Consider the following 108,859-nt stretch of genomic DNA (forward strand, 5'->3'; position numbering starts at 1 on the left):
TGGGAATTAGTTACTGACTGGGTGGGGGGAATCAGAGGTCCGCTGGTACTGAGGACCAATCCGTTGGAAAAATAAATAAATACAGCCATAAAACGGTACATAAACCACACAGATTAAGGGGGGAGAACAGCCCCTCCTCCTCCTAGAGCAGTACAGTGCTATGGGGCGAGAGAGTGTTGGCGACCCCTACAGGACACAAGAAGAACTCTTCGAGGGAAACATGCATGGCTACAGCTAACACATAACAGAAATGAGGTAATGCTGTAAACGGCCTGAGAATGTCAGATGTTAACTAGGGCCATAAAACGGCACCGGAGGCTGTCTCTGTGATGACTGGAAGCATTGATACAATTCTATCTGGAATCAAAGTTCCTTGTGAGATGTAATATAGAGTATGTAAGAGTTTAAGCTTTACTATTTTCACTAGTTTGGTTAAAAACAAACTTGCATATTGTATGTCCAAGAGTGCAATGACTAACACAGAACAGGCTACCAGAATGATCTATAAACACATACATCTACTAGAATGCCATATATGGCTTAGACAAAAAAGTACATTTTTTAGTTTGACATGCCTGTCCTAAGTGTATCACTGGTGTTCCTTTCTCAAAACAGGCCAGACAACGTCCTCTCAAATTTCTGAATACCACATAATATTAATGAGTACCGTATTGCAGCAACAACTCAGTGAATGTACAAAAACTGTGAGTAGCACTGTAATAAATGTTGCACAAACCAAACATAGAATCACCACATCTGCAAGGACTCAGTGCAGATCCGGGATCCGGACCAACAACAAATCAGAAAATATGTTTCTCGATGTAAGCCAAAGCAGACAGAGCAGACTGTCTGAGTCATTAAATTAACATTTCTTATTGCGAACCTTGATGCTGAAGCAACTTGAAAACCATTCTGTTCTCTCTACAGAGTAATATGAGACACTTCAGCTTCAACTTGCTAAATTACAAGCCCACCTTCCTGTTATTCAACTCCAGGGAGCTAAAGCATACACAGCTTGCTTTTTCTTTATAGTTACCTTTGGTATTGTTCAGGTTTGACATACATTGTGATTTATGTCAAGGAAAGAGGTTTCCACTTAACTTTCAACAGTAAGAATAACAATTCAAATGATACACTGGAAATACCCATTAAATGAACTGAAGAGTAGATGTTTTCAACAGTATTCAGGGCATATCCAAGCAGATATTTTAATTTATATTGTAGTTGTGTGCCATTGGATTGTGGATTCACATTGCGAGTTGTCATGTGCTGTGAATACACACCTAGCTCCAAGAGAGTTCATGGAATGTTGTGACTGCTCGCAATGTTAATTTTCAAGTTCTCGAGATTTTCTCATGAGATACTCTGATGTCTCTCTTCCTGACAAACTGACAAATGCATGACAATCCAATCTGTGTATGCACAGTACAACATGCAAGTAACTGTGGTGTGACACAAACCAGAGGAGTGCAGTTTGGGTCAAAGTCAGGATGTGCACCATACCCTTCACACTGTGGCAGTCGGGATGAATCAGCACTTTTCTGAATGTGTCATTGACCTGGGGTTCAATCCCCCCCCCCCCCCCCCCCCAAAACAGCAAACTCAGCTGGGAACAGCAGCACCAGTGCTACTTTGCATCTACTTACATGAGATCATTGGTGATAATGAATCACAGTGACCTAAGGTTGCCCTCTACCACAAATTACATTTACAAAACCAACCACATGAATATGAATCATCATGTCACATGACGCAAACAAACTTACAAGCACCTATTTCTGTTATCCTAGCATCTTGATCACAATCTGTTATGTGATATCTTCTGACATATGACAGAAGAAGACAACATCGCATTGAGGGTAAGTGCACAGTAAGGGCTCTCTTTGAGGTGAGGGATTACTGTACAAGGAGTCGGAATCTGGTGCAATATGCTGTGGTAATGTGGAGTTAGTCTACTGGAAAAAGGGTCATGAGAAATGGGTGGGATTCAGCCTGCATTCTTTTAATAAACACAGGTATCTGTCATTCAGAAAAGCTACCCTCATCCTAAGGCCAAGCCCAATACCTCTCTACAACAACTGGCATACATCCACCTCTTGTATGGTGTCTACTCTTATTTACCCCACCTCTCATTCTGATCTACCAATCTGCATTATCTCTTTTTTTCCACATCAAAAATAATGGTGAAAGCGGGGAGACTACTGACAGGTGCATTGCACTCCAAAAGGTTTCTCCCACCTCTCACCACCCCAATATGCATGCATAAGCCACTGCTTATGCACACTGTCGCAGTGGCTAAAAGGCAGGTCATGTAGGAATTATACTTAATTACACTCTGTCTAAGTGGTGTCCCTCAGACTGGGAAAAAAAAGTCTGTTTCTTGTTAATTAACCACATCCAAACATGACGTAATGTAGAGTGCACCCATGAATCAAAATGTCGTTTTACCTTTGATTATGACCTATAGTCTGCCAAGTAGCAACATATCTAACTTACTGTATATTCTATTTCAATGACATACCTTATAAAGAAATTCAGTACTCAGCTGAGGCTTTGTAATATGCAGCATACACATAGAAGAGCACTGCATGACATTCAAAAAAATCATTCCTTTCCAATAATTATTTCTGAACTCAATGAAGACTCCTAATTGTAGTATCTCTAGCTAATGTGGCTATGTGCAAGCAAGGCCTCCCAGCTCCTGTTCCAGGTTGATGCGCTATCCCTCATTAAGCACTGTATGGCAAACAAACACTTATTATGCCAGTCACACTTTTCAGTCTGAAAACCAAACAATCAGATGTCAACACATAATCAGGAAAGCTCTGTCAGTAATAGGAAGCTTGACAAGGGCACAATAATGTTATGTAAGAGTGTACTCTTGTAAATTTTCAGGTTTGAACATTCCCAAAACCTGTGCCACTCACAGCTTTAAGACTGAAATGGTCAAATTTCAAACTCCAGTCAGATATGGGAAAACTCAACGTCACACAAACAATTGCTGGGGTTGATTTAATCAGTAAATGAATTTCGCTTCAGCGATCCCTGCCAATTATCATTCCTCAGTGAGCTTGTGTTTACAGAAAATGAGTGTTACATGAAATGTGAAAGCTGCTAAATTATCCACAGAGTGGAACTCAGCATCATTTAAATCTACTGACAGGCACCTAGTATCCCACTGGTAACACTCTTATTCAATGTAAGAACATATCTATCATTTATTCCCCAAAATGCATGAAAGTGATTACATTTTTACATTATTTATTTGCCTGGCAGAGGCCCTTGCAGGGAACCATAAAGCTTACACATTATTCATTTATCCAGCTGGACACATACTGAAGTTATTCTACTTTAGTACATTACCTCAGGGTACAACAGAAATGTCCTACCTGTGAATGAAACATGGAACCCTTCTACAGGCTCAGCACAATACTGCCGGCCCTTAGGTTAAGGTCTGAACTAATCATTTGTCGCCATGTAGCTGCAGCATTGTGACCGGGCTGCACTGCAATTTAGAAGAGTGAAAGAGAGAGAGGAACAAAATGTATTTTTATTACTGTAACAAGTGGCAGATGTGATCTCAATGGTAACAGAGCCTTACAGTACATTTTAGAAGAACCTGGTGGATAGCCCATAACCTAGGAAGAGACTGCCAACAGACGAAGTTGTTCTCATCAGAGAATTGGGTCACACAGGCCCAGGAGCCCCTCAAAGATCAGAGCCTATCACCTATCACATTGTTCAGTCTGCGCTTGTCTGTGCCTGTGACATCCTTATCTCCGCTGCTGAAATGATGGATAGATGAAGGATGGATGGATGATGGATACATTTATCCTCCAATAATTGAATTGGGCTCAAAGCTCAATTTGTTTATCGAATAGATTTGAGATTATGGTTTCATTTCTAAAGACTCTGAGGCATATGTATTTAAAATCCATCTATTATTGGATTTATTAATGATGGCAAATGCACAATATGAACATCTAATTTGTAAAAATGTTTATAGTACCTTTGGGTTTGGGGGCTGTGTAATTCAAAATGTATGTTTTTATTCAGAGCAGATAGGAACTATTTGGTAACTAACAGCTATTATTAATTTATATCCCAAACTGTACACTTTCACTGTACATTTCAAGCTCTGGGTAAACCTTCAACCCTCAGTTGGAGAGACACCTTAAATCCAGTCTCATTTTGTGTCATGGTGGACTGAATAATGGTGAGAGCAACCCCAAAAGACGGTTACATTTTGTCGGAACAATCAAATGCTCCACATGCTGCTATCAAAATATAGCTGCTGGAGCTTAGTCAGTCAGTTAGTTTAAGGAAAACCCTGAGTGGCCATACAATGCGCCATGTGTGACTGGGTCACCGTGAACCCTCATGTGAATACATAGACCAATGCATTCATCTATGGCATTTCACAAGCTGCTTCACCATGTAAAGTAGAGACTGTTTTGCTCATTTATTTCCAAAATATATCTGTGAATAATGCTTTCCCTTTTGGCAAAGCTACAAAGCAACATGTTATATGGTCAGGGGAGTCATTGAAATAAAGGAAAGTCACAATCTCTTAATCTCCAATCTCCTCTTAAGTTTAGTGAGTCTTTTATTAATGCCAACATTTTGGAATTACAGTGTCCTCTTCAAGGCCACATGTTGGTATGATGATATGATTTTGCCTTGTGCTGTAGAATCAAAATGCTGTTGGCAAAAAGACTGAAGGCTCTTTGGAGATTAAGCAAGCAGCTTTTTGTTTGAAGGCTTTGGCTTATCTGCACCTTTTTAATGTAGGTGTGCATCCTTTATTACTTAAATGTGTTAAAACAATAAGTAAACACATCCTGCATCTATTTGAGCTTGAAGGTATGTGACAAGGAATAGTTTGATAGGGCCTATTGAAAAATTTGGAATGAAAGTACAGATGTACAGGGACCTCACATGCAGCCCTTCCTCAAGCCTCTGTGTGACCCTGTTGAGCTACTCCATTGGATGTTCTCACACTTATGTAATTATTATGGTCAGAATAGTTCAATGTCTCTGAAATAGTAGTTCAATATGTCTCTCTCATCAAAAACGTTCATGTATGGAAGTAAACCACTGCTTTGTCACGATTGAACAAATATTACCATCTGTGCCCTTATTTTTGGAAGAGGGCCTCCTTAATCAAAATGTCCAAAGCTTGTTTGTTGCCTTATTTGAAGCTTCTATCAGGTGGTTTATTATGACAGTCCAGCCAATTAATGTTTCCTGGCTTTAGGAAAGGACTGACTTACAAAGAAACATGTTGATACTTACAGATGCTGATAAAAATGGCTTTGCCACAAGTAACAGTGTGTGCAAAATTTGCAGTGAAATGATTTCATCTGGTTCCTCAGACTGTGCCCTTGAGCATATCTTTATTCACGATTTCAGCATGTTGTGTGACCTAGCAATGGTATAAATAAACTAACAGGCAAATGGGAAGCATAACAGTGCAGAACATGTATTTGGGTTGTGCAGGTATGCTCTCGCCCAAAGCAGACGATGCTTGCAAGGCAGCTGAGCAGTTGGGAGGCTAACGAGAAGAAATGCGGGACAATTGCACAGGGCTCTGCAAGCCAATCCTTATGCTGGGCCATAAGAGTAAGGAAGTAATGCCAAATACACAATTTACACGTTCAGTCTTGTTGCTTAACAGTGACCTTTTCACCTAAAGTCATGAGAAATTACTAGTTCTTCCTTCCGAGAATAAAGAACTAGAAACACGAGGAAAAGAAGTTTCTATTCATCCTTGCTCATCTAGCAATATCCAATTTACTGACCCAGACAATAATTTAAAATAACTTCATAATTTCACTGCTGTGCACTGTTGGTGGAAGGTATAAACAACTAAGCAATTCACTTTCAAGAAAATAACGATGTTGATGTGATATCATTTGACATGATACATGCTGCAGAAAGGAGCATGATTTCCTCGCAAAACATTGTCTGGATTTTTGAATTGCCTCATCAGGGAAGTTAGATATAAGCAAAAGATATAAGAAAGGAAGAATTCCCTAATGAAGCTTTAAAAGAAAGGACAAAATTCACGTCAAAGCAATCTACTAAATCCCACCCCTTACCACTGGAACACCCCAGTTCTATTAGTGCAAGCATGGGAATAATGTATTGTGTAGGGCTGTGGCTGACATTCTGTATCCTCAGGGCCTGAGGATGCACATTCAGTACATGTTACATCACAGAGAAGGTTAAGCACCACTAAGTAAGCTGAGGTCCCATTGAAACAGCCTTGTCCTTGCTCCTTCCCCTGCCCACTCATTCCCCTTGCTAAAGAAGATACAGGAATGGAAGTGGTGTAAGTTCAGGGCTGACTCTCAGAGGAGGGTTCAGGGGGAGGTGGCACAGAGGGAAGAAAAATGAGCATGCTGGTGCACTCGCAGAACCTGCCGGTTATACAAAATGGAGACTGAGCGGAAAGAGATGACAGTCTGTCTGCTGGGACACCCTGTCAAAGACTATTAGGGATCATGTTCTGCACATCCTCAAAGTTTTGTCTGGAAAAAAAATTACAAGGGTGAGCAGAAAATAACAGAATTTAAATAAGAAATCACAAATAGAGTGCAAAGAGTTTTAACATTGACTTTAAATAGGACAATTTCATCTTGTTGTCTTGATTTTATTCATGGTCAACCAAAGTTTAAACAAACTCCAGGTAAATTCTGAAAGATTATTAGATATTATTATGCGATGCATCCCCCAGGCTGTCCCCAGATGTTTTTAGAAAGTTTGTAGAAACCAATTTGTATCTTATTTACGCAGCTTGAAGAGTAAAATGACCTTTAACAAGTGAATAATCAAATCAGAAAGGAAAAGACCAAGGTGGATGCAGCAGAAAGTCATAAAAATAACTACTGCAGATGAAAACCTGTGATACAGCAAAAAAAGAAAAGAAAAAAAACCCTGTATGATTAGATACAGACAGATTTCACAGAAAGACAAAGCAAACAATGCAGGTGGTTGCCAGCAGTTTTCTTGAAGTGCTGAAATGAGAATAATAGTTTTATTGACTCCTGTGTAAAAGGAATCAGGCCCAATAAATTACAACCAGATGATGTTTTGCTGCTTTAGGCATGCTGCTGCCTTCCCATTGTCATGTCTGGCAAAATGCATATTTGAGTGCTGGGGGCTGAGGCTGCTGCAGGGATGTTGGAGGGCTGTGTTGGTGAGTTTGTGTTGGAGCTGGCACACTGCCCTACTGACAGGAATGTAAGCAAGACATAGTCCAAGCAGTCACCTTCCACTTGGTGATGGGAGAATGAGTCCCTTTGAAGCAAAGGAGACACCAAGCCTCAGAAGACCTACACTGGAGAAGCTGGCAGCCTATCACTACCATTTTGTCTTGTAAACACAAGCAGGCAAGGAAGTGATGTCATTTCTTGCCTTGCAATACCGTAGGATGGGAAATAACCAAAACCAGTACAGTGGGCTAATGGTTCTCTGCAAAGACTTTTTTCTTATCTGTGATGAGAACCATATAATTTGAATGATTCTGGGGACAAAGTACAGATTAATATGTGTTTGTTATGGACTCCTGTATTTGGGAACCAAAATGAACCAAAAAAAATTGTATTTTTACCACTATCACTGTATGAAAAGTGAAATTTACAAACTAGGCAAATTGACTTATGTTGCACAGATCTGATATCACAACTGAAATCTGTGATCTTTGACACCTATGAGTATCCTAGTCAACAACTGCCTTAATTGAGAGAGAGTGTCTTTGTTTTCATACTGAGAACCATTTGACCATTATGTTACCCTGACACTTGTGCTGAACACTAATTCTATTTGTACTATTTATGGGAGAAAGACAAGACACACTCTTGGGTTAGGGTGTAAGGGATAGGGTTAGGGTTAGGGCCAGGGCTAGGGCTAGGGTTTTAGGGTTAGTTTTCTAGAAATCAACTAACCCTAACCTCTTACTTTTTAACCCTAATAACAACTGCAAGACATTTGCAAAGTGCCACTAAACAGACACTTCACAATGGTAATGGACCATTTCTCGAATGTAGTAATGCAATTTAAAATTAGGTTCCAGTGCAGGAAATGAGCTGTCACGAGGATGTCCTTATTTGTCCTCAGGATACGAGCAGATATCCCATTCTGTATGTATTGCATTGCTTTGAAGAAGTGTCTCTGACCCTTTTAAGAAAGTGAAGGTTTGTTTTCTTGCATCCCAACAAGCTTCTTAGGAAGAAAAAGCAAGTAGTCAGCTGAGATATGGTTAACAAGGTCAGGGAGTCTGCCAGCACAGACAAATACTAGCTCACAGAGTGGGAGGATCATTAAGGGCTCTCACTCCTTTTGGTTTAACACCAGCACTTAACTTGGACACAAAAAATTGTGGCCATTTACTGTCAGTTTTAATTTAATTAGTCAACATGAATTAACAGAACAGAAAAAATAATGATTAATAGCATTGGAAGTCACTTTACCTCAATGCCAAAGTCATTAAGTCATTCTCTGTATTGACCAGAGTAAGGGAAATCAAAACAGCACATCAGAGCACCAAACCCAGCACCAAATGCTTCCCAAGAGGAATATAGTGGTTAGAATTCTGCACTGCAAACAAATCTGCAATGATCATAAAACAATATTGGAGGTGTCTAGGCCGAGCTGACCCTCAGGGTCCAAGCATATCCCAATATCTGTGGGATGAAGCAACTTGGTGGACATGTACAGAGAGAGAGAGAGAGAGAGAGCGAGAGAGAGAGATCATCTCAATAATGACTTGCTATCTTTGTCATTCACTGTGTGATATGGTTTCACCATGTTTAATATTGACATGGTAGTGGATATAGGCATGAGCAAAGAGAAATAAGCCTGGGGGGATTTTTTAATTAATGGATTTCTGACGTGATGTGGTGCGGCCATGCCCAATATAGTTTCCTCGTGTTATGATTAGCTTTCTTAAGGGCAGTGGATTCAACCCTGGATTCAAACCTCAATTTGAATTTCAGTTGCAGAATCCTCTAAGAATCCAGCCATTTGCCCAGAGCTGTCTAGTATTAGATGCAGCATGGCTAATCCTCATTTTACACAAAGGAGGCCATGCAAAGGAATACAAACAGCAATGGCAACAGGACACTGGTACCTGCTGGGCCAGAGGACAGAGGGTTCATTGAACCACGAGAACGGATTGAGCAGTAGACATCTACTGTACTCAGCCCCTTCCTCTTCTCTCTTTACATGCACTCTCTTGGCTCTGTCATCTCCTCCCATGGCTTTTCATATCATTTCTATGTTGATGGCACCCAACTTTCCTGTCTTTTCTGCCATCTGACACAAAGGTCTCTGCACACATCTCAGCTTGCCTGAAGGATATTTCACAGTGGATGGTGAGCCACCACCTAAAGCTTAACCTGGCTAAGACTGAGGTGCTTTACATCCCATCCAGGTCCTCCACATTTCAAGATATCTCTCTCAGCCTAGACTCTTCTCACCCCTGGACTATTGTAACTCTCTTTTTTTTTTCTTCCTTCCTGTGCCATCAAACCCCTACAACTAATTCATAATGCTGCTGTATGACTTGTCTGTAGCCTCCCTAAATGCAATCAAGTCACACTCCTCCTCACCTCACTTCATTGGATTCCTGTTATAGCTCATAACAAATTCAAAACCTTGGTGTTGGCATACAGGGCAGTGAATGGGACAGCCCCCTCATACCCACAATCAAGACGGTCTTCAAACTACATGTGCTGCCAAGATCACTATAATGCAATCATGGCACAACTGACTGTCCCATCCCGATGGGATTGCTCCTCTCAGACATGATGCCTGGTCCCTCAGTGGAGGAATGAACTTCCCACAGGAGTCAGAACAGCGGAATCACTGGCCATCGTCCAACGCAGAGTGAAGACACACTTCTTCAGACTGCATCGGTTCCTCTTCAGTCCCCACCGTCTAAAATCTGCCACTTGTATTACTGCTGCTTCAGGGTAGCACAAGTTAACCTGTGGTGGGGCTTGAATGGTGTTATGCTCACGCTCACTGGTCTGGGAGTGTTGTTAGCCTGGTTGCTCATTCAACTGGATTGGATACACTTCTGTTCTTTTGTGCCAGAACATTCTCTGGATAAGATCATCTGCTAAATGAATGTGATGTACAAACACACTGTGATCTGCTTCCTCGCAGAGGTTTCAGGTGTCCCTCCCTCTGCCTTTGTCACTGTGCCAATCCATTCCACCCCACCTGAAGGATCCGAATAGCTGGGTCAGCTTCAGAATGCACTCCAGGCAACCTGTGAGCTGGCACCACTTAACTCTGTGGCACCTCTTGCTTTAAGTTTTGTTTTACAGGTAAAAGAATGCATAAACAATTACTTCATTGTGCATGTGGGGAATGTGCTTACCGGGGCATGTTTGACACTTTGATTTTTGATTTGCTGCGAACAATGCCGAGAAGTCAGCCTGAATTTATTAGAGTTACATTTAGCTGTATAGTAAGTGAAGCCAAGTAACATTAGTTATACTAAGTTATATTGCCTCGAACAAAAGAATCTGAAGAAAATAAATAACATATTGTAGTGGGTAAATCTAAAGTAACATAATATTCTGTTGTCTTGGATGTACAGTCTGTTTGTTACAGACTCAAAGAACAATTGAATTTCTGTTCTTCAATGTAGAAATGTCACTATGAATAATTCCTTTCATATTTGTTCTTAAGAGAATTAAATTTTCAGTGTAGCAGTCATGCAGGAAAGCAAGACAGTGACACTGACCCCAATATTATATAACCATTTTACACAACACAGTTACAAAAAGACATGGTTATATGCTAACATGTATTAATCATATAACAGATACATTTTCACAAACAACATAAAACTATACCAGGCTTAAATGTACCATGTAAACTTCAGACAGAGAAGGATTTTACCACAGACTATAATGAATTTAAATTTAGACACTTTGGCTCCAAATGTCATCAGGGAAAACTGTTAGCCTTGTTGGTGTTCACCGTTTTTACAGTAACGCAAGTAAATTATGTTATTTTGCTCTAGTAAATATTATAGGGTGGTGATGGGCTCAGCATAAACTTGAAAGAGTATGTCACTCATTAGTCCCAGGTCTTTTTCTTAGTGCAGTGCCACATTTCAGAGTACTGGGTCCAAGCTGCACAAGGCTGTCAGCTGACAGCTGCTCATCCTCTAGCAATGGATGAAGCACCGGGTAAACAGAAAAGACATCCACCTTCAGACAAAATAGCCCATTATAGATCATTTTTGTGGTTTGGTCACAACAGTGATTGTGAAGGGTGGTAATTGTTTCACTGGATTAACAAATTACCTGACACAAGTGGCAAAGGAGACAAAGTCCACAGCTCTCAGTACTTCTCTCCCTTTACTGGGGAGTCTGTAGCAGCAGCAGCAGCTTGACCCACTTTCCTTCAATAGCATTTGCAGACTAGAACGTGGCATTTTTTATAAAAAAATAATTTTTCTGTCCACGCTCCTTGCATCTTGAACCAGCCCAAAACACACCTCTGCGGTCCTCTGCTTTGCAGTAATCCCCATCCCAATGGCTCCCAATGGCCATTTGCCATCTGTGATTAATTTACACCCCTCTTCTCATATTTTATCAGGTAAATGCTCTTTCCCCCTGCAAATGGGGATTGATTATAGCAAGACGATCACTGGCATTTGTCAGGGATCCGATTTGGGATTCATAATGTCAGCAGTGGCCTCATTACATTCCTACCACAGTGCTACTTAATCAAGTTGAATATTGCAGATGGGTGAAGGTATGTCAGATCGCATATTGGACATCTAAGATCTATGCCTTGCACACATCCCACAGCTGCTGCATGGATGAGATGATTTGCATATCACACGGATCATACTCTATGACATTCTATCTATCCAAGATGCACAAGTGCTGAATAAACGTATTGTTCTCTGATCTGTTAAGCCAGGCGACGTAGGGTAGGGTAATGGCAGCATAAAGCATTGATGAGCATGGTGCTCTCCTGAATTTTTCAAAACCCCCCATCTCCCCAACTTCCCCATTAATCTGTTCTACTAAAACTGCTGAAACGTTGTAAAAACATTTAGCCTTTACTGCTATTACATTGTAGCAGTTGGGGAAGTGACACAGATATGAGTACATTGGCTTTGTAATCAGAATTCCAGTCCCAAATGTAGCATTATTGTTGTACCTTTAGGCACAGTATCTTACCTGAAGGTTTTTAGTAAAAATGTAGGTGGAGAAATTGGTGGTATTTGCACTGGATAAGGGTACACTGGACATCAACAACACAAATAAATTGTAAGGCCTAGACACTAGACACTATTGAATCACAACAAAATTGTCTCCCACCATGTCACACAGCCACTTCACAGTTGGATCAAATAGTCTGCTTCAGAGCTCACTGACAGTGGCCATATGTAGTGAGCTCAGAATGGGGAAGTGAGGCTCAAGGCCTCCATATAAATTTACAGCATGGCTGCTACACGGCACCCCGAACAGGGGTTAGGTGCAGGTGCAGGTGCAGGGAGGCCATGTTCTGTTTTTTGAATGAGGAATGCTGTGAGATGCCAGCATGTCCTCTGTAACATCTGGGGAAAACAACCTTCATGTCTGCCATGTCATCAATTGAAGGGCAGTGGAGGTGGGAATGGGAGAGACACTGGACAGAAACAGTATCACATTTCAGCTGTGTGTAAGCTCACTGATAGTTCCCCCTGGGGTGAAGTCACTGAGTATATAGCCTATTTTTGCATGAGCACAGCAGGAGCTGGTGAAGACAGGGAACTAACTTGTATCAGAGAATTAAATGGACCCCCTGTGGAGCTAGGCTTGTGGATTAAGGCAAGGCACGGCCTCAGATCTCCTGCCATTGCAGAGGGCAAGAGCACCTACTGTTGGCTTCATAGTCTCCAGTCTTTCCTTCACTTTACAGGCCAATCATCTATGGTTAAGCTAGGGATACATTCACACATTATTCACATATCGTGCCTGGGTTGTCTTTTGAGGATATAATGACAGTTAGTCAGTTTAAGTCAGTATTTGCAGGCAAATTTGTAAAACCTCTTCATGTTTTTCTCTAAGCAGTACTGGATGTTTCTTTCACAATCTGAAAATAGAGATCCTGTTTTCTGTCACATTTGACAATCTCCCCACACTTGACTGGCCATTTTAGTTTTTTTCCCTTACAGCTTTACTGACTGTGAAATGAAATTATACTGGTATTTCTCAGTGTAAAAGCAAGAAGGCATTAAGTTCAAACATCATCGCTCCTTCCTTTCAGCCAGAGTGCAAGCAGACATGAAAACATGTGAACGGAGTCCAAAACGGGTTACGAAGCCTCTGAGCATTTTGCTTTCTGCTCATGATGTGCTCTCAGCAAAGCAATAAATCACCCTTTGTAAAAGACACAGGGTTCCTCTAATTTGGCGCATGGGGGAATGAAGTGGCTGCTTCAACAGAGACTTCACAATGTGTCCTTGTTCAGCAGCAGCTCTCCCAGCCAGAAAAGCACTGTTGAAACCTGCCCCCTCCCTCCAAAGAGTGCTGCTCCTTCAGCTCCTTTGATGGGGTCAGGGAAGGAGAGAACAACCTCAATGGGCTGAGCTGGCCAAAGTTAAAGCTACTCCAATGTATTCAAATCACTGTGCTTGGAACAAGTTTTTTCTGGTACACTGCTTGGAACTGTGAGTTAAGATGAAAAATGTAATCACTGTGTGAGCATTTGATGCCGGTCAAATCTGAATCTACATTGTATATTAAGGTTAGGGAACTATATGCTTACAGTATATGAATTTCCATTTGTAACCTGGGTAGGCTGTCCCCTTTTATTTTACATGGCTTAGATAATTGAGTGGGTGGTAGTTCACGCAAAGCCACGTTCTTCCTATTTAAGCTGTGTATACCTGTCTGTTTAATTACCTTGCTTCTGCTTCCGGATCCCTGCATCTCTTGTTTATGCAGTGGTCTTGGACCGCAAACAGCCATCTGCCCTGTGCTTGCCTGGCCAAGGTAATCTTGACACTATCTATTGTATAGAGTATCTGTAGGCCAGTGCTGGAGCAATACAGTTTGCCTCTGTCTGCCTGTGAGCTCTTTGAGTATTTTCTTCTATTGTGTTTTTATTTGAGGTTTTCCCCTCTGCAACACTAGCTGCTGTTTTGCCTCTAGATAGTTCCACCCTCAGCTGTGTGGGTTAGGTTAGACCACGCAACCTGTGAGTGTTTTATGTGTGTTGCTGTGTGCACGGAAACGTAAACCAAATGCAAACCAACTGGCGGTAGTCTAGCTGTTGTAAGCCCTTTTTTATTATGGTTTTAGTATAGTGGGCAAGGAGGTGTTTGGTGGGGTGGTTAGCGCAGTGGTATTCCCATCATTGTGTGTATTAATGCTAACTGCACTTTATCACATAGGCACACATTTGCTGTTTTGAGAGTGACTGAGAGTTCACTTGGGTGAGTATCTTTCACATACGGGAATTCCTAGTGGTGAGTATACTTCCCCCCAACCAGCTCTTAGCCCAATTTTAGTAGCCTAGTACTGGTAAGTTTGCTACACTGGAAAGGCTGTATTTTAACATAGCGAAAGCTATGGTGTAATTGTTGAAATTATTGCAATAAATGAACTTTTTTTAATCTCAATAAATTTATTGTGCCTTCAAGAATCACGTCTCTGTCTTATCCTTGTAAAAGAACTTGAGGGAACCCTTACTTGTAACATAGGTGTACATTTGGGGTTTATGTAGACAAAAGTAGTTCCTTGGGCGAAATTCTCAAGGTGGCGTAGTTGAGTATTGAAGTTGCCCTACACCTCATGGTTACACATTGTTTGAAATTCATAAATGTTTGCATGAGGGAAAATGATTCCATACCTTTCAGGCTAATGTTAATTGTGACACACATAACTCCCCTTCCCTTAGTTCAATTCAATTCAATTTCTTGAAGTTCTTAGTTCTGTTTTTTTACCATAGTTTACATTATAGTTTTTCCGTAGGGTATGTTGTACTGCACTAATGCTTTGAAGCATGTACACGCTAGCTATCACAGTACTGCATAAGGAGCTGATGCATGTTTGAACATGATCAGTTGAGTGCTGTATGTACCATCTTTCAAGCCACTTTATTAGATTCACTTGTTCACTTGGATAATGAAAAAAATGCTAATAAAAAATGTAGCAAAAGCTACACCTCCTATAGGTACCTACAATAATATCTACATCACAATGCACAGCTCAGCACTCAATACAGCACACACTCTTTTGTTACCAATGTAGTCAGCAGTGATTCTCTACAGGTGTTCAGTGAGCATCTTGGTAAAATCCCCTCGTCCCCAAAAGTTCTTCCACTCCACCTTCGTCATTGCATGGTTCAGAAAGCCAACAGTCCCTTCACAGCTGTGGTGAGTCAGAGAACACCATCCACACCTGCCAGTGAGAGCTGTCAAAAAGCAGCAATACTGTGAACAATAGCTCCACTCGACATATTCAGTGTCCACATAATGAAAACCCTCAATTATAGTTCAGTGTTGACAGTGTTCTTCAATAGCCTCTGCACCCAGGAACACGTGTGGATACACAGCATGTCTGCTTGCCCCTGCTCCACAGTTGCGTTGGCATCTTTGCAGCACTGTTACTACAAGAAACAAACTGTTCATCTCTGTATTGGCACAGCCAAAGACGTTACTGATCATTCAAATCAAAGAGGTAAGTGTAGCATAGTGGTTAAGGAGCAGGACTCGTAACCGAAAGGTTGCCGGTTCGATCCCCGCTGGGACACTGCTGCTGTACCCTTGGGCAAGGTACTTAACCCACAATTGCCTCAGTAAATATCCAGCTGTATAAATGGATAACATTGTAAAAAATACTGTAACCTATGTAAGTCGCTTTGGATAAAAGTGTCTGCCAAATGAATAAATGTAAATGTAAGTTACTTTGTGTACTGTAAATAAAATGTCCACAAAAGTCATACAACCTTGTTGAATGCTTATTTTCTCATTTAAGAGTCACCTCACTGAAAGCTACAATTGGGCAGATCTGAATTTTTCAATACGTGGGATTTTGAAAAGCGCGTTGTTTTAAGAGCTAATCTATGATTGTTCCCCTGAGCTGCCCTCATGGCTGTACACATTGTGGAAATCTGTGATGTTGTGTATCGAGTGTCTGCCAGACCAGCCGACTGAAGGACTACACAAGGGTCAGTGTGTCTTTGAGCCCCAAGTCTATGCATCTGGGAGTAGATTATGCTGGCTGAGTTGCCAAGATATGCTGGGTCTATTAGTCATGCAGGGAGGAGTATAATCAATGTAGGATTATTTTCTCTTTTTTTTTTGAACACAGTAGTAGAACTGTTCGGAGGCAACTTGATAAAGTATGACCGGCCCTTTCCATTGCTCAAACAAGACAGCCAGTGCTGCATCTGATTTTAATCCAAAGAAAATTGTGCGCTCTTTTAAATATATACATGCCCACCACTTAGCTATTAACTGCGGCACATCAACAAAAAACAAACAAAAAAGCAAATCCCTGTTTTGCATGGTGCATTGTTTTGTTTTTGTGTTTTAGGTCTGGAGCCTAAGAGGAAAAAGAGTTTTGTCATTCACATATCCTGCTTCCCTTAACGGGGGCACTCTGGTCCAACAGGGACAGGAAAGGGACACTGGTGGTTTGCCAATCAGAGAACAGGATGCATATAAAACAACACTTCACGTCACCAGCAGACAGATGTCAAGTACTGAGAACAAAAAATGAAATGACAGAATAGATGAGTGAGGCGCCAACAACCCTCTGCAGTGTCCTATTAAAAAACCCCATTCCTTGCCACTACCCACTACCCACCCTCCAACAAACAAATAAATCAATAAATATGTTTCAAGATGCATAGAGCTATATATAGGTATGTAGTTTGGCTGAAGAAATATCACATTATTGCTTGGTGGTATGTCTGAACAAGCAGCCATCTCTTGGTAGATGACACGGTTGAAACTCTGAGGGCATAGGTCAAATAAAACTGCTTTTGCTTCTTTTTAATACAAATAACATTGTTATTTGCATATCTTAGCATTTGTGGCCATCCTCTGTCATACTGAGAGTGACGTGTGATTGTCAGACACCATGGGAGGAATCGCATTTATTGATAGCTCACTGTGGCAGACTGAAAATGCACTCAACTAATATGATTATTACTGGGTACTTGGTCAATATTAATATCCATATAAAACATTTGTGCATATCTGAATGGTGCATTCAAATTTGCATACTTCCTTTGTAAAGAATGTCAACCTCAACTTTATCCTACTTTACAATGCTACTCCAATGATGTCTGCATGGGTGCTGTCACTACTCTGTGTTGTCAGCGTATTTTTGATGTATTACATGTGCAACATGAAACTCAGTAACTTTTTTTGTTTCCCCAGCTAGGTCTATTAATTACTACCTGCAGGAATGATGTGAGAAAAATGTGAGACCAAAAAGTATCACTTTAGAGCACAAAACATGCATATACAAAGTTGTATCGGGTGCAATGGGAAAGTATGACTGAAATAATATCGCCTGCACTGAAGTTGCTCTAAATATTGTTAGGTATTTATTGCATAGCTACAATAACATCATCTAAGATGGGGAATTCTGAAGCACTCTCAATTTATTATTCTCTACAATACCAAGTGGGCTTAATCCTCCTCAATCTTTTATTCTGAACCTCAGCAAAGTTTTTTTTAGTTTCATTTAATTTTCCAGTCTGAATCTTTTTTTTTTTTTACTGAATGGAGAATTTCATTGAGAAATGAGGTCTGTTATAGAGCGTGATGTTTGAGTATTGAATCTTTCAAAATAGGTCAGTAGTTTATGAAGAAATAGGTCATTTCTTGTTCACCTGAATCTGTTACTATCAACAGACTTCACAGAGCATAAATGTCTTCTGATTGATGTGGCACATAAGGCACATACAGTGCTACACACCACAGAACACCAAAGTACCCACGCAGGAGTTCTGTATAGAGGCTGACATTTTTTCGGGAATTTTTTGTGGGATTCCCGCGAGATGGGAGTCAATTTCACTATTCATCACGTGACTGGGATGGGGACGGGAATCATAATAACAATAGGTCAGTTTTTATATATAAATATGCAGTTCTAATATGAATAAACGCTATTTTCTTTATTTTGAAGTAGGGCTGTCAAGCGATTAAAAATTAATATAATTAATTACATGATTTGTAATTAATTAATCTAAATTAATCGCATATATCAATATTTGCCTGTATCGCCCAGGCCTATGTCAATATTAAAAGTGGCTTGCTTGCCTGCCATGCAGCTAGCCTTTATGTGTATGATAAAAAGTAGCTGGCGAGCCTGCTGTTGGTATGAAAGTAGCTAGCTACCCTTTTCGTGTATGATAAAAAGCAGGAAGCTAGCTAGCTAGCTAACTAACCTGCAGTCAAGAAACTGTTTATGTGTTGCTTGACAACACGTATAAATGAAATCCTGAAGGAACTATTTTTGTATAAACGACAAAAAACACAATTTGTTGTCTCAAATTATCGTTACTTGATAAAGGGCACGAACAGACGATCGGACGGGAGACAGGCAGGAATCAAAAACCGGGTTGGATTCGTAACAAGAATCTGACAAACCAGGCTTAGCATAGACTTTGTGAGGGAGAACTAAACATCGGGGTATAAATAGGGGAACAAATCAATGCTTGGAGGTGGAGACAGGTGAGGGAGATGATTGTCGATCAGCCCGATGATTAGTAGATCGGCGACATTGAGCGCTGAATGGTTGAAGCCGGAGTGGGAGGAGACGAGGTCATTACAATCAATCATCTACACACTGAAACCCCTTTTGAAAAAAGTATTGTACAATTAGTTGCAATGTTTCCAAAAAAATCTATGATATTTACTTGACAAAGTTTTATTGCTAATAGTAATACATAGATTGTCCATTGGATTATAAACTGTGCTAATTAATGGTCTATGATCAAAACAAGATGCTACCTCTTTTTCTTTAGTTTACAAAAAATAAACAAACTAATGTGTCTATCATTGACCAAAAAAATCTCCCATTCAGCATGAGTTTCATGGTCTGCATGAGGAGTGAGATGATTGATAGATGACTAGTTTCTGATAAATAGTGAAGTACATGGTTGATGGATGACTAGTTTCTGATAAATAGTGAAGTACATGGCACTGAGCAAGGGATGATGAAGGTAAGGCCCCTCACCAGGATGCAGGAAGAGCGGAAGCCTTTCTTGGCTGCTGGAGGGATGCAGAGAATACCCTAAGGCACAGAACGGGGGGAATGAGAAGAACCCGCTCTCAGTGAAGAAACCAGACGAACAAAACCGGATCTGTTTTCCAAACATCTGCACTCCAAGTGTGAGGAGGGGAGGGCTTGCTTTGCCATCCACTGGCAGCCTTCTGTTTTTTTGGTATTTTGTGGACACAATGCCATCTTATTTTCTTCTTTGCTCATTCTCGTCATAACTTTTGTGTGGTATATAACTATGGCCTCTCTATCTGACAACACAGTGGAGGGGGGTATGGAAAAAAAATATGTACACAAGCATAAACAAGATAAGTGGGTTTTATGAAACCACAATAATTTTGGTACTTACCCACAATGCTGTCACAAACAACATGTACAGATGCATCCAAACAATGGCATTGTTACAGCATACACTTAATAATTGTTAGATAACAAATGATGGCACTTGTGAGATGACAAATGTACTTTGAACCTTAAACAACAAAATAGTAATTATAACTGAACTGCCCTCGATACTGGCATTTGTCATTACAACCCTGTTAAACTCCTACATACAATAAAACTATATTTATAGGACACACTGAAACAGAATGACACCACCTTTATTTTAGCTGAGTTATAGGCAGAAATGTAAAATGATTACAACATTTTTGGATCTCAGAAACATTCAGGTTTATAGTTTAGTGGGTAATGATGCAGCATATTGTCTCAGGATTAGGGGAGACAGACCATTATAAGTACCCTAATCACTACTGGAATGGAAGTAGAGTTAACCCTGCTTGAATATACACCTGAAAGCCTTTGTGTTTTGTTTCCATTCTGTTATGTTTTCTGTTATGTTTTCCACTTCTGACTAGTCACTTATGTTTGATTCCTACATAGACATTACCACTCTCTGGGAACAACGTCCTGCTAACACGAAAGCTGAGACTCCTTGTAAACTGGCATAAGGATAAAGCCTAATCTGTGAAGACTCATGAGGAACCGTTTGAGACGGTTGATTGGCAAAAAAGTCCAATAATGAAAGGTGCACACAAGGTGCATTAAAAAACAACATTAAATAATGCTACTGTGGATTATCCTCCTCTTGTACTACATGGCCTACATTGCATGGACATCCATTTAGATTCAAAGACCAGGCACAGCTATGTTCAAGGCCAATGTGGTGAATCAGCTAGGCTCACGTAGGACTCCCATGTATCTCAATACTATAAAAACACATGAAAAGGCATCCAATTTCAGCCTACTTTGGAGTCAAGCACCATTTGAAAGCCATTATCAAACAAATGTAATTAATATGAGGCTGGAAACTGAATCTGAGCTCTGCCAAGTGATGGTTGTGATATGCACATACACTATAAATACAACTTTGAGCCACATAATGCCATTTTGCCATGTGGCACAGGCTGGCAGTCGCAGTTGACTTCTAGACAGATGTTTTTCTTGCATCACTTCCTCAAAGGGCACCCAGAGTTCTCTTAAAAACTATCAGTTTTCTATAATTAAAGATCATAAGCTTTAGAAAATGTTTAAATGTATCAATTAAAAAGACGATAGATGGGGCTACAAGATTCCCCACTGGGGCACTGCTGCTGTACCCCTGGAAAGGTACTTAACCCACAATTGACTCTGGAGATGGTAAGTATCCAGCTGTATAAATGGATAACATAAAAATTGTAACCTATTTAGGTCACTCTGGATAAGAGCGTCTGCTAAATGACAATAATGTAATGTACAAAAGAAAAATTAAACAACTCAAACCAAGGCAATTTATTGTAAAATTATGTTTATTTCAAGATGAAGTCAATTACAGGAACACTGAAAATCTCCAGACTAAAGAGCTGGTGTTTTGCTTTAGAATCATGTGACACACTCCCAAAATGTACTTTTCATGTAAACCATCACACTTCTGAATTTATCATCTTTTTGCCTGCAACTAAAAATTTAGCAGTGGGGTGGAGTGGGGATGGATGGATTTGCAAACAACCAATACCCATTTTTGAAGTGGTGACAGCTCTTGGTTAATATCCCCTGCAGGTAACAGAAATGAGTGACAAGATAAATCAGATTTACATCACACTGCTGACATCCGCATCTACTTGCACAGACCAAATCCCACAGGTACTGAAGGAACCTTTTTGACATCATGATCATAAACAGCTACTGTAATTCAGTGGCTAAACAAATAGAAATAGTGCAAGTGTAAATTGTACCAGGGACAAAAGTATGGCTTTCAGATGCAGTCTACACAGACATTAATATAAAAAGTTATAATCCAACTTCTTTGCATAACAATTGAGAAGCAAATGGCACTGATTGGATACTCTACATGGACTTAAATTCTGTACTGAAAACAGATGCAGGCAAACAGACAGAAGAAACATCTGCTATAGTGGAGAGTCCTGAATATGAGAATAGGTCCCCTTTCTGGAAATGTTTTACACAAATACTCCTGCTGGCATTTATTCATATTATTTTAACATCTCCCTCAACGCCCTGCAGTCAGAACTGGCATTGCTTTTTGCAGACACGTGGCATGCAGTGATATCTAAAGCAGAGTATTGTTACAAAAACAAAAAATACACGGATATATAACAGCATGCACTACTCATCAAAAACACAAATATGTACTGTAAAAAAACTGTGTATATGAACGTCCTTGTATAAAATATGTTTTGTTCAGAGGGACAGAGGTACAAACTGCAGAGAAAATTTCTTTCACCTTTTCCATGTGATTCTTTGATTGTCCAACCTAGATTTTATGGAGTGCTGTTTTAATTATAGAGTCACCGCCCTTGAAGTGATCCGGCTATTACAAGGATGGATTGCTGTTCCTCCTCTCTACCAATAAATACTGAAGTTCAGCCTCAGCAAATCCAACAGGATGCTCAGGGGTATACAGACACACCCCTCAAGAACATCCAGAACTTGCGATCTGGCTGCTTATGCAAAAAAGAACAATTCTGTACATAACCTCGCAAACGTAGCAAAAGGGGTCAATCGACTCAAAGTGGGGGGGGGGGGGGGGGGGGGCAACAAAAAGGGATGAGAACAAACAGTTTTGCCACCCTGTGAATTCTGTATAATTTCATATAGATCTAATGGTTACTTGTCAAATGCTTTGAAGTCTGAACTGTGTTTGCCAAAGCCTTTCCGGATTAATCTCTGTGTCAATCGCTGTGTAGGAGCAAGCCAACCACAACAGCCGACATGCTGCACTTTCCTTTGAAGCTTTGCCTTGTGCGTGCATAGCACTGAGTCCAATCCCACAGGAAGTTATCTTTCACCACTACTTGCCCATTGCAGCCCATTTGACACAGTTTAAATGGATTTCTTTTGCAAATACACAAACTTGCATGTCTATAATTTCAAAAGGATGCCTCTAATCAGATATTCACACTGATGTGTGCTGAATCTCATGTCAAACTCTACCCTTGATATGGATCATCTTCCATAGTGTGCACTGAATTGTATTCCCTTGTTGCCATGCACATTCAGAGAAAATCCATCACATATATTTCATTGTAGGAATTCAGTGCTGGTACAACAATGTTCATGAAAACAGGTCACCTAGTGGTTTTTTAAAGAACCTTCATCTAGTAAGTATTAAGAGGAATTTAAGGGTTACAAGGGTAATACATAACCATGACTGAGGCCTGACTGACCCCTATCATTCATCTAAGTATTAATGGCCAGTAAATACAGATGTTATGTTTGCAAAAGCACTCTCCTCACCTGCAAGCTGCATTAATGAGATAAAATAATCTGTGCTGGTGTGATTGTACCCCTGCCCTGGCACATCCCCTTGTCACAGTAAACAAACCAGAAAGTGACAAAGCCCAGTAATCGAATGCCATGCTGATGGCTTCTTATCTCCTGTAGATTTGTCTGAGAGAGGTTGATAAGGCAGTACAAAGTGGTGGCCTGCAAGCTGTATGAGAGACAAACCAACGAGGACAATCTCAAAGCATCTCTGTGGGAATTATGGATTCATTTGCATGGTCTGGGGTGTCATATAAAAAGTATGACCATTATCCTGTGTTTTTTAAGATCTCAGTCCAAGATTTCAGAGCCCCAGTGACGGGACACTTTTGACTAATCATGGGGTTTCCCAATGAACACCCACGAAGTATGGTGAGAATTTTCCCCAAACTTCAGTTAAAGCTTTTCATCAGAGGGCTAGGGTATGTGGAACAGTGAGGTATGTGAGGCTTGTGAACTGGAGAGTAAAGGTGAAGGTGGAGATCAAGATCATGTAACAGTGCAGCATGTTTACACTTTCGCATTGTCAAACTTAGGAGTGGTTGGTGGGATGGGGTGGGGGGAGGGGTGTTGGGTGGTGATGGTGAGTGTGTTCAGTCATCGGGGATGGGAGTGTTGCAGTTGCCGTGGTAGATGTGGACAGGTCCCTCACAGTGGTAGTACAGCTGGAAGATGTCCCCGTAGCCGTGGTCCCTCCACCAGGTGCACAGCTGCCGGTTCCAGCCGCAGGGTAGGACGCTGAAAAGCTCGGGGTGCTCCATGCCAATCATGGTGAAGAAGTCCTGGTCTCCCAGGTGACCTCGGAAATGGTACTGCTCAGCCAGGCTGGCCACCCGGCCCGGCTCCAGCAGCTGGTTGTAGAGGGCCGAGTGTCGCATGGCTTCCAGGTCCAGCAGCATCACCCCGCTGTTGAAGCCCGGCTGGCCATCAGGGGGTGGCTCGCCCACTTTGGACTTGGGGTTCTCCTTACGGTACTGCCAGAATGTGTGCCTGCGACACGGAGACAGCGGACACAAAATAGACAGGCGTGAGGATGATCCAAGCAAGACCAGGTCTTGCGACATCAAGGCTGCAGAGAAAATATTCCACAAGAGGGAAGAGAGAGGATGATTAAATCTCAGCTTAATCCTAACCATGTTTTTTGAAGCTTCTTTGCCACTGTCAGTTTGCTATGGACCTGATGTTCACTGCACATCATATAGGACCATGTGGATGGAAAAAGGTCATGTGTGATTAAGAAGCTACTTCCTGCTCCGCTGGTTGTTTTGAAGTATTTTCCATCTCATCTTTAAAGACAAAAATCGTGCCTTCTGTCATATTTCACATCCATCCTGGTTCTCCAGTACTAAAACATGTCTTTAAAGCATCTGTGTCACTTGCAGACCTGCACAGACCCAAAATGCTTGGGCAAACAGCTGGCACCAAGAATAGCTATAAATGAATATAAGTGAATATATCAGTGAATCTGAGCAGCTTTGTACTCCAGTAACACAGGTGTTTGAAGATGTGCTCTGGAATACCAATGGAGGAATGACATATCAAATTATTTTTTCTGTGGAATTCCCCATTCATGGAGCAAAGGGGAAAACCAACTAGCAGATATGGATTGATATGGGTTTGCATATAACAGGAAGCAGCCTGATCCAGGGCCAGAGGCCTCTGTCTACTCACCAATCTGTTCAGATTAGAGTATGTCAGCACATCTACATCCAAATCATCTACTCTCAATTACTCCTTCTCACAAACTTCAAATTTAAAATGGAATAAGTACAGAACAAAATCCAGCAGTTCCTGTCCTTCATTTGTCCTGATAATATGATGCATAACTGATGACAAGAAATACCAGAGTAGTAGTACCATTGTACTAAAGGTACTTCTCATCCTGGTAAATGCCAGCTCTCTGTCCCAAAGCTGCCAGGACATATGTGAACTGCCAATTTGTGAGGCTTCTAGGCTTAGTGTGTTTGTTCAGCTGTAGTGGTCCTCAGAGACAGCAGACTGCCTGCCTACATCATACACAAGCCCCTGACCCAGAACAGACTCCTAGTGGGCACTGATTCTTCCAACCCTCTGTGTAAGAATGAGGGTTATGCTAGCATATCTGAGTAACAGAGCTCAGATGAAGAGAAATGAATAAATAACTTTCTTTTGGACATTTTCACAAACATCACACACAGGCTAAACAGGCTTGGCCTAAGATCATGCTCGTTGACAAATTCCAAGGGGCACATTTTTTTTTAATGAAATCCGACACCCTGTAAAAACAACTTGGGAAGAGCCTGGGAAATCCGAGCCAAGATGCCTGGCATGTTGCATGGTTCTGCATATTTGAAAGCTGTGTTTAGGTTCTGGTGTGTTTGCTCTACAGAGGCCAGTGCAACAGCTTATTTTATGATGGGTCTGGGAAGCAGTGCAAACACAAGCGTGCTGAAATCCAGTCTACCCCTGTCCTCCAACCACAAAGGAATTCAACTGACCTTTTTTGCCTGGAAGACAGGCGCTCACAAGAAAGCCTGAACGCAGAAAACAGCGAAGGTGTCACAGAGGCTATTCCTGGCACTTTCAAGCACTTTTCCTCTGCCACAACGCGGCACAGAAACATCATCCTTGTGTTTGTAAAGTGATTTAGCGAGATCGTCCTCCCTTTGCACGCTCCAAGGGGAGCGATAAAACAGCAAACACAGTAACGAGCGCTCTCCTCTCAGCTGGGAACCCCTGGGTTCAGTCGCTCCACAAGTGCATTTTTTCATTGTATTCTTTTAGCCATTTGAATTGAATGTTGTTTCATAAATGGAAATACGTTGCATTTGTAGCAAATTTTTTGCCTAGGTAGTATAGCGGCACTTTATTGTCCCAGTGACATTGACATTTTTCTGTAAAACACAGACTCTCTTAGATTACTCCAACATCATGCTGGCTTTCAAGAAAATTGTGTCAGAACAACCCCACACATTCTTTTAAATTGTTACATAATGCTACAGCCAATTCTAAAGTAGAAGACAACAAACCTCTTTTGAAATTTTTGTCAGCCTGTTTGGAGTAATTTCTGAAAATGGGTCAAAGTGTCATCTCTGTGTCCAGTAGAATGCATTTTTCACATGCACCCTCACATCACATGCTTCTTAAAATGCACAATCTGTTCATCATTGTATTGTATCCACATGTGCTTCTTGTGCAGAGAAGGACAGCCTCATCTTTCATGCCCCCTTTGCACAGTGGTGTAATGGGTCCTGTGGAAACTCCAATTATGCAGATTTGTTCCCATACCAATCCTGCAGGTCCTGAAGTACCTTTAATGAGTCAGTACCATGTAGGAGCTGAACAATAGTACTGCTTAGGGAGTACCTTTGGCCAGGTGTGCTCATAGCTGTCCTTGTTGCCAAGCAACGGCACATTATGAGAAGAAACAAATGTGATGGGGGCCACAAACTGTCACAAGAACTGTCACATAATAGTAAGTGGAATGTAAATTGCATTCAGCTTGTTACCTTCTTTGGAAATGCTTTCTTTCCCCCTCTTTATTGTTCTTTTCAACTTTCCCCATGTTTCACTTTACAAAATAATGAATCAATAATATGGAAATTATAATTTGTTTAATAATATAATATATATATATATTATAATTTGCCCTGCACCCCCCAACGATGTGGACATGACTGTCAGGCAGGTGGTGTTCTCCAAAACAGATCTGCAACATGAAGTATTGCATTTTATCTGCTGAGCAATAGCTAACATCCAAGACCTTCCATATCGGAAATTTACTCAGGAGAACTCCATCATACAGGACAGAAGTAACTTGGCAAGTATAGACCATGTATGACAAATTAATACAGAAATATACCACTTAAGTATGCTGCACTGAGATCTGACAACATTTTCCAGGTACAGAGGTCAAGGACTATACTTCTTTCTAATTATTAGGACTGCACGTGGGTTCCAATTATAGCAGGCTCGGCTCAGAGGCAAGACTTTAAACAGGATTTATGAAATGCAGTTCTCTGAGCCTCTTCTGCTGATAAACTCCAGCTTTAGTGGTTCAGTGTGTCTGGAGATTTTACATATTTCTCCTGTAGTGTTCAGCCAAGCCTTACAAGACTGACAGATTTCTTCAGCTGCTGTTAATTATTACCCATCTGTAAATTGCAGTAACTATTAACATCATTTAACAGTATGGTTTTTGAGTTGCATGAATGAACTGTGACACTATCCTTCGCACTACTTCCTCAATCCATCTCACTTTTGCAGAGCATATGCACATTAAATTAGCCACAGAAGGACCAAATTTGTATGCCCTTCAACACTGTGGGAAAAGTATTTTGACAGCTCTTTCAACTGATTTAGACTAGCAGTGACCAACATTCCTGTTCATTCTACAGCAGAAAACAGTGCAGTGTGCAAATGTCACAGCAGTGACAGCTGACCTAATATACAGTGAGTAAGTGGGATCTGGTAAACAGTGCTCCCCGTTGGCAAGGAGACCATGACTAAAGGGACGAAGCTAGTCACTGTCAGTATATAGGCACAAACACCACACGTTACACTGTGCAAGCAATTTGTTTTTTTTTAACTTACACTCTATTTTAGAAAATTTCACATGTTTAACCCACCACCGCTGCTATCATGTGACTTACTTCCCACTACACAATCGAACAGGTTTGTGTCTCCATCAACACTCTTGGATTTGCCCTGAAATTGCTTGCATTTATGCACTTGTATGGATGCATTATACTACAATAACAGCCATTATAAACAATCAATTCTCCAGTCAGTGAGTACATACTTGCACTGTTTAAGTGGATCATTTGCATGGAGACGAAGATTAGGTATGTTTTTTAACCCCTAGCAAAACTGGAAAAATCACACACAAAGGCTGTCATTTATCACTATTTAAGCAGCCAGATATGAGGTGGCAATTCTCCTTTCCAGAAATTGACCAATAAACTGTAGATTACGTACAAAAAACATTTCAGTCATTTTCAACAAATAATGCGCAGGAGGCACTGCATTTTTTAATATGACGGGACATCTGTTTACAATTTAGTATGTAGCAGTACATTACATTCTTTTCTTGTTCTTAGTTCACCAACAACAATCATATATGTCAACATTGTTTTTGTTCAGACTACCAAAGGAGTCCAAAGGAATCCCAAAGAAACCTGTAAGTCCCATAAGTTGTGCAACGTAACCCATAAGTTGTGCAACAATGTAAAACTCTTACATGTGCATTAGGGGTAGGCAACCCCCAAGGGCTAGGGAGGTTCTCCAGATGTAGACTTCACTGAAGCCTATGGGTAAGCACAGACGACTAGTCTAAATCCATGCAAGGGACTTATTTAAAGATAATGCACCTCTGTTAACAAAACAAAAAAAAAAAACATTGGCCTTGGACCTGCCTTCACTAATACACTGCATGATGGGAGTCCAGGAGAGCAAACTTATGATTATTAAATCAACCAAAATAGGCCCATTGCCAGGGAACCTTACAATTAAATTAGTGTGACTCGAGTAATGAATTCACTTCATTTAATGAACTAATGCTTCAAATGCAATTGATGATCTTGGCTCTTGCTTCCTGACCTGGGTGGTACAGCCCAAAGCTGATCCAGGGTCACGCAAGGTCAGGTGTTAGGCAGCTGTGACTATGCCATCATCTCCAGGGTGCCTGTAATAGGGAATACGTATGAATCGCAGCCCCCCAGCACTGCTTATCCAAGAGATAAGCCTGTCTCAGTGCATCCTGTCCAGCCCTGCCATTCTAATCATGCTGTGTACAGGGCTGTTTTGTTTCCTCAGATTTGCATACTGTGTTTATCGGACTGACTGCTCCTGCTCCTCTGAGACTTGCCGTGGTCTCCACTGTTCCTCCCCACATATCCATGAGAAAAGCAGAGTTCCGCAGTGTAGGCTGTTGTTTCAGAGATCCCTGACCTGACTGACGACAACCGGTGGGGCATGAGATCTGTTTTTCTGCAGTTTCCACTGAGTGCAGCACGAGCTCGGCACACTAATTAAGTTCATCACCAGCAGCAATTCAGATGAGAAAAATCTACAATGTTTGGCAGATTTTATAAGCCATTTCAGAGCATGTTGAGATTAAGAAGTTACAAAGGGAAGATTAAATCAAAGCCTTAGGAAAAAAGATGTGCAAAGATTAGATTTGTCTCCCACCTATAGCACTCTCATTGAAGTGACAACACAGGAAAGGAAAGGGAAACCATCTGCTAGCTGTGTGCTCATGGGTCTACACAGGTTCTGTCAGTGTGTGTTACAACATCTCCAGATTCATGTAACTTTAATGTTTTTTTTTATTTGCCGAAGGATAAATTTATCAGAAGAATGCACGTAAGATTACACAAAGTTTCAGTTTACTGAAATTTAAGTAACTTGTTAGTATAACAGTTTTGCATTTGTTGAGTAGCCTCAATATGCTGTTTTCAATTTTGCATTTTTGACAGTTATATTTGATTAATGATAGTTATATCTGATAAACTACCTTCACTGTACAATCCAAAGTGTGACAATCTGAGACTATCCTGTTCCAGATTGAATTAATAGGGAGTCAAAAGTAAAAATAGCCAAAGCACCTGACGTCCTGACAGTGTAGACACGGTGTAAAACATTGTAATCTTGATAACATAGGTAATTATAATTAACATATGAATGTGCAAAAACAAGCTTGTAAGAACTCAGCATAGCATGACCAGGCATTGACAGATATCTGCTGAGACTAGCAACCAGATTGAATAGGTGCTATATGCTATACACCTGATTGGATGCACTGAAAATTGTATATTAGTCTGGTCTGTGCCAGAAAACTGGATGCAGGGCAGTGACGGCAGTACAGAAGGACTACCTTCCAATTTAGCACTCCAGCACACGACTAAAAAAACAAGCTTGTCAGTACAAGTTGGATTCTTACTGAGGTCCTTCATATTTTGTATTTTATAACTGTAAACTTGAGATCTTTGCCTCAAAGCAACACATAAGATATTACACATAAGAGGTACATTTTCATCTGCCAAAACAGCCATTGAGCCAATGTGCTGGGTACAGTAATTAAAAATGGTGTGGCACACATTTACCCACAAACAATAATGTTTAAACTGATGGTGGTCTTTTCCCTGCAATTGTGCAAATAAAACAAATAGAGGTCTACTGCTTACTGTGCCAGGGAGAGGGCATACCCCTCATATAGGGATTTAGAAAGATTTAGCAGTGCAGTCCACACCCTGACAGCCAAGATATTATCTGTGCCTTCTTCTAAGAGCCAAATGGCAGATTCCGGGAACACTCCAGTGATTACGCACATAATTTCACGGAGCAAAACTCTTCCTGGCCCATGCAGTGACAAAAACAGTCTTTAAAAGAACACTCCATAATAACACTGTTCAAATCACAACCAATGAAGCTGCAAGGCTGCCTGATGTTTGTATAAGTACAAAAAAAAATCCCTCAAACTGTTGAGTATTCCAGCTGTAGAAATGTAAGCATCCAGCTATCTGAAAAATGGGCCGTGTATTAAAAACAGCTGATGCAATACACATAAAAGTATATCAACATACACTATATGGCCAAAGGTATGTGGTCACCCCTCCTAATTATTGAGTTCAGGTGTTTCAGCCACATCGATTGTTAAAGGGTGCATAAAATCAAGCACATAACCATGCAATCTCCATACACAAACCTTGGAAGTAGAATGGGTCATACTGGAGAGCTCAGTGACTTTAAACATGGCACTGTCATTGGATGCCATCTTTGCCACAAGTCAGTTTGCGAAATTTCTGCCCTGCTAGATCTGCCCTGGTCAACTGTGAGTGCTATTATTGTCAAGTGGAAGCGTCTAGGAGCAACAACAGCTCAGACATGAAGCGGTCGACCACGCAAACTTACAGAGCAGGGCTGCCGAGTGCTGAAGCGCGTAGCACGTAAAAACCGCCTATCCTCTGTTGAATCGCTCACTACAGAGTTCCAAACTGTCTCTGGCTGCAACATCAGCACAAGAACTGTACGTCGGGAGCTTCATGAAATGGGTTTCCATGGCCAAGCAGCTGCACACAACTCCAACATCACTATGCGCAATGCCAAGTGACGGCTGGAGTGGTGCAAAGCATGCCGACACTGGACTCTGGAGCCGTGGAAACGCGTTCTCTGGAGTGATGAATCACGCTTCACTATCTGGCAGTCTGACGGACGAATCTGGGTTTTGCGGATGCCAGGAGAGCGCCTACCGGAATATACAGTGCCTACTGTAAAGTTTGATGGAGGAGGGATAACGGTCTGGGGCTGTTTTTCAGGGTTTGGGCTATGTCCCTTAGTTCCAGTGAAGGTAACATTAATGCTACAGCATACAAAGACATTTTAGACAATTGTGTGCTTCCAACTTTGTGGCAACAGTTAGGGAAGGCCCTTTTCTGTTCCAGCATGACTGTGCACAAAGCAACATCCATAAAGACATGGTTTGACGAGTGGTCTGCACAGAGCCCTGACCTCAACCCCACTGAACACCTTTGGGATGAATTACAATGCCGATTGTGAGCCAGGCCTTCGTGTCCAACATCAGTGCCTGACCTCACAAATGCTCTTTTGGCTGAATGGGCACAAATTCCCACAGAAGCACTCAAAAATCTGGTGGAAAGCCTTCCCAGAAGAGAGGAGGCTGTTATAGCTGCAAATGTCAGTGAATAGCCACATATCGCTTGATGTACCTACAAGTGTTTAATAAATGGAAGAAATTCAAATGGAGATGAGGATGGCTGACTCATACTTTGTCTGTTTAATAGTTTATTAAATATTTAAGCCATTAAATATTTAAGCTAAATACCTGTGAAGTTCCACAGAATGTGTGTAGGTACATTCAGATGTACATTCAAATGAAATATTCAGATATTAGAATCAACCCGTGGAGGCAACACAACTAGTGAATAAATGTGGAAGCGCAAAGGTGAACTAATTTCCATCATAAAAACCCTACAGGTCGGCAGAAGAATAAAATGGCCTCATTCGTGTCTATTAAGGTGAATCTCCAAGTTTGAACCCACTGAATACCATACAGAAGGCCAAGTGCTTTTCAGCTTAGTGGACTTGCTTGCTCAAAATGGACCATGGACATTTTACAGACAAATAATGCTACTAACGGATACTGAGGCTTTCAAACTCAAAGGCCCTCAATTTGAAAGTAATTCAAAGAAGTTAAGTAACATCGGCAAAGGTTCAGTAATTTCTATTTGAAAAACAGAACACACCAGAGTTTTTTAATTTAAAAAACTTTAAACATCTATTGCACTAAAGAAGACAGAGGAATAAAAATTACTGGTGAAGTAACTGCAACGTGTACTGTCTAAAATTGTGAAGCAGTTTTATATAAGCTTGTTGCAGCCTTTTTCCATTGTATATGTCTGCTGACATCCTCATATATGAGTTGCTCTCATAACCCCTGCCTGGCTCTTATCTTCCCTCAACATCATGATCTCGGGTTTCAACAAAAACAATTCTCTCACAACAGTGTTATGTCACTGGGAAACCACATCACTGTATTACAATTCAGATGACAACCAAAAAGAAATGGAGATATTTTAGGAACTGCACCTGACAGTAATTCTTGTCTTCATTTGTACCAAATAGTAGATAAGCAAAATCAAATGAAAGGGAGTGCTTCCTACCCTCAGCTAGTTCTTGGCATTATGCTATGTACTGTGGCTTAACACCCTCCTTATTAAATCTAGCTCCATCAACTGTGCATTTTCAGCAGCTACAGTGTTAGCTGTGAAGAGATGTTGTACACATCTGCAAGTAATCAATGAGTTTCTGCCATATTTCTCAGTCCACAATTATGAAATAAACATGGTAGTTCACCAAACTGCATAGTCACATTATGTGCTTAATCAGCATGGCAACTGTTAAGAACTATACAAGCAGGAAAAGATCAGTAATAGGCAGACATCCCTTACTGGCAGAATACAAATAAGGTTAAAGGTAATATTAAAGGTAATATAAAAGGTAAGGTTTATTTGAGGTAAATGATCACACATTGAAAAAAAAATCAGTGTATTGATTTTATCGACTAATTCAGTCCATGCAATCATCTGCAACAAATCTTTAATGAGTCAAGTGCATCAATCCCCAATTTAACCATGAAAGGATTCTCTAAAATTCACATCCTTCATATGGAAAAAACATCTCCACCACAATAACCAAACCATAAAAATCTACTTCAAACACTAATTGATTGTGGTATTCCAGAAAACTCGCTTGGGTAAGATGCAGTTTGAGTTTCTTTCCTGAAATTTTGAAAAGTGGGCAAGTCCAGGTCTCAGGTATTCACCAATTAGCATGAAAGTGGAGTTATTTGATGTTTGAGTTCATGTCTGCAGGACATTCAGTCTTTCTGCTATGGCTTATAAAGGTCAAAAAACTCTCTTTTGAGGTCACAACTTCTGAAGAACCTTTATCACACAATTTAATGCAAATATAAAAACAGGCCAAGACAATTATATATTGGACCAATGTTTGCACAATACCTCCTTGGCTTGATAGATATGAAATATGTTAAACAGAATGACGTAAGACTGTCTTAGATAGACACAAGAAACAATGTACCCTCAGGTCAAAGTGAAGGAGGGTAGGTTCACCCAAACTTGAAGGTCTTCATAAGCTGCACTTATTGTAGAAGTTTCACATTTGCAGTTTCTTTACAAGTTATCATGTGGACCAGAATTGCCTATTTTCACCTTATCTTTAAAATCAGAAAAGTGAACCCATCTGGCTCATTCAATGACATGCCTTTATAGTATAACTGCAACTGAATTTGTAGCAGTTATACTACACATAAATTATAACAATATCCCCTTGCCTGAAGCAGCCAAGAGGGTAAATACTGTAACTCCTGGTTAGACCCATTGAGAGAAGTGCTCTGAAATACTGGACTCCTTGTGATCAAACCATTTAGCCTTTTTAGGATTCTGAGAAAGACGTTTTGACACCAACAAGAAACAAGTCACGTACAGTGCTACCAACAAAGTGGCACCTGAGGCGCAAGCTTAGAAAAGCCATTAGTATCTCAGAAAAGACCTGCGAAGAAAAAACCATTACCAAAAAAGTGTGAAAGTACATAAATATTGTAATAAGAAACCTAGAGGCAAACACCTTTTAATTCAATTTATTTGCTCCATTTTCTCAGGTGCTTCTGAGTAAGCCACAGCTGTTGATGCTACTTAAACCCGTTACATAGTCTAAGTGTCTGAACATGTACATTTTTCAAAATTAATGCACTTCGCTAGCCAAAGACATTCAAATTCACACTTGGTTCTCTGTGTTGTGCTGCTGTGATGCTGACTCCCCTTACATTTACTAACGTCTGCCCTCTCAATAATAGCACCCCAGACCTGGTTTACCATCAGCAAACAATGGAAACAGATGACAGTTTAGACTGCACAAACGAAAAAAAAAATCTACATTTCCACCCATTGTTATAGATTAAATATATCAGGCTGGATCTATTCACACAAACCTGAGCAGACAAAAAATCTAAATCAAAAGAAAAATAACTCCCTCTAATCATGCTGTGCCAAACTAAACATTTTCCTCCTTACTAGTTAAATACAGACACTGCATGACCTATCCCTCATACTTACAACTGACGTAACATTATTAGCTGTCCAAAAAAAAAACAATGTACCAATGAGGCATGTGCATAAATCATATTGCAAGTGACTTTATAACTCACTTTTTGTCAATGTACATCTTTTAAAACATTTAACGTCGCATGGCTGCACATTCTGAACTCTTCAGCATGTCACTGCTTGAGCAAACACTGGTGAAGCTCCGAGGATGAGTCGGATCTGCCTTTATTTTGCGCCGCTGTTCTAGCATTCCCGATGCACTGGCGTGTAAACATGTTTAATGTGATGGAGCTGAACAATAAGAGCGCATTGATCGTGGCTTTAGTTGTGATGGCGTTTGGTTACTTCCTCTCACACTCTTCACTGAAATAAAGAAGGAGCTGCCTCTTTAAAATGCTTGCCAGTGCTGGCTGCTCTGCTAGGGTGGCAGCGGGGGTGGACTGAGTGTGGGAGTATTTTTGTCAGGTAGCTTCCCCCGCGTGTACTGTGCAGCACATAAGCTCTCTGGCTCCAGGTCTGGGGACTTGCATAACATCAGCATTAAAATGGGCTGCTGATCAAAAAAATGTGGCTCCAGCAAGTAAAGTGAGATTGAACATATTTTCCAATGATCAATTTTTTTTTTTTTTTTTTTTTTTTAATTGGGGGGACGTTTAACCTCGCAGTCTTTTGCATTAGGATCATATCACCTCACATCGAGGGGAAGAATGAGAGCCAAGGGCCCTTGTGCTGCTTGGCTTACAGTTAGCATATCTCCCTTTGTCTCACCTACTGCGACAAAAAACCACAAGCATTCAGGCAGACAGCTAAACCTGTTATTATACAGTAGCAGGTCCTGCTACTGAGATCAGACTGAGAACACCAAAGAGTGCTGCCTGGCTCTTGTGGGCCATTAAAGTCATCAGGGTGGGGTCAGATGTACTGCAACGACCAAACTGATAGTATAATACTGACTCTTCAGATGCAAGAGTGTGCCACAGCTCATTAGTAATGTTGGAGAGGCATTCATGTCACTTAGAATGGCTCTCAAGGCAAGTTATTGAGGATCCATACAGTCTCCATGGTAGAGCCCCTAAAATGACTTTAGAAATCCGTTGAACATTCAGGCACTTATACAAACAGGGATGTTGCTGCTATAGATGGTAAAGATCTTTGTAATAGCAGGTGGGCTTCAGTATTATACTGAGTGGAACTGAACAACACAAGTGTAAATCAACGCTTTGTCAATTTAGAATGCAATTTCAGGTAGATACAGTAGTAAGGAAATGTGTTAATAATTGTTAATAAAAATCTGATAGATGTACACAGGCAAAGCCCACTGACCAAGGGCCATTTGTGGCCTTTTGGCAAAGCCAGAATGTAGACTATTTCTGACTGGGATCTGTCAGCATGAGATGAAAGCCTCTTGTTCCTCCCAAAAAAGCAGCTACACCCCTCAACAATTCCTCTTTCATTAAGGCACATTAGTGTACTGCATTATCAACACTTTCACTATTAAGGAAATCACCACACTGGCTAATTTAGCAGCCATCGGTATTCACTACACAGCACATACATAAGCACTACGCAGACCATTTGCTTAATCCACTTCTCTGGAAGCCAGTGCCTCCAAGGTTGAAGGGAACAGTTTACCATTGTAACCACTTGAGCAGCCTGACTCCTAACAGGCTGCTCAAAGTATTTGGGTCAAACAAAATGTAATTGAGAATTACTATACAACAAAGTGGTGTTTCCTAAATAAATGCCTTAGTTTTCCTCAGGGCTCTGAACCAGTTTGAGGAACGAAAATGAAAACCGAAAATGAATATTATTTTATAAGGAACAGGAATGGAAACGAAAACGCTATTATATTTATTTCTCCAGAACAGAAATGTTATTTTGAAATCTCTATTACGGGTTGATAACATTATTTTTTCGTTCCTTGTAATATAGGCCTATATAACATTTGTTTCAGTTAAACATTTTTGTATTTTAGAACACACTTCATTCAATGCACGCTCTTGGTCTCTCCAAACAGGAAATGCATGCCTCCTCAGAAGCATGTCTCACTGTGACTTTTCCCTCCATGTCTGTAGCGCACTTCAACAAGCCATCACTGACAAACAAAGGTAAACTCAGCTGAATTATAAGTTTTCCAAGTGGCAGACCACAGTTAATGAGATAGACTACAGATGAGTACTGTTAGCCAGCTAAACTTAATCACCTCCATCAGCTACCATTATTAAGCTAGCGAACGAACCATAACGAATATAGCTTAACTACATTAGCTAGCTAGTCAGCTCCTACACAGTAGTAGGCTATTTGATGAGTAAAATCAGCTAACCTTGCGTAGCTAGCTTGGACAATTTACAGATAACTAGCTGACTTTGTGACAGCATGCGGTTTACAAACAAACCCATTGCTTTTTTAGAATTTAGTATTCATTTCGTTTGTGATTAGTAAGAAAAACTGGATCCAAATATAAGCATTACATGATTTTACTGGAAATTGAAGTTTTAATACATCCGACACTTCTGTCTTATTCATTTTAATGTATTGTGTTCTTTCATATGCTCAAACATCGGTTTTAAGCTTGATCTGGTTATTTTATCTAAACCATAAGGATTAACCATTGCATTTTTCTAATTTACCATAATGTTCAGCTATTCTGAACTAAGCATCACAGTATCCCAAATTACTCTGTGCTCTAATCACTGTTAAATATAACAGTACTAACCGATTGATGTGAACTAAGCAGAGGTTTAACTAGCAAATGACTAGCAAATAGGTTAGCCTAAGCAATTAAATTAAGGCTAATTTAATTGAATATTAAATATCCATCTTGGATCAGCGTCCGAATATGTACAGTGGTCATACATATACAGTATTAAAAACATATCGTCATTAATAATTTATAATCATGAATACTTGCAGGCATTGCCACGAAGGAACTTTTAGAGTAGTTTGTAGCAGAGGATTTATCAACCAGCTGAGTGAACTGTCAATTCCCATTAAATGTCACTGAGTGTGAAAACAACATTGGACTAGACAACATATGCCAAATCATACTGTAGATTTCCATAATCATAACATCAATAACAGTAATAGTAGTATCAACATAGAACATTTTATGAGTCCATGAGTATGCCCTCAATAGGTCACTTAAATTATCATAAGAGTGCACTGCATACATTTATGTAAAAATAACATTATTAACCTGTTTTTATTTGGTTCGAACCAGTTCAGAAACGTTATGTTTGGGGAAGAACACAATAGCGGGAACGTTAAAATACTGTTTCCATTCTGAACAAAACATTTTGAAAAAAATTTGGGCTCGAAGCCCTGGTTTTCCGACATATTATCATCAGGAAATATGTAGGAGAAACATGCTGATGATGAAACGTATCTGTCCACAACTACCCATCACGCACCCCTTTGAAGGAATCTGCTTTAAATACTATGTCCTTTGTGTGAAGAATGTTAGCTTCCATGACATAAGTGGCCCAAAGCTTTAACCAGAGGGTACACAGGGTATTTCTCCTTTACAAACAACACTCAGAAAACATAGTTCTCATGAATCAAGAGCGTGTGTTTGAGAGGCCTGGAGCCAGGTCACCCTGGACTGCAGCACGCCATTGTAAATTACAGCACGCCTCATGGAAGTGTGGTACTTAGCCACAGGCCATGCTGGATTAGCAGGGCTTCCCCCACACACGGTGGAAGTGAGTGGAAGTGCAAACATGCCTGTGTTTGGAGAAAAAGGATCCCTCCTAGAGTTATCAGGAAGATGGGCTATTTTGGTTATCATGCCCATCTCAATAAAGCACTGGCAGGACTGCAGTCCTATGAGGAAAAAACAATGTACTGCAGGGAAGAGAGAATCACAACAATCGCCTCCTCATGATGGCTGCAAGATGAAAAGAGTGTATAAGGTCATGCAGAAAAGAAGGCCTAGCTGTGAAGCAAACAGCACAGCCTGAAGAGATGTTGCAGGAGCCTGGCTGAAACTACAAGGCGATGAAAATCCGAACGCATAATTTTCACAGCAGACATCAGCCTGCCAGCTGCACCTCCTAATGAGGAGCCAGAAAAAAACATTGATTGGAATTTACTGGGTGAGTCAGCGAGACAGGATATGCGGTCGTCGATCATCACGTCCTGTCCACAGGGTACAGTGCAGGTATGACAGCTGAGGAGATGACGAAATGAATGCCCTGCCTTGATAGAATTTGAGAGCCCAGACTGGAATGACTACTGCTAACAGTAAGGTATCCCAGTGGGGGGAAAATACTCCTACACTAGCTGTCAGTCAACAGTAGTGGGTCTAAAATTGAATGCTGTTTCAGGTTATGGAGGAAAAATGAGCTCCACATATAATCTTGATAAAACAATTCAGCACATGACAACTTTTTATACTAAGCTGTAAAACACACTGAAGGGCATTAAAAGCGATGAGCAATTTTGACAATACCGCCCCAGAGGCACAGAAATTATCTATAATACTGGTTTTATCCATTTGACTTCCAATCAATTTAACACTCACCACAGTTGTCTCTAGGTATAAAGGAGGTGACGACTGTGATATTTAGGCTAGGAATTTCAATGGTCAGCGTCACTAGACATTTTGCCATGCACCAATGTACAGTATCATGGCTGCTTTTTTGTGAATTCAGATGGGCTCCATTTCTCACCAACAATGGCAAGGACATCCAAGTGTTACTATTCAAAAACATTTCAGTAAATATCATTAACATAGTAATTCTGAAGTTTATAAATGTCAATAATTACAGTAATATATTTCAGAGGAAAACAAGCAATTGATAAAATATTCTAAAAGAATGGGTTAAATTACTTCAAATTACTTCAATGAATTAACTTCAAATTCAAGTGATCATTTTCAGAAGCTCTTGTGTGGTTTTAATTTTAATCTATTAGTTGAACTATTAATTGAACTTTCTAAAGGTAGCTGATTCAATTTGATATGATTTCACTGGAACAGAGGGCTAAGGAATGAAAAAGGTTATCATCTGATCTCTGTGTAAATGAGATGCAAGAGTTTCACATTCACATCAGCAGGAAGTTCTTAAGTTCTATTAAAACGCCCCTATTTCTAGGCTGCTGAGTCCAGGCCTTTGACATTAGTGAAACTGACAGATAACTAACTTTTCTCTTTGTTCTTTTAGTCATCCTAAAATGAGAAACAGCACATCTGAAAGACCACCATCTGTTATAAAACTGAAGCTGTATCCCAATCTGCATTCTAAGATGAAACTCATACATGCATACAGAAACATTTTGAACACAAACCTGTGGGTTAAAAAAATCTGCAGAAAAACAACAACTAAACTGTTTCTTACTACCAGATCTCACCCTGATAAAGAATCTAATATTTACCTAAAACACAGTTGTCTCTATGATGTTGTCATACTGGTAACCTTGGCTTTGCATGAAAAACTGAAAACTGAACTGCTGGTGAATCTACTCTTGCACATGAAAAGAATAGTGTTTTTACTAGGTGTCTTTCTGATCCAAATGACAACTGTCATCCTGTGCCCATACCATGCCCACTACTGATAAAGCTTGGAGCTGCACGCTACAGAGTGGCTCTACAGCCCATGTGTGTTTCTGGAGCAGGTCCTGTGTCAGTGGTGATCAGTCAGCTAGAATAGGGCCTTATCGGTGTGTATATCTGCCTTGACCCATTTCTCTTAGCAGATGAACAGAAGATCACAAGCAAACATTGACTAGACATGACCAGCCATCAGCTCCGTCATAACAAACAGAGTATCAAAGGCAGTGCAGCAGACTGACTACATTTTACATGTTATCCACTTAATGGAACATCTTCTGGCTTGAAACAGAGGTGCGTGTCAAACAGGACTGTTGTCTAATGCCAAACATCTGACATTTGACAAAGTTATCAGACAATGGAGTAAAGTGGGGACAGGAACTTTCAGAGCAGTGTTTTGTCCTTGCTATCATATTTTCAAATGCTCAAGTCAGACAAAACTGTTAGGTGTGCTCTACAAAGCATTAATCTTCAGTGTGCTATGTTCTCGAAAAGATGTAACAGAGTGTTCAAAGAATGTGCAGTGACTGATTATGTCTGGAGTCAGGGTAAATGGCATATCAGGTCTGAGATAAAGTGTGCCCCTTTTAATTTTTTCTTACAAGAGAAGCTGACACAGACAAAGTGAAATGTTACATGCAAAAGCCAGGTAACTAAAATCCTTCCTTCCCCTAATGGGTTTCCCCCTACCAACTTGACTGAGGTGAAGTTCCACGCCCAAAGCAGAACAGTTAAGAGACGAATGTTTTAGCGCTAAAAATAGCTGATTTCTGAAAGTAGATAAACGTCTCCAGTCCGTGAGTATCACAGTGAGGAGAAAAAGAGGTGATGTTTTTACTGGATAAAAAATGTATTGTGTTCTCAGTAATCTGTAAATGTTAGCTATGTGTGAGTTGTTTTATTAAACATTTTTTTATTAAAACAATGTTGTTATAAAGCTTTGAAACGAACATAGACAATAAGGCAAAAATAACTGACAACCAATGACAAAAAGTACAAAGGACTTTACACATCAATCCTTAATTATTTTGACTGAATGTTTTAATAATACATAAAAATATTTTGATTATTAAATTTGCTGTAAGGTATGACCTGTGCTTCAGAGACACTAATATGTAGTAGTTTGAAATATGTAGCAATCTACAGCACTACATGTTGTAATTTCTAACCAAGCAAGTAAATTAGGTTATACTCTATGGCATGGATATCAAATTCATACACATTTTTCTTAGTGGATGCAATTTTAACTTTCAGCAGATGTGTTGTTTCTTTTCTTCCACACCTCTGAGGTTGCCTGGCAACTCCTAGACAAGCCACTGTTTTCATCACCAGCGGCAAGATTTGAGGAGTGCGAAATTTCACAGAGGACATACAGTACCTTCTTTGTTGACATGGGTGTAGGGAATATGGTTGAGCTTTCTGAGATCCATTTTGATGAACATGGATTTCTCAGCAATGTTTCTGAGAGTTGCTGTCTCAGCACTCTGGCTAATGAGAGAAGCTGGGCCTGGACACTGAGGAATGATGGTCCCACCCCAGGATTGGGAGTGGCCCTTCTGTGTCTACCGTTTCTCCTGCTGTGTGCAGCAGGAAGACGAGCTCTCCAAAGGCTCTCTAGTGGACCGTCATCTCCTTCTACTCAAGACAGTCCACTGCCTCAATGGATACATTTCATTAAATCCATGCCAATGTCAAAAATGTGTTATCTGTGTTGGCCTTCCTTTTGTGTCTGTCAATAACATAACACAGATGGCACACAGTCAAATAACACACTTCCTGTGAGACATGTACAGTACCAGGAAGGGCTGGCAGCTGTTGCATTATTCTCCCAAACAACGGCTTGATCTTTATGAGGGGTTTGCATATGTTCAAAACAAATTAAAAAAAAAGAATAAAACAAAACTCAAAAAGAGTTTCATCTAACTAGCAGTTAAAGAATCAAAACTGAAGGAATAAAATGGCAATTAAAATAGAAGGCACTCCATGCAGAGGTGACATTATCCTTGGCAGCAGGAAAGTCCTATAAAGGACACAGCAGGGAAAATTACAGGATTGCCCTGAAATGAGGGAGTGGATGATGGGGAACCTCAGATGAGTAATACCTGGGATTATCTCTGATACACACACAGAGCCAGCATCCACCAGATGCCCGGTTCCGTGGTGTCATAGGTGAGAGTGGAACACGGTGTGCTGAAGACTTTCATGTGCGGGGTGAGATTAGGGATGGAAGAGGCAGTGGGAAAGCAGCTTTATTTACAGTGGTGAGTGGCTCTGTCGAAGCAACCTCCCCAACCCCCCACACAGAGGACAGTGCTGTCACCAGCAGTAACTTATCACTCGGTACACAACATCCTGTTTTTATGGGTCCCGGCTTTGTTGAGAGCGACAGTGCTGGGACTGAGGTCTAGACTGAAATGGCATGTTTGTGTCGGCATTTGGTATGGGATGTATAATCAACCAGAAATGGTTGGATGGACACACACAAGACAGGCAAGAGTGTCACAACATCATTTCAACTAAAAGGACCCGCACAAAGCTTCTAAGTTACTAGTTACCAATTATATCAATGCTACAAGCACAGGAATGTGCAATAATGTAATTGTCATTTATGAACTTAACCTAGAAAAGGCAAAGAAGATGCTGATCATATATTATTCTGGCACTCAAACCAGTGCACCATGAACACGGATAATTCAAAGGATTCATCTTATCAGAGGAACCTCCTCGCAGACACTATATGCCACTAGTCTACTCTTTTCTCTATTACCACACAAGTACAGACAAATGCAAAGCAAAAAAAACCCATTTACATAAAACTATAAAACCACTGTTCAGAATACTGCTTGTGTATCACAGACCTTGTGTAGTGAAATCAGAACACAGGTAGCGTGTTTGTTCTTGCCATGCTAACTCATATGATAATAGCTAACACTGAAATTGTGCACTCATTCAGCCTGCCAGCAGCAGAGTACTTATTGTTGCTAGTCTTTTACTGAGGAATGGATGGCAATGACCAGGATTCCCGAAGGCCAAGAACTCTGGCACAGCGCACTGTTCAGACTAATGCCAGTCGACGTGGGGGAAGCATATAATCCCACTCGGCACCCCCAAGTATACAGTAACATTGGCAGCCTAATCACAACAGTTTCCCCCATACAATACATGCTGCTGATTATTTGCCCTGCCACAAGGCTTGGCATTGTAGGGGTCTTAGACTTCCTCAGAGAGGACACCAATCATGTAGGGAATATTGTTATCCCCACAGAGGCACCGGTCAGTTGGGGAGTGCAGTTAATATTCCTCAACTAAAAATTCCTCATATAAAAGTTAATAAAATGAGGTCTTTAAGGCCTGTCAGAGCCCGGTTTGTCAATACAAAACAGACGAGGTGACAGTGTAATTAATAAAACAAATTTATTAACACAATGCAGTCACTGACAAATCATTATCATTGTATGAATCAAGGCTGTGTCTAAACAGATCTCGTACAAGATGAAATCAGCTAAGCTACTCACAATGCCAGCATTAAACAATAATACTCATCAAGTTACTGGGGAGGGCCAGTCCATTGGATTTGAGGGGATGGTAGCTCATTTGTCGTAGGCCTACTGGGAAGGCCACAGTCCATTTTCCACCAGAGGCTTTTGGGCTTGTCGCAGGAGACAGAGAGACGTGCAGGGGGAGAACCACTTCCCAACTGCCATTGGAGAAACAAATGCAATGCCCAGGTCCATCACTGGAGGTTCGCTTCATCTGGTTTCCTTTCCATGCAAACATCGTCAACATAGGGGAAGTTGAAGAGATCTGGTTGTCTTCACATCCACAATAGCTGTCCTCTCTGACAGCCTCCAACTTCGTGTTGGGTTGCACTCATGCATAATAGAAAGAACCTGCAGCTAGGTCTTCTGGCATCCTTGCCAGATAGAAATGTTGTCATCTTCGAATTGAATGACATAGCTGTCTTTACTGACAACCTCCAACTTCACCTTGGGGCATTCCAGTCTCCGAGGGTGTGTGGTTTATTGTTGAGGGACTTGCTTCCAGAGAAAGTGGTGGATTCATGACATAGAAAGAGCATTGGAAAGAGCTTGGCTGAACATAAGTGGAGATGAGTTCAGGACCCATAAGTGGTAGAAGATTCTTCCGATTCCAGAGCTAGCCCCTACCATGAGCTGGCTGAGGTACGATGCCATCAGAGAGGGGCTGAGAGGAACCACGGACATTGTTCTTGCCACAAATATATAGGGCGAAAAGTCTAGCACGTGGTTACACGGCTCGGTCACTGGTAGAAGTTCCAACTCCCTGTTGGAGTTCACCTTTGCCAGTGCCAGGTGCTTCAGAGGTGTTGCCTTGTCTTAAATCAAAAGCAGTGTCACAAAGTCCATATACAAACGGGTGTGGGGTTGGTTTAGGGCCTGATACGGGTGAGGGCTCATGCAGAGCCTAATCCTTTCTTTACCAGATGGCCAGTGGCATGTACATTTTGAAGATTCTGAGAGTAATCATTGGTTTTGGTTGCAAATATGTGTCCACATCCCTTACAGCACAAAATGGCAGGATTATGGGGGGAATGATCCTGTTGCTCAAAGGCGGCTGAAGGACAAGGCCTGCCCTCGGAGGCCCTTTGGTGTGCTGGTTATGGCACTGACATTGGGCTGGAAACATCGCCTCCACCTGACAGCCATGCTCAAATAGCTACTCCACATAATGAGCTTTATAAACAGGCTCAAGTTCAAGGAATTAAAAGTACTATTTTATTTATAAGTACTTGAAATATAAGACCTGTGTGTACCTTATGATGTACCCAAATAATACCCGATTATCCAGAAGAATTTGCTACAGTTCATCTCACATTATGGCAACTGGTTACCTGATCTTGAGCCTGTAAATAAAAGCTATTCATGAGGATTTTCAATGGAACACTTGCATGTACAAGAAAACCCCACAGGCATGTACCAGTGCCAACATACTTTCCAATTTGACTATATGAACTGCAGTGCTGCCCATAACAGTGTTTACAAGATGTATAATCTTGGACCTTGGAAGCTAAAAACCAATGAGACTCATGCGTACAGATTCCTCGTTTAGCATCGAGTTCACTTGATGCAAAATTCTTTCGTTCAAATTCCCCAATTTTAAACATAACCAGGATAAGGTACAGCAGAAACATCTGACAGAAGTTAGTTTCTCCTGTAGGGCAGTTCTATAACAGCTTGCAGAGTAAGGTAATTGTGAATGAATAGGAAAGTGTGAAAAATAAGACAGTATTTTATTGGCTAGTACATGCATTGCACCATACTGGTACAACTGCATACATCACCTAAAAGCCATTTATTTAGTTATTTTAATTACCCGTTGGACTGTAAAGATGTACTAAATTAACAGGTAACATCAGACTTCAAGTGGCAATTCATTCAACAGAGCACATACATACATGGCATACACATATTTCCTAACAAAGTACAAAAGATAACATCAGTATGTATTTTAATGATTTCACAAAATTAACTCAAGGTCAGCCAATTTAATGTGAAATTCTAGTGATGATGGCAATGTACTATCCATGCACTCATGCTTACTTTAGATACAAGACTGTGGACCTCTTTTATTGAAACCAGCTTGGGTGTGAATACTGGGTTGTAAAGCCTGCTGCCCCCCAAAAGGGTTCATGTGGCCCATGAAATTGAAAATTCTAGCTAATCATTGTATGCTTCAATCCCAATCAGTTTATGCCCTTTTCATTTATACTGTGCAAAGACAGGCAAACAATCAGACAGAAAAGGAAGTAAATGCAGGCATTTACAACCTCTACAATAACAGTGGGAGTGATTACAGGAATGAGTGAATCCCTCATTATTCAATCCCCCTGGACAAAGGTTTAACAAAAATCTCAGTTCTGCTCCTGTGCATGTAATTTCAGCTATATTTACTTATCGTTGTGATTATCATTATTTTCATTATCATCATGTAATTTTCCCAACATCCCCATTCCTGTAATTATGTGGGACTTGTGTGAAGGGCAACACATTTGATCATTATAATAAAATGAATTTAATGCACCTGAAGTAAGTCAATATAAGCCAGAGAACACAACATTCCCTCTTTTTACAGTGAGACCAGAGCAGCAATGAGGCAACACTTCTACAATGCTGAAGGGACGATAATGCCTCACTGCGATGCTACAATCTCTTTGCACAATGCCAGCGCAAACGAAATCCCTTTTAAGCAAGTGCTGAGAAAAAGAATGAGCATTGTTCTTAGCCTTGTAGAGGTATCAGACAAGGGCTGGGATTTACTCCAGCAGAATATGATGCTCTTTGATGAAGTGGGTTAAGATGCCAAGCAGACATTTAACCACTCATTCTAACCCAGGCCTTTTACTCACTTAGTCTGGATGTCCTGAGAGTCAGTTATCCATCAGATCCCAAGAACAGCTAGCCACAAGTATTATCTTATCATCCATCGAGCAAAGAACAGGTGCCAGGGTTATCTGCCGCTCTGAAAGCAAGGTTTTTCAATCGCTAGGTGAAAAATGTATAATTTAAGCCTGCGATACTTCGCTACTGCCACATCAAAGGTATTTCTGTGGACAAAGATAGGAGATAAATGAATGGCAGTACATTTTTGACTCATTCTTTGTCTGCAATCTACACTTATAAAGCATAACTCAAAGAGGCCAAAGATAAAATCATCAAATAACACAACAAGAGACTAACAAAACTATTCTCGATCTGGTATTCCAGAAAGTAGTGAGGACACCACATTCAGGCACAAGGAAAAAAAAAATGCACAAGAAGGAACTTCAGTATTTTCAATGTACCCTGCATACGTCACAATCTGATCATTTGTGTAGGTTAACATGAAGACTACTCAGTTAGTCGGGTAAAAGAACTTTTCATTCCTATTCCTCAAGAAAATGAAGCTGCGTTTCCATTCATCAGGTTCACAGTCTTACTACTTAAGCCTTTCTCTTGGCAAGGCTGCTCACTGGACGCAAAGACATGGGTCTCCATAAACAATGACATGAGAGTTCAACAGGATATACACTATTTGGATTTTACCAGTTATTGTCATTTTCAATGCCTATGGCAGCAGCAACTAGGACTGAAACAAACCTTTAGCATGGCCAAACCTGTGGTCAAGCACTGCAGCCTCCAGCTTTCACTACATGACTCTTCCCATTGTGTTTCTATTAGAGCCTGACCGATAAATCGGCGTGCCGATATTATCGGCCAATATGAGCTAATTGCAGATAAATCGGTATCGGCATTCATAACGGCCGATAAACGACAATTAAAAAAGAAATGGAGAGATGAAAGATGGATCCTTCAAACATGTTATGAGTGTTGTCGTTGCGTGGTTTGTTCGCCAGAGGGCACACCGCAACTCCACTGTCGGCAACACACGTGTTTGGAACGCCACAAATCACAACAATCAGCTGACCCAAGCAGAGTCGAGCAAAGTAACCCACGATGGTACCGTAAGTCAAACATCAAAATTACGTTTAAGGTTACTGTAGTTGAATGGTGTAGGCTAAGGTGTTGACAAACTTGATTGTAAAAAATATTAATGTTATGTGTTTCTGAAAAAAAAAAGAATATTAGCCTATATATCATTATCAGATTTTTAAATCCTCAAATATCGAAATTGGTATCGGCCTTAAAATTCCTATATCGGTCGGGTTCTAGTTCCTACACTCACAGAGCACATTCTGCTCACAAGGTCACTGAGGTGAGATCTGACTGTCGCCTATTCTGTAACCAAGGCAACCTGGCCAAGGCAGTGGTTGGGGATATGGTCATGTGATCAGAACCCTGCACACTGGAACACTGAGAGGGATAGTCATTTTGTAGTCCTAAGCAAGGTCATCCCCTTTATCTGAGTCAACACATGTCCAACTGCAGCAGTGGGAAATTTGTAAAAATGTAGGCAGGTTCTCTGACCAGCCCCTCTGCCCCTCTTGGATTCATTGCTACCACTCTGGGTATATCAGTAAAAATTGTATTCTCTACTCAGAAGGATCCCTGACCAAAATGTATTTGCTTTTATCTGTGGCAAGTGGCCTTTGAAAGCAAATAGAAAGCTAATCCCTAGTCATTCAAGTCAGAAATGCCTTGCTGATTTCATTGTAAAAGGCTTTGAACTGCCTTAAACTGAAAATCATCTAGAAATCAATCAGTCCCACATTACACTGATCACATTCCATGGCGGTTAAACGAGTCTATTTCTCTCTCATGAGCACTTGTTTTGACCATTATTGATCCATATTAACATTCTTTAATGTAACATTCTTTAAAATACATGGGAATGGTAGGGTTTAAGGCAGTCTGGTGACAGGTATATCAAACCAGTAAGGAAAAGGAGGGAATTTGCTGTCTAATATGTGCACATCCCATTATCTTAAACTGAAAGCAGATGACACCAACAGCCTAAGCTAGATTACTAGCCTTCAACCTCTTACTGAACTCACTTGCAGTACATGTTCTTTCTGCTAAAGTATATGCCTGTAGTGTGAAATGCCGCTTAGTGTGATAAAGATGGTTACTAATCAAATCATCACAAGTGCACACAGACATACACAGACAGAACAAAACAGAAGGGAAAAACACAGCGATTTAAGAAGAGGGAAATATGAGCGGCCCAAGGTAGACGTCCTGAAGGACCAAACACTGTGGGCAGCAGTTCTTTCTGTGTCTGCAGGTGCCAAACACAATCGCATGCATTTCTACTGGAAGAGGCAGGCCTGACATTTTTTGGTGACTAATCACACCGGTTTGGTCTCTGCGCTGATGAGTGGGGCGCTTGCGATTGTTTGTGTTGGCCCTCTGCTGCTGGATCCTAGCAAAGTGCCTTCCGTTCAGGGACAGCGCCTCAAAGTCTGACTCTGGTCACCTCATACGTCCCAAATATGAGTCAGGGATGAGGTTCTCTCCCACTGAGCCTCACATGAGGTCTGTTGCCCTGACAGGACTTACCATGGTCCCGGATCCCATGGTCAACAGCGACGTGCCATTAATCAAACCTCAGACACCTTTATTTATTTGTCCTGTCTTGCAGTCCTGCCCAGGGAGAGCAGCTTGAAAGGCTCAGTGTTAAACCTAATCAGTGCCTGCGAAGTGCTTACACTGCATTTCCTTTTCTCCTTGCCGTTTTCTGACATCCCTCTCAACTTCATTGAAACATCAATGTAAAAGCTTTAAACTATTTAGTTAAAATACCTTGACTCATGTATGATCAGACTTGTGTCCATTATTTTCTTGGATTTTTGCCCATGTACACTTTCTTGTAACAGTGTTTTAATACCAAATGAAACCAAACAGAGCTGCCACCATGGATCCTGGGCCACTTTCACTTTAGGGGAAGTGGTGCCACCAAAGAGATGTGGATTAAAACTTAACCAAGCAGTTTAAAAGAAAAAAAAAACAATAAAATTTGTGCAAATTAAGCAATGAGAAATAACTGCCATCAATTAATTACTGTAGATCAAACTCTTTTATAGTGACTCATCATCAAGAACATCATGAGAACAAATACATGAATGCTGACAGCTTGGGAATAGAACATCCGCTACTGCATGCACTAACAATAATCGCGCAACAAGTAAAAAGAAATTTCTCTGTAGGTTTACCCAGTTACTTTCTGATAAAATACCTTATTGAGCATGCTTTTTTAAGCCAAGGTCAAAAAGTGAGTATGCTAATCTATAAACATTAACTCACAGCATCAAGAACTACATTTACTATTTTAAAAATTTGATCTGCATTCTTGACAGGGGAAATTCCTGATAGGAGTGCAAATGTTAATTGAATTAACAGCACAGTGTTGGGGTACCCTAGAATGATAGGAAGGAATGGCGGCATGGAAGACAATGTAATCAACTTTCTAGCTGTCTAGAGTGCCACCTAGAGGATGTAAGTGATATTTCAATCAGTGCAGGAGATGTATTTGATGAAAGAATTTTTAAAATCATAAAAACAACAAAAAGAATAGTAAAGTCATATCCACTGCATGAGTTTTACTTCTATTAAGACCTTTCCTGTTCCTCCATATATTCCATAAGACTACGGAAGGAACAGACTGTGGACAAGGAAATGAAAATATGCTGCATACAGTGGCGAGGAATGTTATATGGAAGTGCAGAACGCTCATGAATTTCCATGAGGGTGAATTGCTGTACAGTGTGTATTCCCAAGGGTACCTTTGGAGCTCTAATAGTCACTCAGGGACCAATGAAAGAAACACTCCCCATCTCCTCCAAAAAAAAAAAAAAAACAACAGCTCACCGGTGGTACATTCAATTATAATCTGCCAGTTCTCAGAACCACTGCCCTTTCCATTTATGTTGACGCGTGTTTTGCAAATAATAAACTACCACAAATGGTCAGGTGAGCGCCAGACAAGCTAAATTGCTTCCCCTCCTCACAGACAACACAGACAGACAGACAGACTCATAGACAGATTCCCCCTCTCCCAACCACCCCCCACCACCCCCCACCAAAGCTGCTGATCCGTTTAGGCAGCATATTGCAGACGGCCTTGCTGTTCACAGCGGTAAAGACCTTGGGGGAGGTTGCACTGGCCGGGCAGGCTGGAAATAGGAAGTGTCCCCTGCATGAGAGCCCAAAGAACACGATACTGCGCTTCCTGTTGTTGCAGGCCAAACACCACAAGCTCCAGGATGTGAAGTCGCTCTGAGAAGTGATTTCCTATTTTGTTGGCTAAATAGTCAGTGGCCGGCTTACACAAATAACAGATCTCAACCCCCACCTCACTTCCACTCCACCCTCCCTCAGTCATCCCCTCTGTCACCCACAGAGAACTGCGACACTTGGCAGCAGAACTGTAAGGTAAACCGCTCTCCGCCTGCTCTCACCCTGGCACTGGGTAGCATGTTTCCATGCTCCACTACAACTGTGATGCCACGTCAGCTTTTAATGCGTCCCAAAACCCAGAGCCCCTACATAAAAAGGCCCACATGGCCACACTGTCCAATCTTCTCCTGGCATCGTCTGATGGAGTCACAATAAGCCAAAAGTTCAACAAGTAGGAATCAAATAAGGACCAACAACCACTCGCAGGCCCAACCACAAAATGTTCTTTGCTTCAATATCCACTATATCTACTGTACTTCAAGTTTTCCAAGGTCTCAACCTCCATGATGGACATACATTTATGTTAAAATTACATTACAATTATTTGCACATTGATGTTGCTTAGCAGGTGCACTTAACCAGGAATGTGACAAACTTAGAATGGTTACAAACAGCATATGGAAGCCATCATACAACAGGTCATAACTTCACTTTAATGATATTGTTTCCAATGATTATGACAGAAGTTTGTTATTTTACAGACATGTTCATTACCACACAAAAATTTGGTCATCAATGGCCTTGTCTTTTGGATTGAAATCATTCGCTCCTGTAACCCACACATTGATGCAGCACCAGCATCAAGGAATAGCAAACATATTTGCATTTGAACACACTTATTGAAAATCCACTGGCCTTTCAGTCTTGCTGTTGATGAATGCTAGGTATCTTGTTTACAGCTATACTGACACACAGAGGAATACTACGCTGCCTGAAAATAACAGAAAATTTGCTTGACTTGCAGGAAAACAAACAGAATAAATTGCACTTTGTGCTAAGAGAATCCCCACAGGAACACTATAAAAGTCAGTACATGAGTTAGAAACACTACACATTCACAGATGCAATGCTGCTCTTAGCATGATGAACACTGAACTGGAAACAACCCTGAGATGTGGGAAAGATTTTAATGACAAAGCATTCAATGAAAGCCCCTTGACTTGAGGTCTGTATAATGTACCAGCTCCAAAAGTGATTTGAAGTAATTTATTACGGCAACACTACACGGCATGTGGGTATCTTTCCAACATGTAGCATTCAAAATCATTATTCCTTGTTAAATGGACTCTGCTTTGTAGCCCTACACTATAAATTGTTGACTACACCAACAGATCTGCTGGCACTGTAGCCCCACAGAGAACATGCAGATGTTTGGAATGTGTGTGTTACATACCGGTATACAGGCTGCATCTCCCGGGCAATCCCGATCACGGCTCCAGGGGGGAATCGGTGGAATTCCTGAAACAGGTCCCTGATGTTGCTCCTGTACTTGAGGTCCAGGTCCAGCTGCACAATGCGCTTCAGATCTGAGAGGGAAAAAGCAAGGGAGCAGCTCAGTGAGAAAGATGGACCAAGCCTGGGGATAGACACAGAGCGTTTCAACGTTTTGAGATAAAGTCCTCTTTGGGGTCCTGCAGGGCTGGGTAAAGAAACAAAGATTTGATGCTGTGACATAGCATCAGGACATGCCATCTCCCATCTGTCTAGTGTCAACCCCTCCATCATTGGTTACATTGTAGCTTGACCTTCTTCACTGTACAATACCACTATGCTTCCTGTATCTCTGGATACTTGCTTGTAATATTGTATTGCTTTACTGTCTCTGTCTCTAAGACTTGTCTGTAAAAAAAAGTAATGTCATATAAAATATGGCCAACATTGTGGTTTTGACTGACTCTCTGATACTCTTGGAATACCATGATGCTGAACACTAGCAGTGACTTTAATCAGCTGTGTCAGGTTCCTTATCACAGGGCACTGTCCTAATGAAAACGATTTTGGAGATGGTATTATTCGACTAGACTGCACACACAATAACTTGCCTTACAAAGGATAACAAATAGACTCAGCTGCAGCTAAACTAAGCTGCTGAACGGGAGTGACTCACAAGCCAGGCCCCGCCATTGGCTGTGACAGTGTTTTATGCTGCCCTCTGTCCAAACAGGCTGTGAAAATAAACCGTATACAAAGATTCAAGCCATTTTCTCCTGTTTAAACAAGGAAATCACTTCAACAATGCCACAATACATTACGCTGCTGACAGAAATATGAAAGAACTGCACTGAATCAACCTGACTCAGCCACAGCTAAATTTATTTAAACTGCAGAGCGCTGATCACCTAAGAAAAATAACATTAAAAGCAGCAGGTGGGGGAGGCAAGCCATTTTAAATTAGGTAAATAAGAGCTGGAGACCTCTTAATCACATGGCCATTAGTTGGCTGACATTGACTGCTAGTCTGAAATATATTAATTACACCCTTTTCTTCATGGAAAAAGTGTGAAAGTCACATTGGTCATGGTTTCTGGGAAGCATTGCAAGAGTGCTAATGTTCCAAGCTAAGGGAAATCCAGTCATTAAAATGTGACCTTACAGCCAACAGCACCCAAGGCCCTGGGGGTATATTTTTGCACAGGACAGCAAACTACATTTGCTCAGCTGGCTGGCTCCAATTCGTTTCACAGGCTTTTCAGCCTCTGGAGAGCGACAGTCTTCCGAATCAAAGGGTCACTGTGCTGCTTGTCACCACAGGACCCGAAACTGTCATCCAAGCGAAGAATGTCCCCAAGGCCCAATGTCCAGTGGGTGACCTGCATCTGATATTCACCACTATGCAGGAAAGACAGATTTAAACAATTCAACACTCCTGTAACTAAATTCATTTCATAGGATTAAACTAAGCTACTTTGTGTAACTGTTAGCTAAAATAACAATAAAACCGAGCTGCAAAAATTAGCATTGCTGAAACTGTTACAGCTAAATAGGTTCATATGATTTGCTATGAAAGGAGTTTATGAGTTTAAGTGCCCATATTTCCTTGGAGGTATAATAGCTTCTTTCAAATCATTCAGAAGGGGGAAATGCTCTGAACAAAGGCTACCACAGTCTCGAGTACTGCATCCTAAAACAGCTATGACGGAGCATTAGAGCACGGAGCCAACAGCTGCAGACAACACTGTGCACCAGTGATAAATGGCCGGTTGTTGCTGCAGAGTTAACCTGGTTAAGGAGCCACAAGTTTCCCTTCAGCCTGAAGCAGTTTCAGCTGATTATAGATTGCTGTTGCACAGCCCCCACCTTACTGCTCGACAACACCACCGCTCACCACTAAATCCAGATCAAGCCAGCCGAATGTGGGTCAACATTGTTATATCCTCGTTAGAACTAAGCCACATGAAAGGACATGTTGTTTATGGATGCACGCATAAGAGAAGATCAGGTAAATGTGCATTGCTGGAAAACAGTGTCCACTGCACAAAAACTGAACGAATGCTCTCAGATCCGAATGGGGTCAGTTTGTCAGATCCAAATGATAAAAGACCCAGTGACAACAGTCCAGCTCTCATTCTGCACTGATACAGTCTTTGGTGTGCTGGGGGGCTGCAGTGAAACACAATCAGTCATGAAATCGTTCAGAGATCCCACTCAGACAGTAACTATCGGTCAATCTAAAACCTGCGTCTTTAATTCTGACTTCTTAAAGGATTTGATATGAATTGATAAAAGGAACTGTTCTCATTTTAAAGTTATTTTTGTTCTGATAATATAAATATTGCATAAATTATACGTCTACAGTTACACACCCTGAATTCAGACTCACTCACTCTAAGTCCGACAACACTAAAACTTTCTACACAGCTAGAAAAAGCAACAAAGAAAAGATACTTGCAAACTGTAATAAATGCTATTTTTTGAAAACAAAAAACAAATGGTTCAGCCCAATATATTCAGTGTCCCAGGGGATTAGTGGATCCTTCAGACAACTGCAGACTCACCCAAGCAAATATACTATATCGTAGAGAGAACCTGAAAATGCTGAAACTCCAGCCACTCCACTTCATTGGGCTACATCAGCAAATGCTATTCCACTCCAAAAAGCTGTCCCTGCATACCTTGATAATCTTTTTAATCCAGAAGGCAAGAAAACAAATTGTTACATCTCTTTGTAGAAAGACAATGACATGGAGAGAAAGAACCTAGAAAGAAAGCATGGACATAAAATCTGCTAATGCATGGAAACGTTCCACATCCCATTATAGTCACTGAGCCCTTCCTTCTAACAGAAGGATTTATTGAAGCTGGGCCTGCTCCATTATGAACTCCTTCACTGGAGCGAAGACATACTGTGGTGCCATTGTTGCTGCTAGTGTCTGGTCTGTCCGGCTTCCACTTCCAGTGTCCTGTTCCTTGTCTATTTCTTTATCTTTAAATGACATACTTACCTTAAAAAAAACTTCATTTTGTGTGAATTTACCACACACAATATCATTTTCATTTCACAGTAACCTGAAGTGCGGGCTGCATAATGCATTTCACGTGTGACCAACCACAATAATAATAATTATTACATGTGAATTTAAGTACAATATACATTTACATAACATAAAAATAAATAAAACAATTCACTGAGTCATATTGAAATGTATTTATATTAATTTAAGGAGCAATAGGGACTGCACAGGCCACAGGGATTAAGCTGTGACACCAGGGCTATTAACATGTAGGTTTCAAGCACCAACAGAGATGATAAAGATGTTTTCTAGGCTGAGCCAGGTTTTCCACTCCTGCAAAGTGCCTGTGACTGTTTCTCTAAGGAGTGTGGAACTAATGAGCTGGCCCTTCAGAAACTTGCTGCACACAGAGACTGGGCCCCAGAGACCCTGCAGAGTTAGAGGCTTTAACCACTCCCCAATAAGGAACTCCTGGGTTTTAAAAGCGATGAGAGACGCATGTACCAGACACCTCACCTCAAATATAAATACTAACATCATGTGCTCACCAACTCATGAGAACACTTGGCTTTGGGACTGCAAATTAACTGTGCGCTTGTCCCAGTAGCTAATGGAGGGGTTGTAGAAGAGAAAACAAAAAGATCAATGTTTGAAATTTCAGATGTATAAAGTTACCTAGTGATGTAATTGGAGGTAAACTGAGTACATAATTAAATAATCATTTTCTTTGTCAAAACTCTTTCATTTTTCTTTCATTGGAGCACTTATCCACATTACAAGTTAGTTTCAGATTAGGTGTTTGCAATATGAGCATTTGGAGCAATATGAGGGTAGAAAATTTCACAGTCCGAATATCGTTCAAATCATTAATTTCATGAATTCCGTGTTTGTACAGACCTAATCATTTTTTTGCTAAGCCTAATGCTGGAAATATTGCCAAAAATCCCTGGCAGTACTATTGTAAACTTGGTATTCTCAATTAAAAATTATGTAAATTTGTTGTTATATGAAAAACTACATGTTTTACAGCACAATACCATCCTGCAGATGCAGATGGATCCTACAGAATTCTACATCTAGTCAACATATTGCAGAAATGTGCATGTAGATGTGCCCTCACAGATGCAATTAGTCAAATTCATCTCTGTTTTAACAAACTGACCAGCAGTGTTGAGTGTAAGGGGATATTGTGAATTGTTACTTTTGAATTTCCTCTAATTCCAAAGAGTTTTGCCTCTGTGGATAGATTTTTAAGACGCTAAAATGCCCCTCCCCTTTTGGAAATTCAACAAATCACTTCTGGTAGCGAATCACAGGTATGATTTTCAAAGAAATGCTTAAGCATCCACACAAAATTTTGACTTCATGTTTTATGTACTAACAGCTGAATTTGATTCACTTTCAAATAAGTCTTGGCCTTTTGCCTTATAACCCTAGTGTGTTGAATCCTTTTAAATGGATTTAAATCACGATCCCTTTGTCCTGTCATTAATGACCTCATTACAGGCAAGCTAAATGGCTACAGTGGTAGGGTGCATGCTATGACCAATGGTTTCCTTTCCTTTCATACATCGCGCTAGTATCATGTGGTATGGTTGGCTTGTATCGACGGACCTTGAGGAAAGAGTTTGGTAGAAGGAATAAGCTTGACAGGGGGGCACCGCGAAAGAGCGCAAGCAGACAAGGACCCCCTGGATAATATACAGAAATGTGCATTCATCAGGCCAAGATTCCTGGGAGATTGTTAAGAGTGTGCAATGACTTTTCTTAACTGCTGTGTCCTATGTATGTCTTTCCAGCAAGGTGCACAACTGAATAATTCTTTACAGCAAGCCTTTTATGGATAGGGTATGCATTTATAAGCATTTATGGTCAGGCCTTAGACCACAGTGGGAATTCAATACAATATTACAGTGGTAAAATTTACACTCACTCTACGAATCATTTGCAGTAATCCCGATTCAGCATGCCAAAGTTTAGCATTTAAAGTGGCTTATAGATAAATGCAATTGTTGCTTCCCTATATTACCTGACACAAACTGAGATGTAGCTTAGATATGAACCAGTCAAACTTTTTACTTTAATAGGCTGTATATGTTCAGTGAAACCTCATGGCACCTTAAAACAACCTGAAGTAACACAGTATTCCCAACAGCTATGTTGCATCTGGATTTTGTATTTTATCTGGCTTGTCTGGTTTGTTTTACAAAGGACTAATAGGAGTACATTTTGTGGAAAAATGTGCTGTGTGAGAAGAGCATTTTGGGAGCTAAATTGGTTCACCTTCAAAATTGCCTTCTACTCTCTGACACATACATTTCTCTAAGGGTTAATACAAACTGAAAAACTTGTTTGGTGAAAGCGTAACTCCCAAGCAGAATCAGATTAGGTTCCTTCCTATAACACATTTAATCTTTTATGGTTGTATCTGGAACATTTCAACTTGACTATCTTGAATATACCACTGTGTGAATAATACTTTGCAGGAGCTGCCTGATAAAACATACACAGCAAGGGATATGCTATCTATCCAAACACATAGGATATTTCCATGAAAATCACAGTGCAAAAGTAATGTAAGTAGTGGAAGGTTACACTTGACCTACTTGGGGATGGAACAGTAAATTCATGTTTCTGTGATGCCTGGGCGGTTTAGGATTCAAGCCTACTTTCTCTGGGAACAAATCCATATAGATGTGAGGATTCAGAATGAACCTGCAAACACTCTCTCCCCACTACCCCTTCCCTCAAATGGATAGTTCTTGACTCCCACAGCTTCCACTGCTCACCATTCACCTATAGCAATGTGACATTCAGGAAATACAGGACAGAATGTTCAGCCAAAAGGAAAACATCACAAACACCAAAGTAATGCTGTAATTGTGCTAAAAAAGTTTTGTGTAAGGTCAGATCTGCCAATCATGGGTATGCCTCAGAACTGCATATTCTTCATATACTTAATATTAAAATTATATCATAAATTGTCCCAATAATGTGCGCCTTTTGAAGTTTACCATAAAATAACACCCAAAACTATCATTATTTGATAAAGGTAAGGAAGTTGTTTAAACCTGTTATTTAAATTTGTTGTATAATTTTTTTTTTTGTTTAACAGTTCCCAAAAAATGTAACTGGATTATAGCATAATGGCTGATATAAATACATTCACTGTGTAGTAAATGTGTCTCAGATACTGTGACCTGATATTAACAAGGACAAGTGACTGACATGAAAGACTGCCAATCACTTGTACAAAGAACAGAACGTCTTTATGGAACCACTAAAACCCGTGTCAGGACCAGACATGAGAATGAGCATATCCAAGCGTAAGGTCTTTTCTCTGACAATGGGCATATGCGGCACTTTACTTTCATCATCCGTATATGGACGGTTGATAAATCAGACACCCTGCCAAACAAACATCGCCGCAGTTTTGATTCAAACACTTTATTTATTTAACAGCTGCAAGAACATCCATTTCATTCAAAATACAAAAAACATAATAAAAAAACCTGTCAAGCTTTCTAAAATGTTTTTAAGGCTACTGAAAACCTGACACAAGAGCAGTCTGGCCTGTTCTAAAGCTTAACTGACATACTCCTTCTCATAACACCAGTTATGAATGTGCATTCATAGCAAATGATCTCTCAGATCACCGCTTTGGTGTCATTTTTTTCTTTTTAAGCTAGACAACTACATAACTTTGTACCTATACATGACACAGCAGTGACAATCCTGTTGAAAAACACACAGTACATTCTTATTCTTGATTAAAACCAACCTTGCAGTCTGCAAGGTGTCTCTGCAAATGTTGTGTTCCCACTGAAAAACACATCCGTTTTAAGCCACAGCAAAGGAATATGAAATCGCATAACGGGCGCCATTGCCTCAAAAAGCCAGGAGGTTTCGCTGCAGAAGGAGTCAACAATCGCCCACCTTCTCCTGGCCTAATTTTCCAGCCTGCTCTTACAGCCCACGCCACAGAAGGTGTCGGGAGTTTTATCAATACACATATGGCTGAAGAGGCATCAGGGGTGACACATACTGTGCACACAATAGTCATTTCAGGAATTCAACATGAGCCGCCTGAACTAGCGTGGGAGGCGGTGTGCGACCTTCTGTGAGAACAGTAGCGTCGGAGACCTGTTCCACTACAATGACAAGAATTCAACATGACCGCTCAACCATCCAGTACATGCGACCTCCTGCATGACCTCGATACGTGGACCTCAGCGCGACGGAACCACTTGATGTGGAAGTGTGGAGACCATCAGTTTTGATCCCCTTGCCCTGTGGAGCAGCAGGCACATCCCTGGCTCATTCCTCAAATGCATTCCTTCAGAAAAGCACAAAAATCTACACATTCTCTTGTACTTGCTGTATTAACCACGACATCATACTCCATTCTCCTTTTTCGGGTAAAAATGAGCCGACATATTTTATGCATGTTTGTACGAAAGATAAAAATGCAGCAGGCTGTCAACCATGCCTCTCCCTTTATGCTGTAAGTTTGCTTTATTCTACCAAAGCATTAAGCTTATTATGAAATCGAACATGTGCTTTTCATGCACTCTCTCTTATTTAAACAGGCTTCAAATGTTCTAACTACAATTCTTTCCAAACTGCCAAAGCTTCAATCAAAGATTCTTCTGAGCTGATAGCAATCTCACTTCAATATGAAAGATCCAGCCCCACATTTTAGAAGGATTAAACCATTAACTGTGAGAATTCTTCATTGTGAAGATACTTACCAGCCAGTATATGATCATGTTTTAGATATTACCATTATGTTGCAAAGCATGACAAACGTAATTTTGATAATACAACAGAAAAGCAGTTGCCACATTACTGCAAATATTGAGTATTAAGGCAGCAATATACATTAGTGATTTGGACACTGGAACTGTTAATATAAGGGAGATTCACCGTGAGACAATGCTGTCGTGCATCACATTCTAAAATCTGAATTTTTTATACTATATATATATATATATATATATATATATACATACACTATATATATTTTATACATCTAGCTGTATTAATGGATAGCATTCTAAACAGGAGATCATTCAAATACAAGTCACCTAAATGAGGAAATTTGAAAAGAAACAGAAAATTTACCTACCCACAAAAAAACAAACACATACAGTAATTAAAAAAAAAAAACTTGCAAAAGGTACCACAGCCAAACCTCTATATTCTGAGTAATTAAAAAGAGATAAAACTTGCTAATTGTAATCATGTATTTCATTCATGCAATAAGAAGGAAGCTCTGTAATACCATGTTTCTAACTTAACTCACCTTAAAGAATACAATTGCCCTCAATGACTCCTATTTTAAATAAAATTCACACAAGGCCATAGCCCAAATGATGCAATCACAGAATACAGTAATGCAGTCCAATTTGCAGGCACTAATTACCAATGTTAGCCACAGCCTCAAGGGAAGGAAAGCAAATCTGACTGAACATTTTAAACCTCAAAAAAAGATATGCCTGAATTACCAACTGCCATATAGATGAAATTTAAAACTCTAGATTATAACTTCTTAGTAAGAAAAGTGTTGTATTGGATAGTAACAAACTGGCCACATTGTTAACTACCCATGCAATAAGGAGAGAAGCCTCTGTTTTTCCTAACAGCATTTATGAAGATGTCATTAAGAATTAGGCCTATAAATGGAGACCTTGGTGTTCTAGACAAAAAAATGTCAGGGACAAAGAAAACTGCCTCACTTCACACCAACAAAATCGGAGTGTTATTGGACAGTTTTCTGCGAAACAGACTCACTAATGGCATGTCTTCTCTGAAAGGAATTTAATCAGCTGAGTGAATATGAGCAAGACTTCTTTGTTGTGCCAGCTCTCAAACAGAGAAGAATGCAGAGAATCCAGTAAGAGGATCTTTGACTCAGACTGCAGGCAATCAAAAAAGCGCAGATTCCTCTCCATCACTGACATCTTCAGAAAACAAGATACCCTTCTGTGCTGTTGATGCATTCCAGGCTTTTGGCAGCACTACAGAATAACAAATGGACATGTTAATCTTTGTTCTCCTGTTTGCAAGACAGCGCAAGGCTGACCGTGTTATTTTTCCCCATCAAAAAAGTGAAAGTCTAAGGCAACAACAACAAAAATTCTCTTTTTTTTTTTTTTAAACAATTGCGTCAAACAGTCTGGTCCCTCTCACTGAAGTACTTGACGTCCAAGAGTAAGGATTGATTTTGTTAATAGTCTGTCAAGGGACTGTCTCATTTATGGTTCTCCGTTCCCTGACCACAGATTTGGGTGGGAGGCCTCTGCACTGAAAACAAAGCTAAACCACTCATCCCTCATTGGCACAGGGAACAAGTGTGGGGAAAGTAATGAGAGAAGCATCAATGCCCCCCCCCCCCCCCAACACCCCAACACCTCAACACCTCTCCATCTCAACCTGCGCCATGTGTCTGGCTAACACTTGTGACCTGCACTACAAGCGTGCAGTGCAGCTCAGAACAGCTCCTCCATGTCAAAAGCAGAGACTGCTCCCGAACTTGTGCTCCCTGTGTTAGCCAAGGGCTGCTGCTCTGTCTCTGTGTCCTCCTCAGCTCACCCCATGTCATGCAGTCACAGATAAAGGACACAGCATTTACCAGCTCAGGATATGTACCCGTGCTCTCTGGTCCCTATTGCTGGCTGGCATTTACAACTCTGACAAAACCAAAGCTTTTTCCACATAATCTCATTAGTACTTTGTCAAAAAATAAACATCTTGCGAACTGCACTGGTTAATGTACTCGATTTAATTATTAAGGAATGTAGTGTTAAGCATTCTGGTCAATTGTGTGGGCAGACATACTGCATTCCTGTCATAAATAGCCTGTAATAAATGGCCCAAATATTAGAAATGACACAAACGTAAGAGACATGTGCACACTTGTAATAACAAAGGGATTTAATTACTAAAGGTCTATGACATTGTCTATGACAATGATATACGTACATCACCCAGTTTGGAAATAATGTGTAATGTGTAAAAAATATGTTATATTTACATTGTTACATTGTTTGCCTTGGTATGTACAGATGCTTCACTACATATAATGAGGAAGTGTTGCCATAATATCTAGTGTGGTGTTTCACCCAGTATAAGCCTTAAGAGGTTGCAGTCACACAAGAAAGGGAGTGGGACTCACCTGCAGGCATGATGCGGTGCATGGCCACGGACAGGAAGAAGATGGCATCGCTGTAGTAGGCCCCCGAACCAGCACTGAAGTGTTTCTGCATGGCTTCTACAATAGGGAAGAGCTTCTCTGTTAGGGCTGCGACATCATGGAAGACCACCTGTGCACACAGACAGATGCAGAGAGAAGGTGTCAAGGCTCCAGCACTGCTCTATGCTGTGGTCACCCTGGCTGTAGAAGAGCAGGAGCTGCCGCCACATCATCACACTGCTGCTTGGCAGGGAAAACTGAAATACCCGCAGGCCAAACTTTAAGGCCCTCCCTACTAATAACATAGCTGACACACTAACCATGTACAATATTTCCTGGCAGGGTTTCCCAACAATATTGATAAATATACCATTAAGTAAAATAATATGATTTAGATTAAGAATTTCATCTACGTTATTTAGAAAATGTGAACTGCGTACAGCAATAATCTTTTTCTCACAAGGGCAGAGGTCCTAAAACTTAACTGCCCCTTTACATTGTAAGCTTTAGTTAGTGGCTTATTGTGAAAGGTGAGCATTCATCAGAGCTCTCCACATTTCAGGCCAATTCCGTGTTCACTGGGGTGTATAACAAAAGCTGGACGACACTCAGAGCAGACAATTCCCTGGCACATAACAGTTTTCATATCTTTTTTTGGGAGCAGTAGTATAATCCAGAGCTGCACTGGCGGGATTTAACAGGAGGAGCAGCAATCACAAACAGATAACATGCACCCTTTAGATTAGTACAAGAGGATTTCGACCACAGTAACCACACATTCCCGTTTAATCTGCTGAAAACAAATATGAGAAAACAAATATGTTCAAGCATATTTTATGTCAGGCTGCGTTCTTTTCCAGCCACACATGTAGCTATAAAGCACAAAATGTTGTCATAGCAGACCCAGCTGTTTAAGGTGAGGTGTAACATATTCTTCCACATTTCAAAAACAAAAATATTTCTTCACATACATCCCAACATGGAACCCCATCCCACTATGGCTAAGACACTCTACATCTCTTAAATGGAGTCAAAGATCACTCTAATTTCCCTAGCACACCATAGCACACTGCAGGCAACCGTGGAAAGAGCAGCAACATGCACATGCGTGAAGGGCACTGAGGAATATGGTTTGTAATGTGTCCTACAAAGAGCATAAATAACTAAGAGGAACCATCAATTGTATATGTGAGAGAAAGTGAAACAAAAAACATCATGACATCAAAATGACAGCGCGCAAATGTGGAAAGTGCGGTCAAAACCAAAACTCGGTTGTATCACAGTGAGTCTTTAAATAGCCGTAAAAATAACCCCTCACTTCTGGTAAAATGTATCAAGAATATGTATAATTTTTTCTGCTTACCACCATAGAAAAAATCAAAAGGGAATACAACTGAATAACATGCATTTATTTATCTTGTGACAGGTTGCAGCATTTAAAGTTTCTGCATGTATCAAAAATTAAAACTGGTTTCAAAAATTCTATATTATGCGTATTTTCTAAGCACAAAAAATGGTATCTACACATTTTAGAACAAATATTACAGTGGGCTAGAGTGGAAAAGGTTGCAGGATGATGTAGAGGTAAGGGCTGAAGATTAATAAACTGCTGCTGTCACCAGCTGTTGCTGTCACCTGCTGATTTCAATTTAAAAGTAAACTGAGCAATTAACATTATTATTTTTAATAGCAGCAGTGGTAGCACAGTTGTAGTAACAGCAGCTATTGCAGCAGTACTCAAGTAGCCTTTTAGTTCAGTTATGTTTACAATTTATCATGTAATTTGGATGGGAGAGTGAAAGCTACCCTTCAAGACCTGCCAAGGTAAGACATTTCCTTCACATGTTCTGATGGAACATATTTCTAGGCACAGAAAATCAGTGTTATGATTTTGCTGCACAGAGAACGGAAATCATATGTTCATGCAGACTATTTAAGATCATTATGCTTCTGTGTGTGTTGTGCATGCTATATGTTAAAGTAAGAACATGTAATTGAACAAACTTGATTGTGAGTTTTGTAAATTCACCCCTAGAAAAATAAGAGCAAGTAGAGTAAGCTGGGTGAACTAACAGGAGCAACCCATGGATTGAGAAATGGAATATGACTGCAGACAAAACCCCAAATTCAATAGGAGGATTCCATACCAACTGTAAATAATGAATGAGGTTAGCACTTGGTGGAGCAGAACTTTTTATTTATACACTACATTTATACACTGACTTTCCAAGACAAACCACAGTGAAGCACCTTAATATCTGTCACAAAGAACACGCAACACTATAGCACTCTGATCTGCATGTGAAATATTCATAGTTAGATTATTTTTGGACATACCTTGGGCATTTTATATCAGTACCACTTAAGATGCAGGGCTGAATAATTCAGAGCCAAAGAAAGGCGAAGAGCAGCAGTTCTACTGCGTAACATGAGACGTAGAAGTGGGTCATATTATTACAGCTCTTCATCCCATCATTTCAGGTATATGAACATTGCGCCAGGAAAGAGCACACCAATATTCTGCTTCAAAGTACCAGGACTTTACAGTGTCATGGCAGGGGTGCTGTTCTGTATAAGTACTATATGACTACTGTAGCTATACCATTTCATATACCAAATCATTTCATTGTCTAGATCAGAGGAAAAGATAAAGGGTTCAGCCAAACTGTTTATTCAGCCAACATGGATCAGTCAATATCTCAGATAATGCACCTAGAAATTACATGTAGAAATTGCAGGATTGCAACTTTGTGATACACCATTAGATATGCACATTAGGGCTGGGCTCCAGTGTTTAATAGCACATTCTACCTTAAAAACAACTAGGAATAAATCTGTAAATCTGTGACTGCAAAGCTGGGATTGGCCTTTACTTCTAAAAAGTTTAAGTTAAACAAATAACATACCAATGTATCAAGACTGGTATGGATTGATTATGGACTGCACTGTAACCAGAAATACAGTAGCATGCATACAGATATTGAACATTGCATTAAAATGGAATACTACCTAGCCTAACTCTAATGAGGTTATCCAAAATAAATCACATACAGAGCTCCTCACTGACTGAAAAAAAGGCCATCTCTCATGATCCAGAGGCTGCTGTATATTATCAGAGGGATTTGATAGAGTCAGATCAACTAAAAATGAGAAAGGCAATGAATCCAAACAGTTTCTGGAGTACAGGAATGTTCTTTCTCTGTCACTCTGTGGCCAAATACAGAGGCCAACCAATACTGAGTTCAAGTAAGGAAGACAAGGAAAAGGTTTACTTGAGACTTTTAAAAAGATTTACCCATTACAAACCACAGTGACCTTTTTCAGATTTCTTTTCTTTTCTAAATTTATTATTTACTCAGGAGACATAATGCACGCATCCTCCTCAGGGTAAATAAGCTTATGAGCCACCTCACTATCAGGAGCATCATGGGAATTCACAATCTCGTGATCTCATAGAAATCCGCTCATTTCCTGTTGTTTTTATTTTCTGTTAAGGATTTCCACCAAAAAGAAAAGAACCCCTGTACGTTTTTTAATTCCTGGAAAAATAGAATGTTTTCAACAGTTGATAAGATGGAGGAGAGGGACAATAATTGTTGCAGGCCGTTCTTCCTACCACTGCTCATTGGTCCATTTCACAAGCAAAACTCTGAGAAAGGCAAATCCATTTTGAAATCCAACTTACAATAGCCCCCCCCCCCCCCCCCCCCCCCCCCATATATTACCAGCTAGCTTCTCACAACAGCAGCCTGCATTAAATTAATCTGACAAATTTAAAAAGGGACAACCAAACTATTTGCAAGATTTTCACGTTAAAAACTTTCTGTAGGATGAGTCCCAAAAAGGCTACTATGCAAAAGTACAGCTGTGCTGTGCTCTAAAAAGCAGGGAATAATTACTTAAGTGAGGAATGGCACATTATTACATTAAAAGTCAGCACATTGTGTTAAATTCTTTAAAGTTGGAGAGTGAGGACAACTGGTTAATTGTTGGCATGCAGGACTGAATTTCTGAATACCCGCAAGCCTGAACGCATAATATGGTAATCAAAGGCCTGTGTGAAGACTGGTATGTCACCCCAGAAAGGCGAGAGTCAACAGTGAAGCTGGTGTCACCAACTGCAGAGCTGAGGTAGGAAGGATGATTAGAAGCTGTGTCTAAGAACAGGTTATGAGGATTACAGCTGCTGGTTTCTACAGGCAGAACAACACTGTATCTAGTGCTCATTCAGCATTGGATTCAATAAAACGAGAGTGAGTGAAAACATTCATATGAGCAATAATACTACACTAAAGAGAAAAGTCAGAGGGGTTTAAGGGACAGGTATCTGTAAGAACTGAGCAGTGCTCAATAATTCCACATACTCAGTTCATCTACTGCTAAAGATGAGTATGTGGAATTATATGGCCATCTTTCTGACTGACAGACTGAAGACTATATGGTAATGTGTGTACTTAGTTTCTAGGTTGTCTACTCAGGCGACACAAGTTAATGTTTGGTAGGGATCGAATAGTGTTATGCTCACTCAATGGTCTGGGAGTGTAGTTAGCCTGGTCTGACACTGTTGCTCATTCAACTTGAATGGATAGACTTCTGTTCTTTTGTGCTGGAAGTCCATCCGGATAAAAGCGCCTGCTAAATGAATGCAATGCAATGTAATGTAAAGTTTCCTGCATCTTTGCAAATTCCATCACTACCTCTCTGTGCACTGCAATGTCTTGCTGCTGAGCAGTTAACAAGAAACACGCAGTCTTCAAAGAAAGCCACCTCTTCCTCCTGCTTTCTAGCAAGCGCAAACAAACAGGGGTAGAAAGAAAACAAGAATTAAGTATAAGGATTGTAAGCAGAGTCATTTCAAAGCCATTAATGGTAAGTGACTCAAAGGAAAAAAAACAGACAACACAAAACAAAAAAACAGGGTGACTTATTTCCATCCGCATTTTTAACACCCACGAAGAATAACAGAATTTCCTTTCTAGAACTGACTCAAACATCCGGACACTGAGGCTAGAGAGAACTAAAAATGTCTAATGTTCAGAAATGCAACCATTTAACAAACGCGACTGCCTACAAGTGATTTTACGTTTCAAATAAGCACAGATTCGTGCAAATATTTAATCTGAACAGACTAGATCGTTGGGCCTACACTGCTTATGCTGGTCTGGTTCCAGTTAGGGGAAGGTTGCTCACAGCAGCACTTTCCCCCTGCTCTTCCTGACTGACTGGCCCACTCAGATCAAGTGGGATGTTTTTACAATGAGCACACTACCCTCTTCAGCTCACAAGGGCATAAATCTCCATGCCGCCCGTGGAAAGCCCCCTTGTCTGGCTTGGTCTGTGTGACCTGGTGTACTCAGCACCATATGCCAGGCAGCTCTTCCCAGCTACCTAAATCATTGTACATTAAGCCACTTCCAGACCATTGATTCAAACATTGTCTATTCTTTTTTTTATCCTTCAGGGACATGCATTCCTCTTCAGAATGCTTCAGTTTCCTCACAAGTGTATTTTGCATGGCAGAGTTCCCCTGATTTTGGCAGGAGATCATATCCTATAGCCTTCCGGGTCTCTCTATGGGGCCGTGGACGAGTGTGATTGTTGACGCCGTTTCTCAGAAACTGAGCTGCCGGCCACTCCCCGTGCAAAGCTCAAATCTTTGGCTGATGCTCTGGGACTTTCCTTGCCATTGCTGGCCTTGTGTCTGCATCAATTGTGCTCTCGCTTGGGTGCCCCCATGATGCGCCTCAAAGGGATTTTGGAAGCATGGAAAGTTTACATAACCCCCATCTTGTGCATGCAAAGCCCTGGGATGAATAATTAAATAAACAAGGCAATGTTTTGAGAGCCAGCGTATCTGTATGGCCACACGCACGCACGCCTGATGATGTCGGAGCAGCACACTTCATTGTGTGGAGGACGTCCAACATTTGCACACCTAATGTTATCTGCCAGCAAACAAACACATGCAAAGTAACACAGCTTAAAAAATTATTTTTTAAATTCTAAAAATGGAGAAAGATAAGAAAAGCTTAAAGGAGGTTAGGTGGATATGGATCAAATCTGACCATTTGCATAACCCAGATACAGAGGGTCTGACAAACCTTTTTCTTCTGTAAGCAAACTACCAAAAGTATGTGGAAAAATGTTTTGCTACAATCAAAACGTTATTTCATATTATTTAAAGCTACAAACTAATATATACCCAAAACAATCTACATTTTCTCACAAGCAGACTTGGTGCAAACTGGAGCGCTGTGAACTTGAGCTATACTGAAGTTCCATATTCTTGTATGCATTATTTAATACATTACAATACATTACACAAAAAAACGTCCTCCCTCACTGTAACATGACATCAGTGATAAAAACTAAAACGAATATCAGCCTCTTCCCCCCGTAATGCTGGACACTCGTCCGCAAGTCTAATACACCTGTTGCTGGTCCCACTGCAACTGCCGTCCAACCTGGCATGCAGCTGCACTCTCTTATAGAGGTGGAAACGAGTCATCCTCTTCTTCTAAGATCCATAACCATACAGTTTGCTGCATTTGTTGCCAGCACTGCTGTGCCACACATAGATTTTAGGTTTGCTGATATTTAAGAAACCAATGTGGCCCCACAAGGTTATATTTGTACTACTGTTCTACTATGTTGTTCTGTGGACTTCAGGTGACTCAGTAATATCATGCACCACTGAACGTCCTACTAGTGAAGGTTCTCTAATACAGCCTGTACCTTTTACCCTGGCTTTGTACCCAGGGCCAGTGTTTGGAGCTTTGCCAGGGGCAGGGCACACACACCTAAGCATACCCCATCACACAACCTCTCACAGTTACACTAGTAAGGCTAAGACAGATCCTTCACCAAATCTGCCTTTCCCTCTGTCATCATTTGTTCATTATCATCATTACACTTGTAAAGATGATTCAACTCCAGGAGTTAATGACATCACCCTGTCGCAGCGGGTCCTGATTGCACTATAAAGCTGTATTAATCTGCTGCACCACATGGCAGATCTGATGAAGAGTGGATTATAAGAATGGCTGTCAGAGCCAGCACTCATTCCATTACCGAGTTTCTGTTGGTCCAAAGTGAATAGTGCGCGTTGGGGGGAGGGGGGGCGGCAGGGGTGGCCAGTGGATTAGGAGGTAATCTGCCCTCTGGCTCCAAGCTGCCTATGCTGATCTGAGCAAACCGCTCCTGAGTCCAATGCATGGGATCAGCACTCACTAATGATCTGAGATGTCACTGGGAGATCCTTTGTCGAGAGAGCTTTTTTTTTGTTTTGCTTTTGGTGGAGGTGAAACAATTTGGTTATCTTGCACCTCTTTGGTCTGTCTAGAGTGACCAGAGTGGCTAAGAAAGGATCTATACTGAGTTCTGTCTACTGCCACTGCTGATGACAAAGGGAGACATAATCACCAAAACAAGAAAACACATATTAGACTGATATATGCATTTGCATGTCTCTGTTACACTGCTAAATCATGATACCCTGTTTAAAAAGCAAGTGCAACTTTTGAGAGATAACATCTGGGCAGAAATGTTTCAGTAGCTGCAGCACATTCCACCCGTACAAAGTGGCTTTGTCTTTCAATAGAGGCAGGCTGCAGCAGGTGGACACTTGATGTCAGCAGAAAAAATTCCCCCCAAACAAATGATGATGAACGTAATGAGCACCCTCCACATATCTGCCAAAACAACGTCAAGACTATTAAAAGGTGAACCTTAATCCTTTTCTGTGGCTGAGATGGCTTAAAGGGAGAGGAATTCTTGAACTGCACTAAAACAATATCTCTGCTACTGGTTACACTGATAACATCTTTATCATGTCTAACAACAAAGACTTTTCAGCAAACTAATAAACACTTCACATCTACGTTTCTAGGTTTCCCAAAGTGGATTGCATTTTCCTCTTTCTTTATCATTTGCATTTTGAACAAACCTATTTAATTTAGACTTAATTCACCCTCAGTGTTATAAACTGGGGGTAAATCAAAAAATTAGCAAGATCTTTGGGCCAGGTAAATTAAATTAAATATTAAATTACTTTAAAGATGTTGTATTTTACAAAACATCTCTCTCCATAATATCTTCTTCTGTGACTAATCACACGGAGAGACAGACAGGTTATCCCCCTGTTTGGTCAGCTATGGCAGTATATTAACATTAAACAGAGGTATCACTGGGCTTTTCTCAACTTACACCATTACTAAGTTTGCCAAACGTCTGTGTAATTCCAGACAGTTATACCCAAAATCCAATAACAGAGTGCTGATGTGCAAAACCTTTATCATTCTAGCTCCCTTCTGGTTTTTATCTATAAAGCTCCTCAAACAGATATTTCCATGGACTAAGTATATATGTAACCTTTATAAGAACTCAAATGTGTTACAAGTGTAGTGTAATCTTAATCGGATTGAGCCAGTTTTCCCACACCCCGTATATTAACAAGAATACCTGCAATGGCCATTGTAGCGAAGGGCAAGAGCAGTCACCCCACCCGGCCTTGAACTCAGGTCTACAGGGTACCAAACTGCAGCTTTGACCACAACGCCAAAGAGCCAGGCTCATTGGTATGGCAGTCAGAGTGCATACTCATGCACCATAGTGACAGCACTCTGTGACAACAATGCTGAAAGAATTTCTCCCTTTCATTAGATTATTTGCAAATGAAAGTTAAATAAATGCTTGCAATGCACAACTAATTTAGTGTCATTTATATTTGTGCATCAAGTATACTAGGAGAATTCTAATAAACAATATTGTCTGTTGCTACCTAAAAATTAAAACATCTATTTAAAGCTATTGGATTATTTACAGTAGCTGGAGTGATACAGTACTTCCAACACCCACCTGCAAACTCAACCCCATCCACTTCTGTTCACTTGGTAGGTAATTAAACAGCGCAACCACTCTAAATGCAAATCTGAAAATGTTTCACTTCCCATAGGGAAAAACAAGGAAATCAATTTTGTATTAAAAGAAGGGGGGATTGACAGAATAGCTGTCATGATTTCAGTATAGGAAAGAGCATGCTAACAGAGACCAAAAACTCAGTTGTAGATAAGAAAATTTGCCTGTTGTACAGAGTTATTTTCTGATAGCAATTTGAAGTGCTGAGAAGAGTGCAGAATTGAAAAGGTGGATCAAAGACTTTTTATACAGTAGAATCACTGTGAGGAAATGAGGGGAAACTGCCAGGACAAGTGATTCCTCAATTTTTGGGTCAGCAAGAAAGAAAAAACTACTGCTGTTGCTGTCAGTGACTGCAGCAGTGGTATCATAAAAGAACCATTCCATTTGAAGGGAAAAAGAAATTTACACCAATCAGACACTATCATTCATTGCTATGGGGACAACTGCTCAGGACAATGGACAGTTTTTCCTATCATCCTTCCTTCCCTCTGGAGATTTTCCACAACAGAAACTATTTTTGAGCAGAAAGGAAAGGTGGAGTTTGTCTTGTTATTGAGAATGTTACACAAAGAAAAGCATTTCTGTAAAAATGTGACCTTTCAAACCCATTTGCTTTAATACATTAAATTCTGCCATAACTGTTACTTTAATGCATGATAGCGAAGAATAGGAAATGGTACAGTGAAACTGCAGATGTTGTCTGCATGATACAGCCCCTAGACAACGTTCACTCATTTACTATTCAGCTGCTCTCTGTGATAAAATGCTAACAGCCTCATTAAATTACTCATTTGTTGTGATTTTCCACAAACTACATTATATAGCGTTTTAGTCTTCTTCGGTTCACAAATAAGGGATGCATTAATTAATAATGTTCTTAAAATTATAAATACATGGATGTGCACATTTACGATTGGGCAGTTAGAAATATCAATTACATTTTTTAATTCTGCTTATTTAGAAAACACGTAAGCAATTTCATGTGTCCTTTCAGTAACCATACTGATCATAGCCGAAGCAGGGGGAGGTGGTGCTGGTTGACAGATTCTACTGTTAGTCAGTACTGCCACCTAGTGAATTTTATCATTTTATTTTGGTAAGATGGATACATCTCAACTTACCTCATACTGAAACGATGCGCCAAGGAGTAGGTTTGGAAGCATCTTCTCCCCTAGCTCTTTGCTGGATTCATCACTCACAAAGTGTAGAACTAGCATTTCCTCTTCCAGGAAACTGCCATGTTTTGCCATTGATCTCATGGCTACCTCGAACTTTTCCTGAAGTCCCCTACTTTTGTCCACCTTGGTAAACATCATGAGTGCATGGTAATACTGAACGCGCCCAGGACCCGTCCTCCATGCTCTGTCCTCCACTGCTTCCACAGTGTCCACGGAAAGGTCTGCATCATTTCTGTTGGCATTGTGGCTTGCCTGAGTCTGTTTAATGCGCTTGGTAGTGCTGGAAAAGTTGTGCCGCTCTGATCCAAAATAGTAAAAGGCAACCACGGCCAGCGCAGCTGCCAGGAGCAGAACAATCTGGTAGGATCTGAAGGCGCTGATCCTGGCCATGGTACTCGAGAAGATCCTCAGGATGCCCATGGCCCTCACAAACAAGCACAGAAATCCTATTTTCAACAAAAATGAGACACAGCCAGAAGATGAAGCGTGAGTGCAGTTTCCTGAACTCTAGCCTGCATACCAGGGATGGCGGTTTTCGCTTCAGGAAGGAGTCACACATCTGCTAATCTGGGCCCGACAGGCAACATAAACCAATCCACTTTCCTCTCAGTGGGGGAATCTGTCCTTTATTCCATACCAAGTACAGACCCTCAAGTTCTACGTTCTTAGTCACCGCTGCGGCATTGTCATTCCCGTGCTTTCTTACTCCATTTACACACCCCAACATGCAATTTGGGATTCTGAAAGAAAAACTAATTCGGCTCAGTTTCACTGCGCGCTTTTAATGAAAAGTTAGCGAGCGAGATTCAAATTCATTTAGCTATCTTTCATGCAATATCTCAGCACTCACGGCAGGGTAGTAGTAGAGAGCTGGCATACAGCTAGCAAAGTATAGTCAAAAGCGCACTGTTTATTTGGAATTACATGCATTGGCTATTCGAAATGAAGACATTCTACCCAGCTAGCTACGTAATCAGACAATTTATTTTAAAGTGATAGAAGCAACAGGTTAAACGCACTTCCTCAAACTGGATCACTGCAACATTCTGAAAGAGCTGCCCTTTTCTTCATAGTTAGCAATCAAATTGTCAAGTGGGTTTATTGAACACATTATTTTTCACATTCTCTGAGCCCTCGGAATTCATTGCTTTGCATTTCTTGCATATCTTACAATATGAACCTGACACGGAATACTACGAGATCATTCTTAACTAGCCGCTCAGTTAGCCCGCTGGATGTCTAGTTAGTTAGCTAGCAACATACCATCGTCCGATACCAGGCGGCAGCCATAAGCAGTAGCTAGTTAGCACAATTAATTCAAAATACTGCCTACAACTCCCACAATACATAGCCCTACGCCCCAGGCTCAGAGAAGAAATCCGCGTAATGTTAGCGAGCCAAGCGATTCATTGACTCTTTAAAATCATCACTGGCTTTAATATTGTTTGGACAGCAACAGTGTCTCTTATATTTTTTGATAAATAAACAGGCTGCGTTATTAGTTAACGACATATTTGGCATGTTACTGTATTTACGACATCGTATGGCATTAATGTTCCGCTTTCCCTAAGTTTTGCGGCAATTTGTGCTCCATGTCCTTGTTGCTAGGGGTTTCTTCTTAAGCGTCTTCCTTATTGATGGTTGCTAGCTAGCAAGCTATGTGGGTGTTTGTGCTTCATGTTTGGAATGATCGTGAGCATATTCATTTAAAAAACATATATTCGTGGTTATAATAGTGAAATTAAATATTCTAGATTATATTGCAATGTGCAAAAGGTGAGAGCGTTTAACAATACTATATTTTTAAAAGATAGGATTAAGGCCTTGGGGCAAAGGGGAAAAAATTACTTCTAGTCAAAAACCAGTAACTTAAGCATGCTCATTTAATGTTAGCAAACAAGTCCTGTGACTCACTAGTTGCCAGATAGCTAGCAAGCTAAACTACCCTTCTAGCTAACTGTAAATTTTTATGGCTAGCCTAGCTCGGTTGCATGCTGCTAATTTGTAAGTAGGCTGCTAGCATGCTTCGGTTTTAGGACTTAGCTAGCGACGTAGATAGCCAGGTACTACTCCCAGCTGACAAGTGCAGATTGGGAGTTTAGCAAGTTGTCTACCTAGCTTGTATTGTTTTTAATATAATTTTTAGGTTAGCAGTCAATATCAGAAATACAGCAATGTTGTTGTGATTTGAAATTGCAATGGTTGTCCGAAGGTTTGCAAGTGTATCTTCCTAGCGAACGTTCTAGCTAGCTGCCTAGGTACCTGTCTGTGATGTAGCTTGGATAAACAAAGCTATCTTTGTAATAGGTGCGAGCACATCTAGCAAGCCAGTAATGAACTTAAAGATGAGTTTGTTAGGTACCGTTACACTGCGCCTTTTATTTTGGGGGAAATTGTTGCTGGTAGCAAGCTAGATACGCTACATAGTTGGGACATGCAGCAACATTGCTGTCAGTCGACATTGCGAAGTCAACAACTTTAGAATGTTACCTTCCTGGCTAACGTTAGCAAGCAAAGTCAACTCTTGTACATCCTGTATCAAAGTCTTGGGTGGTCAGTTGCCTATCTATCTCGTTTATTTAATGGTAATACTAGTATTTTCGACAGGTTATGAGGAAATACGAGTATCGCAAGCTTTCTTGTTTTTCACTTTTACTTACCTTGGTAAATGAAGAGCCGGAGATACATTATACATTTATTGTCAATTTATTATAGAATCTGCATATGAATACCAGGAGAGCACATGATATGGGGGACGTTCTGGCTTATGAAGCAGATCTACTTGGGATGGTGAAGGAGGTATGTAAGATTGCTGTGGATGCTTTTTTAGGTAGTCAACTGCCAACTCAGAATATCAATTACATGGTGTGCTGCCGTCTTACAGAGTGTACACCACATACCAAAACACATTTGTCTCTAGTGTGTTTTCCTGAGATAGTTATTAAAAAAAAAAAAAAACATCAAGAGCATGCGTGATTTTATGGGTTCTAATAAACCCCCCTCTCGGGGACTCATAAACATTCTGTTCTGCTTATGTGGACCTTGAAGTTTTGTTTTTAAGTTCCACTTGTTTATTTTGCAGTTCCTCCGATTTGGTGAATTTGAAGAAACAGTGAAACTGTTCGAGAAGGAATGCAAGAGCAAAGGAAAACCAGTTACAAAGATTTCAGGGACAATCTTGAGCAATTCAAAAACATTAATCATACAGGTATAGGTCTATGTGTGTTAGGGATTTTCATTCCATTTTTCATCAATGTCATTGTTAATATAATACCCCAAAAATTTCTTTTGTTAATTTCAACAGAAGGACCTTTTAAGTTCATTTGAGGATGGGGATTGCAAAGTGTTCTTTGAATTGTGGAATGGACAGATCCCCCCAGATATTCGGGACTTTGACCCAGTCGCCCAGAAACTGGAGTTCTACCTGCACATCCACTTTGCCATCTACCCTTTGAAATACACTCCAGGCAGACCTGTAAGCTACGCATACCCTTTGAGCATGCAGCTTAACTGACTTCCCACATGGGGAGAGTTTTTTAAAATAATTAACTGGTGCTTGAAGATGTCTCTCTTTTAATTTATATTGCATAATTTAAGGTCATCCTTTTTGAGGCTGCCATTTCGTATTTCTGAGATGACCACATCATAAGCAGTCTCTCTAGCCACTAGGTGTCCCCATTGCTCCAATAACCCCAGTTCTATGAGAGACAACAAGTGACAAAAAGGCCATAGTTTTGGGCCAAGTGAAGTGAGACTATTTACTGTTATGCAGTGTTATACTGTTATGCTGTTTATCCAGTTTTTATCCTACACAACTTGGATCTGTAGCCAGAATCTCAGATTTCAAGCCAAACAGATTCTTAAAGATTGGTTGATGTTTTTCCAACACTGAAAGTACTGCATTTTCTTTCCCACAGGACAGGTCGGATTTTGAGGACAGGATCAAACACTTTAAACACTACCTTGAGACCAGAGGCGCAGCACTTAGCCAGACCACAGAGTTCTTGCCATTTTATGCCCTACCCTTTGTACCCAATCCAATGGTGCATCCCTCCTTCAGAGCTCTCTTTCAGGTGTTTATTTTTTCAATTTTAGTGCTTGTACTGAACTAGACATGGTGAGGAGTCTATGTCCATTAAGTGGGCATTTCAATGCTAAACTGATTGAAAAAGAAAGTGATTCTAAAAGAATTCTGTTCTAACAACTTTTTTTGCATTTAGGAGTCCTGGATGCCAGAGTTGAGGAACAAACTGGAGAAGTTTCTCTCAGCAACTCTGAAAGCCTCCAATACTCCAAGGCTGTTTACTTTATATGTATCCTTTGCCCATAACTATATACATATTTGCCTCCCTCTGTGTTCACAGGAGTAGGAAAGAGTCTCAGCCAGTCTTATTTTGTGTCGGTAATGATGGTTTACTTTGAAAAGTGTCATGTGTGTTTGCCTTTGTAATTTTTCCAAATTAATTTTTAAGTAAAGACTGAGTCTGGTAGTGTGGAGTTGGTGTTTTATCCAGATCTGTATTCTCAGCGAATACAAAGAAGAAACGCAACATTTCAAAGGCAGAGATGAAACTGGCACAAAAATCACTGAGTAGAAACAATTAAGATGCATTGCCTTTTAATTCAGGCAAAAAGAAATACAGTTTCTTCTCTGCTGTGTTGCTGAGATGCAGGCTTAAGGCCATTAGAAATATTTTCTTTTGCCCTCTCCCTTAGCAAGTAAACACCATTAGTATGCACACAGCAGCCCCTGCTTGTATTGTATTGTGTCCATCTTGGTGAACTCATTTAGAGGTGGAAAAAAATACAATTTACCACTGCTGTGAAACTTTGGGCTCAAAAGGCAACCTGATATAGTACCTAGAACCTTAATGACCAAAATGGTTTAAGGCCAATGAAGACATGGATACCTGTGACATAAACAATTGTATCTTTATTTGTAATATGCTGGATAGGTTTCCTTCCTTGTCTGTTGAGAGAGAAAACATAATCCTCCTTGAGTAAATGCCGGAGGATTAGCATTATGTAATCTTTACCTGCCGTAACAAATGTGAAAACGGTGAGTTTGGTTTACCATAAGGCTGAAAGTTCGTAACTATACACATAATGTGAAGGGATTATAAAAAGGTCCACACTTAACTTATAAAACAGGGCTGAGCTGATGGAAAATGTGAGTTGCTGTGAGCAACTCAATGTGTAACATTTCCACAATGAATTTTTCAGATGTTTCTTTAACATCAGAGACACAGAAGGAGAGTGGAAAAGGTGATAAAGGTGATCTTCCTTTTCTCTACAGTGTATGTCTTACAAGACAAATCCCTTTATAGGTTATGTAATATATATTATGCTTTTTTATACATTATACATTTCATACTTATTCACACAATATGACACAAGTAATGGTGACATTACATTACTAATTGGTGAGATAACCATGCTACTCTTAAACTGTTTTCTGAAAACACCTGCCCGTTGCTATGTGGTTCTTGATAACAGAGGTTTCTCACTTTCTATGTCTGTCTGAGCAGAGGCATTGCAGCAGCAGCTAGCTGATGCAGAGAGGAGGGCAGCCAGCAACATGAGGAGGTTCAACAAGATGCAGGCTGATTACCACAACCTCATCGGTGTCACAGCCGAGCTGGTGGATTCGCTAGTCGCCACCGTCAGTGGAAAGATGGTAAGGAGCAGTGCCCCCCCCCCCCCCCACTCCCCCAAGGCCCCGCTCTTCCTTAGGCACAGTGCCTCACCTCCCAGCTGGGTCTCAGGAGAGTGCGTTTGTTGATTCGCAGATCTCTCCAGAGTACCTGCAGAGCATCTGTGTCCGTCTCTTCAGCAGCCAGATGAGACAAAGTGTAGCACAGAGCATCGACTTCACCAGGCCTGGAACTGTGAGTGAGACACACATTTTTCACGTTGAATGTTTGCTCACAACATATGCTGACTGAAGCTCCTATTAGCTGTTACGTTCACATATGAATGAATGTTAGATAAACATTGTCTTTGAGCGGTGAGATTGCTGATAAAAGATTATGTACAAGTTGTAAAGTCTACTCAGAGGTGGAAATGTGCTGTCCCCACAATTTCAGCACGTTACACTAATCTCATTTCTTGGAAAAACACTTCATTTTAATTGAAAAATAAAATCATGTTGCCATAGTGTCTCACCACGGGATATGTTTGTCGAGTCAGTCAGATAAATATATAAAATATATAAATATATTAACTATACACAGATAACATGGGGCTCACTGCCAAACTTCTTAGCTATGCTTAAACAGTCAAATGCCCACTCCTCTCAAGATGGTAATGGAGTTGATCCTTACTAATCAGTTATATCAGAACTACATCAATTTGATACTGCCGATGAAAGATCCACATCATCATAGCACACCCTGTTCTATGTAACACACCATATAAATGGTGAGGTTGTTACACGGTAGCTAAAACTGCAAAAGATAAAACTGGATAGATGTCGCAACATCTGACATCTGTCGTGAAATATACTTTCTGTTCAGAATGTGTATATCTGCATTTGTGTGGTTCTGTGGATATGCATCTTCATTTTGCCTTTGTCTTACCTAAAATCTCTGATGGCTTCTTTTTTGTGAATGTTTGTCCACAAAGGGATATTACTCTATGAGCCCTTATGACAATGATGATGGATATGTAAGTTGCTGACATTTCATCTTTTCGTCCTGCTCCCCTGTCTTGCTTGCACCTGCCAGCCTTGTTCCTGCATTCCCCTCCTCTTGCATATCTCCCTTTGTCTCTGTCCTATATCCACACTTTCTTTAGTCCCCATTAGAGCGTCCCAGTTTAATGGGATATGTGTCCTCATTCATTGTCAGGATGGTTGTCTTTGTCTGGTGTGTATCCAGTTCGTTTGATGGATCCCAAAGGTTGTAATTTATAAAATATGGGGTTATTATGTTTTCTCCCGTCATTGATTAGGATCTGTGTATCAGCCATCTATGGAAAAAGAAAATCCAGTTGTTCCCTGCTTGTTCTCTGGCACTTCCACTGTTCATATATTTTATGTATCTGTAAACCACATATTAGGATACTTTAATGGAGCATTAGCAATTTAGGTTTTGCAGTCTAATCGGAAGAGTGTTTGCAGTTAGGCTGCTGTAAACATATAAACCCCCTATTTCCACTAACTGCAATCTAATATACTATGTTTTTTTTTTGCCATTCTCACTGTACACTGTAAGCACTGCCTCTAAAACCTCAAAAACTCAATAACTCACATTTTTACACAACACCAACATTTTAGCAGGATTCACCAGAATAAAACAGACAACTCCACATCCTCACCCTTCAAGTGTGAAGAGGGCAGGAATACTCTTACAATGCTGAAGACATTTGTTGAACAAAGTTGGCATTCCATGCATAGCTAACATGTTTGAAAAAGTTTCCGTCTTCTGATGAGAACACATGTTCACAATCGCCACACCAGACCACCAGCACAATGCTCGCTGAGTGAGTTCTGTGTATCCGTGTAGGCCTGCAGAAATCTCTGATGTTATTGTTACATGTTATCCTTCAGAAAACACATGGCATAATGCAGAGAGAAGCTTATGATCTCATGGCTGCAGTGCACACTAGCTGGCATGGCTTGCGAAAACTAACCACAGTAACCCTTTGCACTGATCATGGGAAATTGTAAAGTGCGGTATCATCGATCACTGTTTCAATCACATGAGGCAGTATTTTTGTATTTTTGAGGCGGTATAATTGTTTTGTACCGTTTGGATTGCTTTAGCGGAAGGTGCACTTATGGTGTCACACATGAATAGATACATCTTGCAAAAGATAAGAAAGCCTTAGAATTGCCTTTGTTTCTTAGTTGGAATGTACATGTAAGTTCTGTGTTTTATAGATAACCAGGGGGACAGTCAATATGCGTCAGATCCCATGTTGCCTGGAAAATGGCATTGTGAGTGGGAAAATAATTTACATCGAGAATTGTATACTTTTTGGTAACTTAAAATTTCAGACAGGAAATTTCACTGGTTCATTCACCAGTGAATGTCATCCACAGGCTGACTGCTGTTTAATAAATGGAGACAATGGAAAATACTGCACACTAACCCCCTGATGCTGCCTGATTTATGGACAGGAGAGTTTTTCTTGTAACGTATTGCATGATCATTACCTCCAAACTCATATACATCCAGGGACTCTGCATGTGAGAAAACTGCACCAGCACGCCAGTGTTCATGTACCCCCTCCCTCCAACAGACTAACAAAACCTTTTCATTTATTCAGGGTGGAGAATGCCTGGTAAGTAATGTCAACCAGGATAATATGTCAGATGATAGCATGTGTCTGAAGGGCTAAGATTTTTGAAGATATGCACCTTTGTAGTTGACTGTTGTTTGATGACAGTTCTGTTAACTCGGATAGCATTTTTTTTTTCTTTTTATGGAGGCAGTGGCATGATCATCAGAAAAAGTATTTTGTTTGCAGAGATCATGTTGTGATCTTCCCTTCTTCCTCAGGCTTCCTCCATGCTGCGAGCGTCCATCGCACCTCTGTAAGTGCAACCCTGGCTGTATTTTGAGTTCTGATATGGTGGCGGGGGGACAGGAGGTGGTTTTGGTGGGGCACTGAAGTTCATATCTCTCCCATCACTGCCAAGGGCCTCATGAATGACACTGATCCCAATTTTGCTTGTAAAGCTTCTGTTACAAGTAATTGCTCATTGTTTTAAAGTAATGTAAACCTGGTAAACCTGTTGGTCTTCAGAGAAAGATGGTGCACTAGCACATGCCAAACAGCGGTTAGTATTGTGATGAATGCCTTACGTGGCATCTGTTTGTTTAGTGTCACTCTTGCCTGTTGTTCTGCATTACTCGCTTAGGTCTTTGAAAGTCAGTTTGCATTAATGCACAAAACATGAACAATGGAAATTGTACAAAACACCTTGTGGTGAGTTGTTATATTGGCATTATTTGAAGTTTTTTTTTCCTTTTTGTTTTGGATGTGCATTGCCCATACAAGGAATAAACTGACATAGTCTTATATTTGTAGTGTAAATGTATGTAATTCTAGAATATGTTGCCAATATTTTTTTTAAAAAATTGTATTTGGGCAAATTCATTCTGACTTGGATTACTAAGGAATCTTACTAAAGGAATCTTTTCTTCTACTTTACATTATAAGGACACTGATTGCCTGGTGGTCCAAGGATTTGTTTTTGGCAGCATTCATAGAAATCCTGTGCTCTCACCACCAAGGTGGCTGTGTCCTACATTGCACTCTGAACTACATTACCCTGGCAGACTTGCCTTCGCACGTCCAAGTCATTAGAATGCAGGCCAGTGGGAGCGGAGCCACGCATTGCCTGTGGACTGCAGTTGTTGTGAGCGCTTCAATGAGGTCGTCTCGCCGTTTTTAGGAAGCCCCAGGACGTGCCGTTGCTGCCCTCGCTGGACTATGAGAAGCTGAAGAAAGACCTGATGAATGGCACCGACAGACTGAAGGCTCTGCTGCTGCAGGCGCTGCGATGGGTAAGGAAGTCTGGGCACCTCCCGGGTCCCGTTTAGGACACAAACAATGCCAGGGTGCGTTTTTTTCCACCCAGGGCCACAGAGAGGGAACAGAAAGCATTAGGGAATTGCCAAAGCAGAGCTCCAACTGTGAATGTTTAGAATTGACTGCACGAGAACAATACTCGCTCAATGATGCTGACAGCATCCGTATTCAGCTGCCTCTCCTTTTCCATTATGCAGCACCTTTCTGCTGCTCTCATGACTGTGCTCAAAAAATGCTTAACCCCTGGTTTGTGAATATTGGCATGTTGGCTTGCTACGCTGTGTGTCTTTAGGAGACAGGGCTGGGCCGGTGCTGAGGGGTTGTGTCGTTGTGTTTGGCTTTCAGAGGCTGACTCGCTCCCTCCACGGCGAGCAGAGGGACACAGTGCTGCAGGCGTTCATAAGCAACGATCTCCTGGACTGCTACAGCACCAGCCAGGTAGAGTACACTCCACTACTCTCCTCCAGCACTGGCCGGGTAGGCGTGCCGAACACTGCTCTGTTTCAGAACCAGCCAGGTAGTGTATGGTACACTGCTTTGCTTCAGAACCAAGTAAAGTATGGCGCACCAACAGCAGTCTGGACAAGTGTCATGGGTCCTGCTGGGGGAAGAAGCAGTAGCAGCATTTAAGCATTTCTGGGTTAGGCACAGTTTCTCAGGAATCTCTTTACCGCCACTTCAGCACATGGCTCCCAGGTGTCAAGGCAGGGCCTACAGTGGAAATCACTCAGTACCATAGCTATCTGCCAGCCGAGTTAACAGGCATCTCACCCATAATTATAATCATTGAGCTCACAAAAGAACAGCAGCAGGCCTCTTATGAAATTTCCAAAGCTCAGATCTTGCACGAGGAGCATATTTTGCCCATCTCTAGTTACTCCAGCTATTTGGGAAAAAATGGGGACTCATCAGATGACAGGATTTACTAACCTGAGGGACAGTTTAGCACTGAGTCATTTCAACAGGAAAGTAACCACACCAACTCCAGCATTCAGCCCATGGCCTGAAGTAGTCTTTAAGTTCTTTAAAAAATAATAATAATAAGATAATGTTCGTTTCCACATTGATCTCCTCCCTCTCTGCCCTCACACCACAATACAAAATCTCATGGGATTTTTTTGTATGTTTTTGAATGTATTAAAGTCGTGTTGTTTTACACAATACGGTTTACACAATATAACTCACAATAGTCAATGCAGTAAGGCAATGAAAATTAACTCATAAACCCTTCCGCAAAGTAAACAGTGGCTTCCAAACTCCCTTGGTGAAAGAAATCAAAATTAATTCATTCATAAGGCCTGCTTTACACTTAGACCAAACCTGTCCCTGCTTTACAGAAAAATGTTCTTCTCCTGATGAAATCAAAGAATGAGATAGTCCGGCAGTACATGGCACGACTCATCAATGCTTTTGCCTCCCTGTCAGAAGGTAAGTTACACATGTTAATAAGCTGTAGTACCCTTCTAGACAGGAACTAAGGGTTCCTCTGTTTTGGTAGAATTGTAAAATTCTAAATTTTACACTGCTTTCCCTTGGTGTTACTTTGTCACATATGCATTTGAATTTCATTTTTAAATTACTTTTAAAAAATGCTACACAAATTAGAATTTAAATTGAAGTGAAACTCAGGGAAAGTGTTCGGCTTACAAGTAGACTTTCCTTCCCCGGCTCATCCAGCCAAATGCTGTCTCCAGATTTATTACTGTACTTAGTCGTCTAGTAGTTGTTAAATTGCTTCTTGTTTTACCAAGCATACTGAATGGACCAAAAAGCTCCTTGTGACATAAAGAACTGACTTGAACAAGCATCCATTTCTCTTTGTAATGAGAATAACATTTCAGGAATTGGCTGTGTTAATCAGAATATCATGAGACTGATACCACAGCCATCATGTGTTCCCCCTTCTAGGTCGCATGTACCTGTCTCAGATTCCGACTCTGTTGAGAACACTGCAGGACACTTTGAGGACTGAAGAGAAGGACTCTGTGACCAGAGAGAATGTGCTGGGTGCCCTACAAAAGCTCAGTCTCAGGTGCCTGTCTTACCCTCTTGTCCTCTGCTGTGGATAATTATGTACTTTACTTTCCCTGCACCATTGCTGCATGTTACGTTGAAAACACAGGTACTAATATGAAGGGGTCCGTGATAAAGAAGGTTTGATCAATTTATTGACTCGCATGTCAGAGTCAGTGTAATAATAAGAGTGGTGGTGACCAAAATTTGGGTTCTGGTGTATACGATGCAGTATAGTGTATGTCGAATACTACAATGATCATAAAAACCTAGTACATGTTTTGACATCTTATTTGTTCTGTTTGTACCTGTGTGCACCTGGGCTTGCCCATGTGTGCCCATGCGTGCACGTCAATGTGAACATGGGTGTGTGTGTGTGCGTGTGCGCGTGCGTGTGTGCGTGTGCGTGTGCATGCGTGTGCGTGCGCGTGTGCGTGTGCGTGTGCGTGTGCGTGCGCGTGTGCGTGTGCGTGTGCGTGTGCCTGTGTGTGTCTTGGTACAGACGGGCTCAACAGTCAGCCATGATTGAGGATGGGCTTATCGGATGGCTGGTGGACGAGCTGCAGGACTCGGACTGCCTGTCAGACTACACCTTGGTGTACTCAGCTGCCCTGCTCATGAACCTCTGTCTGCGAACTCAAGGTGGGCCCCCTCACCCTCTCTAGGCCCCACCAAGCAACATTTACAGCCTGTTAGCCGCAGGCCTGAATACCAACACATCACTACTCTACCTTTTCTCCCAACAGTACAAGACCTGTTTTGTACTGCTTTCTGTCAGTCTAAATTCAAATTCAAACTCAAACTGCTTAAATTGGCATTACAAGATGAGTCTCGTCTTGCTAAAGCATACAATTACAGATAAAACACACAAATTTGACATTTTCAGACCTAAGACACAGAGAGGTAGAGATGCTTTCTTTCTCTATCCTCCCTCTCTAGCTCTCTCCCCCCCCCCCCCCCGTCTCTAACTCTCTTTGCCCCCCTTTTCTCTCCCCTTCACTCTCACTCCCCCTCTCTCTTTCTTTCTCTTTCTCTCCCTGCCTCTCCCTCTATCTTTCACTCTCTCCCCCTCTCTCCCTGTCTCTCATACTTTCCAAAGCTGAAAGCTCTGTAGTCAGTATCCCTGTGCTGTCTTGCTGTTTTTCAGGAAAGAGGAAGTGTGCTGAGAATGCTAAACACGTGCTGAAGGTTCTAACAGACCTCCTGGGACACGAGAACCATGAGGTAATCCCGCTGAGAGACGGCAGTTAATCCGGTTGGTTGACAGGACAAACGGGCACACTCGTTAGTATGGCGTGCTTCACCCTGCTCACCCGCGTGTATGAAATTAAATTGGCCTTCTTATCTCCTGTAAATGCCGAGCCCATTTAAGTCTTTGTGTGATTTGCAAAAGGGAAACGGCAGAATTTTACCGCCACAGCAATTCCATCACACACCCTACAGATTTGTAGATTTGCATCTGAGAAGGGCTGCTTTTCTTGTCTGTTGTGTTTTGTTAACAGTTGTTGAAAAGTTACTTAGCTGCAGGCAGTGTCACATCCTACCCATAGTTGTCATTGAGCGCTCCCTGGGGAGACCTCCTCTTCTCATGTGCTCTCAAACAAATCTATCCTAGTCAGGGTGACCTCCTTCACGTGTTTGGCACCTGTACAGTCCGATAGCCTGCACAGCTCTTCTTCTTGTGAGATTAGACTCTTATAGAATCTAAAAGTTTCTGTTGATTTATTTTTATTTTAAAATGTTATTATTTATTTATTTTATTTTTATGTCTTTATTTTGAAGTTGCATGTCTTTTTTATTTGACATGTGGAGATTCCATAGTTATTCTTGGGTGGCCCAATAACCAGCACAGTCAGATGTAGCTCTGCTTGAATTAGCTCTGTCTGAACGAAGCCCTTATGTTGTCGGATGGTGCCGTGGCTGGTGAATTGTTGAGTCTATGCTGTGTGGTTGCAGATCCGACCATATGTGAACGGAGCCCTGTACAGCATTCTGTGTGACCGCACGGTGCAGGAGCAGGCCAGGGAGATGGTGAGTGACGGAATAGCGTGGAATCCCCCATCTTCAACATCAGCCTTTCAAATTCAAATTCAATTTGATTCATACAGCTGGGGGTTAACTTATGCGAGGTTGCATTTCTTATTACTGAGGAAATTAGCAGGTACAGCCCCCCCCATCTGGAGGATAGTTGCTAAATACCCTGTTGTTACTTTTCGATAGTATTGTAGGATTACAGTATGGCATTACTGAAAGTTGATACCAGAACGTCAATGCAGTGTTACATGTAAATGAAGTTGAAGTTTCTGGAGGGAAAAATATTTAAGCAGCTGGTGAGATGCAAATGTAGCAGTGTGAATGACAGGTTTGTGAACTCTCACATGTTCCCTGTGAAACCCATACTTTGCTGACGCTTGTTCTCATGACCTTAAAGTGTGAGTGTAACAGAGAATGTGTGACAGTTGGCAGGCTTGAAAGGAAGTTGCTTTTGGTCATTTGATAACTAGCTAGCTTGGTACTTATGTACAGTTATTGTAGTGGGATGCATTTAAGATCACCCTCAAACAAACCTACCTAAACAGTTGTGCACTTGCAGTTTTTTCATAGTTTCATTTCTGCTTCAGTTCTTTCATTATCAATACTGGTGTGCATACTGCTGTAACAGTTGTAACAGGCCACAATTTATCATCAGTTGTACGCAAACTGCCAGCAAAGATGACAGCAAAGGAGCTGAAAGTTCATTAAATTAAGGTTAAAACTTGCATATTTTCAAGTCAAGTCAAGAGAGCTTTATTGTCAGCCCATCCATATACAAGTATACAGTAGGGTCGAAATAACGTTTCTCTGGGTCCCATGGTGCTACATTTAGACAGTGCAAGACAAAGACAACATAAAGTGCAATGGGAGCAGTGCAAAAAGACAATAAGACGGTAGAAAGGCAATAAAAAGCCAATAAATAACAAGACAATAAAGAGACAAAGTGTGCAAGTGACAGGCAGAAACAGTTCTCATAATCCTAGTTCCTTACCCTTGCCACCGTAGGCTGCACTGCCATTCCGAGTTATCATCTTTCCCCACTCTGACCCTCATGGTGTCTCTGCAGAGCCTGGAAGAGGTATTGCGCTGCTACAGCAAGGAGGAGAACCCGGACCTCCACCGACAGATTGAGTTCATCATCAAACAGCTCCACTCTGGTGAGCCTGAGGCAGAGCCAGCCAGCAGGGCGTCCAGCCACTTGCGTCACCCCAGTGATGGCAGAGGCTCTCCAAATGTGTGGCAGTTTGAGCTGTCTCAGGTCCTGCTAGAAGCAGGTTAGCGTACTGAGTGGAAGCCATCAAAAGACCTTGGTACACTAACCTGCTTCTGGTAATACCTAAACTGGCTCACAGTGCTGTGAATTTGGAATTCTGATACATCCCTGGCATGGATTTTATCAGTAAAGTCCCTCTAAGTCATCTGTACTTTGACTTACACTTCTCTAAGCGCCACCTGTATGTTTCCAGGGGAAACATCAGAAGACGGGGCTGAATCCGACGATGAGGAGGATGACAATGATGAGGTAGGCCGTCAAGTCAGTGAATTCTGATGGGGCCACTATCCAGTAACCTTTTGACACACATTTGAAAATCGACATGGACATGACAGTGGCTCAGGCATATTTTTGCCTGAAGTCAATACTGTACCGAATGGGTGGGGGGGGGGGAACTTGACACCTCATACTCAACTCATAGATGGCAGTCTCACTGACACAGATATTCTGTGTCGCCCACCTGTGAGATCTGGTGAGAGATTTGATTCTTTCAGAAACTAGGTCAGTAGATAACACCAAAACATTGCTGTAGGCCACAATGCACGGTCACCCAGCTGTGAGAATATTCCTATCCACCCTGCAGAATCTGTGCTCTCCAAACCGATTTATGGTTTCGTCTGTGTATCTTGCCTTGTCCATCCATTCTTTCCCTGCACGTACATTTCATTCTTAAATTACTTAACAGGCATTCATGTATCCAGTGTATTTAGTTTGATTGCTGACATCTGACATCTTTTCTCTGTTTGTTTCTGTGGGTAGTTTTTACCGTTATCCTGTGTATAGAACTAGATATATGTAGAACTACTGTATGTTGCCTCATGGGAAATTCCCACAATCCTGTGCTTTAACAGGATGATGCAATGGAGGCAGACCTGGACAAAGAAGAAGTGCTTCAACCACAGCCAAGGGAACTCTCAGGAGAATCTCTGCTGACTACAGAATACCTGGGGGTAAGACTCTGCATTGCACCAATAACAGGCTGTGGGCCAGAAAGTAGAAACTGATTCATGTGTGAGCATTGTTGAGAGTCAAGTGAAATACATCACTTGAACAGAGACATTGCTGGCAGATTTAGGCCTACATCATGTCATTAGCTAGTGTTACATTGATTACCATGGCACCTGTTGTCAGCCGTGATTCTTGTTGTCAGGTAGATGACACAGAATTCCCCTCAGGTTTGAATTTTGTGCCACCTTGGAAAAGACAGCTAGGTGGTTTAGACCGTAGTCATATTGCATATGCGTGTGCATGTGTGTGTTAGTGCACTAACCTGTCTGGTTGTGTTCTAGATCATGACCAATACAGTGAAATCCAAGAGGCGGTCAACCCCACTCACTGGTCAGAGCTTTGACGAGCCACTCCAGCGCCCAGTCACTCCTAGCTCACAGCGAAACATAGGTGCCCTGTAAGTGCTTCCCACCATTCTGACCAATGCAGAGTCCATGTGCGATGTGCAATGTGCAGCACTTCAAAATGTGGGTTTCTACTGTAGGCACCATCCGGTCACAAAAAAAACACAAATGTTTGGTAGTATCAGCATGAAAATGAGGTTCCGAAAGTGACTGTAGTTACTACATGCACTGCATTAGTACACTTTAGTTTTTTGTTTAGCCTTATAATGCTTTCATAAATGGTATGACAGATAACTTGATTGAATATAGTTGAATACAGCAAAAGGCCATTGTCCATTCATTCCTTAGATATTTAAATGTAAAGGAAGTAAAGTGGGTTATTTTTCTAGGTTGGAGGTTCCAGATATTATTGCCTTTCAAAGTGCCTGTGTTCTTAATTGTTCCAGTTGATGATTTTATGGATCCAGGTTGGTTTGATCATAAATCTTTCCAGAGTTCCTACCATTCTGGATACCCAGTATGACTGTGTTATGAGAATGACTAATGTACATGCCTTGTGATAAGGTTTGGTCATTCTCACAATATTATTGATGTGTCTTTGTGTGAGAAGATAATCATGTATACAGAAAGGTGGGCAGTGTATGTTCATACCTACTATAGCCTTAAAATAATGCCTTTAAAAATAATTGAGCCCAAAAAAGTAAAGAGGTTGTTTCGGTTGGTCTATGTATGTGGACAGTGGCCACCAAGGGCTGATTAGTGATTAATGATCATTGACACTTACAGGTAGTTAATAGACAATAAAGGACAATAAAATTGCAACTGTAATTTCTGCATATATTGCATCAGGGTTCAGTGAAACATTTGATAAGGTTCTTGTAGGCAGGCTGCTGCCAGCATGTGTGTTTTTACACCAAATCAACGGAGTTGCCAGAATGAGGTCAGCGGGGCTGCCCTCCAATCAGACAGTGAGTGGGGAGGCAAGCAGCATCGCTCACTCCTCATATTCCACTGGCTCATGTTCTACACTGCATTGTTCCCTGTTTGGCTGACTGAATCAGTGGCACAAATAAGGCTGCAGTGTTTATGCACCGCTGTTGTGTGTCAGCCATTGTATTGACCTCTAAGTGCTGGCATTATTCATGAATAAAAGATTCTCAAAGCTCTTAGTCACCCTGCACAATAACAGAGAGAAAAGAAAGAAAGGCAAGAGATGGCTTAATAACAATGAGATGCTCAGCTCCAAAAATGCCGTGAAAAAGTTAGGGCCACGCATCTCATTTTCTCTGAGCACTGTAGAAGTAATGGTGTGAAGTGACTGGGCGGCTCATCCATATAATCTGTTCCCCTCAACCCTCAGGGATTTCCAAGTGAGCAATGATGGGGAACATCTGTCGGACCAGCAGAGGAGGAAAGGCAGCCCGCCCACATCCCGTGGCAGCTCCCGACCCGCCACTCGAACCAGCAGTCGACCCAACACTACCGACTCCCTCCGCCAAACTCTGGGTGCGTGACCACCCAGAATCTACAGCTGAGCCGTGAGAGACAAGAATGTCACACAAAGAGAGTTCCCAAAAGAGAGAATTGCACTAGAGGGCACAGAAATCAGTTGCTGTGCGGAACATAAATCAATGCACCAACCATACCTCGTGACCCAAACACGCCATGTGACCAACTTGTGCATTTTTTTCAGTAACAACTTATAGTCTGGCTAGAGTAGTAGTGTAGCTGAAAGAAAAGGTTTGCCCAGTGTTTTAACTTGTGCACTGAAGTTATTCAATAACATCCTTCCATCTAATTCAAGTCAAATGCAAAATTTTGTGTCAGCACAGTACAATATAACAGCTGTCATTGACATCATTTTCACATGTTGTATAATGTAGAACAAAAAGACGGCTTCACAGTATGTTCTCAATAACTGATCCACATGGCTTTGTAGCCCTAGCGTAAAGCATTTCATTTCCGTCTGCTTTACTTAGGGCTGCGCCAGTGAGCTGCTTTCTTCATATTTCGCTCCGTTCAAAATGCATTTGTTGATGCTGTTTCTTTGATGTTGCCTCCAGAGCCCTGAAGCTACAAGAACCTTAGAATGCCACTGTTCAGAGAGAATTATTCAAGTATTTGTGTGTGCAGTTTACATTGGACATCTACCCAGATGACTCCTTCATGGTTATCTGCAACAAAATCTTGCTAAAATCACACATGAAGGGTAGAGACAGTAATGGACAGCTCTCAAACTCAGCTACCGGAAGGTTACAGCTGTTTATTTGTGTGATTTGCATCAGAAAAGCCTTCCATCATTTACTTGGCTGTGGCTGTTATGATCCATCTGAACACCAAAATATAAAGTTATGGTATTGCTTTTAACATTTTTATTGCCTAAATGCAGAAAATGCAGGCTTGAGGTGCAAGTTGTCAAACATGATTTTTCATTAATAGAGTATAAAATTTATGGCAGCAACTGAACAGAACATTTGGGGGCTGAATCGTAGATGATACACACCTTGATGCACTTTAAGCAAAGATAGGGTGACTTTAGAATGAGATGTTTTAATTTGCATTTTTAACATGTTTAGGGTACAAGATTAGCCTGGTGGTTGGCTTCTACAATATTTAGCCTGTAACATATTAGCAAACAGGGTGGTTTGTAGGCTTGATTAATATACTGACTTATCTGGTACAAGAAAGTGTGGCTTATGAATCGAATCTTTCACACCTCTGATGTTAGAATTGAGATAATGACATGTTGCACTGTGTCTGCTTGTGTCTATCCCTCTTCTGTAATCAGCATGAAAAACTGAAAGTGGTACTTCTTATTATAACAAATGAACTCTACTCATTTTTTTGTAAAAAGAAATGATATAGATGCAGGCTATGGTTAGGATATGGTAGGATAAGTGATTTAAATACCAGACAGTTAGACATGACTTTGTATCAAAAGACCATGCACAATGGTCCGTTAGCCTCTTAACACCCATAAAGTATGCAGAGTTAAATACAGTAGATAATACTGGAGAGAGCCTCCAGCTGCGATGTGCTGGTGTGTGTTTGAGGGTGTGTGCAGTGACTTGGACACGCATGGTCTCCTGTCTTGCATCACCACAGACTCGGAGTGTGAGCGCTCCTCCCAGGAGTTGGGGCTCGATCGGCACTTCGAAGGGCTCCCCCTGCAGGCCGAGGACAAGTACAACGGCCACTCAGCCAGGTGGGCACCTCACCACAGCACATGAGCTACCACAGTCAGTGCTTGGCTCATGATAAACAGGCTCATCGCACAACAGTGGGCATGTCCCTGCAGTCTGTACCCCTGTCAGAGGATGAGGAGCCGGCTGAGAGAGTGTGACATTCCTATATCAGAATGACATCTCCACATTGGAATGCATAGACCAAGGAGGTCATTATTGTCTTCCCTTTTGGTATGTGTAATCCCCTCTCAGAGTACGCCTGCTGAAGGCAGCTGGGGGCCCCATCACTGACTCAGCTATACATAGCCTGTCCATGAAATGCTTCTTGACCAGCAAGCCACAAAGAGCTTGATTCACTGTCACTAAATCCCAGAATAATTTGACTCCATGCAATCTGTGGACATAGCAGTCCCTTTATACACAACTTTAATTGCACTCTCACCAGCCACTCCTCTTAAACTCACACAGTGTATCAAAGCCTGTTTTAACCCTTGTATCTAATCTTACGTGATTGACTCTCATATTTCCTCATTCTCCTGCCATGGTCCGCATTTGCCAAGGTCAGGCTGCAGTGGCTGTGTCAGTCTGTAGTTACTGTTGGCCATTTTGGCAGATCCAGTTGGTGATAAATATCAGCCGTCTGCTTGTTTCTGTTGGACCATCTTCTGTCTGTGGTCGTCTGCTCCTGGGGCCGTGTGTAAATGATCTTTATATCTGACATACTCCAGATTTACTGATGCCCACTAAGCAGTCCAGAAGGGACGGCTGTTTTAAGAACTGGACTGTAGAAGCATCAAGTCAGCTCCCGTGTACTGTCAGCTTTACATGCCTGCCTATCAGAGCACGGGACAAATTTCACTAGATAGTTAGCTCTCTTACAGAAGGATGGGTACTAACAGAATATTAGTTGGAATAATCGGCCATGGGATTATGCGAATGTTAAATCTAATATTATTTCAAGTATGTTTTTTCATTATTATTATTATTATCTTATGTCATACCATGTCCTGCAATGAGTACACCTGGTATTTACTCAAAGAAAATGAACATGAATTATCAAGGCTGAACTGACACAGCAGTAGGACCTTAAGATATTATGTAACGTCACAGCTTGTTGAAATGTGGTCCTGTGATGGTAGGTTTTGTGAATAGTGTATAAATGCATTTTGTCTCCTTCTAGTGACTTTGTCCTTGGATTTGCAAACCGGCCGAAGATCCCACGGACACCCGACAATGATGCTTTGAGCCCCCGGAAGGCCCGCATTCCAACCCTGGCCCCGCAGTTCTCCCATTCAGGCCCCCAGCAAACCAGTAGGCCCAGTTCCGCCGGATCTCTAGGGAGAAGCAGCCGACAGAGTGAGTAACCTTCTTCTTGCATCTCCAGCCCTTCTATGAGAGAAAGCATTGCCCCTAGCTCAGCGACATACACTAAGATGTAATCATTCACTTACCCTGCTCCTATATCAAGGGCCAATAAAGGCATGTTCCCCTGAAGTAAGGTGGTAAGGGAATGTTTTGGTCTAAAAGATAGATGAACACCATGAACACCTTCACACCTTAACTCAGCCTTGACATTGGTGCTCTGGTGCACTGTCATGACTGGAGATAAATATCTGTCTTAGATTGGGGAGAAAATAAGGCTGTGCATGACAACTCTTGAGACATCGCAGCCACGGCTGGATTAAGGCTGGTTTGTGGAGAGGACCAAGGAGAAACTAAAATTACAACCACCTGGCCCAAATCCTGCATAGTTTGGGCCTCAAAATAGGAAACTTGTATTGCTTGGGAGCTAATACTTGATTAAAGTATAAAGCAACATGTCTGGAGAGTTAACTGTGTATTAATAAATTAATAAAGGTATTGCAGGAACTAGTTCACACAACAGTAAATATATGGTAGGTGCAGGTATGTACTAATATCATTACTGTTCATAAACAGTTTTACTTGTGTTAATATTTTATTGCCGTGCAAGGCAGTTCAATAGTAATGCTGGCCTAGAGTCTGTTTTGGCTTATCAAGCCACTATATGTCAGTAATGTCTTTCCCTAACCATATGAAGAGGGGGAATGGCAGTCATATGAAATCATTTTCATTTGTAGACATTGAAAGCATTTTATTGGGATGTGTAATGGGTGGTATGCAGGAGCGCAGAAAATATACCCTTCATGTCTGACTAGATTATGGCTTGTTACAACGAATTTCTTGCTGGATAGCTGGCTAATGAATGCAACATCCATAACATAAACATGAAACAAAAACAGAGCAGAGTTTAAATTATGTAGCAAGTAAATATGGTGTGATGGTAAGTGAAGTATGCTGTATGTTGGCTGCTTTGTACCTCGACAGTGAAGACTACTTTGGCAAAGTTTGTGAGGCTTTGATGTCATGTGTTGGCAAAAGTAGTCATTTAAAACCAGGTCCTTCCAGTGATCTTTGGCCAAAAAAGAGGGCAAAAAATAACTATTTTACTCAGTCCTAAAGTTGCTAGTTCTAAATAATGCTGTAATGTGCGTTTATGTGTCTTTCTGCTTGTCTTAGCTTCTCCACAGCACCTATTCAGATACTCTGCGCAAGCAGCGCTGGTTTTCCATTAGCTCCCTAAGATTTATATGTTCCATTTGTCACAACCAAAGTCAGTGGGGCAGTCACATTTCAATGGCCGTGAAAAGCGCTGGAGGAAAAGGTCAGAGGGCTGTCACTGTACACGTGGCGTTATTGCAAAAAAGACCACAGTGATTGGTGGATAAGTTTTGTTTTTCTAACTCTCAGCAAACACCACTAGCTAACCAGCACAGAAAAATGGGTAATTCTGAGTAGTTGCTGTCTTGAAATCTAGCACCATATCAGTGTCATATCATAATTTCTGTTTCTGTGATGTACCATAATTGCTAAGCCCTCTGTAGCCACTTTTTTGTGATTGTGAGTAGCATTCATTCACATAGTACAATTCAGTATACACTTTGGTGTTTGGTTAAAAATGGGGAGCGCTACCATTTTCTGGTTCATGCCAGTTGAATGGAACCTGGAATGAGTAAAATACACAGATATGCAAGCTCTGGCTAAATTGCTAGATTGGATGGAGGACATATGGGCAAATTTGTAGTTCACGTTTAATATCAGGTAAGGAAAAACATTCTAAAAAAACAATTCTAAAAGTGTAAGAGTATTGAGTACTTTTCTCTAATTTGTGTAGTTTGTGTTATCTAGTGACTTAGCTAAACTGTCAAAGAAAAGGAGACTGATGGGGAATTCACATCATAATTTATAGCCATGAAATTTCTAATTCACCACTGAGTTAGCTATTTGACCATAATTACTTCGTGGTTTAGTTAAGTAGTTGGTTAGCAGTCAGTTTCTTATCTAGCTAAGTTACACTCTGCTAATGTACAATACTATGGAGTTTATTTTTCTTTAAAAAAAAGTCTAAATCTAAAATGTATTTGCTCTAACAAAAACCTTCGTAACCTTCACAAAGGTTGTCACCTTTGCCTCCCATTGAAACTGGAGGGATATTTTGGATCCAGTATGCAAGCATGCAAGTCCTGTGACCAGTGTTTGTAAAATTTGTTTAGATCAGTGTCAGGCTTATCGATTTGAAACACTGCGGAAACCTGAAACTGCAGCTGCTCCCTTGGGAACAGTAAATATACAGGAGAACCAAGGTCCAGAACATTCCAGCGCCTGATTTTAGCAGCATCGGATGAGTCTGCTACTAACCCTATGCTCGTGAAGCCTCTTCGTCTTCCTTCTGCAGCTCTGCTCTGTCATGCTGTGACGACGGCAGTGTGCAGCATTTGCACCCATGGACCTGTCTACCGTGCTGCCAGATTTGCTGGCTATTATGTGTCTCCTCAGGGAGCCTTGTTGGCAGGAAGGAACAAAGTCCAGGGACACCATAGAAGCAGCTGCAATTATTAGTAGGTTCATGAGACAACATTCCTTATTGATGCCTTTGGGAGAGCTGTCAGGCGCTACACAGCCCAGGTCCCACGGGGTGTGACCTACACGAGAAAGGGACGTTGCTGGCATCCTGAGGGAGGTGAACCACCTGGTGCTGGCTGCCTCCCACACTGCAGAGTTTCCCTGCGCAGGAGGAGTTCTGTCCTTCTGCTGGCACGCACGGCAGTACAGCCAAACACGGGAGCGACACTGGCCACCACAGTCCTTTGAGATGTGAGCGTTACGCTGTGTTGTTTTCACTTCTCATTCATTTCCTCACCAAAATATTGGTTATCAATCCTCCTTAGCTTTTGCTAAGGAGAAAGAGTAGATTTTGTTGTCCTTTTAATCTCAGAGAGTCATTGGTATGAGTCAGGACAATGAAGAAGCCATTGGCAGCATTACAGAGTTGTACTGTGTAGAGACTATCCTCAGCAGCAGCTGGACACAGGGCCCAAGAAACAGGAACTGACAGGAACCAGCTGACCTCTATTGGAACACAGGCTCCCATGCCAACTGTGTCGGCTCCGGGAGCACCATCACACACACACACACGCAACGTCAGCACCACCTCTGTTTCCTTTGAAACCAACACTGCTGTGTTTTTTTTTTTTTTTTGTATTTTCTTTTTTTTTTAATAACAAGTTGTTGAATGCCATTTCCTCACACTATAAGCCTGTATTTCCTGGCACATGCTGAATAGGAAGAACTGATGTGTAGCATATACAAAGCAACAAAAGGCTTTCATTAGTCTTTTAAACTATCACACCACATGTTTGTTGGATTTTCCAGTAAAGTAATATTGAATTTGAATGTTTAACTTCACAAAATAAGGAAACAAAGTTTCTTTTTTGTCTCCTTTGACAGTCTGAGGAAGGTTTCAGTTTCAAACATTCCTCCCTATGGTAAAGCACTAATTAAAAATGTTCATGTTTGACTGCTGTGTTTTGGATCAGGCAGTGCCTTGCTTGTGACTTTTGGGTCTAGTACCTTGCTCTCTGTATTTCCCGTTTACATCACAGAGCAGCGCCACCAGATGTGCAGCCAAATTCTGACGTTCGCCTTTGTCGCCCTGTCTTCCCTGTCGTTAACAAAAATATCCCTTCCTCACTGAGAACGGATGTAATTGCACCAAAACAAAAGCAAGCAAACAACAAAAAGAAGTGGAATTTTGACAAGGAAGAGAAGGCGCACAGTGACCTTAGCATGTCTTTGGTTGTTGAGTGACTACTGTTGTCCAGACGTTTCCAGGGTTTTGATTCCTGTGACAGAGCTTGGGTTACAGTTAGGCCAGCGATCATATCCCATTCGACTGGGGCTAGAGCCGTCTTTGTGATGGAACAGCATGCTAACCCAAGTACAGAGAGACAGCAGATTTTTGAGCATGATGACTGTGTGAGGAATAATACAGTGCCGTTGTACATTTGGTGTCTTAGAATAAGCTACCAGCCAATGGATCCTGACATCACTATCATTAAGTAGAAAAAAAGCTTGGGGGAAGAAGACTGACCACATTATCATTAACATTGTCCTACACATCTTATCAAAGTTTGAAGTGTACATTTCCTGCCTTTGAGTGGTACAGTAGCAACATTACTGATTAATGCAGTATTTATAACCACAGGTTAAGTGATTTCGATGGCTTGCTCCCATATCCGATATACCATAATGTTTTATGTTCTGATTACTGTGCAGCTTGACTGACATTGCTCTCTGGTGTTTTATGAGTCCGATGAAATCAGTGTGTACTTGCTGACTCTGTATTACATTAGGTAATGATTACCTCCGGTCCTAGTACAGATGCATTAAGGGAATCCTGCAAGAAGTTCTGAGGCATGGACCTGCCTCTACATCCACAATATGTGATTGATTATAGCTGCCTGTAATGTGTTGCCTTGTGGTTTGCCAGGATGAGTCCAAGGAAATGGCATCTAAAAAAGAGACCAACTCCTTGCAGGAGCTGACTCTTAGCTCTTTAAAGACTGATTGAAGGATTTGTGTGCTATTGATGTAGTGGACTGCCTTGTTTGCTGCTGCTGAGATTCAGTCAGGAAGCAGAACATCCTTTATACTTGCGGTGGTAGAGTTCATGTTATTGCAGGCCTCAGTGTCCCACCTTGTTGAGGTAAATAAGATAAATATACGATAAATATGATCCTGCAAATTATTTGGGACTGCCTCAGTTGTCAATACCAGTACGGAAATGCCTTCCCACCATTATAGTCCTGGTCAGGAATGTAGAGGCTTTCTTGCCATTACGGCCATTGGAATCACTGCATGTAGACTTGAGCCCCCCTTTCTGTCTATTCTCTCATTCTGTTATCGCCAAATTGTTAGTCAAGATCCATAGATTACCACCACAGATTACATAAAAGGTAGATTGATACAAATAAAAAAAGAATCTTGACAATGCTTTGTGTTAACAATCATGCCAATTGTGCAGTGTCACATATGCCAGTTGCAGTCTTACAGTGTCACAACTTACTAGATGATGGCTAAGGAAGAGCTTTGTGAAAATACCAATGGACTTAAACTTGTATGACTGATTTTAGAGGGTTTATCAAACTACTGACGCTTTACTGAATACCTGAAAGCTACTGACCTCGCATTTCTATCTTCTTCAGCTGCAGTAGTTCTGAGAAGTTTAAAAATTCCAAGTTCCTAAAATTATCTATTATCTGTCATTACAGGTAGTGAGATGGATTCCGAGGTTTACTTTATGTGCTAAGTAACACAATAGATGTTATACGTTTTGCATGTACATCACTTTAATTGAATCAAATCTTGCACTGCAGTAACATGATAATGATTATATTATGATTAATTCAGCAAATGATACATGGCTTTAGATAAATATGTGTGGTGCAAACCAATAGCTGTTTAATAGTTTTCTAATAGTTATTGATTGCAGTCTTGATGTAAAGGTTTATTATTGACATAAAGTCATTTGGCAGAGTCTCTTATCCATAGCAACTTACAAAAGAGAAATAAAATCTCAAACTGTTCAGTTAACCATAGAATACAGGGTATATTCTTTTTGAGTTTTTGGCCTCAAACGTAACGTTTCAAATTCATTCCTTTGCTTAGCAGGTGGGTGGTGGGCTTGGAAACATTTGTGAACCCCTCATCCATTGCCAACTTCCCCTTTTTTTTTTAACTTTTCAGGCAGCCAGTCGCACAGGAAGTGAGAAACGAACCTTTCAGCACCTGTGTCCTTCCCAGTATCTCCCAAGTCTCATCCAACTTCCTGTAACTCTATGCATGGGACTTATGAGGGTCACTGCAATAGAGACGATAGCGGGGTCTGGGGCATGGAACAATACGCTGGATTGTAGTCACCCACAGCTCCTTTCAGCCCCAGCACAGAACACTTCTGTAACACAACACTCTCAGTGATAGTCATAACAAGCACTTTTTTATTCTGGTACCCCAAGAGCCGCTGGTGTACCCTTTCCAGTTTGCAAATCATCTTCTTTTTTTGTTATTCTCTTCATACAAGATAATATTTCATTCATAAGCACTTGACTTTCTGAACATATCAGAGTTGCTTTAAGGAGTGGAAAAGGCATCGATGCAAACTAGCTGTGAACAATATTCTGGTGTCATTTAAACAACCTTTATGTTACGATAATGGGTTCTTTTACATGATCTGTTTTATTGGTAATTGTAAGATGTTTGTCAGAAAATGTTTGATGTAGTATAAGTTTTCATTCTTTGCCTCCAACCCCAAGTGCAACAGTATATTTCTGGCTATAGCTGAAATGTTCATTGATTGCAATTTCATTGTTATTTATGAATTGTCTGTCTAATATCCATTTGTGATGTAGTCTCGGAGTGGAACCCAGTCAGGCAAAATAATGAAGCTGGACTTTGGTTCTGTTATTTTCAGTGAAAGGGAACAACTTTTCCTTTGTTTTTATTGTGTTTTTTGCTTAAATTTTCTAAAATTTTCCTTTTATTTTCCTTGCTCACATCAGAGCCCAGGCACACGTGGTGCTGGTCTCAAGTGTGTGCCTTTAGGAATGGCCATTTCTTTTTACGCTGAACATATGGGATTGGGGATGTACTTGGCTTTTTGAGGTATGTGACCTGCTTTTTTATTGTGTGCTCATTGCTGTACTTCATTTTTTTACTCCCTTCTTATTTTACCACAGTTTTCTTTTTGTCCATGTCCTCTTTCTGGGAAGGAAACTTTGGCCTGGATAAAACTGAAGCTTTACCAGCATGCCATAATAGAACCCCAATGTGACTCATTCTTTTCAAACTGATGGCATTTTGATACCTTGGTGTGCTTAATTTCTGTGATATCTAGTGTCTTATTTTTGATAGATAGCTCTGTTTGACTGTCCCTCAGATCTTCTCATATGTCACTTTAGACCAGTAGTAATGGGGCAGAGGGGGCATAATACATTAATTCTGTAATTGTTATCTGGTGTGATATCAATGATTATCTAGCTCTGCTTACTGTAATTCTCTGAACAAGAACGCCTTTATAAATGCATTATATTCACACTCCGATAAAATTATATGCATTTTAAATTTCAGTGTAGGAAATGTCAAATTGGGACCTTATATTACTCTGTGTTACAAAAGCATTTGCACAGTCTTACCAATGCATTAACTTGTGATATTTCAGGTTCAGATCTGTTTTTTGTTTTTGTGTGTGTTTTTGTGATGATGTAGCTAGATTAATTAATTGCATTATTTTTCTACAAGAAACAATAAACTGTGTGCAGTGGAAGAAAATGTCTCCTTTATATTGTTATGCTACTTCCCATTTTCAGTATAATTGTATACAATGTATACAATGTATATGCAATTGCATCCATATTCAGTCTTAAGTTGTTATTTCAAACCCCTTGAAAGCTAATGGAATTCTCTGCTTTAATCAGCTAGATGTGTTTATACATTCAGGGTGAGATCTAATGGATAGTTTAGCTGTATATCCAACTGAAGTTTGACTTTTAATTCCAGAAAAATCATACAACAAATGTACTACTGACTGCACTGTGACCAGTTCAACAAAATGCTCGTCCTTCCTCCTGGCTCATTATCATGGCTAATGGCTGAAAATTCTAATATCTTTCCCACATCATACTTTGCAGAGTTGTTTTTGTGCTGTTCAGAATTGCCTGTAGAAGAGAACAGTGGCTTCAATCAGTGGGTCATCTCCACAGAGCAGCCTTTGTGTTTCTCAGCACATAAAGCTGACACGTCTGACAGAGAAGTGAAGTCATGTCCTGTTGTGTGTCAATGTCCTTTGACTTGTTCCCTCAGCTCTGGCAGCTGCACGTATGATAGACCCATGAAGGGTAGGGAGAGCACAGCACAACTGGAAAAAGCATGCCAGTCTCATTCACTCCTGCCCAGGGTTGACTGAAAGTAATGTGGCCAGGCCTGAATTTTTTTTTACCCATGCCACATTGTTCCCGCACTGGTTGAGAATGCATAGTGGGTGTGAGGAACATGGTGTGTGCAAGGTGCCGGCTGGCCGCAAACTAAAAATATATCAAAGGATTGCATTCATATCACTCAAGGGCTCCTTCATGAATGCACAAGTTAACACAGTGTGACAGGCCTAATGTACAACTAACAGTTATAAACAGAGCTACATAAAGAAAGACATCTGTTGTATAATACATGTAGATTCAGAGGATAGCCTTTCTCATAAATACACTGTATGTTCTTAGACATAAGGAAGTTTTGTGGGACAAAATCACATAGTTGGATGGCTAACACCAACTGCAACAAAAAGCAATATTGTTCACTTTTTCGCTCTGATTCGATTGTCAGCTTCCAAGATTACGCCCCTTTTTGTAACGTGGCCAGATGCTTCAGCCAAAAGACCAGCATCATTATGTTTATTATTTTTAACCACCTGCTGCTGGTGCTCAGACGCAAAGCAGCAGCACAATGCGAGGAAGCTGACTGCGCCGTGGCCCGAGTGGCAGCAGGACGTGCTGCTGGAGGGGAATATCACCATCCGTAGTCGCTCTGACACAGCGCGCGCTTTAGGTGGACAAACAATTCAAGCGTCCGCCAACGTCATGCAGCTGTCACAGTCACAGAGAGGAAATGAGCCAGAGTTTCTATCAAAACAAAGAAAGGATGAAGAGGGGAAAGTGCACATATTAGTGGAAAGCCCCCCCCCCCCCCCCCACACACACACACACACACACACACACACACACACACACACAGCATCCTTTACCAAAATGTCACAGTTACTAAAATCTTTGGACATTGTTGCGTTTTTAATTGTTTTGTCCATAATAGAGTCATGTACTGTAATAGTCCCACCAGATTGTGGAGTTCTGACTGAAATCACGGTAGGAAAGAATTACGGGGAAGATGTGCAGTGTAAATGATACTGAGGGAGTGGCTCGTGTTAGGATGTATTTTTTACCTTCGTACACTGGCTGTTCCACTTGGGCTCTTCAGAGTGGGTGCTGTCTCTGCGGACAAGCTGTCTCAGTATTGCCTGGTACACCCTATACCGGGAGAGAGGTCTGCGTGTCTGCTATTGTCCCTCCACCACCTCTTCACTTCTCCACAAAACATGAGCAGCATCTCTTCTCTGCTTTGCGCCTGTCATCCCTTATCACTGCCGTACCAGTCACATGACAGCTTTTTCAGTGGAATCTCAACAATTCAGGAAGGCAGAAAATCGGAGATCAGTGACTTTTTCCAGCATTTATATCATAATGTTTAAATGTGAGATAAATATAGTTATTGATTTGCTTTTCCACAAAGGTTTACAAGAGGACCATCAGGTTAAAAAAACACCGTTCATTCAATGAGATTTCTTAAGGTGAATTAAAAAACAGATGTAAATGTAAATAAAGTGTACATTACCCTGATGATAGCTAAAAAAAAAAAGGTAAGAAGCTGCATTCTCACATAATTTGCTTAACAAGATCTCAATATAATATTTCAGTATTTAATTTCTTGACAATTTCATCTCATTGTAATCTGTAATTCAGTTGCAAATTATTGCAATAACAGAGAACAGTAGCATGATCATCTCCTTAGGCATCTCCAGATAAACTGAATTTATGGTTATATTTCTTGTGGTCGTAAGTTAAAAGGGTTATCTAGCATATGCAGTGATGCCGGTGCCATCAAAATGAAAGATGTGCTCATGGTCTGTGAAGCATGGTTTGCAGTAATGCCTTCAGTGTCATTAGGATCACTGGCACTCAGCTGCGTTTATCTGGAGCCTGTGTGCTTTACTGATAAAAGACGACGTCAAGTTTTTCTACTCTGCCTGGCCCATGCGTTGTTAACAAAGAGATAGCCTGATGTAAAAATATTTGCCCTTAAGATTTGCCCTTACGAGAACAAGTAACTGCAAATTAATTTATTACACTATAAATTAAGTATGATTAAAAGTAAATATGTTTACATCAATGTAATAATGTACAATACTGTTATTGTGTAAGTATAATTCCCTGTAATTCTTTCCTACCGTGATTTCTGTTTATCTGTAAGAAAACAGCAATGGACTTCTCTAAGGTAATTTCATTACTGCTCCAGCCAAAAGAGATCATATGCTCACACATGTCATCCGTTTGTCCTCCATATTAGACTGGCTCAAGACATCTGGCAGCGAGCGACATGGTGAAGAAGAACAGACTTCCATGCAGTCAGTGGTTAATAGAACATGTGCAGTAGTTTCTCAGTATCATCTTTCAGCTGGCATGTATATAGGTGACTTGTAGTAACCTCAGCAGCGTCTAAACTATGGCAACATGCCAATGGATAAATACAGTGGAATATAAGAGGAAGAGTAAATAACCTAAAGAAAGGCGAGGTGGATCTTAGCCTGAATATAAATATTGAGGCAAGTCTATGATTTAATGTCACCAAAAGCTCTGCTACCCATTGTAACTTTTGAAATTTTAGGGTAAACAAGGTAGCCAGCTGGCTGAGGTCATACATACTGTATCTACCAGGATTATATGGCTGACTCATTTGTGACATGGGTAACACATTCAGAGTTAAAGAAAAGCCATGTATATTTAATCCTCGTCACTATGACTTGCTCTGGACACAGAATGTATGCATAGAAAAAAATGCTATCACTAAAGATCCCTCTGCTTTCATAGACACATGAAGTTGTGAATCATGCTTCACAGGAGTGGAAATGAATAATGGAAATAAATACCACATCACTAGGTAACTGTTCTAAAGCATAGCATGTACACAGAAACCCTAACTTCACTCTAGAAAGGACAGAGAAAATGTCTTTTATTTGCACAAATTACAGATTGTCTGAGAGATAGCATCTGAACCAAGAGTGTCTCCAGGTAAGTCAACAGGACATTATCCATCAATCTAGAAAAATGTGATAATGAAATTCTGATCTTAAAGAAGCATTGGTACAGAAACATTCTCAATGAGAATGATGCAATTACACTATTTGCAGCTTTCATAAAAACAGTTTCTGAGTCGGATGGAAGTCTGATTTGATTTTGTCTGTGATAATTTGTGTGTATGAGTGTGTTATACTACAGTTATCTTTAAGACATCTGAGAGAACGGGAACATCTAATGTTTTTAATTGTTCGTTCTCAGGTATGAATTTTTAAAGTAAGGACTTAGTAACGGCACTACAGATAGAGAGGCATTGACCATTATGCAACATAGGTTGGTACAGAGCAATTCCTTGGGGTTTTGTGAAAATGCAAGCACATACAGTAGAAGTTCACATGATTATTTTGGTTAGTTCTCGTGCTCGTATCGTGCTATTAGAAATAAGAATTCTGATTTTTGTCTTGGCTTTGTAGCATTGCTGATAGTATAGCCTTGTGTAAGGGTTGCATTTGCAGGTACAGTATTAATTTTCTAATGTGATTTTTGTCTCTTATACAAACCTATTTTCACCATGTGTATACTGGGCTCGTCTCACTGTGACAACCTCTGCAGGAGTGCTCAAGCAACATGAATGCAAATCTCTGATACATTATAAATGCAGACAATGGCTATTTGTTCCATTACAAGTCAGACAGTGCATTACAGAGGAGTGGGTACTCATTGGAAGATAAGTGTTATATACGTGAATATATGGAACAGGATGTGCCTGAATGTTTATTTGTCGGTTGCAAATTGAAGGAAATTTAACACATTTTTAACCTCACTGATTTTTTGGAAGGTTTTGTGGAAGAGCTCTTTTGTTTTTTGGAAGATTCCTGCATCCTAGGAAAACAACTTGTACTTAACTGTTTACAGTGTGACTGTTTCAGTTTATGTCTTTGCTCATCATACCAGAAAACAATCTCTGACTAATTTTTATAAACTTAAATATATTAACAGTCTGTAGCCGTGCCTGCAAGGTTTACAGGTGTTTTGCTAAGTAGTACATTTTGATGTTTCAAGCTGGTTATTTTACACATTACGGCCACGTCTGGAGGCAGGTTCAGCCATTCCTGTCCATGCCATGTTCCACAGTATTTTCCTGCCTGCCCAGTTAACACTTTAAGTTCTCTCTGAACATGGTTGCAACATTCTCATGTTGCTATAAGTAGCAACAGCAGTATGGGCATGTTATGTGTCAGCAGGCTATCTCTAACTTTACACTTGGGAGTTGACAACTGCAGCCTTTACAAGTGTGTATGGATCCACAAACAACAATACTTATTTGGTCAGCAGATGCCCTTATCCAGACAGCTAACAAAGTTTATTCATACAGCTGAATATTTTGGGGAAAATGTAGGTTAATCACTGAGCTGAAGGATATAGCAGTAATTCCTGTCAGTGATTCCAATGTTCAAACCTTCATAAAAGTAAAATCGCCTAAAAAACCATGCCACACTTCCACCCATGACATAATTGTATATCATGGGTTGACATTTTTGGTTCATTATAACAGTATCTCTCTGTTCTTGAGATATTTGTGCCAAATGCTGTTTTCTGTGCTTCTTCTGAGAGGGGACAGCCATGGGCCTGTATGGTTATAACATGAAGGCCAGTGTTTGTGTAAGTGTGAAGAACCAGAAAAGCAACAGACAAAACATATCTACATATCATATCAGGTAAACATATCTCCCCACTCCTGCAGACTACAATCGCAGATTCCGTGTGTTCAGACAAATGTATTGTGGTGTATCTTCCCCTGCTACTTCCTGGCTATGTGACAAGTGACTTTGTGGTCATTGTGATTACAGCACCGATACACTCACACACACCGAGACCCTGTCGGTTTTTTTGGTATTTTCTGAATCCTCAGTGACTCAAGCAGCTAGGCTCATTTTTTTAATTTTATTTTGCATTCCTTTGGAAGTGCATATGCCAGAAGAAATGTAAGGTATGAGGGCACCTGAAAGATACATCTGTCAGTAACTAATGTTCTTTACAACTTGTCTGGTTCTTTCTCTTCTGAGTTGCAAAATGTTTTCTGAATATTTACTATTTGTACAGTGTTTAATTAATTGTAATGAGGAGAAAGGCAAAATAATAAATAGAAAGGAAAAAGCACAAGAGGGGATGAAGGTAAAGTTTTGAAAAATGGGAAACAGAAACAGAAAAAGCCCTGTTTGACAGTACCTAAACAAGCTCCTATCAAAAGGGAACAAGATGGTGACACTGTGCATTAGTGAGAGTTTTTTTAACCATAAATGACTGTTTTCTACAATAGTCACACACACCGGTGCCCTGTTCCTCCTACTTGAACCGCAGCAATCCAATAACACTGTTTGACCAACGGAGAGCCTTAAAAAAGGAGGAGGGAACATATGTGTTTATTCTAGACCATAGCTGCAAAATGTTACACAGTTCAGATGTCTTTTGTTCCCAGGGGCTTTTACTGGAGTTCAAGGCTTGTATTATGGAAGAGTTAACTTCTGCTAGTCAATCTCTGTCTCTATCGCTCCCTCTCTCTTTCTCTGTCTCTCCATGGAATTCTTTTACAATGAGGTAGGCAAAATATTTCTATAGGTGGGATCCATCACTCATCTATAGACAACAGTGCCTCCAGGTTATTTAACTTTACTGGAACAGAACACTGACAGAAGGCATGAAAGATGCTTAATCCTTTCTGTCCTTTGGGTGTTGTTATCCAGCAAGGTTTCCCCAAACTCGCCCTTGTTAACAAAGCAATAGTCGCATGTGGTCTCGGTCCCATCAGCCACATGCATTTCCAGCTCCACTACTCTCCTTTTACTTCCTCATGGAGTGAGTCATTGCTGAGAAGACTGGATCTGGATCAGCAGTTCCTTTGAAAACAGAAACCGCAGCTGCAGAAGGTACTAAAGAGTTAATGGGCCATTATGCGGAGAATAGGTGGCTTATGATCATGAGTTCCCCCTTGCTCTGGGCCCCGTGACCTGGCAGGAGACTGCAGTGTAGCATTCGCAGCTCTGCACAGTTGGCAGGTCCTTTGGGAGAGCACAGGGAGAGACTGGGCCAGCGTTATTTTGTGTGTGCATGAGTGCTGGTCAGAAGAAGAGGGACAGTGTTCCACAGACCAGCATCCACACACAGGGCCAGCCGGGTGAGCACAAAGGCACCGATCCAAGGGGAAGATGGGGAAAAAGGGTTCTGTAAACTACAGGATGCACATGGCCAGGAAACGATAGCTGGTAGTCTTCAGGAAATAGAGAGAGAGGAAAAAAGGATGGAGGGAATATGGAACACAAGTGGGTCCAGATTAAACCATTCCTGTTTTTTTTTTCTATTGGTTTCTTTTTAAATTACATTAACACACTAATGAGCCAATGGAGAGATATTGGTCACTGTCTTCTCCATTACCATTCATCTCACTGAATTTCAAGGTGGAGAGAATAAGGTGCCCTCAACACACTTCATTTAAAAATGTTGACTGCAATAGTAACAAAAACCAGGTTACTGACACAAGAACCCTGGGCAGAATTCATGATATAACAATAATGGAGGTTGCTCACACTCTGTAGAAGTTGCACATCAGACCCAAACTCTAAACATTTCCTGAAAATCATTTGAGAAGATCAATGATGTCTATCACATTTTTTTCTGAATTTCCACTAAGCCAGTAGATTAAAAACCTTGAGAAACAGAGGGTGAAACAGGAAATATCAGCAAAAGTAAGTGTCAAGCACAAGCAGCAGGTGTTACTGGGACAAGTGTGTACAATTAGATCCAATGGCCATATTACTAGCAAAATAAGTAAACAACCACTCCCATCCTTCCTGGCTTTTGATCTGACTCATTTGGATTGAAGCCAATATATCTGCCTTTCATTTTGATTCTACATTTATTACCTTTCTAAGTTACCTCTAGGTGACAGTACCTAAGCACTCTCCAAGTAAATCAACAGTGGTAAAAGAACAGTGAAAGCCATAAAATGCTCACAAAGGCAAATTTCATTTATTTATTCATTTGTTTACTTACTTAGTATGCATCCAAGCATGTGTCGTTTTGTTTTTCGTCTTTTTTTTTTTTGCTACATAATGTCCCATTACACGTGGCCTACTGCAGAAGTAGCTGCAGCACGTGAGGCACTCGCCGGGGAAAAAGTCATTGTGATACTCTTGGTGCAATGGAAGGCTGTTAATCAATCATTTGCCACATACCTGTGCAAATGACATCCTGTTTTTACAGGACTTTATATTAATGACATTGACATTGCTATGGGCTGTCTTCAGGAAGGTCATGGCGTTCTACCTCTTCTCAAGGAAATCCACAATGGAAAAAAGTCTAGCGTATAGAAATCAGAAGCGTTATTGCGTAAGTTCGTTGATCATAAATGGAACTCCGCTTGAACTAGCAGGCTATTGTAAAACAGTAGTAATGTAATAGCAATAGGAGGGCGAGAAGTAGTAATAACTATCAAAACATGCATTATTATTATTGTTGTTTTAATCCTTATTGTTTGTTTGTTTGTTTTAAATATAGTAGTTTTTCTCAAGCTCCGTCTCATTCGTCTCAAATCCTGCCATTTAAAAAAGGCTACTTCACGGG

General features: G+C 40.9%; 2 protein-coding genes across 3 annotated transcripts; one reads left to right on the plus strand and one right to left on the minus strand.

Annotated features, from left to right (window-relative positions):
* Window positions 1-22,295: 22,295 nt before the first annotated feature.
* On the minus strand, window positions 22,296-73,876 carry xxylt1 (xyloside xylosyltransferase 1). Its single transcript, XM_036522015.1, has 5 exons — window positions 73,852-73,876; window positions 72,532-73,034; window positions 62,474-62,621; window positions 52,239-52,371; window positions 22,296-24,017 (listed from the first exon to the last, which is right to left on the minus strand). Exons 2-5 carry the CDS (start codon window positions 73,006-73,008, stop codon window positions 23,621-23,623), a joined length of 1,155 nt encoding a protein of 384 aa, XP_036377908.1. The 5' UTR covers window positions 73,009-73,034; window positions 73,852-73,876; the 3' UTR covers window positions 22,296-23,620.
* Window positions 73,877-74,225: 349 nt separating this feature from the next.
* Window positions 74,226-99,358, plus strand: LOC118773386 (lisH domain-containing protein ARMC9). Of its 2 annotated transcripts, XM_036522300.1 has the most exons (26): window positions 74,226-74,364; window positions 75,304-75,387; window positions 75,671-75,796; window positions 75,893-76,063; window positions 76,506-76,661; window positions 76,809-76,901; window positions 77,838-77,862; window positions 78,117-78,265; window positions 78,378-78,476; window positions 79,213-79,254; window positions 81,093-81,127; window positions 81,992-82,103; window positions 82,474-82,566; window positions 83,466-83,556; window positions 84,037-84,160; window positions 84,644-84,783; window positions 85,289-85,365; window positions 86,098-86,172; window positions 87,242-87,332; window positions 87,642-87,697; window positions 88,300-88,398; window positions 88,738-88,853; window positions 90,161-90,306; window positions 91,906-92,005; window positions 93,166-93,341; window positions 99,090-99,358. In XM_036522300.1, the coding sequence occupies exons 2-26, from the start codon at window positions 75,313-75,315 to the stop codon at window positions 99,110-99,112; spliced, it is 2,490 nt and encodes an 829-aa protein (XP_036378193.1). In that variant the 5' UTR covers window positions 74,226-74,364; window positions 75,304-75,312; the 3' UTR covers window positions 99,113-99,358. The 2 variants fall into 2 exon arrangements, with proteins under 2 accessions (XP_036378193.1, XP_036378194.1); XM_036522301.1 differs by lacking the exon at window positions 79,213-79,254.
* The last annotated feature ends 9,501 nt before the right edge of the window (window positions 99,359-108,859 follow it).

The sequence above is a fragment of the Megalops cyprinoides genome, chromosome 2 (assembly GCF_013368585.1).
Source record: "Megalops cyprinoides isolate fMegCyp1 chromosome 2, fMegCyp1.pri, whole genome shotgun sequence".
NCBI classification, from domain to species: domain Eukaryota; kingdom Metazoa; phylum Chordata; class Actinopteri; order Elopiformes; family Megalopidae; genus Megalops; species Megalops cyprinoides.

Coding starts and splice junctions, on each gene's coding strand:
- LOC118773386 (XM_036522300.1), top strand. CDS start 75,313: ATGAATACCAGGAGAGCACATGATATGGGGGACGTTCTGGCTTATGAA. Junction 76,064..76,505: donor AATACACTCCAGGCAGACCT/GTAAGCTACGCA, acceptor TCTTTCCCACAG/GACAGGTCGGATTTTGAGGA. Junction 88,399..88,737: donor TGACTACAGAATACCTGGGG/GTAAGACTCTGC, acceptor GTTGTGTTCTAG/ATCATGACCAATACAGTGAA.
- xxylt1 (XM_036522015.1), bottom strand. CDS start 73,008: ATGGGCATCCTGAGGATCTTCTCGAGTACCATGGCCAGGATCAGCGCC. Junction 62,622..72,531: donor GCGCATCGTTTCAGTATGAG/GTAAGTTGAGAT, acceptor CTGTGTGCACAG/GTGGTCTTCCATGATGTCGC. Junction 24,018..52,238: donor GAGATGCAGCCTGTATACCG/GTATGTAACACA, acceptor TCCGTGTCGCAG/GCACACATTCTGGCAGTACC.